Source organism: Corythoichthys intestinalis, chromosome 9 (assembly GCF_030265065.1).
Source record: "Corythoichthys intestinalis isolate RoL2023-P3 chromosome 9, ASM3026506v1, whole genome shotgun sequence".
Lineage (NCBI taxonomy): Eukaryota > Metazoa > Chordata > Actinopteri > Syngnathiformes > Syngnathidae > Corythoichthys > Corythoichthys intestinalis.
Genome location: NC_080403.1, coordinates 55,276,723 through 55,388,780, shown reverse-complemented (window position 1 = coordinate 55,388,780; position 112,058 = coordinate 55,276,723). Strand labels below are relative to the sequence as shown.

At 37.7% G+C, this 112,058-nt stretch overlaps 1 protein-coding gene across 1 annotated transcript; it reads left to right on the top strand.

The window, feature by feature from the left end:
* The first annotated feature begins 11,300 nt into the window (after nt 1–11,300).
* stab1 (stabilin 1) lies at nt 11,301–111,460 on the top strand. Its single transcript, XM_057845207.1, has 69 exons — nt 11,301–11,841; nt 14,662–14,908; nt 16,832–16,917; nt 17,083–17,152; nt 17,224–17,319; nt 18,964–19,077; nt 19,278–19,465; nt 19,535–19,671; nt 24,559–24,686; nt 27,144–27,220; nt 27,297–27,422; nt 27,616–27,762; nt 28,613–28,684; nt 30,503–30,616; nt 30,693–30,746; nt 30,829–30,909; nt 30,968–31,126; nt 38,190–38,252; nt 38,331–38,420; nt 38,558–38,644; nt 40,914–41,025; nt 41,091–41,277; nt 41,352–41,445; nt 43,720–43,878; nt 44,028–44,123; nt 46,551–46,646; nt 46,722–46,769; nt 46,845–46,978; nt 50,685–50,796; nt 50,873–50,950; nt 51,010–51,111; nt 55,347–55,451; nt 55,522–55,656; nt 58,582–58,710; nt 58,825–58,878; nt 59,013–59,126; nt 62,111–62,306; nt 62,386–62,481; nt 62,556–62,601; nt 62,798–62,877; nt 62,948–63,073; nt 65,644–65,717; nt 65,804–65,875; nt 67,498–67,617; nt 67,699–67,746; nt 67,818–67,898; nt 68,073–68,219; nt 69,998–70,126; nt 72,545–72,604; nt 72,670–72,846; nt 72,910–72,999; nt 74,465–74,611; nt 79,928–79,984; nt 80,047–80,236; nt 80,310–80,459; nt 84,917–85,021; nt 85,089–85,205; nt 89,098–89,230; nt 89,310–89,370; nt 93,289–93,433; nt 99,391–99,524; nt 99,591–99,756; nt 102,740–102,846; nt 102,918–103,037; nt 104,995–105,129; nt 105,204–105,308; nt 105,374–105,523; nt 107,036–107,140; nt 111,179–111,460. Exons 1-69 carry the CDS (start codon nt 11,767–11,769, stop codon nt 111,263–111,265), a joined length of 7,722 nt encoding a protein of 2,573 aa, XP_057701190.1. The 5' UTR covers nt 11,301–11,766; the 3' UTR covers nt 111,266–111,460.
* Nucleotides 111,461–112,058: the final 598 nt, after the last annotated feature.

Here is a 112,058-nt window from a genome sequence, read left to right as displayed (position 1 = left end):
TTATATAATGATAATTTTAACAAAAATTGGCTAACTTGTGTAGCAAATGTCCGCTAGCTTAAATGCTATGTAATGCTAATTTTTACAGCAATTGGCTAACTTGCATAGTAAATGTCTGCTAGCTTACATGCTATATAATGCAATTGTTTACAACAATTGACTAACTTGCATAGCAAATGTCTGCTAGCTTAAATGCTATATAATACTAAATGTTTACAACAATTGACTAACTTGTATAGCAAAAGTCAGCTAGCTTAAATGCTATGTAATGTAAATTTTCACAATTGGCCAACGTGCATAGCAAATGTCCACTAGCTTAAATGCTATATAATGCAATTGTTTACAACAATTGACTAACTTGCATAGCAAAAGTCAGCTAGCTTAAATGCTATGTAATGCTAATTTTTACAACAAAAGGCTAACTTGCATAGCAAATGTCTGCTAGCTTAAATGCTATATAATACTAAATGTTTACAACAATTGGCTAACTTGCATAGCAAATGTCCGCTAGCTTAAATGCTATGTAATGCTAATTTTTACAGCAATTGGCTAACTTGCATAGTAAATGTCTGCTAGCTTACATGCTATATAATGCAATTGTTTACAACAATTGACTAACTTGCATAGCAAAAGTCAGCTAGCTTAAATGCTATGTAATGCTAATTTTTACATTAAAGGCTAACTTGCATAGCAAATGTCTGCTAGCTTAAATGCTATATAATACTAAATGTTTACAACAATTGACTAACTTGCATAGCAAAAGTCAGCTAGCTTAAATGCTATGTAATGCAAATTTTCACAACAATTGGCCAACGTGCATAGCAAATGTCCACTAGCTTAAATGCTATATAATGCAATTGTTTACAACAATTGACTAACTTGCATAGCAAAAGGCAGCTAGCTCAAATGCTATTTAATGCTAATTTTTACAACAAAAGGCTAACTTGCATGGCAAATATCTGCTTGCTTAAATGCTATATAATGCACTTGTTTACAACAATTGACTAACTTGCATAGCAAAAGTCAGCTAGCTTAAATGCTATGTAATGCTAATTTTTACAACAAAAGGCTAACTTGCATAGCAAATGTCTGCTAGCTTAAATGCTATATAATACGAAATTTGTACAACAATTGGCTAACTTGCATAGCAAAAGTCCGCTAGCTTTAATTCTATATAAAGATAATTTTAACAAAAATTGGCTAACTTGCATAGCAAACATCCGCTAGCTTAAATGCTGTATAATGCTAACGTTTACAATAATTGGCTAACTTGCATCACAAAAGTCCGCTAGGTTAAATGCTATATAATGTTAAATGCTATATAATGCATATGTTTAGGCAAGACAAGGCAAATTTAATTGTATAGCGCAATTCAACACAAGGCATTCCAAAGTGCTTTACATCACATGAAGATCCACGAGCAGAGATAAAATGATTCATAAAAATCACATTCAATCAAAAGAAAGTTAAAGAAAATTGAAGCAGGAAATAAAACTAAACATAAATGAGTAAAAAGCAAATAGCTTGAAATTTGAAATGTGTACAGTGTTATGGATATGCTGTGATAACAGTTACAGTTACAACAATTGGCTAACTTGTATGGCAAAAGTCCGCTGTCTTAAATGCTGTATAATGCTAATGTTTACAACAATTGGCTAACTTGCATAGCAACAGTCCACTAGCTTAAAGAGTTTATAATAAAGTTTGTTATAAATATTGTTTCTGGTGTGCACCAGATTGCTTAAATTTATTTTATTTCTGTCAATGTCCCTTTAAAGCGATCCATGGATAGAAAGATTTGTAGTTCTTAAAAGATAAATGTTAGTACAAGTTATATACATTTTATATTAAAACCCTTCTTAACGTTTTTGTTTTAATAAAATTGGTAAAATTTTCAATCAAAAAATAAACTAGTAGCTCGCCATTGTTGATGTCAATAATTACACCATGCTCACTCATGGTACTAACCCATAAAATCAGTTGGGCCCAAGCACCAGCAGAGAGCGCCAAACACCAAAAAACAGGTAACAAGCGGATCTTGCACTGTACTGTCATTTTAATCTGTTTGAGCAAGGCATGTGCGTTAATTGCGTCAAATATTTTAACGTGATTAATTTAAAAAATAATTACCGCCCGTTAATGTGATAATTTTGACAGCCCTACTCTATACACAAAAATTTGTTGAGCATTAATTGATGGTAGCTTTGCATACAATGCAAACGCTACCATCTATAATTTTTTTTTTTTTTTTTTTTTGCTCTTCATATCATGATTATACCCTTTAATTTGACTTTTTTTAGTACACTAAGCCTTCCATCGACTCCATTCCAACTTCAATATATTCCAATAATTCATGCCACGCAGGGTTCTATTCAGTTTTTGCCCAAAATTCTCATTTCTTCTAAAATATGTTTCTTTGACCAAAAAAGTTCCCATTCTTTTCCCATGGCACATTCAATATTCACCATTTTTGACCAAAATTTCACAAATGTTTGACCAAACATGACAATTCTATTCAGTTTTTGCCCAAAAACCCACTTCTTCCAAAATATTCAGTTACAATGGCCCATTCAATATTTCAGCTTGGAAAGCTTTTTCATGACATTTACATAATTTTCACTCCAATATACAGTATTCAATAAACATCTCACTTATTTTCAGTTCTTCAAATTTTTGACCCAAATTATAGGTTTTCCACCAAAATTATTGCAATTTTTCACCAAAGTTTCATACATTTTCACTTAAACATTACAATTCTTTACCAAAACATCACCATTTCTCACCAACAGCCCTAAATTAATTAAAAATAATAATAATAAAGCAAATGTGACACACAGAATGGCTTGCTAAAATTTGCTTAAATATATTGTTCTACGTAAAGGACGTCGGCCAAGGTGGGCCCTCCACATTTTTACACCACCAAATCTGGTCGCCTTTGCAAAAAAATTGGACACCCCTGTGTTAAAGCGATCCTTGGATAGAAAGACTTGTAGTTCTTAAAAGATAAATGTTAGTACAAGTTATAGACATTTTATATTAAAACCCCTCTTAATGTTTTCGTTTTAATAAATTTGTAAACTTTTCAGTCAAAAAAATAAACTAGTAGCTCGCCATTGTTGATGTCAATAATTACACAATGCTCATGGTGCTGAAACCCATAAAATCAGCCGCACCCAAGCGCCAGCAGAGGGCGACAAAACACCAAAAAACACAAGTAACAAGTGGACATGACACTTTGCTGTCATTTTAATCTGTTTGAGCGGGGCATGTGCGTTAATTGCGTCAAATATTTTAAAGTGATTAATTAAAAAAAATAATTACCACCCGTTAACGCGATAATTTTGACAGCCCTAAATTAATTAAAATACACTTTTTTGTAGAATTTTTCGAGATTCATTGTTTACAACGTAACACATTTTTTTCCCCTGTGAGAGAGCAAGTCCAAACTGCTGACTTGTCTTTGTTCTGAGACGAGAAAAAGAAGTTGCCATCCTCTTGATGACAGTGCAGCTTGGCCACCTTTTCTCCTCTTTCGACTTTCTCTCGCTTCCTTTGGCGCTGCTCCGTTTCCGCTTTGAGGAAAAGTGGCCAAACTGTACGGAAACCTAATGTCGGCTCAGCACAAAAGTCGGACGATCGTTCCGTCGTCTGACAGCCCCCAGGTCAAATTAGATTGGACATCTTTTGCCGTCAATGGCAGTAATCGCTCTGATAGCGTAAAAAAAAAGGAGTACTTGTTGCCCTTTTTCGAGATGATGATGACGATGATGGACGTCCAGTCGTTTGGCATTCAATCATTTAAATGCATTTATCGACATCGCTCCCACTTCTAATGGATTGGAGGTCTGGCACTGCCAATGGCAGACAATGGGTAAATAGCAGATGCTTTGATATTGATCAAATCTATTAACAATCCAATGAGAAACTAGCCCTGCAAGCATGACTGAACGGGCCCTCGCAGTTTGGCGCAACTTGGACGTCACGCAAACTCGGACAGCATGCAGGTCGGGGTGGTGGCAAGTTGTCCCCCTGTAATCATCTAATGAGAACCTAGCTTACATGCATGAAACTCGGCTCAATTGAAAATGGCCGATTTCCTGTTGGTTTTGGAATACTGGTGCTAGCGACTTTTTGGAGCAGTTTTAGACAAGGTATTGACACCCCGAATTTCATGACTCTACGTTGAAAAAATCTAATAGGAGAGGCCTTTTTGAAAAGTCCTGTCTGTGGCCACCAGTTGGCGCTGTAGGTTTGATGCAAATGACCCCTACAGGACCCTTCAGGTCATCACTCTTAAGTAGGACGGGAAGTTCGGCGCCGATATGTCGTATATCGCCAATTATGACTGTTCAAAATTAGTGGTAAGACAAAAGGACTACCGTCTTTTCACTTTCCTTTTTGGACCCCTCTGCTTCAATGACACCTCAATATTTTTCATCAGGCTGTCTTGTAAAAAAAAGTGTTTCCACTTCCTAGCAGGGGGCGCCAGGCCTAATGGGCAATATTTCAATGCAGTTGTGTTCAGGCTGAGATACGTCACATACAGTGCCCTCCATAATTATTGGCACCCCTGAATAAGATATTTTTTAGCTTCTAATATTTTTTTTAAAAATTCTAATAGTATGGGACCTTAATCCAACCTTCAATACAAGTGCATTCATTCAGTGGGGAAAAAATCCCACATAAAGAAAAAATGATTTGACATCAAATAATGTGAGTCACAATTATTAGCACCCCTGGTGTTAATACTTTGGACAACCCCCTTTTGCCAACAAAACAAGGTCTGGGTACTGAGATGGCCATGGGAGGAGCTTGATTTTGCGTCCAGTGAACCATTTGTGTGTAGATTTGGCCATATGTTTAGGGTCATTGTCTTGCTGAAAGACCCAGTGACAACCCATCTTCAGCTTTCGGGCAGAGGGCAACAGATTTTGATTTAAAATGTCCTGGTATTTCAAAGCATTCATGATGCCTTGCACCCTAACGAGGTTCCCAGGGCCTTTGGAAGCGAAACAGCCCCACAGCATCATTGACCCACCCCCATACTTCACAGTGGGTGTGAGGTGCTTTTCAGCATGCGCATCTTTCGTGGCACACCAGACCCACTTAGAGTGTTTGTTGCCATGCAAGCTCAATCTTGGTCTCATCTGACCAAAGCACACGGTCCCAGTTGAAGCCTGGGACCGTGTGTATTTTTGTGTGAGACCAAGATTGAGCTTTTTGGCAAAAAAATGCCACATGGCAAAAAAAATGCCACATGGCGAAAAAAAAAATGCCACATGGCAAAAACATTTTGCCACATAGCAAAAGAAAATGCCACATGGCAAAAACATTTTTGCCACATGGCAAAAAAAATTGCCACATGGCAAAAAAAATGCCACATGGCAAAAAAAAAAAAAACACATGGCAAAAAAAAAATGCCACATGGCAAAAACATTTTGTCACATGGCGAAAAAAAAATGCCACATGGCAAAAAAAAAAATGCCACATGGCAAAACATTTTTGCCACATGGCAAATACCACTTTTGGTTCTCGCTGTCTCTCAAAAAAAATGCCACATGGCAAAAACATTTTGCCACATGGCAAGTATGAAAAAGATTGCACCTTGTATCAGGAGGTTATTAGTCATTTACTGAATTTGGCGCGTTGCCAAAAAACGCCCGACCTTGGTACCCCGCCCAGATCAGGCCCCTGAATGAAAACTCACCATTTTGATAACTTAACATCTCATATGTCTCATGAAGAGTCTCACCAATTTTGAGGAACATCCAACTAACTGGCTCGACGTCTGAAACGTGCACGCTGGTTTTCGAATAAAATGGCATGCTTTTCAACATTCAATCCAAAATACCCCATTTCCTGTTGGGTTTGGCATATGGGTGCAAGAGAATTTTTGAAGCAGTTTTGGAAAACGTATCGACTCCTCAAATTTCATTGCACTACGTTGACTAAACATCAAAGAAGGGGCCTTTTTTAAAAATTATAGGGGGCGCCACTGAGCCATTTTGTTAAATTTTTTCGCAGCGTTGCTAAATTATCGAAATTTACGTGAAGCCACATGTATGTGCAAATTTTTGTGAAATTTCGAGCATGTTTAGGCCTTCAAATTGGCCATTTTCATTTGCCATGACAAAAAAAAAACATTTGCATTACAATAGGGCCTTCGCACGCTTAGTGCTCGGTCCCTAATAAGCTATTTATAACCTCTTTTTAATGTCAAAGCATTGTTTTCGATGGGGAAGTCATCCCTTACCACCATGGCCGCCCCGTGGCCATGTTGGTAAGGGCGCTGAATGCTATTTTCATGCCTATACTTATAAATTAGAGTCTAACTAAGCCATGACAAAAAACCAATATTAAATACATATTCTTTAAAAAAAAAACTTGGTATCGGTACACTATCGGCAGAGTTCGTTTTTTTTTTGGCTTTGTTCTCACGCTCGATTGTAGAATGTGCTGAGTTTGTGTGACGTATATTTGAGCCTGTAAATCCGAGTGTCGCTTTTTGTCATCAGCAACAGTTTATTAGCTGACGGCTTCCTGGTGCATTTTTGTTTTTTAAAACTGACTTTATCACGGCTCGCGCGTGGCTCGTTACATAACACGCTCGCGATAGTGTTCTCCAGGCGTCCGCCGATCGGGCAACCTCCAAGCGATGCGATAAGCCGATGAACTTTATCAGGCCGCGGTGGCGCCGGGTCAGATAAATGGGAGAAGCGCTTTGAGTTTTTGAACCCTTTCAGGGACAGTGGTTAATGGACAAATTTTCAAAAGTTGGCATTAGCTTAAATCAGGTTGGAGAATATGTTGTGGTAGTTAGCAAAAGAGGGAAATTGAATTTGAAAATAGGGGACGTAATCATAATAATGGATGTCTATCACTGTCAAGGCAGATGAAAAGTTAAAGGTATGTGAGGTGACAAAAGATTTATAAGATAACAAAAAAAAAAAAAAGAATAACTAAAATTCCTAGAGCAAAATACACACGGACAGGCCACACTAACTGTATTACCCCCCCAAAAAATTTGTTTCTTTATTCTTCTCTTTTCCAATTTATTCCAATGCAAGATTATTCCGAAACTTAAATTTTAGTATTTAATTGAACTTAAATTGAGTAAATTAATATTTTCGTGTATATTATTAAATATTATATATTTTTATATATAATGTTTACATCATTATTTATTTAATAATATAAATTATTTTTAAATTTATTAAATTTATTAAATAAATGTAATTTATTAGTATTTATAAACTTATATTAATAATTTTTATTCTTTAAAATTCAGTTATTTTATAATGTATAGTATATTATTTTTGTTTATATTATTTATAATATAAACTTCAATTTAAATTAAATCAATTTAATTTATTTATGTGTTTATAAAATTATATCAATATTAGTTTTTATTTAAAATTAACTATTTTGTATTGTACAACATATATACACTATATTTTATTTATATATACTATGACATTTATATGTTTGTATTATTTATAATATAAATTATTATTCCATTTAAATTACATCAATTTATTTATTAGTATTTATAAACTTATATCAATATTTTAGTTTTTATTCTTTAAAATTAATTATTCTGTAATGTATTATATGTTATATATTATTATATTTCTATATATTTATTTATAATAGATATTATTAATCAAATTAAATACATTTATTTAATAGCAGTTATTTAGAAAAGTATATATTTTATTTTTTATTTTTTTTAATTAATAATTTTTTTACTGTATAACATATATGTCACAATTTTTTATCTTTTTTAATTAGTGGAAAATATTTTTTAAAATCTTTTTTAATTAAATAAAAATGCAATTGTTCAAATTTATATTAATAAAAATAATTTATTTTACTTTAATAAACACTAACTGAAAAAGAGAACATTTACAATATTTATTTCCTATTAGCTCATTCACTGAAAAAAAAAAAAATCCTTTTAACGTGAAAAAAATAAATGGAAAAAGCGAGTTTTTTCCCCCCTAAATTAAAAATTTAACATTTTAAAAGAAAAATATATTTTTTTTAAATTTGCATTTTCCTCCCTTTTGAAACAAAACAGTTGTTAAAATGATTAAATAAAAAGAAAAACTTCAAATTGAAAAATAAAAAGAAAATAAAAACAAAAATTAAAAAATATTCAAAAAATTACATGAAAATATAGAAAAACAACTGTTTATCCCCCTTTTTAATTAGCTTTAATGAAATGTATTAATTTGTTAAAATTCAAATATATTGAAGTCAAATTATTTCTTTAGAAAATTACAATAAATAATATAGTTAAAGCCACAGCCTTTATTTTTAGAAAAAATGTCAAAATAAATAATAAATGGATAATATTTACTAATAACTGAATCACAGCCACTGACGGCAATAGACGTCCAATCCTTTTGGAATGGGACTGTTCATTGGGATCGGACGTCTATCCCCGTCAAGGGCACTCAAACATTATCATTCAATACCAGCTGTAAAAAGTGATGAATAATGTTGTTGCCTTGCAAACTATTCGAAAAGTCAGCATCAGAGCTTCCTGCTATTGTCAGCGGCAGCCCGACCTTTGACCTCCGTCGGGGAAGAAAGCGCTTCGCCGTTCCTTTTTCTTTCTTTCATTCTTTCTTTCTGCGCAGCCGCCGCGTCAGGCGGCACGAGGAAATCCTCGGCAATTGCGGCGACGGTCCGCGGGGACACAGCGACCGAGCGGGGGAAATCCGCCCTCTGCTTCCTGGCAGGAAAGAGACATTTCTTTCTCGCAATCTCAAGCACAGTAAATAACATTGCAGTTTCTTTTAATTCAATATGATAGCTCTTTACTAGGGCTGTCAAACGATTACAATTTTCAATCGAGTTAATTGTTATTAATCGCAATTCAAACTATCTCTAAAATATGCCATATTTTTCTGTAAATTATTGTTGGAATGGAAAGACACAAGACGGACATAAACATTCAATATACTGTACATAAGTACTGTATTTGTTTATTATAACAATAAATCAACAAGATGGCATTAACATTATTAACATTCTCTTGAACTGATCCATGGATAGGAAGACTTGAAGTTGTTAAAAGATAAATGTTAGTACAAGTTATAGAAATTTTATATTAAAACCCCTCTTAATGTTTTCGTTTTAATAAAATTTGTAAAATTTTCAAACAAAAAATAAACTAGTAGCTCGCCATTGTTGATGTCAATAATTACACAATGCTCATGGATGGTGCTGAAACCCATAAAATCAGTCGCACCCATGCGCCAGTAGAGGGCGAAAAAACACAAGTAACAAATGGACATGACACTGTACTGTCATTGTAATCTGTTTGAGCGGGGCATGTGCTTTAAATGTGTCAAATATTTTAACTTGATTAATTATAAAAATATATTACCACCCGTTAACGCGTTAATTTTGACAGCCCTACTCTATACACAGAAATTTGTTGAGCATTAATTGATGGTAGCTTTGCATACAATGCAAACGCTACCGTCTATAATTTTGTTTTTTTACTCTTCATATTATGATTATACCCTTTAGTTTCACTTTTTTTGAATACACTAAGCCTTCCATCAACTCCATTCCAACTTCAATATATTCCAAAAAATTTATGCCACGCAGGCTTCTATTCAGTTTTTGCCCAAAATTCTCATTTCTTCTAAAATATTCGTTTCTTTGACCAAATAAATTCCCATTCTTTTCCTATGGCACATTCAATATTCACCATTTTTGACCAAAATTTCACAAATGTTTGACCAAACATGACAATTCTATTCAGTTTTTGCCCAAAAACCCGCTTCTCTCAAAAGATTCAGTTACAATGGCCCATTCAATATTTCAGCTTGGAAAGCTTTTTCATGACAATTACATGAATTCCACTTCAATATACAGTATTCAATAAACATCTCACATATTTTCAATTCTTCAAATTTTTTACCCAAATTACAGTTTTTCCACCAAAATTCTTGCAATTTTTCACCAAAGTTTCATATATTTTCACTTAAACATTACAATTCTCCACCAAAACATCACAATTTTTTCACCAGAATTCACCACTTTTCACCAAGACATCATCATTTCTCACCAAAACATCACCATTTTTCACCAAAATTTCTACACATCTTAACCCAACTTCACAATTTATCACCAAAACATCCTAATTTTTCACCGGAACATCACCACTTTTCATCAGTCACAATTTTCCACCAAAATTTGTAGATTTTCACCAAAGTTTCACAGATTTTCACTAAAACATTACAAATATTCACATCACCATTTCTCACCAAAACATCAACATTTTCCACCAAAATTTCTACACATCTTGACCAAACTTCACAATTTATCACCAAAACAATCTAATTTTTCACCGGAACATCATAACTTTTCACCAATTAGTCACAATTTTCCACCAAAATTTGTACAGATTTTCACCAAAGTTCTTATCATTTTTCACCAAAGTTTCACAAATTTTCACTAAAACATTACAAATCTTCACATCACCATTTTCACCAAATTGTCACAATTTTTCACCAGATTGTCACCATTTTTCACCAAGACATCACATTTCTCACCAAAACATCACAATTTTTCACCAAACTTCACAATTTCTCACCACAACGTGATCCCAAATATTCACTGGAACATCACAATTTTTCAACGAAACATTTACAATTTTTTAAACCAAAGTTTCAACAAATTTTCACTAAAAAAATCACAATTTTCCACCAGAACAACACCGTTTTCACCAGAAAGTTATCGAAACTTCACAATTTTCACAAAAATCTTCACGATTTTTCACCAAAACATCACAATTTTTCTTCAGAAAGTCACCATTTTTCACCAAAACATCACCATGTCTCACCAAAAAGTTTCCATTTTCCACCAAAATTTTACAATTTACAATCACCATTTATCACATTGTCACCATTTTTCACCAGAATGTCACCTTGTTGCACCAAAACGTCACCATATTTCAAAGGAATGTCGCCACTTTTCACCAAAATCTCTACAATTTTTCACCAAAACCTCACCATTTTTCACCAAAATTCACAATTTTTAACCAAAACATCACCAGTTTTCACCGAAATTTCACCATTTTTAAATAAATGTGTTACAAATCATGTTCTAAAGTAAAAAAAACAAACAAACATATAAACCTGTTAATGTATTTCTCGACTAATTACAATTGAGATTGCAGAAGCAGCTATTTAATTTTTATAGTCATTTTTTTTGTGTCGATTGTACTTCAGTAAATTTGTTGCAAGTTATGTTTTAAGTAAAAAAAAAACTAGAATAATTTAGATTAATTGCAGAAGCAGCCAATGCGTCTATCCTTTTTATGTGAATTTGATTTTTTTTTACATCAATAAATCTGTTACAATTTACAAATTACTGTATGTTCTGACGTAAAACAAACCTTTAATGTATTGATGAATTATTCACAATTGAGATCAATCCCAGAAGCAGCAAATATATGGCCGTCAACGGCAGCCAAAGAGTTAATGAGAGCGTGATAAGCAGTGGTACAGGAGGAGGAAATGTGCCACTAGGTTGTGTTTGGACTTTTTTTTTTTCCTTTTTCCTCCCGCCTCTTCCTTGATTAGAAAGAAGAGAGAGGACACAAGCAAGCCGACATGACGGCCAAAGTCGGCGTTTCAGCGGCAGCTTGAGCGTCTGGCCTCAAAACTCAAAACTTTTACATCAATGCGCCACCTCGTAGGGTAGGATTTTATTATTTTTTTATCGTGTTTATTGTTTTTTTGTATGTTACGCCCAATCATGTTGCTGCCGCTGCTACTACATCTACTAGTACTGCTACAAACGTCACTGCAACTACAGGTAACAAAGTACAAGTTGTTATATTGGTGCATATTTAAATGTGCATTTTGGGAGGGGGGGGGTAAAATTTTAAAGATGATTATAATTTTTAAATTTTTTTTTTAAAATGTACTGCAAAAGAAAAAGTTCATTTTTGGATCGATTTTATTTTTAGGTAGGTTTAAATGTAACTAGAATTCAAATGTGATTTTTAATGAATTGTTAATGATGTTGAATTTAAGCATGAATTAGTTTAATGAAGAACAGTTTTAATTGAAACTGATTATTAAAAAAAAAAACTAACTTTAATGAAATTTTTTTTTAAATATTTGACTAAAATTGTATTTTAGGATTTTGAAAAAATTTTTGTTTTGACAGATTTATAAAGATTTTTACTTTTTCATTTTTGGGGGTAAGGGGTAAAATGTATAAATATTTGACAATAATATTTTGTTGATTTTTTAAAGTTTTAAACAAAAATTCTAGTTTGATTTTTCATGAATTAATACTATTTTTAACTGAAACTGATTGTTAAAAATACTCCAAATTTAAATAATATATGTATTTTTGGAAAATAATTGAATGAAGTTGTATTTAGGATTTTTTAAAATAGTTCATAGGAAAATATTGTAAAATTATTTTATAACATTTTTACTGACTATGAATTCATATTTGAAGACATTCCTAAGAATTTACTGTTTTTATTTGGACCCATTTATAAAGATTTTTCAAATTTTTATAGGGGGATAAAATTTATAAATATTTGACAACAATCGTATTTTATTTTAGAATTGTTTTTTAGGTTTTAATGTAAGTAAAAATTCAAATGTGACTAATGAATTAATTTTTTCATGAATAAACAAAAATAATTCACACGAAAATAGAGTAAATTTGCTTTGTGACATTTTTGCCTACTATATGAATTCATATTTGAAGAAATTCCTAAAATTTATCGTTTTGGTTTTTGCACAAATTATTTAAAAAAAAATTTTTTTTAATTACATTTTTTGGGTTAAAATTTATAGATGTTTGATTATTATTATTATTATTTTTAGGTTTTAATGTAACAGGAAGTTAAATGTGATTTTTCTTTTTAAATAGATTAATAATAATTGAAAATACTGCAAATATATATATATTTTTTTTAATTTAGGAGGGGAAATATTTTACTAAAATTGTATTTTATAATTAAACAAGAAATGCTTCACAATACTGTAAAATTGTTTTATGATATTTTTATTTAATAAATGAATTCATATTTGAAGACGTTCCTGAGATTGCCGTTTTTGTTTAGACACATTGATAAAGAGTTTTACCATTTTTTATTTTAATTGATAAATATTGTACAATTTTTTTCTTAGGTTTTAATAAAACAATAATTCAAGTATTTTTTTAAAGAATTAATAATTGTTAAAATACTGCAAATTTAATTAATGTTTTTTTTAATTGGGGAAGCAAATATCTCAGAGTTGTATTTTATGATTAAAAATAATTCACTGTAAAATTGTTTTGTGCTATTTTTACGATATGAATTCATATTTGACCTGATATAAGACCTTCCTAAGAAACTACCGTTTTTGTTTTTACACATGGATTTTAAAATGTATAAATATTTGACAATAAACATTTTTAAATTTTTTGTTTGTTTTTTTATGTAACAAAAATTAAAATGTGATTTTTGAATAATAATGATCATGAATAATATTTTTAATTGAAACTGATATTTAAAATTACTCCAAATTTAATTTAAAAATGAAATTTTTACGTATTTGAAGACATTCCTAGGAATTTACTGTTTTTGTTTTTACGCAAATATTTTTACCAAAAAAAATTTCAGTGTGGGTGGGGTTAAAATTTATATATATTTGACTTTTTTTCTTTAGGTTTTAATGTACCATGAATTCAAATATGATTTTTAAAAAATGAATTATTAAGTCTTAAACATACTGCAAATTACATTTTTTTTTAAAATTCCCAATAAAATTGGGGGAGGGGAACATTTGACTTAAGTTGCATTTTATGATTAAACAAAGTAATTCACTCGAAAATTCTGTAAAATTGTTTTTGTTTTATGACATTTTTGAAAGATGTCTCACTATACGAATTTATATTTTAGTTGAATAAAGTAAAATTAATCTTGGAAGAGATTCCTAAGAATTTACTGTTTATGTATTTACACATTTATTAACATTTTTACTTTTTTTTATTGGGGCGGGGGGGCAGAGGTTTGAAATTTTTGGTAACATTTTATTTGACAGTGGCGTCATACAAGACTGTCAAAAGACGTGAAATATGACATGTCACTGTCATTAGCATTAGTGAACGTTTATGACGTTATACTTCAGCTCGGATCTTTTACATCCATTCAAAAATGGCATCATTTGCCGGATATAGTGTTACCGAAATGTTAAATATTTGACAAGACTTTTATTTTTAAGAGATTTTTTTTGTTTGTTTAGGTTTTAATTTACAAAAAATGCAAATGCATTTTTAATGAATTAATGATTGTGAAATAAGTTTTTCATTGAAATTTATGGTTGACAGCCCTCCAAATGTAATGTTTTTAGATTTTTATATATTTTTTAAAAAATTTAAATTAAAAAAATGTAAATATTTGACTAAAGTTATATTTTTTATGAACAAAATTACTACAAGAACAAAATATGAATTGGACGTCTATCATTGTCTAAAGCAAGCAATAAATGAATCAATAGTTGTTTAATTAAAATAATTGAAATAATATGAGTAGAATTTCTTTTTTTTTTTTTTGTAACGTCTCTCTAATTTTATATCCGAATCCCTGGAAACTGGGAATATCGGACTTGCCTTGTTTTATCTCAGCCGACGTCACCGTCGGGCCGCTGCGACGTCCCGCAGAGGCTGGGCGCCGACACGGTGTGCACGTCGTGCGCCGCCGTCACCGGCAGTCTGTGCCCGCGCGGCTTCACCAACACGGGCGTGGCCAACTGCACCTACGTCGTCACCATCGGCGGCAACGCACTGGCGCTGGACGGCTGCCGCCGACTCTGCTTCAAGAACGTGGTGCGCCCCCAGTGCTGCCCGCAACACTGGGGTCCGCTTTGTCTACGTGAGTCAGTCGCTCCTAACTCCACCATACAAATTTGTGATGAAGCATTGACTCCCAATTCAAATAAACTCGTAACTCAATGTGAGTCGCTCCACGACAATTTTTTTTTCCAAAATCTATTTTTTTTAATTTCACTGTCCGGTCTGTGTACACTTGTGCACATCAGAGATCCATCCATTGATAAATCCATCCATCCATTCATCGATAAAGCTATACATCCATCCATAGATCCATCCATCTCTCCATAGATCTATCCAAAGATCCAGCCATAGATCTATCCATCGATAGATCCATCCATCCATAGATAAATCCATTTATCCACTCAGATTCATCCATAGATTCATCTATCGATCATCCATCTATCCATAGATCCATCCATAGATCCATCCGTCCATCCATTCATAGATCCATCCATTCATTCATCGATCCATCTATCCATCATTGATCCATCTATCTATCCATAGATCTATCCATCTATAGATCCACAGATAAATCTATCCATCCATAGATCCATATATCCATCCATCAATCCATAGATCCATCCATAGATCATCCATCAATGGATCCATCCATCCATAGATAAATCCATCTATCCATTCATAGATCCATCATCCATCCATCCATCCATCATTGATCCATCAGATCCATATATCCATCCATCAATCCATAGATCCATCCATAGATCATGCATCAATGGATCCATCCATCCATAGATAAATCCATCTATCCATTCATAGATCCATCCATCCATCATTGATCCATCCATAGATCTATCCATAGATCCATCCATAGATCCATCCATCCATAGATCCACGGATAAATCCATCCATCCATAGATCCATATATCCATCCATCAATCCATGCATAGATCATCCATCGATGGATCCATCCATCATAGATAAATCCATCCATCCATTCATAGATCCATCTATCGATCCACTCATCTATCCATAGATCCATCCGTAGAGCCATCCATCATCCATAGATCCATCCCTTCATAGATCCATCCATAGATCCATCCATCCATTCAATCATCGATCCATTAATCCATCCATATATCCATTCATAGATCCATTCATCCATAGATCCACAGATAAATCCATCCATCCATCCATAGATCCATCCATCCATAGATCCATATATCCACCCATCAATCCATGCATAGATCATCCATCGATGGATCCATCCATCATAGATAAATCCATCCATCCATTCATAGATCCATCTATCGATCCACTCATCTATCCATAGATCCATCCGTAGAGCCATCCATCATCCATAGATCCATCCCTTCATAGATCCATCCATAGATCCATCCATCCATTCAATCATCGATCCATTAATCCATCCATATATCCATTCATAGATCCATTCATCCATAGATCCACAGATAAATCCATCCATCCATCCATAGATCCATAGATATATACATAGATCCATCAGTCCATCGATAGATCCATCCATCGACAGATCTATCCATATGTCCAACCATCCATCCATCCATCCATCTATAGATCCATGGATAAATCCATCCATCCATTCATAGATCCATTGAGCCATCCACCTTTCCATAGATCTAGTCATCCATCCATCCATCCCTACATAGATCCATTCATCCATAGATCCATGGATCAATCCACCCATCCATAGAGCCATTCATCCATCCATCCATAGATCAATTCATCCATCCATAGATCGATCGATCGGTCAGTCCGTCCATCTGTCCTTCCAAATAAGCTCGTAACGCAAATTTTGGCTCATTCATTCATTCGCCACTTCCACTCAAAATGAATTGAATGTCTATCACCATAAATGCCGGCCAAGGAATTTTCAACACGTGATAACAGCAACTCCGAACACTGCTCACACGTAAGCCACATTCAAAGGTTATGACCTCATTTTCAATTTTTATGGCTCACTCAGCGTGTCCCAGCTGGTCGGGGAAGACGTGCAACTTCCACGGAACCTGCCAGGACGGGGACCTGGGCAACGGGACCTGCGTATGCGAGGTCAGTGCCGCTTCTTCCTCTTTATTTTCCTATTGATTTTGGGGTATTTACAAGTTATTTCCTGTTTGCCGTCAACGGCAGCCAGTGAGGTAACGTAAACGTTATTCTAATGCAAGATTTTGATAGCAAGCTTTATTTCCTTTTCCCGCCGGTCGTGATCGTCAGGAAGGCTTCGGCGGTTTTGCTTGCCAGTTGTGCAGCAAGGAGAAGACCTACGGCAGCGACTGCAACAAAGGTGACGTCCCGTTTTGATGACATCACATCGGCCACGAGGACTCACCCGCTTTTTCTATGTGGTCGCGACAGCGTGCGATTGCGAGCACGGCACCTGCGACGAAGGTCCCGACGGTACCGGGCGCTGCTACTGCCAGCCCCCCTACGAGGGAAAAAGATGCGACAAAGGTCATTTTCTGTCACTGTCGACGGCGATAGATGTCTCAATGTTGTTCAGTTATTGAGTATACAGTTATTGAGTTTATAGTGAATATTCCCTCTTGCAATAATTTAAAAAATTTAAAAAAAACAAAAAAACAAATAATTTTTTTTTTTTTTTTTTTTTTTAATTTTAAATCAATCATGGAATAATACAGTAATTATGATCTTTTTTTTAAGTATTTCATGATGATGTAAAAAAAATATCGTCTTTTATTTTATACATATATATTTATTATATAATGTATACATTTATATGAAAATGTGGTAGGTGATAAGAAAAAACATGTAACACAACAATAATATATTAAAATATATTTATATTTTTCCAAATTAATCAGAAGTATTATTTTGTAAAATTAACATAATTAAGTAAATGTTTATTTTTAAATTTTTTCCGTGTCAATTTTGTACCAGAAAGAAAAAAGTGGCTAAAAGCAGCAAATATTTCTGCTTTTTATAAATTTTTATAGTTTTGAAAATTTTTTTTTTTTTAATTGATCTTTTTTAACTATTTCATGATGATGTACACAAAATACCGTCTTTTTTTAGTTAAACTTCATTATTATATATTTTTAAATATTTCCATTTAAAAAAATATGATTTTATTTTATTTTTTGAAGTTTTTTTGAAGTTTTTTTTTTTTAATTAAAAAAAAAAACAAGGACGGAAAAATACAGTGATCTTTTGTAACTTTTTAATGATAATACAAACACAATTGGCTTTTTACATTTATGATTATTTTTATGATATATATATATTTTTAAAATTGCACAAATACATGTTCGGAGGTTAAAAAGAAATACAGAAATATAATACAACAATATTTTTACAACAACATTTAATCAGATAATAAGGAAAATTAAAAGAATTAATTCAATAAACGTATTATCCCAAAACAAAAAACTAATATTTAAAAATAGTCTGTAAATTATAATAATATCACATTGAAAACAAAGCCAAAAATGAATCCGAAAGATTAAACTTGTGCTGCAACGATTAATTGATTAACTCGAGTATTCGATTAGAAAAAAATATTCGAATTAAATTTTATTGCTACGAGTATTCGTTAAATTCCAGCGGCGTTATAAAGGTTTATTTCGAAAGTGTTTGCATTTAGTTTTATTGATTAGGGTGGATACACAGGCCCTCTGGTCTGCCTCATTTCACATGGCTGAATCCAACTGCTCCCTGTTAAGACCAACGTAAGTTACGTTTTTGTTGGAGATAATGTTTTTTAATGCATTCATAATTTAGTTTATAGGTATATTTAGCCATTTTTGTGGGAATATGTGTCTGAACCATTTGTGAAGAGGATTGTAAAAAATTTTTTTCACTTTATAGCATTTCAGCTAGCCAATTGTTCTTTTGTTGTACTTAGATGCTCATTTAAAAAAAAAAAATTATACCATTTGAGGCTCAGCTCTAGTATTTTAATTTTCATGTTCCTTATCTGATTACTCGATTATTCGAACTAACTAGTTCATCCATTAATCGACTACTAAATTAATCGATAGCTGCAGCCCTAGATTAAACCGAGAATCGGCAGCCATTTTTGTAGTTTCTCCACCAACTTCTCCAGCCTGAAGATGCCGCATGTGTTGTTTTTGTCAGTGAGCAACCGCTGCAGCAAGTGCGCCGCGTACTCGTACTGCGACGGCGGAGGCGAGGTCGCCACGTGCCAGTGTTTACCCGGATACAGGAAGTCGCCGCAAAACAAATGCTCCAGTAAGTCCTTCTCATCTGGTCGTCTTTCAGTGTCACTGACAGCACGAGACGTTCAATCCAATTCGACTGGGAAAGGAATCGCCAATGACACCGAAAACTAGCATTTGTCTTGTAATGTTTAGTCTGCTGAGACACGTTTTTAACTCGTTACCATCCGAAAACATTGTTTATCGACAAAATATTTGGGTTTTGCGTTGTAGAAGCGTGTGTGTCGAGCAGCTGCGACGTCAACGCGCACTGCTCCACGCAGGGGTCGAAGGTCAGCTGCGCCTGCAAGGCCGACTACGAGGGCGACGGCCGCGTCTGCGTGCCTCGAAATCCCTGCGCCTTCAACAACGGCGGCTGCCCGCTCAACTCCACCGTCTGCGTCTTCAAGGGACCCAACAAAGTACCGTATTCCTGACTCAAACATTAAAAACTATATGATAAATAATAATAATTTATTCATTTGTGGCAGGCCGCTTGCGAGTGTATGTCCGGCATGACTCGAGTGGAGGGCGTCGGCGAGTTGCGCTGCCACCTGATACCCGCGTGCAAGCCGGACACCTGCCACTCGTCTGCCGTATGTCAAACCGGACTTGACGGCAAAGCCAGGTCAGTCCGCATCATGTAAAAGTTTGGAACTTTGTGGACTTAGTGTGGTTATTTTGACGAGTAAAAATATGGAACATTGAGGTCAATTGTGGCAATTTTGACATGTAAAAATGTGCAGCTTTGGGGGACTTAATAAGATGATTTTGAGGTGTAAAAATGTGGAACTTTGGGACTTAATGTGGAGATTTTGATGTATAAAACTAGAATTTTGGGCACATTGGGAATTTTTGACACCTAAAAATGTGGAATTTTGGGCACAAACTGTGGCAATTTTGACATGTAAAAATGAGGAGCTTTGGGAGACTTAATACGGTGATTTTGATGTATAAAACTAGAATTTTGGGGACCAACTGTGGCAATTTTGACATGCAAAAATGTGGATTTTGAGTCAAAATGTGATTTTGACACCTAAAAATGTGGAATTTTGGGACTTAATGTGGAGATTTTGATGTATAAAAGTAGAATTTTGGGGACCAACTGTGGCAATTTTGACATGCAAAAATGTGGATTTTGAGTCAAAATGTGATTTTGACACCTAAAAATGTGGAATTTTGAGCACAAACTGTGGCAATTTTGACATGTAAAAATGAGGAGCTTTGGGGGACTTAATACGGTGATTTTGAGGTGTAAAAATGTGGAACTTTGGGACTTAATGTGGAGAATTTGATGCATAAAACTAGAATTTTAGGGACCAACTGTGGCAATTTTGACATGCAAAAATTTGGATTTTGAGTCAAAATGAGATTTTGACACCTAAAAATGTGGAAATTTGGGCACAAACTGTGGCAATTTTGACATGTAAAAATGTGGAGCTTTGGGGGACTTAATACGGTGATTTTGAGGTGTAAAAATGAGGAGCTTTGGGGGACTTAATACGGTGATTTTGATGTATAAAACTAGAATTTTGGGGACCAACTGTGGCAATTTTGACATGCAAAAATGTGGATTTTGAGTCAAAATGTGATTTTGACACCTAAAAATGTGGAATTTTGAGCACAAACTGTGGCAATTTTGACATGTAAAAATGAGGAGCTTTGGGGGACTTAATACGGTGATTTTGAGGTGTAAAAATGTGGAACTTTGGGACTTAATGTGGAGAATTTGATGCATAAAACTAGAATTTTAGGGACCAACTGTGGCAATTTTGACATGCAAAAATTTGGATTTTGAGTCAAAATGAGATTTTGACACCTAAAAATGTGGAAATTTGGGCACAAACTGTGGCAATTTTGACATGTAAAAATGTGGAGCTTTGGGGGACTTAATACGGTGATTTTGAGGTGTAAAAATGAGGAGCTTTGGGGGACTTAATACGGTGATTTTGATGTATAAAACTAGAATTTTGGGGACCAACTGTGGCAATTTTGACATGCAAAAATGTGGATTTTGAGTCAAAATGTGATTTTGACACCTAAAAATGTGGAAATTTGGGCACAAACTGTGGCAATTTTGACATGTAAAAATGTGGAGCTTTGGGGGACTTAATGCGGTGATTTTGAGGTGTAAAAATGTGGAACTTTGGGACTTAATGTGGAGATTTTGATGTATAAAATTAGAATTTTGGGGACCAACTGTGGCAATTTTGACATGCAAAAATGTGGATTTTGAGTCAAAATGTGATTTTGACACCTAAAAATGTGGAAATTTGGGCACAAACTGGCAATTTTGACATGTAAAAATGAGGATTTTGGCTCAAAATGTGGCAACTTTGACATGTAAAAAATGTGGAACCTTGGTGAATTAATGTCGTGATTTTGACGTGTAAAAATGTGTATTATGATCCGAAATGTGGTGGTGATATTGACATGTCAAAATGTGCAACTTTGACAACTTTTAGTGGCAAGTTTGACGTGTAAAAATGTAGAATAGCGGGGACATAATGTGATTTTGACGTGTAAAAATGTGCAATAGTGGGGACATAATGTGGCAATTTTGATGTGTAAAGAAAGAAGTGAAATTTGGGGATTTAATGTGGCAATTTTGACGTATAAATAATGGATTTTGATTCAAAATGAGTCAATTTTGATGTCTAAAAATGGAGAACTCGGTGGACATAATATGGCAAATTTTGATGTGTAAAAAAAAATTTTTTTTTTTAAAAAGTGGGACTTATTGTATTGATTTGGACATGTAAAAATGTGGAATTTTCGGCACAAACTGGCAATTTTGACATGTAAAAATGTGGATTTTGGTTCAAAATGTGGCAACTTTGACATGTAAAAAATGTGGAACCTTGGTGAATTCATGTCGTGATTTTGACGTGTAGAAATGTGGTGATATTGACATGTCAAAATGTGCATCTTTGACAACTTTCAGTGGCAAGTTTGACGTGCAAAAATGTAGAATAGCGGGGACATAATGTGATTTTGACGTGTAAATATGTACAATAGTGGGGACATAATGTGGCAATTTTGATGTGTAAAGAAAGAAGTGAAATTTGGGGATTTAATGTGGCAATTTTGACGTATAAATAATGGATTTTGATTCAAAATGAGTCAATTTTGATGTCTAAAAATGGAGAACTCGGTGGACATAATGTGGCAAATTTTGATGTGTAAAAAAAAAAAAAAGCGGGACTTATTGTATTGATTTGGACATGTAAAAATGTGGAATTTTCGGCACAAACTGGCAATTTTGACATGTATAAATGTGGATTTTGGTTCAAAATGTGGCATCTTTGACATTTAAAAAATGTGGAACTTTTGGAAATTAATGTGGTGATTTTGACGTGTAAAAATGTGGATTATCATTCGAAATGTGGTGATATTGACATGTCAAAATGTGCAACTTTGACAACTTTTAGTGGCAAGTTTGACGTGTAAAAATGTAGAATAGTGGGCAAAATGTGGTGATTTTGACATGTAAAAATGTGGAATAGTGGGGACATAATGTGGCAATTTTGATGTGTAAAGAAAAAAGTGACATTTGGGGACTTAATGTGGCAATTTTGACGTATAAATAATGGATTTTGAATCAAAATGTGTCAATTTTGATGTCTAAAAATGGAGAACTCGGTGGACATAATGTGGCAAATTTTGATGTGTAAAAAAAAAAAAAAAGTGGGACTTATTGTATTGATTTGGACATGTAAAAATGTGGAATTTTCGGCACAAACTGGCAATTTTGACATGTATAAATGTGGATTTTGGTTCAAAATGTGGCATCTTTGACATTTAAAAAATGTGGAACTTTTGGAAATTAATGTGGTGATTTTGACGTGTAAAAATGTGGATTATCATTCGAAATGTGGTGATATTGACATGTCAAAATGTGCAACTTTGACAACTTTTAGTGGCAAGTTTGACGTGTAAAAATGTAGAATAGTGGGCAAAATGTGGTGATTTTGACATGTAAAAATGTGGAATAGTGGGGACATAATGTGGCAATTTTGATGTGTAAAGAAAAAAGTGACATTTGGGGACTTAATGTCGCAATTTTGATGTATAAATATTGGATTTTGATTCAAAATGTGTCAATTTTGATGTCTAAAAATGGAGAACTTGGTGGACATAATGTGGCAATTTTGATGTGTAAAAAAAAAAAAAAAAAGTTGGAGTTAGTGTGTTGATTTTGACATGTAAAAATGTGGATTGTTCAAAAAAATGTGATTTTGACACATCAAAAATGTAGAGCTTTGGCGACTTTTTGTGGCAATTTTGATGTGTACAAAAAGTGGAATTGTGGGGACTTAGGGGGGTTTTATATGTGTAAAAATGTGGAATACTGAGGACATATTGTGGCAATTTTGATGTGTAAAAAAAGTGAAATTTGGGGACTTCATGTGGCAATTTGGACTTGTATAAATATGGAATTTGATTCAAAATGTCTCGATTTTGATGTCTACAAATGGAAAACTTGGTGGACATAATGTGGCAATTTTGACGTGTAAAAAAAGTGGAACTTTGGGGGCTTAGTGTTGATTTTGACATGTAAAAATGTGGATTGTTCAAAAAAATTTGATTTTGAAACGTCAAAAATGTAGAGCTTTGGCGACTTTTTGTGGCAATTTGTATGTGTACAAAAAGTGGAATTGTGGGGACTTAGTGTGTTTTTCTATGTGTAAAAATGTGGAATACTGGGGACATATTGTGGCAATTTTGATGTGTAAAAAAAAGTGACATTTGGGGACTTCATGTGGCAATTTGGACTTGTATAAATATGGAATTTGATTCAAAATGTCTCGATTTTGATGTCTACAAATGGAGAACTTGGTGGACATAATGTGGCAATTTTGACGTGTAAAAAAAGTGGAACTTTGGTGACTTAGTGTGACAATTCGATGTGTAAAAAAATGTGGAATTGTGGGGACTTGGTGTAGTGTTTTTGATGTGTAAAAATATGGAATTTAGTGACAAAATGTGTTGATTTTAAGGAAAAATGTGGAATCTAGTGTCAAATCTGACATGTAAAATTTGAAAATGAAAAAAATAATTTCGACATAGAATTTGGAATTTAGGAGACTAAATGTCACAATTTTTGGTGTGAAGATGTGGAATAGGGGACATAATGTGGAAATTTTGACAGGTAAAAATATGGAACTTTGCTGACCTAATGTGGTGTTTTTTAAATTGAAAAATGTGCCGCTTTATTAACAAAATGTATTTTGATGCTTAAAAATGTGGATTTTGGTTCAAAACGTGTCAACTTTGTTATTTAAAATTTTTTTAATGACAAAATTAGGCATTTTTACCTTCAAAATTTTGTGTTTTAATTCAAATTGCAACACTTTTAAAATGTCGGTTTTGGCAACAAATTTAACATCTACAAATGTTGATTTTGGTTCATAAATGTAGCAATTTTGGTGTGGAACAACATGTGGTGGCAATTTGTGTAAAAAGTGAAAGTTTGGCGCCAATTTTGACGTGTTTTATTTTTTTCTTTTTTCAGGTGCGTTTGCCGGCCAGATGAAATCGGCGACGGGCGACGTTGCTTCGGCCGACTTAGCCAGCGTCTGTTGGATCTCAACCGTGACGGACCCCTCAGAGAAACCCTTAATGGGGCCGTAGACCTTTTCGGTAACCGCAACAACAACAAAAATTGAACCATCGCTGTTTCCCCCCTACTTCAAATGAATTGGATGTCCAGCTAAAAATAAGCTTGTTATCTCAAACTTTTAATATCAATGCATTGACTTTGATGGAAATGTTGCCCCTATCAACATGGTGGCAGCGAATGAACAAATGTTGGCAGTCTATGAGTTCATTTTGGGGCAATTACAGGTCATTTCCTGTTGATTTGGGGTTACTGGACAGGAAGTGACCCGGGAATGTCCAAAAATGGATAGGAAGTAACTTAACTAGAATAGGAAGTTACCTGTAAATAAGTTTATAACTAATAGACATCCAATCCATTTGGCGCGGAAGGGTTGACAGCGAATGAACTTTCGTTCATTTGCTGCCGACCCTCCCGCTTCAAATGAATTGGACGTCTATGGGGGTCAATGGCAGCCAATGAGCTCATTTTGGGACGTTTCAGGTCATGTCCTGTTGATTATCCGTCACTTTCTGTTGATTTTGGGGCATTGAAGTGACCTTGGAATGTCCCCAAATGAACAGCAAGTAATGCAAAATATACAGGAAGTGACCTGTAAAAGGCCCAAAATGAACTATGGTCCACAAAGTAAGAAGACTGGCTGTGAATGCTCTCACCAGCAGGGCTGCGAACCTAAATGGGCATTTGCCATGTGGCAAAATTGATTTTGCCATGTGGCAAAATGGATTTTGTCATATGGCATTTTTTTGTTTGCCATGTGGAAAATTGATTTTTTCCATGAGGCATTCTTTTGCCATGTGGAAAATGAATTTTGCCATGTGGCATTTCTAGCCATGTTTGCCACATGGCAAAAAAAATGCCAAGTGGCAAAATCCATTTTGCCACTTGGCAAAAAAAAAGCCACATGGCTAAGAAAAAAATGCCACACGGCAAAATGTATTTTGACACATGGCAAAAAAAAAATGTGACAAGACTAAATCAGTTTTGCCACATGGCAACTTTTTTGCCATGTGTAAAGTGGATTTATTTCCATGTGCCTTTTTTTTTGCCATGTGGAAAATACATTTTGCCAATGTGACAAGACAAAATCAGTTTTGCCACATTGAAAAAAAAAATACCACATGGCAAAATCCATTTTGCCACTTGGCAAAAAAAAAGTGACAAGACAAAATCAGTTTTGCCACATGGCAAAATCCATTTTGCCACTTGGCAAAAAAATGCCACATGGCTAAGAAAAAATTGCCACATGGCAAAATCCATTTTGCCACATGGCAAAAGAATGTGACAAGACAAAATCAGTTTTGCCACATTGCAAAAAAAAAAAAAAAAAAAAAATGCCACATGGCAAAATCCATTTTGCCACATGGCTAAGAAAAAAATGCCACCTGGCAAAATCCATTTTGACACATGGCAAACAAAAATGTGACAAGACAAAATCAGTTTTGCCACATGGCGTTTTTTTGTTTGCCATGTGGCATTTTTTTTTTGCCATGTGGAAAGTGGATTTTTTTCCATGTGCCTTTTTTTTTGCCATGTGGAAAATAAATGTTGCCAATGTGACAAGACAAAATCCTTTTTGCCACATTGCAAAAAAAATACCACATAGCAAAATCCATTTTGCCACTTGGCAAAAAAAAAAAAAAAATGTGACAAGACAAAACCAGTTTTGCCACATTGCAAAAAAAAATGCCACATGGCAAAATCCATTTTGCCACTTGGCAAAAAATGCCACATGGCTAAGAAAAAATTGCCACATGGCAAAATCCATTTTGACACATGGCAAAAAAAAAAAATGCTACATGGCAAAATCCATTTTGCCACTTGGCAAAAAAATGCCTCATGGCTAAGAAAAAAATGCCACATGGCAAAATCCATTTTGACACATGGCAAAAAAAATGTGACAAGACAAAATCAGATATGCCACATTGCAAAAAAAAATGCCACATGGCAAAAAAAATGCCACATGGTAAAATCCATTTCGCCACTTTGCAAAAAAATCCCACATGGCAAAATCTATTTTGCCACATGGCTAAAAATGTGACAAGACAAAATCAATTTTGACGCATGGCAAAAAAAATGCAACGTGGCAAAATCCATTTTGCCACACGGCAAATGCCACTTTTGGTTCTCGCTGTCTCTCCTAATTTCAGTACCATTGATGGCAACGCCTCCCAGTCAAAATAAATTGGACGTCTTGCGCTGTCAATGGCAGCCAGTTAGTTTAATTTGTCAATTCGCTGCCAATCCTCCCGCGTCAAATGGATTGGACGTCTATGGCCGTCAATGGCGGCCAACGGAGTGAAATAAAGTAATTAGGACTCGATTGTAATGTCAATGCATTGACTTTAATGGGAATTTTGCCCCTACCAACATGGCCGCCCAGGAGCCATTTTGGTAGGGGCGGTGAAAGGTCTCTGTGGCAGCCACTGAGTAAATATTCAATGAGATTTTTCATGCAATTTTTATATTGCTGTTTCCAGCGAAAGGTTGCTCGTCGCTGCTGAGCCACAACGGACCCTTCACGGTTTTCGTCCCTCAGCTCACAACACCTCTCAGCGTATGCAACTAAACGCCAGGTGACGTTAGCGCCCGCCTCAACGTCACGATTGCTATGTTTTTTGGGCGCAACATAGTCGGTGAACGAGGAGGAGCTGTGTCGCAACCACCTGATCCTGGGTCAGCACCTGCTGCGGGAGATGATAAACGGGCGAGACTTCGACATGTACGGCGGCGCCAAAATGAGGTTCAAAGGCGATAAGGTAGAGACTGGAATTTTTACTGTTACCGTAACTGTTGATGTTGGGTCATTCCTGTTTCATGGTCACTTCATTTTGATTTTGGGGGCCTTTTAAAACACGCATAATCCATCATGAATAATATATATTTTTTAAATACTTAATTTCATTGCAAAGCCGTTTTTAATTTTAAATGAATTTTTTTTTTCGTGGACAGGGTTTCATTTTACTGCACGATCCCAAGCACGTTTACAGCGTGGTCAAGCCCGATCTGCCGGCGTCCAATGGCGTCATCCACATTATCGATGGGCCAATCAGTATCTCCGAAATGGACGCCGCGCCTGCTGCTCCTGCGGCCGCTCCGGTAAGAGGAATTGGGAAGCCACAAAGAATGAGTTTTTCAGCCTTAATATATTTATGTATATATTTAATATATATTTTATATACTGTATAAGTATCAGTACTAGGGCTGTCAAAATTATCGCGTTAATGGGCGGTAATTAATTTTTTCAATTAATCATGTTAAAATATTTGACGCAATTAACGCACATGCCCCGCTCAAACAGATTAAAATGACAGCAGTGTAATCTCCACTTGTTACTTGTGTTTTTTGGAGTTTTGTCGCCCTCTGCTGGCGCTTGGGTGCGACCCATGAGCATTGTGTAATTATTGACATCACCAATGGCGGGCTACTAGGTTATTTTTTTTATTTAAAATCTTACAAATGTTATTAAAACGAAAACATTAAGAGGGGTTTTAATATAACATTTCTATAACTTGTACTAACATTTATCTTTTAAGAGCTACAAGTCTTTCTATCCATGGATCGCTTTAACAGAATGTTAATAATGTTAATGCCATCTTGTTGATTTATTGTTATAATAAACAAAAACAGTACGTACCATATGCTGAATGTACATATCCGTCTTGTGTCTTATCTTTCCATTCCAACAATAATTTACAGAAAAATATGGCATATTTTAGAGATGGTTTGAATTGCGACTAATTACGATTAATTATATTTTAAGCTGTAATTAACTTGATTAAAAAATGTAATCGTTTGACAGCCCTAATCAGTACATATAAATATTATACGATTAAATATTAACAGTATCGTAATATTTAAAATACACATGATTTGATTTTAAAATTAAGTAAAAAAAAAACAAATAACTTGAAGGAATAACTCTTGGTGGCCGGGGGCGTGGCTTCAGTTTTCAGGAATGACCATCGGCGAAGTTGTGAGAAGAGACACCATCTTCAACCGCTTCCTGTCTCTTGTTGATGTGAGTCAACTTGATTTCATTGTAAATTTTCATTTTTTTTTTTTTTTTAGACAAAACTAGCTTTTATATATATATATATATATATATATTTTTTTTTTTATTTTTTTTTTTTTTTTTTTGCCCTTCTTTCTATTTACTGTATAAGGGGGCATTTCGGGGTCACTTCCTGTTGATTGATTATTTGGTGAAAAATTGTGAAATTTCGATCAAGAATTGTCATGTTTTGGCCAAAAATGTGAAAAACTGAAAATATGCTAAATGTTTGAAGAATGTGTTGAAGTTGGAGTCATGATTTTTTTCTTTGGCCAAAAATTGTGAAATTTGGGTCAAAACCTCTGATTTTGGTAAAAATCTGTGAAATTTCAGTCAACAATCAGGGGGGTGGGGGATGGTAAAAAATGTCTATTATTGAAAAAAAAAAATGAAATATTCGGTTAATATGTTGGAGTTGGAATAATCTGTGAAGGAATTTCGGTCAACGATTGTGAAATAGTGGTTTTGAAAAATGGTAGTTTTTGTCAAAAATTTTGAAATTTAGGTAAATAATTGTGAAAATTTTGGTCAATGATTGTGATATTTTGGTTTTTAAAAAACGGTCATTTTGGCCAAAAATTGTGAACTTTAGGGCAAGAATTTGACATTTCAGTCAAGAATTGTGATGTTTTGGTAAAAAATGTGAGAATTCAAAAATGTTTGGTGAATCTGTTCAAGTTAGAATAAAGTGCAAATTAATTGTTGGTGAAAAATGATCAAACTTTGTGAAATTTGGGTGAATAAAAATTGTGAAATTTTGGTCAAAATTGGGAAAAAATTTAAAATTTGAAATGTTTGTTGATTATGTCAAAGTTGGAGTAATGTGTGGATTAATTTTTGTCAAAAATAGTGAAATTTGGGTCAAAAATGATGGTTTTGGTCAAAATTTGTGGAATTTCATTCAACAATTAACGAAAGAAAATGGTGAAAAATATGAGTTATTAAAAAAATTGAAAGATTGGTGACCATGGTGGAGTTGGAATCATGTTTGAAAGATCTTTTGTCAAAAATGGTGAAATTTGTGTCAAAAATAGTGAAATATTGGTCAAAAATGGGAAAATTTGGGTCATAATTTGTGAAATTTAGGTCAAAAATTGTGAAATTTTGAGCAGGAATTCTGATTTTTTTTTTTTTAGGTCAAAAATGATTTTGGTCAAAATTTGTGAAATTTCATTCAACAATTGTAAAAAAAAAAAAAATGGTGAAAAAAATAAGTTATTGATAAAAATTGAAATTTTGGTGAACATGTTGGTGTTGGAATCATGTTTGAAAGATCTTTTGTCCAAAATTGTGAAATTTGCGTCAAAAATTCTGAAATCTTGGTAAAAAATGGGAACGTTTTGGTCAAAATTTGGGAAATTTCATTCAAAAATGGTGAAATTTCGGGCAAGAATTCTGATTTCTTATGGGAGAAAAATGTGATAAATTGAAGTTAGATGAAAGTCTGAGTTGATTAATTCATTGATTAATCAATTTAAAAAAGTAAATGTTTGCTGAACATGTTGGAGTTGGAATAATGTGTGAAGGATTTTTTGGAGTAAAATTTGGGTAGAAAAAATTATGAAATTTTGGTCAATATTTGGAAAAATTTTATCAACGATTGTGAAATTTGGGTTAAAAAAGGTGGTTTTGGTCAAAAATTGCAACATTTCAGGCAAGAATTTGACATATGGGTAAAAATGTGAAAAATGTTAATATTTGAAATGTTTATAGGATAAAATGAAATTTAAAAAAAATAAATAAATAATTGAATAATATTTTTATTGTTGTGGTGCACGGGAGCAGAACTGCGGCGCCACACTTCCTCTGAACGGTCCTGGCCCGCTGACGGTCTTCATCCCCAGCAACCAGGCGGTGGACGACGCCCGAGACGGGAGCATCTTGTACATGCTCAACCACGTACGCCCGAGCACTACTTTTGCTTTCCGTCGGCGGCTTCTTAACACGTTTTTTTTTTTTTTTTTTGGGTCATCAGGCCAAATATAAACTTCAAGAACTTCTGCGGAACCACATTTACTCCAAAGGCAGTGTAAGCACTCACCACCCACCAAAAACTAAATGCATTTTCATCAACAAAAAAAGTAATTTTTGTTGTTGTTGTTGTGGAGCAGCTGACATCAGACGACCTGACGTCCCTCCCCCGCATCGAGACGACGGCCAATCAGCTGCTGAGCATCTCGGCGTCGCCCGAGGTGAGCCGACACGCCGCAGGGCGCCGTCCCTCGCTGACGTCTCCCGTCTTTTTCTCAGGGCGATATCCTTCTGGGCGAAAAGGGCGTGCGCGTGCTGTCGCCCAACATCCGGGCGCTCAACGGCATCATCCACGTCATCGACGGCCTGCTCTACCCGGCCACAATTTTACCCGTCATGCCGCACCGATGCGACATCGTCAACAGCAAAATCATGACGGTCAGACTGCTGTTTTCACGACATTAAACACGAATTCAGTTCGATATCATTTTCCATATGACATGAATAAAAAAATTAAAATTTTACAATACAGTGGTTATGGGGGAGGATTTGCGATAGCTTAGGAAAACTTGACTGTAGATCTTGGTGGTTTAAATTTCTATTTTACACAAGCTGGGGCGCCGGCCAGAGCGCTACTTCATGGCCAGGATGTCCAAGGATGGATGGAAGATGGCAGAATAATGACGAGACAGATCGCAGTAACTTAAAATTCCTTTATCCAAATTGCAGTTCCCAAATGGTACAGCAGATGGCGACAATTTCCGTGTTATGGAGATGCTTTAATTTGATGTGGTAGGCAACTAAACTGTAGGTTGCTTAGCAGGAATTGGTGCAGGTTAATTTGTGGATGAATGAGTGTGTATGTGTGTGTGTGGTTTTCTGTGTTAAGGAAAAAATAAAGCGAATTACAGCACAGTAGTGACAGCAAGGCCAATATACTAACATACAATTCACAGCAGACACTGCAATGACTAGTTAGCAATTCGCTAATTAGCTTAGCGCGCGAAGCTAACTCGTGGTGTCTCAAACAACAATAATAAACGCTAAACAAGACAAAGGGGGCTCATGCACTCACCTCTCATAGACGTACACAGGACTTACACACTCACTCAGGACATTTCTAAATGATTACTAACGGACAACAGAAAGGCGAGTAATCACGAACTTTCTCTTTCCCTCCTCGCTCTAAATTAACTAGCGCCTGTGCAGGCAGGCAGAGGAGGACCCAAATGTGGCGGCCCCGTGTTTGCCTGTTTAGAATCCAAACAACACATGAGTCTTCTGTACAGTGGTAACTTGACATACAATCGATTCGACACACGAGCTTTTCGACATCCGACGTAAAATTTGACTGGACATTTGTTTCTACAGCCGGCGACATGCTCTAAATACGACAATCTATGACAGCGCCGCAGTTTTCCCGCAAGACGGACGCATGGCAGATTTTCTTGTGAGAGAAATCAACATGTGTTCCTACAATGTTGGTGCAGGTGGTGGAAAAAAAGAAAAAAAGGTGATGCTTACCATTACCATTGTACGGAGTCCCCCGGGTGCCAGGATAGAAAAAATATAAAATCATAGCTAATCTGTACCCACAGTTTACTAATCTGTGGGTACAGTTTAGTAATCTGTGGGTACAATTTAGTAATATGTACTCACAGATTACTAATCTGTACCCACAGATTACTAATCTGTACCCACAGTTTAGCAATGACCCGGAAACATTAGTCACCAATGTTTAGCGGGGGCTCTGAGTCCACGCCGAGGGACCGACCGAGCAAGCATCTGCACCATTTGCCCTCGGCGAACAAAGGGGTTTTAAAAGTAAACTATTGCACGTTTTCTTTGGTAGCCGTCTTTCAGGTGTCGTCAATCAATATGGCATGTTGTGATGCGACGTCACGGTCTAAAAATAGCATGCGTACGGTACGCCATTAAGCACGCACGGACACGACAGCAACACAGAAAATGTGCAAACACAACATACCATATTGATTGATGACACCTGAAAGACGGCTACCAAAGAAAACGTGCAATAGTTACCTTTTAAAACCCTTTTGTTTGCCAAGGGCAAATGGTGCAGATGCTTGATCGGTCGGTCCCTCGGCGTGGACTCGGAGTCCCCGCCAAACATTGGCGACTACTGTTTCCGGGTCATTGCTAAACTGTGGGTACAGATTAGTAAACTGTGGGTACAGTTTAGTAAACTGTGGGTACAGTTTAGTAAACTGTGGGTACAGATTAGTAATCTGTGGGTACAGATTGCTAAACTGTGGGTACAGTTTAGTAATCTGTGGGTACAGATTGCTAAACTGTGGGTACAGATTGCTAAACTGTGGGTACAGATTAGTAAACTGCGGGTACAGATTAGTAATCTGCAATCTGTACCCACAGATTAGTAATCTGTACCCACAGATTACTAAACTGTACCCACAGATAAGTGAACTGTGGGTCCTGATTAGCTATGATTTTTTATTTTTTCTATCCTGGCACCCGGGGGGCTCCGTACCATTGACATGAAGACACATATGATAGAAAAATATGAGCGTGGGGCGCGCATCCGTGATTTAGCTCGCTCAAGAATACAGCCGTAGACGGTCTATGACGGTCCTTCTCCGTCAGTCTTTATAAATTAAGGTGGCAATTATTATTTTTGGTAATATCGCCAAAGAAATCGCCAGCTTTGTCAGGTTTTCAATCAATTATTCCATCAACTTGTGCCTAGTGTCCCCCGCAGCAAGTAAACACGGTGAAAGTGAAACTAAAAAAGCTCACTATCAAGTCAGCCACACGATGCGTTCAGGTACACTACGCAAACACATTTGCCACATTAGAACCTGGTTTGTTACATTATTAATTCAATTCAATTCAATTTTATTTGTATAGCCCTAAATCACAACAAGGTTGTCTCAAAGGGCTTTGCAGAGGCAATATGATACACAGTCAGAAACAGCAGATGAAATAAATAGATACCGGGTGACTAGTGATGAAGAGACTAGTTAACTAGATATTAACATTGAAAAATAGTAATAAAGTAAGACAAGTGGAAGGTAAAGTGAGAAAAAGGAGATAGAACTCATTGGCTGTACTTCCCCCCAGCTTCTAGTGCAGTTTAGACTGAACTGTGAGTCTAATCCGACTCCAACAAGCCTGACCATAAGATTTGTCGAATAGGAACCTTTTTAATCTAATCTTAAATGCGCAGACTGTCTCGGCTTCTTTAATATTAGCTGGAAGCCGATTCCATAAAACGGGCTTGGTGGCTAAAGGCTCTAGCTCCGACAGTACTTTTAGAAACCCTGGGAACTACCAGTAGCCCTGAATTCTGAGAGCCGAGTATTCTGTTGGGGCCGTATGGAACCAGAGCATCGGTGAGATAAGATGGCCCCAACCCATTAATCGTCTTAAATGTAAGAAGGAGGATTTTAAATTAAATTCTTAAACTCGACTGGAAGCCAGTGAAGGGCCTGGAGCACAGGGGTGATGTCCTCTCTTCTATTAGTTCCTGTTAAAAGTCTTGTTGCTGCGTTTTGGACTAGCTGAAGACCTTTTAGAGAACTTTTAGGACAAGCTGCAAGTAGGGAGTTACAGTAATCCAATCTGGATGTAACGAACAAGTGTATTAATTTTTCTGCATCGTTTTTAGATAAAATATTTCTAATTTTGGCTATGTTGCGTAGGTGAAAAAAGGCCATTCTGCAGGTTTGTTTAATATGAGCTTTAAACGATAAGTCTGGGTCAAATAGAACTCCTAGGTTTTTAACTGTGGTGCTGGAGGCTACACTTACATTGTCCAGAGTGATTATCTGGACAGTTAAAGTGTCTCCCACACTTTTAGGGCCTATTATAAGGACTTCTGTCTTTTCGGGGTTAAGTAGAAGATAGTTAGTGCTCATCCGGGTATTTATATCTCGGACGCAGGTGCTTAGTTTATCCACTTGCCTGATCTGCTCAGGTTTAATTGATAAATACAGTTGTGTGTCGTCAGCGTAACAATGAAAGTTAATGCTATGTTTTCTGATGATATTACCTAAAGGAAGCAGATACAGCGTAAACAAGATGGGCCCGAGGACCGATCCTTGCGGCACACCACAACTAACTCTAGAGTGCGGTGATGATTGCTGGTTTACATTGACAAACTGGTACCTATTAGATAAATATGATTTAAACCAGCAGAGGGCTGCTCCTCTAATGCCTATGTCACATTCTAGTCTCTGCAATAAGATATTATGGTCGATTGTGTCAAAGGCTGCACTCAGGTCCAACAGAACCAGGATCGAGACTAATCCAACGTCAGCGGCTAGTAACAAGTCGTCAGTTACTTTGACTAATGCAGTTTCAGTGCTATGATGAGCTTGAAAGCCAGACTGGAAATGTTCGAATAAACTATTGTCCTGTGGGTGCTGACAGAGGTGCTGACAGAGTTGTTTAGTTACCACTCTTTCAAGGACTTTGGAGAGAAAGGGTAGATTAGAGATAGGTCTATAATTGGCCAAGATGTCAGGATCAAGAGTAGGTTTTTTCAAAAGCGGTTTAGTAACTTCATATTTAAAGGACTGAGGCACGTGGCCAGTAACTAATGCGGTATTTATTATATTTAGGGTAATATCAATAGTTAGAGGCAAGGTCTCTTTAAAAGTTTGGTTGGGATCGGGTCGAGGAGGCACGTTGATGGTTTGGAGGACATTATAATTGCAATTACATCGGTTTGGTGTACAGTGGTAAAGTTATCTAATATTTTAGAGGGGTTTATAGGAGATTCTGAATTTTCAGTCTGCACTTTATCAGACCTAATAGTTGGAAGTAATTCATTTATTTTATTTCTAATAGTTGAGATTTTATTGTTAAAAAATGTTTAGGAACTCATCACAGCTAAGGGTGGTTGGGATATAAGGTTCTATTGAGCTGTGACTGTTTGTCAGCCTTGCTACAGTGCTGAACAGAAACCTAGGATTATTCTTGTTTTCATCTATTAAGGATGAGTAACATCTGGTTTTAGTCATACGCAAGGCCTGTTTATAGGTCACTAAACTGTGTTTCCAGGCAGAGAGAGTGTGCTCTGTGTTGGAACGGCGCCAAAGTCTTTCTAATTTACGTGCCGATTGTTTAAGAGAACATGTTTCAGCATTATACCAGGGAGAAGCTCGTCTCGGCTTGACAAACTTTAATTTGGGGGGAGCGACTACATCGAGAGCAGTTCGTAGAGTAAACATGACACTATCAACAAACTCGTCATTAACAGCAAAGCCAGACATTATTCCTTCATAATCAGATGACATGGAGGCAAATATTGGCTGAATTATCTGTTTATACTCTGAAACAGAGCGATCACATAATGTCCTTTTCATCTGAGTTTTAGTCACTAGTGAAGGATTATCTTGAGGTACAAACTGAAAGGTAATTAGAAAATGATCAGACAGTACGGGGTTGTGGGGATGGACACTAAGATCACTAATCTCCATACCGTAGGTTAAAATGAGGTCCAGGGTGTGCTTGTGACTATGAGTTGGTTTATTTACATTTTGAATGAAGCCAGTCCCATCTAGTAGGTCATTAAAAGCCTTACCAAGAGAGTCACCTTCATCATCAACATGTATATTAAAATCCCCTACAATTATAATTCTATCCCAGCTTAGCAAAAAATTGGATAAAAAGTCAGAGAAATCTAACAAAAACTGTGAGTAGGGACAAGGGGGACTGTAAACCACTATGTAAAGAACTGGTTTTTGGTTCTTCCAGTTAGCATCTATAATTGATAGTACTAGACTTTCAAAGGAGTTATAAATGTAATTAGCTTTACTTTTTGTACATTTTTCATTGTGACGTAATTTGTTTAAAAGTTTAAAATATGCAAGAGAATAATTTTTGAAGTCGTTTTTTTTTTAAAACTAAATATTGGACATCAATTCATGATTCTAAGCTTAAAATGACAGACATTTTGAATAATAAATATGATTACTTACCTTCTTTTTATGGCTAGGTTGAAACAAAAGCGGTTGCGCGACGTCTGTAAACGGGGGTTTTCAGGGTAAAACGGACAAATTAAAAATAGTTTGGGGGCTTAATGCCACGGCCACCCCTATAAATTGGTTGGCCACCCCACTGGCCACCCCGCTTGCCAGTATATCATTATATTGTTGTAGCATGAGTTATGCATTTCATCCCAAATGAATGCATTTATTTTGTTTTGTTAAATGTAGGGCTGTCAAATTTATCACGTTAACGGGCGGTAATTAATTTTTAAAAATTAATCACGTGAAAATATTTATCGCGATCAACGCATTCGCGGTACGACTCATTCACGCATTGCCACAAACAGCCTACAATGGCGCCATTTACCTATATACAGAGATAAGAGGCAGAGTGGAGTAGATACACACATTCATTTGGGCCGTGCTTTTAATTGGCAAAAGCTTTGTCATCTCTCCCACAACAACTATAAATATTGTGGGAAGCGACATGGGGAAGAATGACAGGAGTTGATCTTTTCCTTAACACCCTGTAGTGTACCCAACACAGAGAAGATATAGCATTTGTAGCCATCACACACAGTCATGGTTGCACCATCCCCATCATGCATTTAGGCAAAACAGTTAAGTCACTACAGTATCATTTACTGAAAGCTCAACAAATACACTAGATTGCAATATTTAGTCACAATATACAAACTCACATTTATCCTTTAAGAATTACGAGTCTTTCTATCCTTGGATCCCTTTCACAGAAAGAATGTTAATAAAGTTAATGCCATCTTGTGGATTCATTGTTATAAGAAACAAATTCAGTACTTATGTACATTATGTTGAATGTATATATTCGTCTTGTCTTATCTTTCCATTCCAACAATAATTTACAGAAAAATATGGCATATTCTAGAGATGGTTTGAATTGCGATTAATTACGATTAATTCATTTTTAAGCTGTGATTAACTCGATTAAAAATTTTAATCGTTTGATAGCCCTAGTTAAATGTAAACCTTATGCCTAATATATACATAACACAATAAAACTGAATTTTTGTTGAACTCAAAATGTTGACTGGACAGTTATGGACTATGCACATTAAATCTCTAGTAACATCAAATATTACACAATACACCAAGGTATATCAGTAGCAGTGTCCTTAAGTCTTTCTGATAGTTTTCTCCTGATCATTTTACTGCAATAATATAATGAAAACCTGAAATTATGGCTTTTAGTTTTGGCCACCCCAAGATTTTAAGTGGCCCCATCTGGCCACCCCTATGAAAAATTTCTGGAGGCGCCACTGTTAATGCGCCATGAATCTGCTATGGCAGCATATAGACATATTGTTCTATCAAACACAACAGTTGTTATGGCTTAAAATACAGCAGTTTCTTTTAAAGAGGAGTGCAAGAGCAGAAACTGCTTTTTAGTCTTATCTGTGTTTTCCGCCATATATATATATATATATATATATATATATATATATACACACACTATGTTTTTATTTATTTTGTCCACCACGTTTTGATTTCAGGGTCCATGTGTTCACTGCAGTTACCTCTATGAAACATCATGTCCCGTCGGCAGCGTCGAACTGGTAAAAACAATTTTTTTTGCATGTGTACAAATATTCTCTCAATATTTCCACTTGAGATAAAAAATTGTGCCTTTTCAGGACAATCACATGTTCGGCTGCGAATACACGCCTCCAATGCATCTGGGGCCCAGCAAAGGATGCGCCAAGTACTGTAACGTCACCACGCGGGTCAGACCATGTCATTGACTCTGATGTGCTACCATTTGAAGTGGGAGGGTGGCATTCACTGCCGACCGTCCCGCTTCAAATGGATTGGATGTCTGGTGCCAACGAAGTAACGTTGCGCCGTGTTGTTGCGGGAGCAGACGCCCGAGTGCTGCAAAGGTTTCTATGGGCCCGACTGCAAGCCGTGCATCGGCGGCTTCCAGAACCCATGCTACAACAAAGGATCGGTAAGAAAAGCAAAATTTATTATACCAGCATATTGTTTGCTATTATATTTTTGGGTAACACTATATTTGAACTCTGTGTCATAAGACTCTCGTAAGACCATCATGATTATGACATGACATCTGTGCTAAGCGTTCATTCATATTCATGACAGGTGTTTTCTCATCATTATGACAGTCTTATGACACCGAGTTCAGATAAAGTGTATCCTGTTTGTATTGGGATTTGAGTAGATTTTTTTTTAAAAAAGTAATTTATATATATTTCATTTGGGGCTGTCAAAATGAACGCGTTAACGCGCGGTAGTTAATTTTTTAAATTAATCATGTTAAAATATTTGACGCAATTAACGCACATGTCCCGCTCAGACAGTATTCTGCCTTTTGGCAGCCTTTTACAGCAAGGCTTTTTGTGCTGTCTAACAGCGAACTCTTGTGGTCGCTTTGCGACATGGTTTATTGTTTTCTATTCTTGCCAGTTCAATATGGCTGCACGACGTCTCTGTTGTGCTTATATGATCCTTGGACAAGATTTGTCCGAAAGTATGGTTGTTGTAAAGAATGTACATATTATGTTAATAAGCGAAATGTTATATTTTTTGTATGAGACGCTTTTTGTTTGTTTTGTTAACCTGTATAGCGTGCTAAGCTAACGTTGTTGCTAATGCAATGCTTGTGTACTTTTTTTTTTTTTGTAGTTTTACGACGGTCTAAAGAGGACAATGGTTTGAGGCCATTTTATTAATAAATCCGATGAAAAAGGAAGAAGTCTGATTATTAAGGCGTCGTTCACTAGCTGTCTAGCTTTGGAAAAAGTAGACGCTTCGGAGTGAGGACAGCATAGACAGATTTAAATGACAGTAGAGTGAAATGCCCACTCCAGTCCTTTTGTACCGTATGTTGAATGTATATATCCATCTTGTGTTTTATCTTTCCATTCCAACAATTTATTTTACAGAATATATATATAATTCACAGAAAAATATGGCATATTTTATAGATGGTTTGCATTGCGATTAATTGCGATTAATTACGATTAATTAATTTTTAAGCTGTAATTAACTCGATTAAAATTTTTAATCGTTTGACAGCCCTAATTTCATTATAATTTTAGTATTCTAGCATGTTTTGTGAACTTTTATTTGTATTGTTGGTCATTTTTTATTCTCTGCGGGACCTTTTGAGGATGATTTTCTTCTTTCTCTGACACATCAAACAAAAAAAAGTCCAGTACCCAATTTTAAAAAATATGATTTTCATGTTTTTACATGATGGTTGTCACGTTTTTACATGAGTTTTCATGTTTTTACATGATAGTGATCATTTTTACACATGATAGTTTTCACTTTTTTACATAATATTTATCACGTTTTTACATAATTACCATATTCTTTTTAATATTACGTTTTTAGATGATAGTGATCACATATTTACATGAGTTATCATGTATTTACAATTATTACATTTTTACATGATGCTTTGATGTAAAAACTTTTTTAGTTTTTTTTTTTTTACATTTATGAAAAATTTTAAAATACTGTTTTCAATACATTTTTGAGTGATTCAATGATTTTTTTTCTGTGTTTTTACAATAATAGATTTTTTTTTAAAATGTACTTTCTATTAAGTGTTTTTTTTTTAGTTTGTTACGCTTATAAATGTGTTTCTTTGTGTCTATCTTACCAAATTAGTACATTTGATTCATTGAATAATTTACGAAGCTATAAAAGGGACAACGACAGAAATAAAATAAATTTAAGCAATCTGGTGTGCACTAGAAACGATCGGTAAACAGCATTATATTGGATTTGAGCTAGCAGACTTTTGCTTTGAATGTTAGCCAATTGTTCCATTGTTGCAAGTCGCTAACTTGTTTTGCAAATGTCTCCTAGCTTAAATGCTATATAATGCTGATGTTTACAACAATTGGCTAACTTGCATAGCAAAAGTGCACTAGCTTAAATGCTATATAACGCTAATGTTTACCAGATAGTTTCTGGTGCGCACTTGAAACAATCTGGTGCGCACTAGATTACTTAAATTTATTTTATGTCTGTCGATGTCCATTTAGTGGCTCTGTAATAATTGTTATGATCATGTTTTTTAATTTATTTTATCTTTATTATCTTTTTAAAAAAATTTTTTATCTTAGTTTGTTTTATTTCTTTAGTTTTTATTTTTGTATTTTATTAATATTATTTGGAATGACTATTCCATATCATATTGACATCATTTAATTTTTTTTTTTTTTTTGGGGAATTTCCATTTCCAGTGCATGGACGGTATCCGGGGCAACGGCTCATGCAACTGTCAGCCGGCCTTCGAGGGCGTGGCGTGCCACATCTGCTCGGACCCGTCCAAACACGGCGAACATTGCGACGAAGGTGACGTGGCTACCGCTCGACCGCCATTTTTTCACGTGTTCTTGTTACAAGTGTGCATTTCGCAGAGTGCCGTTGCATCCACGGCGAGTGCGACAACCGTCCAGGTAGTGGCGGCGCGTGTCGTAGCGGCTCTTGTCAAGACGGCTTCTCCGGGGAGCGTTGCGATAAAACCGCTACGCCGTGCAATGCTGACGGACTGACCGAACACTGCCACATCTATGCTTACTGCACGCACAAAGGCCTGCAGAGCACGTAAGACTCCGCCCACCTCTCATTGACTGGAAGGGCTGTGGTGATCGACCGTTCCATATTGTGAAATGCCACAGGTGTGCGTGTCGGGACGGCTACGAGGGCGACGGTCACTCGTGCACGGCCATCAACCGCTGTCTGAAGAGCAACAGAGGAGGCTGCCATGCCAGCGTAAGCCTTACACGCAATCATCCAGAAGTAGCCAACGTAATAATAAATATAAAATTCACCTCATTAAGGCATTTAATTTGTAATTTGTGATGTTACTCAATTGGGGTTTGTTACCTTTCATCTCCTTAAATGCCAAAGGTGTGTTTTTAGTCGGTTACAAACAACCTTATATGATCTTAAATTAGTAACATAGTTGCATATCTGAAAAGTCCTTGCCAAGGCATTATATTTGAAATATTTTCAAATTTTCTACGAATAAAAATTTTACACATTATCCTAAATCATCGAAGGTATCTTTGTATCTACTATGACATTATACAATGTTATATAAGCGACATTGCTTCACATCTGGAACATCCTCGCTTAGGCCTTTTATTTGACGTGTTACTCTATGGGGTTTGTTAATAGTAAAATTTTACTTTAGACAATCACCTTAAATATCAAAGGGGTGTTTTCGTCAATTACGACGTTATATGATCTTGAGTTAGTAACATAGTTACAAATCTGAAAAGTCCCCGCGAAGGCCTTTAGTTTGACATGTTACTCCATGGGGTTTGCTACTGATAAAAAATTACTTTCGGCAATGTAAATCATCAAAGGTTTAATTAAGTCTATTATGACATTCCACAATTTTAATTGAGCAACATCGTCACACATGTGGAACGTCCTTGCCGAGGCCTTTTATTTGACGTGTTACTCTATGGGGTTTGTTACTAATAAATTCACACTTTAGCCGTTCTCCTCAAATATCAAAGGTGTGTTTTTCGTCTATTATAATGCTATCTGATCTTAAATTGGTAACATAGTTACAGATCCAGAAAGTCCTCGCTAAGGCCTCTAATTTGATATGTTACTCCACAGAGTTTGCTACTGATAAAAATTTTACTTTACACAATTACCTAAATCCTCAAAGGTGTGATTTTGTTCTATCATGACATTACACGATGTTATATGCGCAACATCGTTACACATCTGGAATGTCCTCGCCGAGGCCTTTTATTTGACGTGTTACACCATTGGGTTGTTACTGAGAAATTTTTACTTGATGCAATCTCCTAAAATATCAAAGGTCTGTTTATTAGCAATTATGACATTACACCATGTTAAATGACTAATATATTTACACATCTGGAAAGTCCTCGCCGAGGCCTTTTATTTGACATGTTACACCATGGGGTTGTTACAGAGAAATTTTTACTTGATGCAATCTCCTAAAATATTAAAGGTCTGTTTATTAGCAATTATGAAATTACACCATGTTAAATGACTAATATATTTACACATCTGGAAAGTCCTCGCCGAGGCCTTTTATTTGACATGTTACACCATGGGGTTGTTACTGAGAATTTTTTACTTAATGCAATCTCCTAAACGTCAAAGGTACATTTATTCACGATTATCACATTATACCATGTTAAATCAGTAACGTACTTAGATATCTGGAAAGTCCACATCGAGGCCTTTAATTTGACATGTTACTTCATTGGGTTTGTTACTGATAAAATTTTACTTTCATAAGCTCCTAAATCGTCTAAGGTGTGTTTTTGCCAATTATGACACTACACAATGTTAAATGAACAATATATTTACCCTGAGGCCTTTTATTTGGCATGTTACTCTGTAGGGTTGTTACTGAATTTTTTTTACTTAATGCAATCTCTTAAAACATTTGCAGTATGTTAATTAGCGATTACAACATTATACCATGTGAAATTGATAATACAGTTAGAAATCCAGAAGGTCCACGTCGAGGCCTTTAATTTGACATGTTACTCCTTTGGATTTGTTACTGATAAAATTTAACTTTACATAAGCTCCTATATCGTCAAATGTGTGTTTTTGTCTATTTTGACATTACACAATTTTAAATGAGCAATATACATACACAATTGGAAAGTCCTCACCGAGACCTTTTAGTTGACATGTTACTCTATGGGGTTTGTTACTGAGAATTTTTCACTTCATGCAATCCCCTGAAATATTAAAGGTATTTTTATTAGCAATTACGACATTATATCACGTTAAATTGGTAACATAGTTAGATATCCGGAAGGTCTGCGTCCAGACATTTAATGTTGCTCCATTGGGTTTGTTACTGATGAAATTTTACTTTATACAATCTCCTAGAAAATCAAAGGTGTGTTTTCATCTAGTCCGATGTTGATTTACCAACATTGCTAAATATCTGGGAAGTTCTCGCCGAAGCCTCTAATTTGACGTGTGACACCATGAGTCAGCCTTCCACTTATTATTTTGCCTTCGCGCCCCCATCAGGCCGAGTGCGTGTACGTGTCGCCGGGCTACGTGTCGTGCGTGTGCGTGGAAGGCTGGACGGGTGACGGACGCGTCTGCGTGGAAATCAACCTCTGCCAGACCGCCGAACGAGGAGGCTGCAGCAAAGATGCGGACTGCAACCACATTGGACCGGGGCAGGTCAGAAATGATCAAGGGCTGTTGTGCTGCTTCTTTTGTAAATTTAAAAAATTAGTACAAATCTATAAAAACCTCAAGCTCCAAATGTTTTGTAGTTTTCTATTTGAATCAGGAACTGTGGTGTTTTAACACATACTTTCTGTGTGTAGAGCGAGTGTGTGTGTAAAACAGGTTATATGGGCGACGGCATGAAGTGTGATCTTGTTAACCCCTGCAACACCAAAAATGGAGGCTGTCACGAAATGGTAAGAATGCTTATGTTTTCATTTTGTTGATGTGTTGATGTTTTGATCATCACATCATCTTGTGAGTTTATATTAAACCAATATTAACATATCTGAAATCCCCTCCCCAAGACCATTGTTTTGACATATGACTCCATGTTTACTTTTAAATTGATTTTTGACGTTTTTACTGACAAAATGTGGTAATAAAGGATAGAAAGCCTGTTTTTTGGTCATTAAATCATAATAGATGGTTATATTAACCCAATATATACATTGTTGGAATGCCCTCCCCGAGACCTCTGATTTGACGTATGACTCCATGTGTTTTTTTTATAAGTTGAATTTTGACCTTTTTACAGACAAACTGTTGTAATACAATATCGAAAGCCTGTTTTTTGGTCATTACATCATAATAGGTGGCTATTTTAAACAAATATTTACATTGTTGGAATGCCCTCGCCCAGACCTCTGATTTAATGTATGACTCCATGTGGTTCTTGGTAAATACATTTTTGACCTTTTTACTGACAAAATGTAGTAATACAAGATAGAAAGCGTGTTTTTGGTCATTACATCATAATAGGTGGTGATAATAAACTGATATATGCTTTTTTTGGAACGGACTTGCCGAGACCTCCAATTTGACGTATGACTCCATGTGGCTCTTTATAAGTTGAATTTTGACCTTTTTACTGACAAACTGTACTAATACACTATAGAAAGCCTGTTTTTTGGTCATTACATCATAATAGGTGGTTATATTAAACCAATATTTACATTGTTTGGGTAGGAGCCTAAATAACGTTTGGTTAATTATTCATGTTAGTTTTGAATAATTTATTTTGATTCTAAAGTACAGGCTAGTGATTTGTGTGTTTGGTTAAGTGGTACGGGCTTGTGACATCACGTCGTACGATATAGAACGCAGAAGTGGCTGTGTGGACGGTCAGTTGACGCTGGGGCAGAGAAAGAGGATAAGCCCGATAGAGCCTAAACAGTTTTTTCATAATAGATGGTTATACTAAACCAATATTTACATATCTGGAATGCCCTCGCCAATACCTCTGATTTGACGTATGACTCCATGTGTTTCTTTGTAAATTTATTTTTGACATTTTTTATTGACAAAATGTAGTAATACGATATATAAAGCATGCTTTTTAGTCGTTACACCATAATAGATGGTTATATTAAACCAATATTTACATATTTGGAATGCACTCACTAAGATCTCTGATTTGATCTCTGATTTGACGTATGGCTTCATGTGTTTCTGCTTGAATAAATGTTTGACCTTTTTATTGACAAAAACTAATACAAGATAGAAATGTTGATCATTACATCATCAAATGAGGCTATTTCAAACCAATATTTACATATATGGAATGCCCTCGCCAATACCTCGGATTTGACGTATGACTCCATGTGTTTCTTTGTAAATGGATTTTTGACATTTTTTATTGACAAAATGTAGTAATGCAATATATAAAGCATGCTTTTTAGTCCTTACATCATAATAGATGTTTATATTGAACTAATATTTACATATCTGAAATGCAATCGCCAAGACCTTTGATTTGACGTATGACTCCGTGTGCTTCTTTGTAAATAAATCTTTGATGTTTTTATTGACAAAAACTAATACAAGATTAAAAATTTGGTCATTATATCATGAAATGAGGCTGTATCAAACCAATATTTGCATATCTGGAATGCCCTCACCAATACCTATGATTTGACGTATGACTCCATGTGTTTCTTTGTAAATGGATTTTTGACATTTTTTATTGACAAAATGTAGTAATTCAATATATAAAGCATGCTTTTTAGTCTTTACATCATAATAGATGTTTACATTTAACTAATATTTACATATCTGAAATGCAATCGCCAAGACCTTTGATTTGACGTATGACTCCGTGTGCTTCTTTGTAAATAAATCTTTGAGCTTTTTATTGACAAAAACTAATACAAGATAAACAATTTGGTCATTACATCATGAAATGAGGCTGTATCAAACCAATATTTACATATCTGGAATGGCCTCATTTTTTAAAAAAGTTTTTGTATTTATTCTTTAAAAAGGAAAAATGTGAATATTTGTTTTTTTTTTTATTCGTTTTTCATTTTATCTTTTATTGTTTACTATTTTTTGCATTTTTATGTTTATTTTTTTCATTTAAAAAATTTGAAAATCTTAATGCTCATTTGTAATCTATATTTTTAAGTCATTAAATTTCATTTCTACCTTTTAATACATTTTTTAAAGGGGACAATGTGGTAATAGGCGGGCCACACAAAATGCTGGGGGCCGGATCTGGCCCCCGGGCCGGCAGTTTTCCACCTGTGTGTTAGGGCATAATGACACTGTGTTTCTATATGTGAAAAGTAATCGTCGAGGCCTTTCAGGTGACGCGACTGTGTTTGTCGCGCATTGATTTTCAGGCAAAATGTGAGCAGACGGAGGACGGCAACCGCACGTGCACGTGTCCTGACAGCTACGCGGGAGACGGAATCATCTGCTACGGAACCTTGATGGAGGTCCAAACATTACAATTGCAAGTCTAGGCGTCCGTCCGCGTGATGTGACACATATTTGTGTGTTTCTTTGTGTAGGAGCTGGACATGAACACTCACCTCGGCGGCCTATTCTACCTGATCCATGTGTGTGAGCCCTGTGACACTTTAAATGACATCAAGCTAGCATCTGACCCCGTCGCTATTCTGGTGTGCTGGTAGAGGTACAAGGAGGCCGCCCAGGACTTAAGTGGCAATTTGACTGTGTTGGTCCCAACCAGAGTGGCGATAGGTAACATGAGCTCCGACGAAAGAGCCTTCTGGTACTCCAGACACCGCCTCCCGCATCTTCTAAGGTGGGGCAACACACAAAACATACACAAGCACACAATATATATGCATGAAAAAAAGCAAAAAAAACTTGGCATAAAAATCCAAAACAACACACACAAATACACAAATTACACATACGTTCACCATCAAACAAACGAGATGCACAAATACATACAAGTAAACACAAAAAACAAAAACTCAATTTCACTAGCACACTAATTGTCACACAAACATAAGAACTGAGATACACAAACATACACCCCGACCCCAACTCAAAGACACATGCACACAGACACCCAATAACATTGACAGAGACACACAAACACACCCTAATACATAAAGTGCACAAACAGACACAATGACAGACAAAAACACACTTACGGAAAAATACAGTACTCACAGTGCTCAATCAGATACAGTTACACACAGCCTCAAAGACACGCACACATCGACACTCTCTAATATTGGCACACAGATTGACAAACATACATGAAGTGCACAAACACACAAACTCAAAGACACATGCAAACACTCTCGCTAACACTGACACACAAACACAAACCTATTACATACAGTGCACAACCTCCATGAAACATGCACTCAAAGACACTCAGTAGCATTGGCACACAGGCACAGACACAATGACATAGTCACATGCATTCAAAGACTTACAAACATCAACACACAAATACATACAGTGTATAAAAAGACACAATGACACACACAAACTCAAAGACACACGCACGCAGACACTCACTAATATTGACACACAAACACATCCCAATATGCACAACCAGACACAATTACACAAACTCAAAAACACATGCACAACAGACACAATTGCACACAAAGACACTAAAATTGACACACAGACAAATACATACAGTGCCCAAACAGACACAATTCCACACAAAGACACTAACGTTGACATACAGACAAATACATTCAGTGCACAAAAAGACACAATTACACACACAAACTCAAAGGCACATGCACACAGTCACTCACTAACATTGATCCACGAACAGACACAACTGCACACAAAGACACTAACATTGACAAACAACCAAATACATACAGTGCTCAACCAGACACAATTACACACACAAACTCAAAGACAAATGCACAAATAGACACAATTGCAAACAAAGATACAAACATTGACACACAGACAAATACATACGGTGCACAAACAGACACAATTACACACCTAAACTCAAAGACACATGCACATGCAGACACAATTGCACTCAAAGCTACAAACATTGACACACAGACACACAACACAAATACTTAAGAGCACAAACAGACACAAATGCACACAAAGACACTAACATTGACAGACAAATACAGACACAGACAGACAAATACATTCAGTGCACAGACAAAATTTCACACAAAGAAACTAACATTGACACACAGACACATGGACACAAACACATTTTGTGCACAGACCCAATTACACATCTATAGACACATGCACACGCAGACACAATTGCACAGAAACCCACTAAATTGACACACAGATACATATAGTGCACAAACAGACACGATTGCACACAAAGACACTAACATTGACACACAGACACACACGCCCAGACAAATCCATTCAGTGCACAAAAAGACACAATTACACACACAAACTCAGACACATGCACACAGACACTCACTAACATTGATCCACAAACAGACACAATTGCACACAAAGACACGAACATTGACAAACAATCAAATACATACAATGTACAACCAGACACAATTACACACACAAAATCAAAGACACATGCACAAACATACACAATTGCACGTAAAGACATTAACAGTGACACAGAGACAAATATATATTGGGCACAAATAGACACGATTTCACACAATGACCCTAATATGGACACACAGACAAATACACTCAGTGCACAAACAGACATAGTTATACACCTAAACTTAAAAACACATGCACACGCAGACCAGACACTACTGCACACAAACCCACAAACAGTGACACACAGACAAATACATAAGTGGACAAACAGACACAATTTCACACAAAGACACTAACATTGACACATAGAAACATAAACACAGACAAATACATTCTGTGCACAGACCCAATTACACAACTAACCTCAAAGACACACGCACACGCAGACACAATTGCAAACAAAAACACTAACTTTGACACACAGACAAATACATACGGTGCATAAACAGAAACAATTTCACACAAAGATAATAACATTGACACACAGACACACAAATGCAGAAAAATTCATTCTGTGCACAGATATAATTACACACCTAAACTCAAAGACACATGCACACGCAGACACAATTGCACAAAAAGCCACTAACATTGACACACAGACACACACAAACTCAGACACATGCACACACACTCACTAACATTGATCTACAAACACACAATTACACACAAAGACACTAACATTGATACACAGACACACAACACACATACATAGAGCACAAACAGACACAAATGCACACAAAGACACTAACATTGAAATGCACACACGCACAGACAAATGCATTCAGTGCACAAACAGACACAATTACACACCTAATCTCAAAGACACATGCCCACGCAGACACTCACTAACATTGATCCACAAACAGACACAATTACACACAAAGACACTAACATTGATACACAGACACACACCACAAATACATAAGAGCACAGACACAAATGCACACAGACACCAACATTGACATGCACACACTCACAGACAAATACATTCAGTGCACCTAATCTCAAAGACACATGCCCACGCAGACACAATTGCAAACAAAGACACTAACATTGACACACAGACAAGTACATACGGTGCACAAACAAACACAATTACACACAGAGACACTAACATTGACACACAGACACACACAAACTCAGACACATGCACACAGCCACTCACTAACATTGATCCACAAACAGACACAATTACACACAAAGACACTGACAGTGATACACAGACACACAACACAAATACATAAGAGCACAAACAGACACAAATGCACACAAAGACACCAACAATGACATGCATACACGCACAGACAAATACATTCAGTGCACAAACGGACACAATTACACACCTAATCTCAGACACATGCCCGCGCAGACGCAATTGCAAACAAAGACTCTAACATTGACACACAGACAAATACATACGGTGCACAAACAGATACGATTACACACAAAGACACTAATGTTGACACACAAACACAGGCAAATACATTCAGTGCACAAAAAGACACAGTTACACACACAATCTCAAAGACACATGCACACACACACACACACTAACAGTGATCCACAAACAGACACAATTGCACACAAAGACACTAATGTTGACACACAAATACAGTGCAAAAACAGACACAATTACACAGTCTCAAAGACACATCCACACAAAGACACTAACTGTGGCACACGGACACACAAACATGAATACACACAATGACACACACAAACTCACGCTGACACACATGCGCATTTATACGCGCAGACATGCACAAATACAGAAGCACACAAAAACGGACCGACACGCACGCGTGCAAACACAACACAAACTAAAAAAAAACATTTGTAAAATGAAATCATTCCAATTCTTCAACTCACAATAGAGCCGGACAGAGAAGTCACCTGTTGCAAGATGGCCGACAATTACTCACGGTATATGTACGGTACCAATTTGCTGCATGACTTTCTGCTTTTAGGTCTCACTTCCTGCCCAGCGTTTACTCCCTGGAGGATTTGGAGGTCCTAATTGGTCGCAAGGTAGCCACTCTGAACACTCCCATCCAATGGGAGATCAGCAACAGCACCAAGGTAGCCAGAGACTCGGCACCTCCTACTTCCGTGTTTGAATCCAGAACTCTAGTTTAAGTCTGCCGTGTGGTCGCAGGGAATCGCGATCGGCGGCGCGTCCATCGTTATCCGCAACTTGCCCGCTATCAATGGCTTGCTCCACGTCATCGACAAGGTGAGCCTCCAACCGGGTATGGTTCGGCTAGTTTTGAACACGTGTTCTGTTCTATTCAGGTTCTGTGTCCGGACCGTTCAACGCTCCCGCCCGAGCCGCCCACTCTTGCAACCTTCCTGGAATCATCGCCCGACTTCAGTCTCTTTCGACAATTTGCTCTGGTGGGTCGCGCAAACTGGAAGTCGCACTTGATTTCATAGTCCAAGTGTAAATTCAGATTCTATTTGAGTAGTTCATGTGTTTTTGTTTGTGTGTGCCTATATGACTGTGTGAAAATGTGTATTTTTGTCTGTTCACGTGTGTACAGTGCCTTGCAAAAGTATTCGGCCCCCTTGAATCTTGCAACCTTTCGCCACATTTCAGGATTCAAACATAAAGATATGAAATTTAATTTTTTTGTCAAGAATCAACAACAAGTGGGACACAATCGTGAAGTGGAACAACATTTATTAGATAATTTAAACTTTTTTAACAAATAAAAAACTGAAAAGTGGGGCGTGCAATATTATTCGGCCCCTTTACTTTCAGTGCAGCAAACTCACTCCAGAAGTTCAGTGAGGATCTCTGAATGATCCAGTGTTGTCCTAAATGACCGATGATGATAAATAGAATCCACCTGTGTGTAATCAAGTCTCCGTATAAATGCACATGCTCTATGATAGTCTCAGGGTTCTGTTTAAAGTGCAGAGAGCATTATGAAAACCAAGGAACGCACCAGGCAAGTCCGAGATACTGTTGTGGAGAAGTTTAAAGCCGGATTTGGATACAAAAAGGTTTCCCAAGCTTTAAACATCTCAAGGAGCACTGTGCAAGCCATCATATTGAAATGGAAGGAGCATCAGACCACTGCAAATCTACCAAGACCCGGCCGTCCTTCCAAACTTTCTTCTCAAACAAGGAGAAAACTGATCAGAGATGCAGCCAAGAGGCCCATGATCACTCTGGATGAACTGCAGAGATCTACAGCTGAGGTGGGAGAGTCTGTCCATAGGACAACAATCAGTCGTACACTGCACAAATCTGGCCTTTATGGAAGAGTGGCAAGAAGAAAGCCATTTCTCAAAGATATCCATAAAAAGTCTGGTTTAAAGTTTGCCACAAGCCACCTGGGAGACACACCAAACATGTGGAAGAAGGTGCTCTGGTCAGATGAAACCAAAATTGAACTTTTTGGCCACAATGCAAAACGATATGTTTGGCGTAAAAGCAACACAGCTCATCACCCTGAACACACCATCCCCACTGTCAAACGTGGTGGTGGCAGCATCATGGTTTGGGCCTGCTTTTCTTCAGCAGGGACAGGGAAGATGGTTAAAATTGACGGGAAGATGGATGCAGCCAAATACAGGAACATTCTGGAAGAAAACCTGTTGGTATCTGCACAAGACCTGAGACTGGGACGGAGATTTATCTTCCAACTGGACAATGATCCAAAACATAAAGCCAAATCTACATTGGAATGATTCAAAAATAAACGTATCCAGGTGTTAGAATGGCCAAGTCAAAGTACAGACCTGAATCCAATCGAGAATCTGTGGAAAGAGCTGAAGACTGCTGTTCACAAACACTCTCCATCCAACCTCACTGAGCTCGAGCTGTTTTGCAAGGAAGAATGGGCAAGAATGTCAGTCTCTCGATGTGCAAAACTGATAGAAACATACCCCAAGCGACTTGCAGCTGTAATTGGAGCAAAAGGTGGCGCTACAAAGTATTAACGCAAGGGGGCCGAATAATATTGCACGCCCCACTTTTCAGTTTTTTATTTGTTAAAAAAGTGTAAATTATCCAATAAATTTTGTTCCACTTCACGATTGTGTCCCACTTGTTGTTGATTCTTGACGAAAATTAAAATTTTATATCTTTATGTTTGAAGCCTGAAATGTGGCGAAAGGTTGCAAGGTTCAAGGGGGCCGAATACTTTTGCAAGGCACTGTATCTGTGTGTTGCTTTTACTTGTGTATCTTGATGTTTATTAGTTGTTTGTAGCATACTAGTCCTTCTCAAAAAATTTGCATATTGTCATAAAGTTCAATATTTTCTGTAATGTACTGATAAACATTAGACTTTCATATATTTTAGATTCATTACACACAACTGAAGTAGTTCAAGCCTTTTATTGTTTTAATATTGATGATTTTGGCAAAAAAGTCAAGAAAAACCAAAAATCCCTTTTTCAAAAAATTAGCATATTTCATCTGACCAATACAAAAACGTGTTTTTCAATACAAAAAAAAGTCAACCTTCAATTAATTATATCAGCTATGCACTCAATACTTGGTCGGGAATCCTTTTGCAGAAATGAATGCTTCAATGCGGCGTTGTATGAAGGCAATCAGCCTGTGGCACCGCTGAGGTGTTATGGAGGCCCAGGATGCTTCGATAGCGGCCTTAAGCTCATCCAAAGTGTTGTGTCTGGTGTCTCTGTACTTCCTTTTCACAATATCCCACGCATTCTTTATGGGGTTCAGGTCAGGAGAGTTGGCAGGCCAATTGAGCACAGTAATGCCATGGTCAGTAAACCATTTACCAGTGGTTTTGGCACTGTGAGCAGGTGCCAGGTCATGCTGAAAGATGAAATCTTCACCTCCATAAAGCTTTTCAGCAGATGGAAGCATGATAGGTAGCTGCGTTGACCCTGCCCTTGGTAAAACACAGTAGACCATCACTGACTGTAGGTACCTGACACTGGACTTCAGGTATTTTGGCATTTCCTTCTCCCCAGTCTTTCTCCAAACTCTGGCACCTCGATTTCCGAATGACATGTCAAATTTGCTTTTATCTGAAAAAAGTACTTTGGACCACTGAGCAACAGTCCAGTGTTGCTTCTCTTTAGCCCAGGTCAGGCGCTTCTGCCGCTGTTTCAGGTTCAAAAGTGGCTTGACCTGGGGAATGTGGCACCTGTAGCCCATTTCCAGGTTTCTGCAGGTCCCCGAAGGTCTGGAATCGGTCCTTCTCCACAATCTTTGTCAGGGTGCGGTCACCTCTTCTGGTTGTGCAACGTTTCCTGCCACACTTTTTCCTTCCCACTGAGGTGCCTTGATACAGCACTCTGGGAACAGCTGATTCGCTCAGAAATTTCTTTCTGTGTCTTAGCCTCTTGCTTGAGGGTGTCAACGATGGCCTTCTGGACAGCAGTCAGGTTGGCAGTCTTGCCCATGACTGCGGTTTTGAGTGATGAACCAGGCTGGGAGTTTTTAAAAGCCTCAGGAATCTTTCGCAGGGGTTTTGAGTTAATTAGTACATTCAGATGATTAGGTTAGTAGCTTCTTTAGAGTACCTTTTCATGATATGCAAATTTTCTCAGAAAGGGATTTTTGGTTTTTCTTGATTTTTTTTTTGCCCAAATCATCAATATTAAAACAATAAAAGGCTTGAACTACTTCAGTTGTGTGTAATGAATCTAAAATACCCTAATTTTCGGACTATAAGCCGCTACTTTTTTCCCTCATTTTGAATCCTGTCGCTTATAGTCCCGTGCGGCTTATTTGATGATTTATTTGGGTTAATAGGTAAAACTTTATTTGACAGCGGCATCATAAGACTGTCATAAGAACGTCATAATTATGACATGACACTATCATGGCTACTACTGAATGCTTATGACAGATGTCAATATGTGTCATGTGGCATATTATGTCACTAACTCCATTTATGTCCAGCTCAGATCTTTTACGTCCATTCAAAAGTGAGATAATTTGCTGGATGACACTAACCGACATCTATTATAAGCATTCAATAATGCTTATGACAGTGTCATGTAATGATTATGACAGTATTATGGCACCACTATCCAAGAAAATGTTACCAAATACAATAGCTAGCAATTAATGAAACAAGTGGAACAGTAACTGAAGAAATAATTAGCAGAGAACATGACTTTTGATTGTTATTTACATCTGTAGTGCCGCAGTGCATGCTAGGAGGAATGTTGGATGACAACAGTGTTGACAGCAGGTGGCAGCAGAGGTTGACTGTCTTCCCCAAGGGTGCAGTGATGGCCAAATGAAGATTTTTGCAACAATAAGGCTTTGCAGCCAATTGGTTCAAAGCGTCATGGTGGTTCGTTTGGTTTCATGACAGTCTTATAATGCCTTTGTCAAATGAAGTGTTAGCAGTTAATATCTTTTGGTGTAAATATCCCATAATACAATGAGGACAACTGCAGTTTATAGTCCAGTGCGGCTTATCTATGAACAAATGCCGTTTTCATGTCAAATTTGGTGGCTGGTGGCTTATAGTCAGGTGCGCCTTATAGTCCAGAAATTATGGTATATGAAAGTCTAATGTTTATCAGTAAATTACAGAAAATAATGAACTTTTTCACAATATGCTATTTTTTGTCTAGTGTTTATATGTGGGCACTTCATAGTTTTTTTGCGTGGACCTTGTTCGGCAGACGTCCAACCTTTCCGAGGCACTCGGGGAAATGGACTTCACGCTTTTTCTGCCCACCGACAGCGCCATCCGCCAGCACCTGAGCGACACCAACGCCACGCAGCTGGTAGCCCCGCCTCCTCCGCCCATGAATGTTTTATTCCAAGCGACGATCGCTAACGCACTCGCCTACGCAGGGCGCCGACCAGTTCAAGTATCACGTGATTTACAACGAGCTGCTCTTCCCGGACCGTATGTACGACGGAATGCTGAAGAACACTCTGTTGGGCGGCGACTACCAGATTCAGTTCCACATTAATGCTGAAAACAAGGTGAGCGAAACTTTGGGCTGGTTTTTCATAATTTGACGATAGCAGCAAAAACGAATGGCACCACTTCGTAGACAATTGCACGAGTCACGATGATCCGAGTCACAAGCAATGTTCAAGATAATCGTTCATGTGTCTTAGCAGACACACAAGCTCCCTGAGCACACTGAAGACCACTGTGAGCAACATCAGATGTGTACGCTCTGGCTACACACCTGTATCATACCTGTTCAAAACTTTGGATCATAGCAAGCTACATGCATAGACTTCATAATGATATGGACGGGACACGGGGCGCTGGGCTGATTAATATGGAGGCTGCATTGTTGACGTGGCCGTCAAAGCTGACCGAGTGGAATCACAGACAAATAGCTTTTTTCGTTGAAAATTCTTGTGAATAAATGCTTAAATCCCTGAATTCTTTATAGATTTTATATATAAAACAGTCTCGATTCTTGGTTAAAAGAAAAAAACATGCAGTTAGCATTTATTTTACGTAAATATGTTGAAGTAATGATGCTAGTCTGGTAGTAAATGTAGCTAACAGCCGTCTTATGTAAACAGAGATTTTCCGGTGAAACTTCTTGTGAATAAATGCTTAAATCCCTGAATTCTTTATAGATATGGACGTAAAACAGTCTCGATTCTTGGTTAAAAGCAAAAAAAAAACGGGCAGTTAGTATTTAGTTTAAGTAAACATGTCAAAGTACGATGCTAGTCTGATAGTAAATGTAGCGAGCGGCCGCCTTATGTAAACGGAGCTTTTCCGGTGAAAATTCTTGTGAATAAATGCTCAAATCTCTGATTTCTTTATAGATATGGACATAAAACAGTCTTGATTCTTGGGTAAAAGCAAAAAAAAAAAAACTGCAGGTAGCATTTATTTTACGTAACTATTGTGAACTACGAGGCTAGTCGGTAAGGATTTTAGCGGCTGCCATATGTAAGCAAAGAGATTTTTCCGTTGAAAATTCTTGTAAATAAATGCTTAAATCCCTGAATTCTTTATAGATATGGATGTAAAACAGTTTCGATTCATGATTAAAACCCAAAAAAAGTGCAGTTAGCATTTATTTTTATGTAAATATATTGAAGTACGATGCTGGTCTGTCAGTCAATGTGGCGGCCGCCATATGTAAACAGAGCTTTTCCCGTGAAAATTCTTCTGAATCAATGCTTAAATCCTGAATTCTTTATAGATATGGACGTAAAACAGTCTCGATTCTTCGTTAAGAGCAAAAAAGCGTGCAGTTAGCATTTATTTTACGTAAACATGTCAAAGTACGATGCTAGTCTGTCAGTCATTGTGGCGGCCCCCATGTGTAAACAGCTTTTGCAGTGAAAATTCTTGTGAATAAATGCTTAAATCCCTGAATTTCTTATAGATATTGACGTAAAACAGTCTCGATTCTTGATTAAAGGCAAAAAAACCGTGCAGTTAGCATTTATTTTACGTAAATATGTCGAAGTACGATTCTGGTCTGTCAGTCAATGTTGCAGCCACCTTATGTAAACAGAGCTTTTCCGGTGAAAATTCTTGTGAATAAAAGCTTAAATCTCTGAATTCTTTATAGATATGGACGTAAAGCAGTCTCGATTCTTGATTAAAAGCAAAAAAAAAAAAACGGGCAGTTAGTATTTAGTTTACGTAAATATGTCAAAGTACGATGCTAGTCTGGTAGTAAATGTAGCGAGCGGCCGCCTTATGTAAACGGAGCTTTTCCGGTGAAAATTCTTGTGAATAAATGCTCAAATCTCTGATTTCTTTATAGATATGGACGTAAAGCAGTCTCGATTCTTGGTTAAAGGGAAAAAAAAAAAAAAAAAACGGGCAGTTAGTATTTAGTTTATGTAAATATGTCAAAGTACGATGCTAGTCTGTTAGACAATGTGGCGGCCGCCTTATGTAAACAGAGCTTTTCCGGTGAACGTTCTTGTGAATGAATGCTTAAATCCCTGAATTCTTTATAGATATGGATGTAAAACAGTCTCGATTCTTATTTAAAAGCAAAAAAAAAAAAAAAAAACAGCGTGCAGTTAGTATTTATTTTACGTAAATATTTCGAAGTACGATGCTAGTCTGTCAGTCAATGTGGCGGCCGTCATATGTAAACAGAGCTTTTCCTGTGAAAATTCTTGTGAATTAATGCTTAAATGTGTGAATTCTTCATAGATATGGATGTAAAACAGTCTCGGTTCTTGGTTAAAAGCAAAAAAACATGCAGTTAGCATTTATTTTGCGTAAATATGTCGAAGTACGATGCTAGTCTGTCAGTCAATGTGGCGGCTGCCATATAAACAGAGCTTTTCTGGTTAAAATTCTTGTGAATATATGCTTAAATCCCTGAATTCATAATAGATATGGATGTAAACCAGTCTAGATTCTTGGTTAGAAGCAAAAAAATGTGCAGTAATCATTTATTCTATGTAGGATGAACGTACAAATTATGCTAGTCTGTTACACAATGTGGCGGCAGCCTTACAACAAAGAGCTTTTTACGTTGAAAATTCTTGTAAAAAAACGAAAAATATAATAATAACCTTGAATCCTTGAACAAATCACTCCTAAGACAGTCCTTTGTATGCGGTACAGCTTTCGTACTTTTTCAACATAAATTCAGCGTTGGATCGCTACATGTGTCGCTGCGACCGACTGCGAATAACTGAAGCGGATTGTGGTATAGCCCCCTACTTGAAGGCGTGGCGCAGTGAAGGTCAAATCTGACCCGTCCATATCATTATGAGGCGTGTCTTGACCTGAAAATTCAGTATGTAGAGACGTTCATAAGTAGAGGTACCGCTGTATTTGATTCCGGTGTGTTGGAGGAGGGAGACATGGGAAACATGACAAGATAAGTGGCCTCGGTGTCCGGATTTGGTGAACCCTGGTCAGTTAATTTGACATTTTTAATTTTTATGTCCTTTTAGACGTTCGCCAACGACGTCCCGCTGGACGGCGTTCTCAAGGAAACGCAGCGAGGCGTCGTCATGGTGATCCCGCGCGTCCTCGCCGTGCGGCGCAACAGGTGCAGCCGTCAGATCACCGTGCACGTCAACGTAAGCATTACCATGAAAAAGATGTTATTCCTACTGTAGTGTCGCGCCGATGCCGTTTTTGAAAAAATATACAAAATTTCTTCTTCCCAACTATTCCCCATTGGACTGAATTAGGGCCGGTGTACTGATTGTAAGGGAACCCCCCGCTGCCTGAACCGATACAAGCCAGTGAGTCTATTGGAATCAATACTGTATAAATATTCTGAAATATTGATAATAAAATTTTTTTTTTTTTTTTCTTTTAAGAAAAAAAAAAGTGACTATTTTCTGTTTTGTTGTAATATTGTGATTCTTCACCTCAGATGGAAATGAAGTTCCCGGAAAACATGAAGTCAAACTGTCGATATAGAAAGCGCGTAGGATCCCGGAGGAAATCCATGCCGGGCTGCGTCATCAAATGTCTGCAAACTGCCTTGGTATGCGCCCTTCCTTTACTCATTGGCTGCCATTGACGGCCATGAACGTCCCATCCGTTTGATCGCCGCCAGCCCCTTCGTTCAAACGGATCGGACGTAAATGGCCATCAATTGTATTGTGTACCAGGAGTGCCAAAATAACATAATTAAACAGTGAAATAAATGAATGTTTAAAGAAATCATTGAAAAATGAATAAATATTTGCAAATTGTGATTGAAAAATTGGAATAAATGGATGAAAGTTGACATATTTATACAAAAATTTAAATCCATAAAAATTGAAATATAAATGAATTTTGAACTGAATATCTCAATAACATTTTTAAATGTTAAATTGAAATAAACAATTGAAATTAACTGACAATTTTTTAAAAAATAAATACAAAGAAATGGGGAAAAAATACAATTAAAACACATTTTTGGGGAAAAATGAAATAAATAAAAATGAATTTGTATACATTTTAAATAAAAATAAAAAATACAGCTACATTTTGAATTGTCTAAATAAAAATTAATGTATATAAATTAGGGCTGTCAAAATTATCGCGTTAACGCGCGGTAATTAATTTTTTAAATTAATCACGTTAAAATATTTGACGCAATTAACGCACATGTCCCGCTCAGACAGTATTCTGCCTTTTGGTAAGTTTTACAGCAAGGCTTTTTGTGCTGTCTAACAGCGAACTCTTGTGGTCGCTTTGCGACATGGTTTATTTTTTTCTTGCCAGTTCAATATGGCTGCACGACGTCTCGGGCTGATGCCTACGTTGTAATGTTGTGCTTATATGATCCTTGGACAAGATTTGTCCGTAAGTATGGTTGTTGTAAAGAATGTACGTATTATGTTAGTAAGCGAAATGTTCTATTTTTTGTATGAGACGCTTTTTGTTATGTTTAGTGAACCTGTATAGCGTGCTAAGCTAACGTTGCTGCTAATGCAATGCTTGTGTACTTTTTTTTTTTGTAGTTTTACGACAGTCTAAAGAGGACAATGGTTTGAGGCTATTGTATTAATAAATCAGATGAAAAAGGAAGAAGTCTGATTATTAAGGCATCGTTCACTAGCTGTCTGGCTTTGGAAAAAGTAGACGCTTTGGAGTGAGGACAGCATAGACAGATTTAAATGACAGTAGAGTGAAATGCCCACTACAGTCCTTATGTACCGTATGTTGAATGTACAGTGGGGAGAACAAGTATTCTCTAAGCCAATGGGAAAACCCATTGGCAGTGTATCAAATACTTGTTCTCCCCACTGTATATATCCATCTTGTGTCTTATCTTTCCATTCCAACAATTTATTTTACAGAATATATATATATAATTTACAGAAAAAATGGCATATTTTATAGATGGTTTGAATTGCGATTAATTACGATTAATTAATTTTATAGCTGTAATTAACTCGATTAAAAATTTTAATCGTTTGACAGCCCTAATATAAATATAAATCTTAAGTATATGACAGTTTTTCAAATTATTAAATTAATATGTAATATGTAAGGAAATGGTCAAATTGAGTAATCGAAGAATGAAATAAATGTTGAAATAATATATAATAAAATTAACTCGAGAACTACTGTATGCATTCGCCATGTTTCTGACCTCTGTGACCTTTGACCCTTTCTCTTCATATCAAAACACCCACTCATGAAATTGGAGTGAAATAGGCTAATCCGTTATCATTATCTCAAAATTCCTTTTCCTGACCTCTGTGACCTTTGACCTCATTACCCCAAAAGTTAATCAGTTCTTGTTTCATATTCCAAACATATCCGGCGAGTGTAATTACAATAATCCTTGAGTCATTGCCAAATTCCTTTTCTGACCACAGTGATCTTTGACCTCAATTGACCTCTTTCAGCAACTTTGATGAAAATAGACATCCAATATTGTTGTTTCCAATCATTCCTGTGCTGTCATTTTGATAAGCTTATTGCTCCCTGCCCTCATACTTCAAATGGATCGAACGCCTCCTGCCATCAACAGGAGCTTTGACCCTTTTTCTTCTCACCTATTCTTCAAATTTGAGTTAAATAGGCAAATTTGTTATCATTACCTCAAAATTTCTTTTCTGACCTGGGTGATCTTTGACCTTTTCCCCCAAAGGTTAATCATTTCTTTCAAATTCCAAACATATCCTGGGAGTTTAATTACAATGATTCTTGAGTCATTGCCAAATTTCATTTCTGACACCTTTGACCTCATGACCTCAAAATTGTAATCTTACAGCACGTTTGACGATAATAGAAATCCAATCATGTAGTTTCCGATTATCCCTGTGCTGTGATTTTAATGAGCTGTCACTTGTAGAATCCAACCCTCCCACTTCAAATGGATCAGACACCTATTGCCGTCAGTAGGAGGCGCAATCTGAGCAGTCAAATTCAAAGATTTGCCATATTTCTGACCTATGTGACCTTTGACCTTTGCTCTTCTCATATAACACCTACTCTTCGAATTTGAGATAAGTTAATCGTTATCATTTTATCAAAAATGCTTTTCTGACCTCCGTGACCTTTGACCTCATTACCCCAAAAGTTAATCACTTATTTTCATATTCCAAAAGCATCCTGCGAGCTTGATAACGACCATCCCTTCATTTCTTCTTTAGTCACTGCCAAATTCTTTTCTGACCCCTGTGACATTTGACCTCATGACCTTAAAATTGAACTCTTTCAGCGCCATTTACAATAATAAACATCCAACAATGTGGCCTCCGATCATCCTTGTGCTGTGATTTCTAGTGAGTTTGTCACTACTAGATTCATGTGAAGTGGGAGGGCCAACCCTTCCACTTCAAATGGATTGCACGGCTACTGCCGTCAAAAACAGGCGATTATCTCAAAATTCCTTTTCTGACCTCTGTGACCTTTGACCTCATGACCTCAAAATTGAACTGTTTTAGCGCTATTTACGATAATAGACGTTCAATCACGTGGTTTCCGTTGTGGTTTCCATAATCAAAAATGGAAATCCATCCACAGACGCGGTCGTGTTGCCCGGGTTTTTACGGGCACGAGTGCTACAAATGCCCCGGAGCGGTGGGCAGCCCGTGTTCCAATCACGGGACCTGCCAGGACGGTCTCCTGGGCAACGGGGAGTGCCGCTGCTACGAGGGCTTTCACGGCACCGCCTGCGAGGACTGCGAGCCCGGACGTTACGGCGATAACTGCACTTCCAGTGAGGGCCCGCGCATGTCGCACGAGTGTCAAAATCATTAAAGCAAGTGAAAAGCAGCGTTTTTGCACGTGTGCGGCAGAGTGCACGTGCGACCACGGCAAGTGCGACGACGGTTTGTCAGGAAGCGGCAAGTGCGCGTGTCACAAAGGCTGGAAGGGAGCCTCGTGTTCTATCGGTAACACACGCCAACACGTGCCCGCGACCTCTCGGTATGTGTGACCTCATATTATCCACGTACGCTTGTGGCAGAAATCAAGGACGACGCATGCGGAGGAGTGTGTGACGAAAATGCCAAGTAGGTTCTATTCGTCTGTGTGTGTGTGTAGTGTTGGGATTCATTTATTTCAATTTTTATGTGTGTCCAATTTAATTATATTTTTACAAAATACATATATTTCTATTATTTAAACATTGAATTATTTGGATTTTTATAACTTTGTCAGATTTATTTCCTACATAACCTACAATAATGCCTGCTATTGTTGTTGCAGTTGCATCACGGGGCCACAGGGGACCGCCGCCACTTGTGTCTGTGTCGCCGGATACAACGGCAATGGCACTTCATGCAAAGGTACCACAAAAATTAGTCTTAACTTTTCCATATCTCCATCAAATTTCATGAGCTTTTCTTTCATGTTAAGAGGTGGACCTGTGCAGTCTATCCAACGGCGGCTGCTCGCCTTTCGCCACCTGCGCCAAAGTATCGGCGGGCGTGCGCACCTGCAACTGCAACAAAGGCTATACAGGCGACGGCGTGGTCTGCCTGGGTAACACGCGTTCTATAAGCCATTGGCTCCGTTTTCATGGACACTTTTATTCAGTATTGATCGGAATAAAAATGCTTGATGTACACACCCCATTGGGAATATTCTAACCTAACGACCTACCCTAACCCTAACAAAAGTCCGCTAGCTTAAATGCTATGAATCCTAATTTATTTATAATTCTCATAGCAAATCGCTCACACGTAACTTCACAAACTGTAGCATTAAATTTAATTACAAATGCATACACAAACATATATTAGCTGAAACAACTTACAGCTAGGGTTGTTCCGATCATGTTTTTTTGCTCCCGATCCGATCCCGATCGTTTTAGTTTGAGTATCTGCCGATCCGATTGCTTTTTTTTGCTCCCGATTCAATTCCAATCATTCCCGAATATTTTTCTCGATCATATACATTTTGGCAATGCATTAAGAAGAAAATGAATAAAACTCGGACGAATATATACATTCAACATACAGTACATAAGTACTGTATTGGTTTATTATGACAATAAATCCTCAAGATGGCATTTACATTATTAACATTTTTTCTGTGAGAGGGATCCACGGATAGAAAGACTTGTGACTTTGTATATTGTGACTAAATATTGCCATCTAGTGTATTTGTTGAGCTTTCAGTAAATGATACTGCAGCCATGCCCAAATGCATGATGGGAAGTGGAACCATGACTGTGCGTAGTGCTACCAATCTTCTCTGCGTTGGGAAATAACATAAGGAGTTAAGAAAAAGAACAATTGCTACCTTGCTTCCCCACATTGCTTTCCCATGATATTTCTATTCGTAGGAAGAGGGATTGTAAGGCTTTAGCCAATTAAAAAAAGGCTCCAAAGGCTGCCAAATTTCACTCTACTCATTTTATGCTACCTTTTATCTCTCTATATAGGTAAAACGGCGCCATTACAGCTTGAGCGCGACAATGCGTGAGTGGGTCGTGCAGCGCATGCATTAACCGGTTAAATATTTTAACGTGATACTTTTTTTAAAAAATTCATTATCGCCGTTATCAGGATAAATTTGATAACACTACCTTAAGCCTAAACTAAAGACTCTGGTTGAGTGTAACAGATTATGTCTGTAACGTTAAATACAATTAGAAAACGGTGTAATTAAAAAAAAATAATAAAAATTTAAAAAAGGCATGGCCGATATTTTTTGCCGATTCCAATACTTTGAAAATGACGTAATCGGACCCGGACATCTCTACTTACAGCCTTATGTGGGCCAAACCAGAGCGTAGCTATCCTTTACCCATGTCAGTCTGCTCTTGAGTCAAACAACAGCCAAACCCCACACTCCCACCAGAGGGCAGTGTATCCTCCATCATTAACTCATTCGCTCCCAGCCATTTTCACCGGAGAAACCCCTTTCACCACAGGCTGTTTTACTGGATTTTGACTGATTTTGCAAGGCCCACAGAAAATTCTTTTCTATTGCTATATAAACATGGAACCCACCAAAAAAAAGATTAGACTCTCTTCTTTCAGCAGGAATAACAAGTAAGTTAATCTTTTTCCATTCTTCAGATATCAGCATTAGAAAATAGCTTAGTTTGAGCAATTTTCCAGTTTCTGATGAAAAAACAGAGAAATTGAGCTTTTTGTAAAAGCATAAATTTCAAACAAAACTGACTTTAACCCAGCTATTTTTTGCTTTTGTGACATCCCAAACATCTGAATAATGTTTTCCTTCTACAAAATAACATAAACAACAAGACAATAGAGCTTTTGATAGCAAAGAAACAATTTATTTACACATAATTAAACTATTGAACTGAGAGATGACGCTGTTGTGGCCGCGACAGCCGGGGTAAACTTTTCCCTCATCGCTGCCTGTCTCATCAAGATGGATTTTTTTGAGTCTTTCTTTTGTGGTGACCACTGCCTTGTGTTCCTGGGGGGGAACTGGTTTGGCCGTGGGCGTTTTCGGCTGAGTCGCGGGACACTGGAGGGTGCGGGGGACGCGAGCGGCCGAGCATGGCGGCGCGCACTCTGCTCGGCAAGCAGCACGGACTCAATGGCATCGTCTGCTGCACTGGTGGTCCCCGTCGTTCTGCTCGGTCGCCCAGCGCCTGGCATCCCGGGCGTCCTCCCGGTTGTTCTGCTCGGTCGTCCGCCGCCTGGCACCCTCGACGTCCATTCGGTCGTTTTCCGCCGGTGCCCCAGCCGTTCGTTCCGTTGAATCAGGTTGGGGTCTTACCAAATGCGCTATCAGAACCTAGAGATGTCTCTTGTGAAAAAAAACGTAAAAGACGTATAAATACGTCTTAGGGACACTGAAACAATCAAAAATAGAACGTATTTATACGTTTTTGGGAGCAAATGAGTTAAACAAAATAAAAGACTTTTGGACTTTTTGGGAGCAATTTTGAATTTTTAAAGGGTTAAAAATACGCAGAAATTCGGGTTAAGTCGCCAGTGTAGGAACGGAACTCGTTCGTAGCCCAGGGACTACCTGTATACAGAAAATGAGGGCAACAGGAGGTTTTAGGAAATTATGTCCACGTAACATTAGCTCAATTGTACCTTTTGAACTTGAGTAACATTTTGCAGAGTCGGACGGCTGCCTGGTCAACAACGGAGGCTGCCACGAGTCGGCCGACTGCATCAGAACTGGACCCGACACTGTATGATCGCATTTTTTACTGGTTGGAGTTGGCGGCTAGCAAGACTAAAGACTTGATTGCAGTTTTTTGTGTGTGTGTTTGTACAGGTGGCGTGCAGGTGTAAAGAGGGCTTCCAAGGGTCCGGAAAATTCTGCTTTCCTAGCAACCCTTGCAGAAACGTACGTATGCTCGAGGTTGTCCATGTATATTTTGGGATGTAGGTGCAGGAGTGCCAGAATGATCAATAAAAGGGAAATTAATGAAGGAATAAATGTTGAAATGGATTAGAAATTGAAAAGGATGAATGGAAACTGGCATAGGCTCCAGCACCTCCGCGACCCTTGTGAGGAAAAGCGGCATGGAAAATGAATGAATGAATGAATGGAAACTGAAATAAAAGTGAAATCAATAAATAAAAGTTTAAATAATTGACAAAAATACATTTTTTCATGATTAAGTTCCATTTTTATTTTATTTATTAAAAATATATATGTATAAAATAAAAATGCTAAAAAATATATATTTAAAAAATAATAATAATTAAAAATAATACATATTAAAATAAAATATATATTATTATTTATTTACCTAGATAAATATATTTAATTTTATTTAATTGATTGTATTATTTAATTTTTTTTTTTGTTTATTTTATAATTTGTAAATATATAAATTAAAAAATGTGCATGAATAAATATTAATTAAAAATTTCATTAAAAATTAATTTTAAAAAAATTAAGAATTTTGAATCAGGGAATATTGAAATAGAAAAATGGAGAAAGCAAAACGGAAGTACATAAAAAATTAAATTAATACTAAATGGAAATAAATACATTTTGAAATGAATAAATATTGAAAAAAAAATAACTTATAGAAATAAATATTGAAATAAATGCATAATCAAAAATGAAATATTAAAATAAATACATAGAAATTGAAACATTAAATGTATACACATCAAGTACAAATACACAACTACCCATTTTTACTTTATTTGAATTTTTATTTTAGTTATTTAAAAAAATCTATCGTATTTTGTTTTTTATTATAAATTATTATACATTATATTTATAAAAATATAATTTTATTTAATTGATTATATTAAATCCTTAATATATTTTTTATTTTATTTATTTAAATATTCAAAATAACTTTTAATAATGAAATAAAAAAAAGTAACTGGAAACAAAAATGTAAATAAAGAATAATAAATAAAAATGTAATACAAAAATTATTTTAAAAAAAAAATAGAATTTTGAATAAGGAAAAATAAATAGAATTTTGAATAAGGAAATATTGAAATAGAAAAATTAAATGGAGGAAGCAAAACTGAACTACATAAAAAATGAAATTAATATTCAATGGAAATACATTTTGAAATGAATAAATCAAAATTGAAAAAAAAAATACATAACTTATAAATATGTATAAATGTATATTGTATATATTATAAATGTATATATTTGTAGTATATCAAATAAAAACATAGTAAAACAAATACATTAAAAAATAACTAAACACAAGATGAAATAAATACATAAAAACTAAAATTAAAAAAATGTGAATAATTACATATTAATACAAACTAAAGTCAAAATAAATATAAAATTTGAATGTTGACATAAAAAAAAGAAATAGAAATTGAAATGCTGAATATATATAAATTAAAATCAATACAAGTCAAAATAAATACAGGCAAGTCCAAATAAATATTTTTTTGTTGAAATAAATCAATAAAAGTTTAAATATCTAAATACTGAAACGACAATATATTAAATGACACTGCCGACCTTCCATCCAGAAAAACGGCGGCTGCAGCAAGTACGCGCGCTGTGAGTATCAGGGTATGGGCCAGAGGATCTGCACGTGCCTCCGAGACCATGTGGGCGACGGCATCGAATGCCACGGGAACACCAATGCCGTAAGTCACGTGACCCGGGACTCCACCCCTTTCCCCAACCAATAACATTCTCCCTTTATTTTATTTTATTTTTTTGCACAGGAAATTTTCCGAAACCCGGAAAACGCTTTGTTCCGTTACATGCTCTCAGTGAGTTGAAAATTATGTCGAGTTCACTAAATGAATCGGCCATATTTCACTTTTGCTTCTTCGTTTCGCAGAAGTCGGACGCTCGGAGTCTCTACGGCGACGGGCCGTTCACCGCCTTCGTTCCCGTGGATAACAACGACTCGTATTCCAAGGTGCGGAATGCCGGGTCGCGAATTTGCCTTGTCGTTTATAGAGGTCAAAGGTCGCTAAGCTAACGTGCATGTCATCATGGAGAAGATGCTGAAAACAAAAAGTCATTTTGTCTGAAAAAAAATCCTCTTGATTTATTTTTATTTTTTTGTATGTCATCATGTTTTCGTGTGCAGGTTAACGACTGGAAGCTGTCCGGCCGTCTGAATGATTTGGTGCGTTACCATATCGTCGCCTGCGAGAAGTTGACTTGGAACGACCTTCAAAGCACCCAGAAGGCCATCTCCACGTCAGGATACCCCCTGACTTTCACTCTGCAGCAGGTCTCTCCTTCTCTTACACACAATATATTGCAAAAAAAAACAACAACAACATTCATACATAGAGGACTGTTCAACGAATACGAAAAATATGTTTTGGGGCCACTACGACATGTAACAATGTCATATTAAGAATATAGTTACATATGTGGACATTCCTCGCTGAGGCCTTTGATTTGATATGTTACTTAATGGGGTTTGTTACGGGTAAATTTTTCCTTCATTGTTTGTGTTTTTGTCTATTATAAAGTTACATTATGTAAAATTTGCAAAATAGTGGCAGATTTGGAAGGCCCTCACCGAGGCCTTTAATTTGACATATGACTCAATGGAGTTTGTTGTTAATATTATTTTTTACTTTAGACAGTCTCTTAAAACATTTAATATGTATTTTTAGTCTTTAATGAAATTATGTGATGTTCAAATGACAACATAGTTATATATTTGGAAAGCACTTTCCAAGGCCTTTAATTTGACATGTTACTCCATGGGGTTTGTTACAGACACATTTTTACTGTAGCCAATCTCTTAAAACATCTCAGGTGTATGTTTGTCTATTTTGACCATATACAATGTTAAATTAGCAATACAGTTACATATCTGGAAAGTACTTGCCAAGGCCTTTAATTTGACATGTTACTCCATGGGGTTTGTTACAGATACATTTTTACTCTAGCCGATCTCCTAAAACAACACAGGTGTATTTTATTCTATTTTGACCATATATAATGTTAAATTAGCAATACAGTTACACATCTGGAAAGTACTTGCCAAAGCCTTTAATTTGACATGTTACTCCATGGGGTTTGTTAAAGATACATTTTTACTTTAGCCAATCTCCTAAAACATCACATGTGTATTTTTGTGTAACAAGACCATATGCAATGTTAAATTAGCAATAGAGTAACATATATGGCAATTACATGCCAAGGCCTTCAATTTGACATGTTACTCCATGGGGTGTGTTACAGACCAAATTTTATTTTAGCCAATCTAAAATAAAATAAAACATAAACGGTGTATTTTTGTCCATTCCGTTGAATGTTGAATTAGCAACATTGCTACATATGGAAAGTACTCGCCAAGGCTTTTAATTTGACATGTTACTCTATGGGGTTATTGATAAAATTTTACTTCAACCAGTGTTTTTGATCAATTATGACAATACAAATTGTTAAATTAGCAATGTAGTTACATATCTGTAAAGTAAATGCCAAAGCCTGTAATTTGACATTTTACTCAGTGGGGTTTGGTACTGATAAAACTTAACTTTAACCAGTGTTTTCGGTCAATTACGACAATATACAATGTTAAATTAGCAAGATAGTTTCATATCTGTTAAGTAAATGCCTAGGCATGTAATTTGACCTGTAACTCTCTGGGATTTGTTTCTGATAAAACTTTTCTTTAACTGGGGATTTTGATCAATTGCGGCAATTTACAATTTTAAATTGGCAACATAGTTGCATATCTGTAAAGTAAATGCTAAGACATTTAATTTGACATGTTAGTCTATGGGGTTTGTCACAGATACAATTTTGGTCAATTACGTCATTATGCAATGTTAAATTAGTGATGTAGTTGCATATATGCAACCACAGACACTGATAAACACACACCCGTTGAAAAAAACACATGCACACACCTACAAAAACACACATAACCACTGATAAACACACACCCACAGACACACAAGGGTTTTGCTGACTCAGCTGCTGACAGCGTCACTTTGCATTGAAAAAGGAAGCATCGTAAGTTGCGCGTTTGTGTGTGTGTGTCAGGGCTCGGTGTGGGTCAACAACGCTTCCCGGATCGTGAAGAGCGACTACGTGACATCCAACGGCGTCATCCACCACCTGAGCGATATGCTGACTCCCTACCAGCTAAACAGCAAGGAACGCCTCCCCAAGGTGGCGCAAGTCAACCTTATTAACACATTCATTCCACTGCGTTTTGAACGGTGGCCATTGATTGTATCAGAATGGATTCGACGTCCATCGCCGTCTATGGCACTGAAACATAATCATTCATGATCCAAACCTTCCATTTCTAATGTATTGGATGTCTGTTGCCATGATGAGTTCAGCTCTGAGCATGTGAGACGCCAGCGCGGTTTGCCGAGGTGATTGTATGGCAGCCATGTTGGTAGGGGCAACGTTTCCAACACGTGCATGGTATTTTTGTTATTAAGCACATGAAAAATAATTCCTAACTCATTTCACACTCAATTTACATGAGCTTTACTTTGTTTTTAATTCTTGTTAGATAAATGAAAATCATCATAATTACAAAAACTATATAAATGGATAATTCAACAAAAAAAATTGATAATCCTAAATAAAAAAAAAAAAAGAAAATCCTTAAAATATCTTATAAAAGTAATGAAAACAGCATAAAATATAGAGAATTAATTAGAAATAGAAAAATAGAGGAATAGAATAGAAAATAAAGAATATAACAGATTTTTTAGGGAAAATATAAAAATAATCATACATTTATTATTTAATTTATTAATGCTTGTTATTTCTTTATTCATAATTTAATAATACACACCATATAATGCAATTTTTATTCTTCTTAAAATATATTTTTTTAATTTTTAATTTATTTTCTGTTACTTTTATTCCTTAGTATTTTTTATATTTAAAATTTATTTTTAAATGTATTTTTTATTTTTAATGCATGTTCTACTACTATCTATTTACTCTTTTTTCTCATGCCTTTTATTTAAAGATTTTTTAGTTTTTATTTTATGTATTATTATTTATTTTCCAATCTATAATGCCAATTTTTTACGGAGCCCCTAGAGGTACGTACATCGATAAAAAAAAAAAAAAAATTTAGGCAATCTGGTGCGCACCAGAAACTATCTGGTAAACATTAGCATTATATAGCATTTAAGCTAGTGGACTTTTGCTATGCAAGTTTTCCTCCACTTTTGCATTGTTGCAACTGGCTAACTTGCACAGCAAAAGTCTGCTAGCTTAAATGCTATATAATGCTAATGTTTACAAAAATTGGCTAACTTGCATAGCAAAAGTCCGCTATCTTAAATGCTATACAATGCTAATGTTTACAAAAATTGGCTAACTTGCATAGCAAAAGTCGGCTAGATCACATGCTATGTAATGCTAATATTTACAAAATTTGGCTAACTTGCATCACAAACGTTCGTCAGCTTAAATGCTATATCATGCTCATGTTTACAAAAATTGGCTAACTTGCATAGCAAAAATCCGCTAGATCACATGCTATATAATGCTAATATTTACAAAAATTGGCTAACTTGCATCACAAAAGTTCGCCAGCTTAAATGCGATATAATGCTAATGTTTACAACAACTGGCGAACTTGCATAGCAAAAATCCGCTAATCTTAAATGCCATTTAATGCTAATGTTTACAACAATTGGCTAACTTGCATAGCAAAAGTCCGCTATCTTAAATGCTATACAATGCTAATGTTTACAAAAATTGGCTAACTTGCATAGCAAAGGTCCGCTAGATCACATGCTATATAATGCTAATATTTACAAAAATTGGCTAACTTGCATCACAAAAGTTCGCCAGCTTAAATGCTATATAATGCTAATGTTTACAAAAATTGGCTAACTTGCATAGCAAAACTCGGCTACCCCTTAAATGTGATATAATGCTAATGTTTACAACAATTGGCGAACTTGCATAGCAAAAATCCGCTATCTTAAATGCCATTTAATGCTAATGTTTACAACAATTGGCTAACTTGCATAGCAAAAGTCCGCTATCTTAAATGCTATACAATGCTAATGTTTACAAAAATTGGCTAACTTGCATAGCAAAAGTCCGCTAGATCACATGCTATATAATGCTAATATTTACAAAAATTGGCTAACTTGCATCACAAAAGTTCGCCAGCTTAAATGCTATATCATGCTCATGTTTACAACAATTGGCTAACTTGCATGGCAAAATTCTGCTAGCTTAGATGCTATATAATGCTAATGTTTACCAGATAGTTTCTGGTGCGCACTAGAAACAATATGGTGCGCAACAGATTGCTTAAATTTATTTTATTTCTGTCAATGTCCCTATAGGGACTCCGTAACTTTTAATAAATTTTCTCTATTGCGATTTTTTATTTGGTATGTTTTTAATTTCAGTATTTTCAGATTTTTAGCTGTATATTGCAATGTCATTTTTGACATTTAACATACAGTATTTTGTTTTTGATGTACTATTTTGATTACTATTTTGATGTACTTCTGTAATCCTTTGATAAATTATTTCATTTTTTTTTTTTTTTTTTTTTAATTCAGGGATCAAGCATATTTTGCCTCTCTCTTCCAGATGAACTTCACTACAGCCGTGCAATACTACGGCTACGGCAGCTTCTACCAACTGGTGGAGGTAAACCCAACATTATCCGCGGCCTTTGTGCCCATCACCGCCACTTTTGATTAATTTTTTTGCAGCGCGCCGGCCTGCTTCCACTATTGCGTTCGCCGGTCCACCGGCCGTTCACCATCTTCTGGCCCAGCGACAGGGCCTTGGCCTCGCTGCCCCCCGAAAGGCAGCGCTGGCTATCTAGTCCCGATCACCAGGAAGAGTTGGCCGCCACCATCAAAGCGCACATCATCCGAAGCGCCAGGGTAATGACGAGAGGTTCCAAAATGGCTGCCAGGACGCCGTGACCCACTTGTGTGTGTGCTCAGGTTCTGGGCGTCAGTCAGCCGACTAAGTACTCGTCCTTCCGCACCATGCACGGATCTAGGATCAAGTACAGCTGCGACAAAAGCATGGTGGTGAGAATGCACACATACTGCCGCAATTGATTTTTTTGATAGTTGGTTAATTTGTTGCCTGCTGTTAGCAATGATAGATGTCCAATTCATTTAAACTGGGACGACAATGCTTGTCTTTCAGCACTCCTCCCAGTCTAAATGGATTGGACGTCTAGCGCCGTCAATGGCGTCAAAACATTTAAGCTAATACCCTATAAAGACTTAAGCTAGCTAGCTATGTAGCATTTGACAAAACCCTTCATCTGCCAGTATCAAATAATATTTACCGATTGGTAGATTGTGTCCATACAAAAATACAAGGTTTCTAAGATTGATCCCTGAGGTACACCCAGTTTTTAATTAGGAAAAAAAACAAAACAAAAAAAACCATAAATAAATAAATAAATGAATTTAAAAATCATGGAATTAAAATCAATGTGATATTTTTTGTGTAATAAAAACATTAAATAAATAAAACAAAAAGAAACCATTTTGTTGATTTATTTTAAATCATGTTAATTTTTTCAAATTTATTTTTTAAAAAACTTTTATATACATTTTTTAACATTAAAATCAAAATTGTAAAATGAATAAAATAAATGATTTATTTTTATTCTATTTTTTTAATAAATAAAACGGAATTCAAAATGTTATGCACACTTGTTTTGTAAACCATTTTAATATTAAAATCGATATTATTTATTTACTTATCTATTTATGCCTTGCTGTCCAAAACTTAAATTATATATATATATATATATTTTTTTTTTATTTAAATTAATTAATTACAAAGTATATTCACACTTATATATTTAACAAATATGAAAAGAAATCTGTTTTTTAACCTTGTAAAAAATGGAAATAAATTGTAAAACAAGAATACTTAAATTTTTTTCTTATCTGTCAATATTTTCAAATAAAATTACATTTTAAATAATTTTTAATATATACATAAAAGTGAAAAAAATTAAATATGTATAAAATTAGATTATGTACGTATGTATTACCAAAAAATAAATAATGTGTGAACATTCTAATTTATTGCTTAAAAAAACATATATGAATACATTTTTTAAAATTAATTTAATTTTTTTCGATCACTGCAAGCCTCCCCCAATCCAAAAAGTTTGGACATCTATGACCGTCAATGGCAGCCAATGTTAATTTATGAAATATCATTAAAGCTGATCCAACAATAGGAAGGTTTTTGCTCTGTTTTCTTAGTGTTGTAAGTAGTACTTTGACAAAGTTACAATGTGGAATCAGCTCAATTTTACAGCAACTCTGGGTCATCTATTAAAGTCAATGGCAGCCAATGATTTAAGTGGCACAAAAAATGAAGCTATAGACCGTTTTGAAGTCGACGACATCTTTGTCGACTATCGTTTGATAGTTGATAGTTTCATTCAGAGACTCATGGCAGTTGCTATGGGAACGATTGTTGTCTGGCGTTGACGCGGTTGTTGCTTCTTTGTTGCGGACGCAGGGCGACATATTGATCAACGAAAACGCGGCCAAGGTGGTGGAGCGCTACATGAGCTTCGACGAAGGCGTGGCCTATGGCATCGACCAGCTGCTGGAACCTCCCGGATTGGGGGCGCACTGCGACAGCATCGAGAACAGGACAACATATGTCAGTACTTTTAGTGCCTTATTTGGAAAAAAATGGATGTTTTTCCCAAGTTTTTTTTTTTTTTTTTTTTTTAATAAAATCTGAAAATAGATCATAAACTTCAAATTGGTGGATTTTAAAGTCCCTAAACCTAAACCTGTATTGAGTATATAAAAAATAAAATTAACGGAATCTTAGATTAAGCTGTTTTTCCGCAGTTAAAAAAAGGGAGAAATATAGAAAATTACAAATAAATAGATAAAATGCTTCTTTTTGGTCAATTTTTTAATTAAAAAAAGGGCAAATACTGAACATTAAGTGATTTTTGGTCACTTCCTGCTACTTTGGGAAACTTACAGGCCACTTCCTGTTCATTTTGGGTCAATTACGGGTCATTTCCTTTTCATATTGGGACATATCCGGGTCACTTCCTGTTGTATTCTGAACAGTCACAAAGAACACAAATCAGATCATGTGTGTCGATAAAGGGTATGAAAACGCAAAGGGGGTGTGAGCCAAGATAGCAAATATTGATAAAGTTAACAAAAAATCAATCAACATTAATGAGCAATTATCGAAAATAGATCGAAAATGACGAACATTTCCGAAAGTGTTCCGGAAACAGCCGAATGGGGCGGAAACGTCATAACAAGGAAACAAAAGGTCGAGGCAGGTGCCATCGTTGTTTATCGACGAGAGAGTTGCTTTCGTGTTTTATCAAAAAATCGCTAAAATGGTTCAAACCTGTCATGCTATGTGGTTTACAAATAGCCATTTGTCGCAATGTAGTACCGATGAGTTCCCGAACGCGAGAAAAAGAGCTGGACTACCCAGACCAGGGGTCGCGTTAACCGGAAATTTTCCGTCGTTGACCGGTTTTTTAAAACGGTGACGGAAAAAACTGAAATCCGTCAGTCATTTTGACAGGTTGCAATTCACACCCCAGACCACAGGGTGGCGAGTTAGCATATTAATTAGCTATTGTCTCTCTTAATGCATGACGTCGTTGGCTATTCTGTCAGAATATTGTAGCGTAACCGGGGTCTGGCGGCGGCACCGTGATTGACACATCAACGCGAGGTTCTTATTGGTGCACCCGGTGTGCCAGCGCGTCATCCAATTGATGGACAAGATTGCCGCCTATGTATAGACCCCAATCACATGATGTCACAACTCCGCCCCCCTGACTGGAGCCGCCATATTGTGTGTCAGTCAGTCATGTTTATACATTACTGCTACGTACATGCCTCCTATTACGGCATGTTTTTCTGCTCGTCAATATTAATAATCAAAATGGTGAAGGCGTGTGTGGCGGTTGGTTGCTGTAACAGAGAAGATAGACGGAGAGACTTGAAGTTCTACCGTATTCTGAGAGACGCGAAGATGAGAGCGAGATGGACTGCTGTAATTCGACAAGAAATCTGGGCACCAAACGATCACCACAGACTATGTAGTAGTCTTTTTATATCTGGTAAGATGCATTTAATATATATTTAGAAGATTTTGGGCTGACAACCACAATTAAGATCATTGTGTGACGTTGGTGATTGAGGTCTATATCGTTGCCTCCTTTTCTTTGGGGGCGGAGCTGTTGGCGGTAAGCAGAGTAAAAAGGGAGAAAGATACCACGACTTCCGTGTCTAATTTTTCGCCGCCAAGCAAGCGTTAAAATATTAATTAAAAATGAATGAAAACTAAATACTATTGAATATGTCATCATTATCATTTTAAAAATTTAAGTGACGGGTAAAAATAGACTATGACCGGATTTTTATGACCCTGTCAGTCAAAATGACAGACAACGAAAACGTCTAGCGCAACCTCTGACGCAGACAATGAGTAAAGTTCGTCAGTGCTAAGAGGGCTAATTTTGCAATTTTACAGGGAAACGGGAACCTGACGAGCCAGAGGATGTGCCTACAACCTCAAAGAAAGCAAAATTTATGCTACTTCCCAACCAATAAAGACCCACGAACTGCGAAGGAGTGAATTCGTGACCCGTATGTGAATAAATCGAGTGATTCGAGCATGTCTGTGGAACAGGAATATCAGCTTGTAGAGATCGCAAATCACGGCGACTTAAACGTACATTTGAGACAACAACTCTACCAAAGTTCTGGATTAAAGTCATTTCGGAATATCCCGACATCGCTTGGAGCGCGCTGAAAACTGTGCTACAATTTCCAACATCGCTAGCTTGATGCTAGCTTCTCTCACTCTCCCATCTCGTCTCAACGAAACAAACTCAGCCCTCCCACTGATTCAGCGGGTGAGTTGTATTTTTTCCCTGCACTTAACACGACGGGGCTAAAAACAAATGCAATTTTATATTTGCTGTATTTTTCTGCCGCACATTGCCGGTGTTCTGACAAAGTTGGCATGCGCGTAACGTTAAAAAGGACCGCGAATGCAGCGATTCCTAAGTACACACTACAAACTTTCTTTAAAGAAAGGAATATTAACTTACGTTTGCCATGTTTGGCGCACGCAACAACTGCACGTAGCCCTCTCACTTAACGACTTCGCCGTGTCGTTAAGCGTTAATTTACGCCATTTCCGTGTTGCACATGTATGTTTGTGATGCAAATAGTTATTTAGCACCATTGGATAACATTGAGAGTCCAACTGAATATAAAAGAGGTCCATGAAAAAAAGACCCAAATCACACCGGTCCGTGGTAGGGATGGGAATCGAAATCCGATTCCAATTCGGAACCGGTTCCGAGTGTTTCGAGGCCTCGACATCACAATGAAAAAGCCTTAACGATCCCTTTAACGATTCCTAAAGACGCGTATTGCGTCGTGACGTGTCTTGTTGTCCAGACGCATCAAACTAGCATGGCGGCAAGAACCACTCGCTCCAAAGTTTGACAACACTTCACCAGGAAAGAGTGTGAAAATGAAAGGTTACGACGGGTAAGCACGAGCATTGCAGCCATAAACATAACAATGACAGCACGTAGGTTCAAACGCTCGAAAGTGTGTCTTCACTTCACGAGGAAAAATTACAACAAAGCGACTTGCAGTCATTGCAAGGTGGAGATAACTGCATCGGGAGGGAATACGACTGCGCTGTCCTCACAGAGAGGCTAAGGCTCAGTTCTGGCTATACAGCTAGCTAAACTCCCAAATGACGATGCAGAAGACGTTGGTATAATTTGCTGACTTTATTCAACCATCACTTGAAGAGTGAAACTAAGAATAGAAATGAAACAAATCAATTTCGTCCCCAATAACAAACAGGTTTGCATCAACGTAAATCAGCGATGATTAGCTGCTAATAACAGTATGGTTAGCATTCGTTCGCTAGCATTAGCACATCGTTCAAACCACTACACAATTGGATTTAAGTGTCCGATCGCGAGTGAAAACACAACAACAACAACACAAAAGATGATACATACAGGCGTTGCCTCTGTAGATATTAACATTAACAAAGAACGTAGGCTCGAAGTGTTTCCCTCTCTCACTTCGCTCGCTCACTCGCGTGGATGCGGCATTTCTTCGGGTGCCCAAACTGCGGGCTGCGGCCCAAATACGGCCCGCCTCCACATTTGGTCCGGCCATTTTGAATTTTTTTTTTTTCCTCAATCGTGTTATTTATTTCCTGGCCTTTTTCCTTGAAGAATTCAGAGAGGGTTATTTGGTTATTATCTATTTAATCAATCGTGTTTTTATTATTAATTATTATTATTATTTTTATTTTATTTACTTTCATTCCGTGAAGAATCCAGAAAGGGTTATTTGATTGTGGCTTTCTGAAAAACAATATTTTTTTACATTTATGCACTTCTGCAATCGTCACACTTTTTCTTTTACAAACTGACCCCAGCCCCTCATCAGAGAAGAGAAAAGTTATGTGGCCCTCACAGGAAAAAGTTTGGGGACCCCCTGCTTTAACACATATTGCCAAAGGCAGAACAACAACCTATCTGCCAATATATACCAATATTTTTTATTGCTATTAGATAAATGTTTCAGTAAAATGTTACACATTCCTGTGTATTTGCCACTTATTGCCACAGTTAACATTGAGGCTGTGGGCCTCTTTTGATCTCGTTGTGAGTTTGTAAGGTTGTGAGTTCTGATTTAACAAACTCGATGCCAATCAAAACGTTTGTTCTTCTTTTTCCCCAAATTAGAATCGATAAGAGAATCGATAAAGAATCGAATCGTTAAGCAATATCGATAATGGAATTGGAATCGTAAAAATCCTATCAATTCCCATCCCTAGTCCGTGGTGCAAAAAAGGTTGGGACCCCTGCTCTAATCCCATTCATATTTGTGTCGGTTGGCAGAGCGAAACCGATGATAGCATATTAAATGATAATTATTCTATACATTACTTTATTTTGCGGTCACGGTGTATCAGCTTCACAAAAAGAAATGCAAAACAAACCATTCGGTGATTCTGTTGCCGCCGGTGTTTCATCAGTGTGATTGCTCCCCTCAATGATCCTTTCATTAGGCTGCATTGGCTTTCGTTTGGGCTCAAATTGAGAACCCAAAACACCAAAGAAAGGTTCATAACTCTCCTCGTCACCATTGGAATAATGTTCGTTACGTCGGCTTCGTCGCTGCAACTAGAAACGTAATTGTCCGCCATCATCGCCGCCATTCAATACTAAAGCACTGAGCCGGTTGTTTCCTTGTTTTGATGTCACGCCCACAATCTGCCAGATTTACGGGATCTCGGGGGCGGGTCTTTTTAGCTTGAAATTGACCCAAATTTCTCTCATTTTCTTGGTGTTGCGATGTGTGTAATTACACGAAGTGACATGATATGAATCAAAAAGGCATTCGTTTATGGATAAATGATGGAATATTAGCATTTCCCCAGGTGTTGACATACACTATAATGTAGCCCGGTCTGAACAGACCCTGATCTGACTTGGACAATTGCTATGTGGATTCGATCAGTCTCACGAAAATCAGATTTCTGTGTCTTTTGACTGGTCAGACTCCAAAAGAGAAATCCAGTTTCAATCCGGATTGGCTAAAAATTAGATTTTGCCTGCCAATTAGTAGATACTGTATGTCTGCTGCCTGAATGCAGGTTTCAATGTGTCTTGCAAAAATCTGATTGCTATTTTTCGTGGCTATCCTGACTACAAAAGCACCATCCAGTTTCAATCCAGATGGGATAAAAATCCAATTTTGCCTGCCAGTCTGAACAAGGTCTCAGTCTGATTTGGACACATGCTAAAAAATAGTGTGAACAGTCAGTTTTAAAAATCAGATTTGTGAAGGAATCTGAGTGGAATGATATGTCTGCAGTCTGAACGCAGCCTTAATCATGCAAAAAATGACGTATACAGTCTTGATTGTATGTCAACAGGGGCGCTGCGGCCGTTGTCTGTTCCCCCCGCCCTGCCCCATCCGCCATCAGGATACGGTAAGGAAGCCCCTCCGCTGCAATGCCGTCCTCAGAATCCGATGCCACGTGGCGTGTTTCAGGGCCGCGTGGAAAGCTGCTCCAGAGGGCGAAACAAGTACTCGCTGGGCTACATGCACTGGGCGACCGAGCTGGACGACAGTCCCTTCGCCTCACTCAGCCGCCTCCGAGGCTTCGGCTGCAAGCGCGTGTGTCGCTACCCGGGCTGGGTCCAGAAGTGCTGTGGGAACCACTACGGCAGAGACTGCCAGGGTGAGCCCTAATCGGGGTCTAATGTTTTTTTTTTTATCTGGGCTGAAATAACTGCAGCATTTTGGATGCGCAGTGTGCCCGGGTGGCCTGGAGTCGCCGTGCGGCGGGAACGGCAAATGCGAGGACGGCTTGAGCGGGACGGGGAAGTGCAACTGCTTAAGCGGCTTCGAAGGGAAGGCGTGCGAGATGTGCGCGTCGGGACGTTACGGCGCAAACTGCACAGGTTGGTTGATTAGGGGAAAAGTATCCGAAAAGCGAGGGGCTGGACCTCCTCTTCATCTGGGTTGTCAGTTGTGGGTTTGGAAGGGTCAGGGGTCTGGTCCCACGCTACCCCGTGGCGACCTGTCGGCGTTCTCCTGCGCCCGCCTTTTCCTTTCTTTTCTACCTGGGCATTCTCCTTGGGTCCTGATGCCAGCTGGGTGTCTCCGGGTGGGATCCTTTCCTGTCCTAGGCTTAGTGGGCCGCGAGGGTCCCATGCTGTGCCGTGTCGGTTTGGGGACGGCAGTGGTGGCTGGGGGTTCGGTGTGGGCGGGTTTTGTTGGGGTGGGTGTCGGGGGCAGTGGCACGCCCCCTCATCCCTTTGCTGCAGGCTAGTTTAGGGGGGGTCGATGGTCCGGGGGACCGCCCTGAGTGATGTCCCCTTTGCCGGAGCTGCAGGAGGAAGGGTGGGCAGTGCTTACCTCCCCCGATTGACTGGGGTGGTGCCACGGCTTTGAGGCGGCCAATATGTATGTGTGTATCACTGATGAACCCCATGGAGTAACATGTCAAATTGAAGGCCACAGCAAAGACCTTACACATATGCAACTATAGTCCTAATTTAACACCGTATAACGTCGTAGTAGACAAAAACACACTTTAGATGTTTCAGGTGATTGGTTTAAAGTAAAAATTTATCAGTGATGAACCATATGGAGTAACATGTCAAATTAAAGGCCTCAGTGAGGACTTTCCAGATATGTAACTATGTTGTTTTTTTTAACACTGGATAATGTCTTAATATACAAAAACATAAATTTAGAGTTTTAGGTGTGTGAATAAAGTCAAAATTTATCAGTATTGAACCCTGTGGAGTAAAATGTCAAATTGAAGGCCACAGCAAAGACCTAACACATATGTAACTATATTCGTAATTTATCCGCATATAAGGTCATTGTAGACAAAAAACACACTTCAGATGTTTTATGTGATCGATTAAAGTAAAAAATTATCAGTGATGAACCCTATGGAGTAACATGTCTATTTAAAGGCCTCGGTGAGGACTTTCAAGATATGTAACTATGTTGTTTTTTTTAACATTGGATAATGCCTTAATATACAAAAATACACATTTGGTCTATTAGCTGTTTGATTAAAGTAAAAAATTTTCAGTAATAAACCCTATGGAGTAATATGTCAAATTAAAGGCCTCGGCGAAGACTTTACACATCTGTAACTATATTGCTAATTTAACTTCGTATAATGTCGTAGTAGACAAAAACACTTTTTAGATGTTTTAGGTGATTGGTTAAAGTAAAAATTTATCAGTGATGAACCATATGGAGTAACATGTCAAATTAAAGGCCTCGGAGAGGACTTTCCAGATATGTAACTATGTTGTTTTTTTAACATTGGATAATGTCTTAATATACAAAAATACACATTTGGTCTATTAGCTGTTTGATTAAAGTCAAAATTTATCAGTAATAAACCCTATGGAGTAATATGTCAAATTAAAGGCCTCGGCGAAGACTTTACACATCTCTAACTATATTGCTAATTTAACTTCGTATAATTTCGTAGTAGACAAAAACACACTTTAGATGTTTTAGGTGATTGGTTAAAGTAAAAATTTATCAGTGATGAACCATATGGAGTAACATGTCAAATTAAAGGCCTCGGTGAGGACTTTCCAGATATGTAACTATGTTGCTATTTTAACAATTTGTCTTAATATACAAAAACACCTCTAGCGTTTTAGGTGTGTAATTAAAGTCAAAATTTATCAGTATTGAACCCTATGGAGTAACATGTCAAATTAAAGGCCTCAGCGAAGACTTTGCACATTCATTCGTAACTATATTCCGAATATAACATAGTATAATGTCATGGTAAACAAAACACACACTTTAGATGTTTTAGGTGATGGTTTAAAGTCAAAATTTATCAGTATTGAACCCTATGGAGTAACATGCGAAGGCTTTGCACATATATAACTACACTCACCGGTCACTTTATTAGGTACACCATGCTAGTAACGGGTTGCACCCCATTTTGCCTTCAGAACTGCCTCAATTCTTCGTGGCATAGATTCAACAAGGTGCTGGAAGCATTCCTCAGTGAGTTTGGTCCATATTGACATGATGGCGTCACAGTTGGTGCAGATTTGTCGGCTGCACATCCATGATGCGAATCTCCTGTTCCACATCATCCCAAAGATGCTCTATTGGATTGAGATATGGTGACTGTGGAGGCCTTTTGAATACAGTGAACTCATTGTCATGTTCAAGAAACCAGTCTGAGATGATTCCAGCTTTATGACATGGCGCATTATCCTGCTGAAAGTAGCCATCAGAAGTTGGGTACATTGTGGTCATAAAGGGATGGACATGGTCAGCAACAATACTCAGGTAGGCTGTGGCGTTCCAACGATGCTCAATTGGTACCAAGGGGCCCAAAGAGTGCCAAGAAAATAGTCCCTACACCATTACACCACCACCACCAGCCTGAACCGTTGATACAAGTCAGGATGGATCCATGCTTTCATTTTGTTGATGCCAAATTCTGACCCTACCATCTGAATGTCGCAGCAGAAATCAAGACTCATCACACCCAGGCAACGTTTTTCCAAACTTCTATTGTCCAATTTCGATGAGCTTGTGCAAATTGTAGCCTCAGTTTCCTGTTCTTAGCTGAAAGGAGTGGCACCCGGCGTGGTCTTCTGCTGCTGTAGCCCATCTGCCTCAAAGTTCGACATACTGTGCGTTCAGAGATGCTCTTCTGCCTACCTTGGTTGTAACGGGTGGTTATTTGAGTCACTGTTGCCTTTCTATCAGCTCGAACCAGTCAGGCCATTCTCCTCTGACCTCTGGCATCAACAAGGCATTTCCGCCCACAGAACTGCCGCTCACTGGATATTTTTTCTTTTTCGGACCATTCTCTGTAAACCCTAGAGATGGTTGTGCATGAAAATCCCAGCAGATCAGCAGTTTCTGAAATACTCAGACCAGCCCTTCTGGCACCAACAACCATGCCACATTGAAAGTCACTCAAATCACCTTTCTTCCCCATACTCGGTTTGAACTGCAGGAGATTGTCTTAAACCATGCCTAAATGCACTGAGTTGCCGCCATGTGATTGGCTGATTAGAAATTAAGTGTTAACGAGCAGTTAACAAAATAGAAAATCACATTGTTTGATTCTTAAAGAATTTATTTGCAAATCATGGTGGAACATAAGTATTTGGTCAATACCAAAAGTTCATCTCAAGACTTTGTTATGTACCCTTTGTTGGCAATAACGGAGGCCAAACGTTTTCTGTAACTCTTCACACTCTGTTACTGGTATTTTGGCCCATTCCTCCATGCAGATCTCCTCTAGAGCAGTGATGTTTTGGGGCTGTCGTTGGGCAACACAGACTTTCAACTACCCCCACAGATTTTCTATGGGGTTGAGACCTGGAGACTGGCTAGGCCACTCCAGGACCTTGAAATGCTTCTTACAAAACCTTTGCAGAAAAAAAGCCCCAAAGCATGATGTTTCCACCCCAATGCTTCACGGTGAATATGGTGTTCTTCGGATGCAATTCAGTATTCTTTCTCCTCCAAACCCGAGAACGTGTGTTTCTACCAAAAAGTTCTATTTTGGTTTCATCTGACCATAACACATTCTCCTAGTCCGCTTCTGGATCATCCAAATGCTCTCTAGCGAACCGCAGACGGGCCTGGACATGTACTGGCTTGAGCAGGGGGACACGTCTGGCAGTGCAGGATTTAAGTCCCTGGCGGCGCATTGTGTAACTGATAGTAGCCTCTGTTACTGTGGTCCCAGCTCTCTGTAGGTCATTCACTAGGTCCCCCCGTGTGATTCTGGGATTTTTGCTCACCGTTCTTGTTATCATTTTGACGGCACGGGGTGAGATCTCGCGTGGAGCCCCAGATCGAGGGAGATTATCAGTGGTCTTGTATGTCTTCCATTTCCTAATAATTGCTCCCACAGTTGATTTCTTTACACCAGGCGTTTTACCTATTGCAGATTTAGTCTTCCCAGCCTGGTGCAGGTCTAGAATTTGGTCTCTAGTGTCCTTCGACAGCTCTTTGGTCTTGCCCATTGTGGAGTTTGGAGTGTGACTGACTGAGGTTGTGGACAGGTGTCTTTTATACCGATAATGAGGTAAAACAGGTGCGATTAATACAGGTAATGAGTCGAGCCTCGTTAGAAGAAGGCAGCCAGAAATCTTGCTTGTTTGTAGGTGACCAAATATTTATTTTCCACTCTAATTTGGAAATAAATTCTTTAAAAATCAAACAATGTGATTTTCTGTTTTTTCCCCCCACATTCTGTCTCTCATGGTTGAGATTTACCCATGTTGACAATTACAGGCCTCTCTAATCTTTTCAAGGAGGAGAACTTGCACAATTGGTGGTTGACTAAATACTTATTTGCCTCACTGTACATTTAAAATTTTCCCTTTGATTCCAGCATGCGACTGCGGCAAGCAGGGACGCTGCGATGAAGGAATGGACGGCTCGGGCCGGTGCGTGTGTACGCCGGGCTGGAAAGGCGAGCGGTGCGAGATCGATTTAGGTAAGTGCCAATGACGCCCGGTTCCGTTTTACACTTTCGACAGACGACTTCATGTTTTTCTCTGTAGGTTCCATCCCCGAGGAGTGTCGTCCGTGTGACCTGCACGCCGATTGCATTCCAGGCGTGGGCTGTCAGTGCAAACCCGGGTTTGAGGGCAACGGCACCATCTGCGTGCCCGTACCGCGTGAGTGCCACCCGACTGATTTCGCTCTCGCCAGTCAATTCGACCGTCTACCTCCAGGCCTAGCGATAGACGTCCAATACATTTGGACCGGGAGGGAACGGCAGTGAGCAAATGGATTGGGCGGCTATTGCTGTTAATGGCGGCCAATCATAAATACACACACATAAAAATAAAGTGTCCGTATATTTTATGTATTTTGTCTTCGAAAAAAAAAATTTAATAAAATGTTCAAGTGAAAAATATAATGGATTATTCTAAATGGAAAAACTAAATTTAAACATATTTTAAAATTAATAAATAAATGACACAAAAAATCAAGTGTGCATATTATTTTATTTTTTTATTTGTATTATTTGACATAATTATAACAAAACATTTTAATATAAAAAAATATAAAATTATTTTAAACAAAAAGGTATGAAAGGAAATATAAATAAATGATAAAATAAATACATTTCAGAATATTTTTTAAGTTAAGCTTTTGTTTCAATATATATTTATACAGTATGTATACATATAAATATATATATATATATATATATATAATTATCAATATTATATGTTTAAAAAAAAGATTTTTCATTTTCTATTCATTTCTAAGCTTTTGTTTTAATTACATATGTATATAATGATTACATATCATTATTTTTTTTTATAATATTACTGTCATTTTTATTTCATTTAATCTTCGAAATATAATAATAAAATATTTTATTTTTATTTTATTATAAATAATCTCAAATTAAAAAAAATATTTTCATTTTAAATGTAGAAATTATTTATTTTTTTAAATTCATAAAATAAAACAAACAATTAAAAGACTATTAATTCATAATTTACCATTAATTAATAATTAAATTATCATTATTCATTTAATTTTCTCACATGTTTAAAAAAAAAAAAGACTTTTTTGCAATTTTGTAATAGAAAAAACTGCGCAAGAAATTACATAAGAGAATTATATTATTTACATTTTTTTAGTCAAAATTACACAGGGCCCCTAAAGGGACATCGACAGAAATAAAGTAATTTTGTGTGCACAAGAGTGCGCAACAGAAATCTGGTAAACGTAAGCATTATATAGCATTTAAGCTAGCTGACTTTTGCTATGTGTGGTTCTCTTGATATGCCTTTGGGGGCCAAAAGGTCAAACTTTTAAAAGCTAGAAAAAAGCTTCGAAAAGTTTGACAATTTATTCCAAGTCGACTGTAATCAAACAGCAAGGACAAAAGAGCAAACAGACCCAGACGAAGAGGAAGGCTGGATCCAGGATCACTATATCCCAGGTCAACAAAAGATTCTCGAGAAAAATGACAACAATTAGTTAAACATTTAGTCTTTTTAAAGGCTCTGGTGAGGCGGGCTGTGGTCAGGAAGAAGGGTGTGGGCGTTGTTTAGAGTAATTGTCTGTTGTGGATTGGGCAGGAGAGTTCGGGTGTTACCGTTGTCAGGGCACAAGAGTTGAGGATTTTGTCAGCCTCAGCACCACGTGAGTGCTGAGTGTCAACTTCTCAGTCGCGGGTTCCTCAGTTATCAGATGTTCCTTGTGTAAGGAGAGGAGAGGATGTCCTTTCATTGTTCTGGACTGTCCGTTGTTGGTTACCAGAAGAGCTGATTGCGGGATTTGGTGGTCCAGATGTCTTGGCCATCCCATGCTTGTCTCGCTCTGTCAGCGTCAATCTCGCTCAGTCAGCTGCATCACGTGCACGTAGAGCCCCTCCGCTGGCGTGACATTCTTGATATTGGTCTTCTCCGGATATGATAAGGCAGAGCTGACCCTGCAACTCTCAGTCATTCACATCCGGACTCTTTTCTCTGCCCTTTCTTATCATTTACACTCGAATATAGGCAACCTTTTTGTCCTAAACTATGATTAAATGCCACTTATTTTTTTATTGGGAGTGTTAGAGTAATACCAACAGGCAACCAGTAAATATGGGAAAGGACCCACTCCATACCCTTCATTAAAGTTTACGACAATTGGCTAACTTGCATTGCAAAAGTCCGCTGGCTTAAATGCTATATGATGCTAATGTTTAAAACAATTGGCTAACTTGCAAAGCAAAAGTCAGCTAGCATAAATGCTATATAACGCTAATGTTTGCAACAATTGGCTAATTGTTGCAATTAGCTAACTTTCATAGCAAAGGTCTGCTAGCTTAAATGCTGTACAATGTTAATGTTTACAATATTTGGCTAACCTGCATAGCAAATGTCCACTAGCTTAAATGCTATATAATGCTAATGTTTACAAGAACTGGCTAACTTGTATAGCAAAAGTCCGCTAGCTCAAAGCTATATAACACAAATGTTGACAACAGTTGGCTAACTTGCAAAGCAAAAGTCCACTAGCATAAATGCTACATAACGCAAATGTTTACAACAATTGGCTAATTATTGCATTGTTGCAATTGGCTAACTTTCATAGGAAAGGTCCGCTAGCTTAAATGCTATATAATGCTAGTCTTTATAACAAATGCATAACTTGCATTGCAAAGGTCCGCTAGCTTATATGCTATATGACGCTAATGTTTATCACAATTTGCTAACTTGCATAGCAAAAGCCCGCTAGCTCAAAGTTATATAACGCTAATGATTACAACATTTGGCTAACTTGCATTGCAAAAGTCTATCTCAAAAGATATATAATGCTAACGTTTACAACAATTGGCTAACTTGCAAAGCAAAAGTCCCTTAGCATAAATGCTATATAACGCTAATGTTTACAACAAATGGCTAATTGTTGCATTGTTGCAATTGGCTAACTTTTATAGCAAAAGTCCGCTATCTTAAATGCTATATGACGCTAATGTTTACAATAGGGTGACCAAACGTCCTCTTTTGCCCGGACAAGTCCTACTTTCACGTAGTATCCTCGGGGTCCGGGCGGGTTTTATAAATTCATAAAAATGTCCGTCTTTTATGATTTTTCACGGGACCAATTTGAAGAGAATCCCTCCGGCCACTGGGTGGCAGCAGTTGACATGGCTCCTACTAGAAGGGAGGGAAGGAGTAGTTCTTCTTGTTTTTGTTGGCAGTGTACCCCTATCATGAGACATTACCGCCATCTACTGGGTTGACGATTTGGCCACAACGCCTGCCCAGTTGTTAAGTTTTTTACAATAAATACGTATATAATGGCAATTGTTGACTTCTGTCGGAGCTTTGACTGTAAAATCCTGTTTGGTGTCGCATCGTTGCTCTGCCGACAATTGTAAACTTTTATAGCAAAGTTTCATTTTTGCCTCAGCTAGCGATCAGTAAGCTAAACCACGCTAGGCATTATGGGAAACGTAGTTTTTCACTGCTACGTTTGGAAACATGCTGGTTGAATAGTTTGTCATATATTCATTATTTATTTATTTACTTTTCAAACTGCATTTTTCGGTCCAGAGTAAGGGGGCACACTTGAAATATATTAAAGTGATATAGGCATCTTTGAGTGAACTTCGAGTAAAATTCAAGTATCTTGAGGCCGGGCTGCGTGTCCTCTTTTTTGGATATCAAAATATGGTCACCCGAGTTTACAACAACTTGCTAACTTACATAGCAAAAGTCAGCTAGATTAAATGCTATATAATGCTAATGTTTACAACAATTGGCTGAATTGCATAGCAAAAATCCGCAAGCTTAAGTGCAATATAATGCTAATGTTTACCAGATAGTTTCTGGTGAGCACTACATTGCTTAAATTTATTTTATTTCTGTCGATCACGTCTTTGTGATAGCATTGTTTTCAATGGGAAAACAAATATTTGCAACAATGTTTTGAGCTGAATTTTAGCTTAGCTTATTTTAGCTTACTTTAGCTTAATTGAACCCATCTGTGCCATGATCACATCATGCGCATGTTTGAGCTTTGCTAGCTTCCTGATTTTGCAACATCTGGCAGCTCCCGATCTGTGTGCCGAGTACAACGGCAACTGTCACCAGGACGCCAACTGCACGCAGACGGGACTACGGGTCAACTGCACCTGTCGCAGCGGTTTCCAGGGCGATGGCTACGCCTGCGACCCTATCAACAGGTCAACAAATGGCTTTCATGTCGTGGAGCTGCAGAGAAGACCGCTGCCCACTTGTCAAACGATTGATGTTGTTTTACAGATGTGTGGAGGAGGAAAATGGCGGCTGCAGCGACTTTGCAAAGTGCAAGTTCACAGGCCCGGTGTGTACTAAAGCCTCATTATTCACTAGTTAATTGATAGTATTGTTGCATGTAATGCAAAGGCCAATAACTGCCAATATTCGGTACACCAAAGCGACTGGATATTCTCATGCCACATGGGCTCTCTTTCGTTTGACACATCAAAAATGGCTGTTCACCCAAATACGCGTTTTTTAAAAAATTTTTTAAAAGAGTGAATTTTTAAAACGCTATTCGTCCGATAATTTTTGTCCCAAATTACATAATTTACACATCAGAAATTCAGGACGCTCAGGGGCACAAAAGGTTCTATGCAGTTTTTGCTTAAAAAAATGTACGGTTTGGCCAAAATTTGCCCAATGTACCCATTCATTTCTAAAGACAAAAATTTGGTGGCCCAATTAGCAAACCATTCATTTCAATATCACAGGAAATGCCCCCAAATTAACAGGAAGTTACCAAATACACTATGAACAAAAAGTGACCCTGAAATGCCTCAAAATACAGGAGGTGACTCTGAAATGCCTAAAAATAAAAGGGACTCAATTTGAAGAGGAAGTGACCCTGAAATGCCCCAAAATCAATAAGAAGTGGCCTTGAAATGCCTCAGAATCAACAGGATGTGACCCAATATGTACAGGAAGTGACCCTAAAATCCCACCAAACCAACAGGAAGTAAACCTGAAATGCCCCCAAATAAACAGGAGGTTACCCAATATGAACAACAAGTTACTCCGAAATGCCCCCTAATCAACAGGAAGTGACCCAATATGAACAACAAGTTACCCCGAAATGCCCCCTAATCAACAGGAAGTGACCCAATATGAACAGGGAGTTACCCAGAAATGCCCCTTAATCAATAGAAAGTGACTCAATATGAAAAGGAAGAGACCCTGAAATGTCCCCTAATCAATAGAAAGTGACCAAATATGAACAGGAAGTGACCCTGAAATGTCCCTAAATCAGGAAGTTACCCTAAAGTACCCCAAAATCAAAAGGAAGTGACCCTAAAATGCCCCAAAATCAACGGGAACTGAGCCAATATCAACAGGATTGTTACCCCAAAATGCCCCCTTATCAACAGGAAGTGACCCAATATGAGCAGGAAGTGACCCTGAAATGTCCCTAAATCAATAGGAAGTGACTCTATATGTACAAGCAGTGATCTTGAAATGCCCCAAAATAAACAGGAAGTGACCTCGAAAGCGCCCCAAATCATCAGGAAGTGACCGAGTATGAAGAGGAAGTGACATAGAAAAGCCAAATCAACATTAACTGACCCAATCTGAACAGGAAGAGATCCTAAAGTCCCCCGGTTCAACAGGAAGTGACCAAATATGAACAGGAAGTGACCCTGAAATGTCCCTAAATCAGGAAGTTACCCTAAAGTACCCCAAAATCAAAAGGAAGTGACCCTAAAATGCCCCAAAATCAACGGGAACTGAGCCAATATCAACAGGATTGTTACCCCAAAATGCCCCCTTATCAACAGGAAGTGACCCAATATGAGCAGGAAGTGACCCTGAAATGTCCCTAAATCAATAGGAAGTGACTCTATATGTACAAGCAGTGATCTTGAAATGCCCCAAAATAAACAGGAAGTGACCTCGAAAGCGCCCCAAATCATCAGGAAGTGACCGAGTATGAAGAGGAAGTGACATAGAAAAGCCAAATCAACATTAACTGACCCAATCTGAACAGGAAGAGATCCTAAAGTCCCCCGGTTCAACAGGAAGTGACCAAATATGAACAGGAAGTGACCCTGAAATGTCCCTAAATCAGTAGGAAGTTACTCTAAAGTACCCCAAAATCAAAAGGAAGTGACCCTGAAATGCCCCAAAATCAACAGGAAGTGGCCCAATATGAACAGGATTGTTACCCCAAAATGCCCCCTAATCAACAGGAAGTGACCCAATATGAACAACAAGATACCCCGAAATGCCCCCTAATCAACAGGAAGTGACCCAATATGAAGAGGAAGTTACCCCGAAATGCCCCCTAATCAATAGAAAGTGACCCAATATGAGCAGGAAGTGACCCTGAAACGTCCCTAAATCAATAGGAAGTTACCCTGAAGTACCCCAAAATCAAAAGGAAGTGACCCTGAAATGCCCCAAAATCAACGGGAACTGAGCCAATATGAACAGGAAGTGACCCTGAAATGTCCTCAAATCAATAGGATATTACCCTGAAGCATCCCAAAACCAAAAGGAAGTGACACCGAAATGCTCCCTAATCAACAGGAAGTGACCCAATATGAACAGGAAATTACTCCGAAATGCCCCCTAATCAATAAAAAGTGACCCAATATGAGCAGGAAGTGACCCTGAAATGTCCCTAAATCAATAGGAAGTTACCCTGAAGTACCCCAAAATCAAAAGGAAGTGACCCTGAAATGCCCCAAAATCAACGGGAACTGAGCCAATATGAACAGGAAGTTTGTATTGCTAATTTGACGATATGTAATTTCATCTTAGGCAAAAAACACTTCAGTTGTTTTTGGTGATCGTTTAACGTAAAATCATTCACTAAGAAACCCCATCGAGTAACGTGTCAAATTAAAGACCTCGGCGCGTACTTTTCAGATATTTAACTATATTCCGAATTTAACTTTGTATAATGTCATGGTCGACAAAAAACACTTTAGATGTTTTAGGTGATCTGTTAAAGTAAAATTAATCAGTGATGAACCCTATGGAGTAACATGTCAAATTAAAGGCGTCGGTGAGGACTTTCCATATCTGTAACTGTATTGCTAATTTGACGGTATATAATTTCATTTTAGACAAAAAACTTCTGATGTTTTCGGTACTCGTTTAACGTAAAAATGTATCTCTGGCGAAACCCATGGTGTGACATGTCAAATTAAAGGCCTCGGTGAGGACTTTCCAGATATGTAACTCTGTTGCTTCTTAAACATTGAATGACGTCATTATTTACAAAAACACACCTTATGTGTTTTAGGTGTTTGTTTAAAATAAAAATGTATTACTGACGAACCCAATCAAGTAACATGTCAATTTAAAGGCCTCGGTGAGGACTTTCCACATATCTAACTATATTCTGAATTTAACTTTGTAAAATGTCATCGTCGACAAAAAACACTTTAGATGTTTTAAGTGATCTGTTATAGTAAAAAAAATATCAGTGATGAAACCTATGGTGTAACATGTCAAATTAAAGGCCTCGGCGAGGACTTTCCAGATATGTAACTATATTCCTAATTTAACATTGTATAATGTCATGGTAGACAAAAAACACACTTTAGATGTTTTGGGTGATTTTAAAGTAAAAAATAATCAGTGATGAACCCAATGGAGTAACATGTCAAATTAAAGGCCTCGGCAAAGAATGTACACATATGTAACTATATTCCTAATTTAACATTGTATAATGTCATGGTAGACAAAAAACACTTCCAATGTTTTAGGTGATCTGTTCAAGTAAAAATTATCAGTGATGAACCCTATGGAGTAACATGTCAAATTAAAGACCTCGGCGAAGACTGTACACGTATATTCCTAATTTAACATTGTATAATGTCATGGTAGACAAAAAAACACTTTAGATGTTTTAGGTGAGCTGTTAAAGTAAAAATGTATCAGTGATGAACCCTTTGGAGTAACATGTCGAATTAAAGGCCTCGCTGAGGACTTTCCAGTTATGTAACTATGTTGTTTTTTTAACAATTGGATAATGTCATAATACACAAGAACACACCTTTTATGTTTTAGGTGTTTGTTTAAAGTAAAAATGTATTACTGATGGACCCTATGGAGTAACATGTCAAATTAAAGGCCTCGGCAAGGAATTTCCAGTTATTTAACTTTGTTAAATATTATGTTCTAATAAATAAAGATATAATATTTCAAAATTAACACTACAGTATGTCGTAATGGCTGCAAAACACACTTTTGAACTCGGTCTTTTCTCGTCCAGAACGAGCGCGAGTGCGAGTGCTTGCCAGGCTACGTGGGTAACGGCATCCAGTGCTTGGAGAAAGTGGTGCCCCCTGTTGACCGCTGCCTGGAGGATAACGGCGGCTGCCACCCGGTGGCGTCCTGCAAGGACTTGCATTACCACGGTAACGCCTTAACGGCCACTTGTTCTGACCGTCTGTTACCGTGGCAACAGACATTTTGTGCCCTTAATCCGCAACGACTCGAATCACTCGCTCGTTACCATGACAACAGACACTCGCGACTGGCGTTACATCCAAATGGTTACCAAGGTAACATTTCTCACTCATCCTTGTAACTTTTCCTCCAGATGTCTGTTACCATGGCAACATATCCGCCGTGACTGCGTTACCAAATGTAACAAAAGAATTTAGTTGCCGTGGTAACTGAATGGTATATAGTCATTTTTTAATGGAGCCTGGTAATGCGTCCACTCGTGTTACCGTGGTAACATATTCGTCTTGACTCGGCGCAAGTCCCTAATGAGGACCGTTACCGTGGCGACATAACGTAACGGGGCGGAAGTACGGGTAACCACGGCTACACACGTTCAGAGGGGATCGTTTATCTCTCGGCGGCCGTTCTCGCCGGTCGCCAGGTTGCCATGGCGACGTTTAACTCATTGGCTGCCATTGCGGATGATGGAGGAACCAGCATTTGACATTGAAACAAAGGAAACACATCAGCAATCTACGTTCTCTTCTATTGGAATTTTTTCTTCATGTATTAACAATGGCTGCCATTGACAGCAGTAGACGTCCAATCCCATTGGACTGGGAAATCTTAATAATCCGATTTTTATGTTGTAATATGACGTCAAGTTCCATAACATTAAGACTTTGCTGGTCATATTACGTAAACTGACGCGTTGTGTTTTCTTGTAATTTTCCGTAAAGTTGCCTTGTATTACAACTTTGATAGAGCATTTTCGGGTCACTTCCTGTTGATTTCAAGACACTTCCTGCTTATTTGGACGCATTTTGAAGTCGCTTCCTGTTGATTTGGAGCCATTCTGGGTTCAGTTCTTGTTGATTGGAAGGCATATTGGGCTCACATCCTGTTGAAACCGGGTCACTTCCTGTTTATTCTGGGAAATTTCAAGGACAATTCCTGTTGGTATTGATCACCTCCAGCTTATCTGGGGGAATTGTTGATTTGAGGGCATTTTTTGGTCACTTCCTGTCAATTATGGGTCACTTCCTGCTTATTTGGAGTCATTTTGGTGTCACTTCCCGTTGATTCGAGGGCATTTTCGGTTCACTTCCTGTTGATTTCGGTTTACGTCCTGCTTATTTGGTGGCATTTTTTGATCACTTCCTGTTGATTTTGGGGCCACTTCCTGCTTTTTGGAGGCATTTTGGTGTCACTTCCTATTGATTTGAGGGCGTTTTTTGGTTCACTTCCTGTTGATTTTGGGTCACTTCCTGCTTATTTGGTGGCATTTTTTTGATCACCTTCTGTTGATTTTGGGTCACTTCCTGCTTATTTTGAGGCATTTTGGTGTCACTTCCTGTTGATTTGAGGGCATTTTTGGTTCACTTCCTGTTGATTTCGGGTCACTTCCTGCTTATTTGGTGGAGTTGTTGATTTGAGGGCATTTTTTGGTCACTTCCTGTAGATTTTGGGTCACTTCCTGCTTATTTGGAGGCATTTTGGTGTTACTTCCTGTTGATTTGAGGGCATTTTTGGTTCACTTCCTGTTGATTTCGGGTCACTTCCTGCTTATTTGGTGGAATTTTGGTTTTTTTTTATTTTTTGGGGGCATTTTTTGGTCACTTCCTGCTTATTTGGTGGCATTTTTTGATCACTTCCTGTTGATTTCAGGTCACTTCCTGCTTATTTTGAGGCATTTTGTTGTGTCACTTCCTGTTGATTTGAGGGCATTTTTGGTCCACTTCCTGTTGATTTCGGGTCACTTCCTGCTTATTTGGTGGCATTTTGGGGTCTTTTTGAGTTTTTTGGGGCATTTTTTTGGTCACCTCCTGCTTATTTGGTGGCATTTTTTTATCACTTCCTGTTGATTTCGGGTCACTTCCTGCTTATTTTGAGGCATTTTGGGGTCACTTCCTGTTGATTTGGAGGGCATTTTAGGGTCACATCCTGTTGATTTTGGGGCATTCAAAGGCAACTTCCTGTTAATTTTGGGAAATTTATGGTCACTCCCTGTTGATTTTGGGTTACAATGGTCTGTTGTCCCTGGGCTGGGGACAGGAAATGACCTGAAATGCCCCAAAATTAACTCATTGGCTTTTTTACTTATTCATTTTAAAGCATTTACAGGTCACTTTCTGTTTAGTAACTCAAAATCAATAGGAAGTGACCCGTAAATTCCCCAAAATGAACAGGAAGTGACCCATGATTGCCGCCAAATGAACAGGAATTGACGGAAAATCAACAGGAAAGGACCTGAAATGCCCCAAAATTAACTCATTGTCTTCCATTGACGGCCATAGTGCAATCCGTTTGAAGTGGGAGGGATGGCAGTGACTGAACAATCTTCAAATCGATTGGACGTCTGCTATTGATACTCGTTTAAATTCACGGCAGTATTACTGTTCATTGTAGAATATTGTATAACGATTTGCTTCTGATCCATGTACAGTGCCCTCCATAATTATTGGCACCCCTGGTTAAGATGTGTTTTTTAGCTTGTAATATATATTTTTTTTTATTCAAATAATAGGGGACCTTAATGGAAAAAAAGAGAAAAATCCAACCTTCAATACAAGTGCATTTATTCAGTGGGGGAAAAATCCCACATAAAGAAAAAAATATTTGACATCAAATAATGTGTGTCACAATTATTAGCACCCCTGTTGTTAATACTTTGTACAACCCCCTTTTGCCAACAAAACAGCACCTAATCTTCTCCTATAATGTTTCACAAGCTTGATTTTGTGTCTGGTGAACCATTTCTGTGTAGATTTGGCCATATGTTTAGGGTCATTGTCTTGCTGAAAGACCCAGTGACGACCCATTTTCAGCTTTCGGGCAGAGGGCAACAGATTTTTTATTTAAAATGTCATGGTATTTCAAAGCATTCATGATGCCATGCACCCTAACAAGGTTCCCAGGGCCTTTGGAAGCGAAACAGCCCCACAGCATCACTGACCCAGCCCCATACTTCACAGTGGGTATGAGGTGCTTTTCAGCATGCGCATCTTTCGTGGCACGCCAGACCCACTTATGCCCCTTTCCCACTGAAACTAGTGGGTCAACGCGCGTTTTTTCCAAGCCGATGCAACCCACAAGCAATTGGCATTTGGCACCTTTCCCATTGACATTCCCATTTTTCACCCGTCTAACCCCCCTCCCCTCCTCAGCCGTGCGTAAGGTTACGTGACGTCACCACGCTAAGATCAACGTCGACAAGTGCGACCGAATTCATTCAGTACAAGGAAGTAAACAATGCAGAGCATTATGGAAGCCTCCTTTCCGTTTGTGTTATCTGTTTTCATGCTCTTTACTGCCTTCAAAATGGTCGAAATGCGGTAAAGGATCAACACTCTCCTTGTGCCGAAGCAACGTAGGCGACATGAATTCTTCTTCTTCTACTAGCTTTGTTGTAGCATCGACGTACCTACGGTTGTGGGACGTGTTAAATGGGAGGTGACTGGCATGTTGTTATGACGCATCACGTAAGAGCCTACGTCACCGATTAGGTTAGGTTACGATTACGATTAGGGTGTTGACTGTTGACCCGGGGTTTTGCTTTCACACTGCATGACGATCAGAGCCGAGGTGATTTTAATGCGCGTCGCTTGGCGGGTTGTTTGACACGGGTCGAGGCGGGTCACTTCACCTTTCCCACTGCCACCAAAAGCCGATTGTTAGTGGGTTGACACGGGTTTTTTGGCTAGTGGGAAAGGGGTATTAGAGTGTTTTTTGCCAAAAAGCTCAATCTTTGTCTCATCTGACCAAAGCACACGGTCCCAGTTGAAGCCTGGGGCCGTGAGACCAAAATTGCGCTTTTTGGCAACAAACACTCTAAGTGGGTCTGGCGTGAAAAGCACCTCATACCCACTGTGAAGTATGGGGGTGGGTCAATGACGCTGTGGGGCTATTTCGCTTCCAAAGGCCATGGGAACCTTGTTAGGGTGCATGGAATCATGAATGCTTTGAACTACCAGGACATTTGAAATCAAAATCTGTTGCCCTCTGCCCGAAAGCTGAAGATGGATCGTCACTGGGTCTTTCAGCAAGACAATGACCGTAAACGTATGGCCAAATCTACACAGAAATGGTTCACCAGACACAAAATCGAGCTTGTGAAACATTATAGGAGACGATTAGGTGCTGTTTTGTTGTCAAAAGGAGGTTGTACAAAGTATTAACACCAGGGGTGCTAATAATTGTGACACACATTATTTAAAGTCAAAAAATTACTTCTTTATGTGGGATTTTTTCCCCACTGAATAAATGCATTTGGATTGAAGGTTGGATTTTTCTCCTTTTTTCCATTAACAATTTAATACCGAACGTGTCGGCAGCGACGCATTTACGCATGCCGTCCTTGAAGCTTCGTCACGTTGTAATTACGTCACCCACGTACCGCTGGTTGGTCTCATTTGAACATGCGGAAGTTGATGTCCACACCAGTTTTTATTTGAAGTCAATCGACCAAGAAAAACGGGAGATAATGTCATTTGAGTTTTATAGTTTTATTGCACTCATAAATATGCATTACAACGCTGCATGGACCATGTATCTATCTCCATATTTCCATCATTTCTTGTCATTTTCAAAACCGAAAGCAGCACAAAAAAACTACAGATCCCAAGACCGTTGTGATGTCAAGAAGGACGAACCGAAAGTGGTCATTTTTAATAAATTTCCGAGCGAGGCGCCAACTAAGGAAAAGGAGGCATGCGAAGCAAGCAACGGCCTGTGTTGTGCACCGGTTCGATTGAGCGAGCGACTTTGAAACGTGCAGAATGAATATAAAACTAAATTTAGCATAAGCTAATGCATTATTTCATTAACTCAAGGAAGAGGATGAGCCATATTTATCGTTGTTTTCCTGGGATGAGTCGGCATCTCGGCGAGTAGAAGTGACAGCAGCGCGCTAAAGAGTAGGCTGTGTGACGTTGTGTGTGACGCAGCTCCGTGACCTGTTCATGCAGAAGCTTTATTGAGTGAGAAAAAAAAAAAAAAACTTTATTGGGTCGTATGCCAGAAAAATTTAAATTGAACTGAACTACTTGTCAATGTTTTTGAAAATACTTTTTTTCAATGTTATATAAATTTTCTTCACTATTATCTTTTCAATTTTTATAAAGATGAGTGTTCGAGAAGCTTGATTGCATGTACTTTAGATAAGGTGATGGGTATAATACCTAACTTCACAAAGAGATATCCTCCAAACCCTTCTTGTGTTAGATGATTTTTTTTTTTTTTCTCACTATTTTGTACTGTATATAACCTGTTTTGACCATAGTATGTGTAAAGGCCAAAAACGCCTATGACCATACTTGCTGTTTGTGTTGAATTGTCAAACATAAAACTATTCAATCTTATTTTTTTCTATTGAATGTTTATCCTAACAAGTTGAATAAATATTATCAAGCTTCAAAACGGTTGGTCGAGCATGTTTGGTTGTCAATGGGACATCAACATTATAAATTTTGAAAAAATATTTTGGGATTTTTTTGTCTTTTTGGGTCCAAAATGTGGATTAAAATTGGTCAGTGAAAAAAACAAGTTTGGACATGAAGTTCAAGGTGTCCTTAAAAAAGGGACCCAACTTGGCCATTGTGAACAATTTTTTCTTTGAAATATAAAGGCAACATCAAATGCATGCAAATTCGGCCAAAATAGGCTTAGGTGTTAAAGGGTTAAGGCCCCGTATTATTAGAATTAAAAAAATATATTACAAGCTAAAAAACACATCTTAACCAGGGGTGCCAATAATTATGGAGGGCACTATATTGATATTTGTTGTCGTGAACCGCAAATCGAATTGTATCGTTAGCTAACGCTAAGCTATGACTTTGCTAAAAGCAGTTTTCTTAGCATTACAATGGTTTTAGAAGGTTCTGTTTTGTCTGCCAATGGCTTAACCCGCTGTCCAAATTGTTCGCAGCCAACACGGCGGGAGTCTTCCACCTGCGCTCGCCCGACGGCCGGTACAAGATGAATTTCAGTCAGGCTGGAGCCGCCTGTCGGGCCGAGGGAGCCACCCTGGCCGACCTCAAGCAGCTGGGGGACGCGCAGCAGGTACGCGTGCGCCGAAACCGCCGCGGTCGCCACGGAAACGGCGGATTCACATTGTTTCGCCGGTAGCTGGGGATGCACTTGTGCGTGGCCGGATGGATCGACGGCGGGAAGGTGGGCTACCCCACGCGCTTCCCAAGTATGAAGTGCGGGGAAAACCACGTGGGAGTGGTTCTCTATAAGGACCCTGTGGACCAGAGCAGCATGTATGACGCATACTGCTATAGAATCGCAGGTATACAACCATCATGAATAGGGGTGTGACAATGTATCGAAAAGGTATATTTCGCGATACTTTGTAGCCTGAAAAGTTATCGATACGCTCCCGTCAAGAATCGATATATTGTTTTAAATAGGTGTCACTGTTTAGGAAAAAAAAGCAACCAACTACCACAGCATTCAAAGCCAGCCCACATTTCCCATTGATTTTCCAATAACCCTATACGCCATCCATAGCACAAAAACTTCCATTCACTACTCCTGTTGGTTTCCAACACAAGTGAACCAATATCAGGAGGAAGTGACCCTGCAATGCCCCCAAATCAACAGGAAGTGACAGTGAAATCCCTATATCAACAGGAAGTGACCCAATATGAACAGGAAGTGAATCCAAAATTCTTTGAATCGACAGGACGTGACCCAATATGTACAGGAAGTGAACCCGAAATCCCCCCCAAATCAACAGGAAGTGACCCAATATGAACAGGAAGTGAACCCAAAATGCTTTAAATCAACAGGAAGTGACCCTGCAAATCCCCAAGTCAACAGGAAGTGCCCCTGACATGCAACCAAATCAACAGGAAGTGACCCTAAAATGCTCATATATCAACAGGAAGTGACCCAATATGTACAAGAAGTGAACCCAAAATGTCCTTAAATCAACAGGAAGTGACCCTAAATTCCCCCATATGAACAGGAAGTGACCCAATATGTACAGGAAGTAAACCCGGAATGCACCAAATCAACAGGAACTGACCCTGAAATTCCCCTACATCATCAGAAAGTGACCCAATATGAACAGGAAGTGAACCCAAAATCAACTGGAAGTGACCCTAAAACGCCCCCAAATCAACAGGAAGTGACCCTGAAATCCCCCTATATCAACAGGAAGTGAACGAATATGAACAGGAAGTGAACCCAAAATGCCCCCAAATCAACAGGGAGTGACCCTGAATCCCCCAATATCAACAGGAAGTTACCAAGTATCAAGAGGAAGTGACCCTGAAATCCCCCAATAGCAACAGGATTTGACCCAATATGAACAGGAAGTGAACCCAAAATGCTTTAAATCAACAGGACGTGACCGTGCAATATCCCCAAGTCAACAGGAAGTGACCCTGACATGCCCCAAGTCAACAGGAAGTGTCCCTGACATGCTCCCAAATCAACAGGAAGTGACCCTGAAATGCTCCTAAATCAACAGAAAGTGACCTAATATGAACAGGAAGTGAACCCCAAATCACCCTAAAATCAACAGGAAGTGACCCTAAAACGCCCTCAAATCAACAGGAAGTGACCTTGAAACCTTGAGTGACCCAATATGTACAGGAAGTGAACCCGGAATGCCCCCAAATCAAAAGGAAATGATCCCAATTCCCTCCCATATCAACAGGAAGTGACCCAATATGTACAGGAAGTGAACCCAAAATGCCCTTAACTCAACAGGAAGTGACCCTAAATTCCCCCATATGAACAGGAAGTCACCCAATATGTACAGGAAGTAAACCCGGAATGCCCCAAATCAACAGGAACTGACCCTGAAATTCCCCTACATCAACAGAAAGTGACCCAATATGAACAGGAAGTGAACCCAAAATCAACAGGAAGTGACCCTAAAACGCCCCCAAATCAACAGGAAGTGACCCTGAAATCCCCCTATATCAACAGGAAGTGACTGAATATCAACAGGAAGTGACCCTGAATCCCCCAATATCAACAGGAAGTTACCCAGTATCAAGAGGAAGTGACCCTGAAATCCCCCTATATCAACAGGAAGTGACCCAATATGAACAGGAAGTGAACCCAAAATGCTTTCAATCAACAGGAAGTGAACCTGCAATATCCCCAAATCAACAGGAAGTGACCTTAAAATGCCTCGAAATCAACAGGAAGTGACCCAATAGGTACAGGAAGTGAACCCGAAATGCCCCCAAATCGACACTAACTGACCCTAAAATTCCCCTATATAAAGAGGAAGTGACCCAATAGGAACAGGAAGTGAACCCAAAATTCCTACCAATCAACGGGAAGTGACCCTGAAATGCCCCAAAATCAACAGGAAGTAACCCTGGAATTTCTAAAAAAAATCAACAGGAAATGACCCGATATGTACAGGAAATGACCCTAAGATGCCCCAAATCATCAGGTAGTGACCCCGAATCCCTCCATATAAACAGGAAGTTACCCAATATGAGCAGGAAGTGAATCCAAAATTCCCCCCAAATCAACAGGAAGTGACCCTGAAGTGCCTCAAAATCAACAGGAAGTGACCTAAACTGTACGGGAAGTGAACCTAGAATTCAATTCAAGTCTCAAAATCAACAGGAAATGACCCAACATGTACAGGAAGTGAACCCGAAATGCCCCCAAATCAACATGTAGCGACCCCGAATCCCTCTATATAAACAGGAAGTTACCCAATATGCATAGGAAGTGAACCCAAAATGCCCCCAAATGAACAGGTAGTGACCCGGAATCCCTTCATATAAACAGGAAGTTACCCAATATGAACAGGAAGTGAACCAGAAATGCCCCGAAATAAACAGGAATTCCCCATTAAATTCCCCAAAATCAACAATATGTACAGGAAGTGAACCCGAAATGCCCCCAAATCAAAAGGAAATGATCCCGATTCCCTCCCATATCAACAGGAAGTGACCCAATATGAACAGGAAGTGAATCCGCATGCCCTCAAATCAACAGGAAGTGACCCTGGAATTTCTCAAAATCAACAGGAAGTGACCCGACATGTACAGGAAGTGACCCTAAAATCCCACCATATCAACAGGAAGTGACCCAATATGAACAAGAAGTGACCTTGAAATGCTTGAATATCAACAGGAAGTGACCCAATATACCAACCATCACAACAAAGCTACCATCACAATTGCATTTTCTTGCTTTTAAAGGAACTCTGCTTTGTCTTTCGGTGTTAGTGGTGAACAAAGACTTCATCTAAAAGGATAATTCCAGTGGATATTGATTTTTCCCATCCGCAGAGGTTTCTTGTGAGTGCCCTGACGGGTACGTGGGTGACGGCGCATCGTGTAACGGCGTCCTGACCGACGTGCTGGCGTCCTACAGCAACTTTTCCATCTTTTACAAGGTGGGCCCCGCTTCGTCTTTGCAATCGACGCGACATTCATCCAACGGCGAGCTCTGTTTCTCTCGTTTCAGTTCCTGTTGGACTACGGCGGTTTCTCCGCGCAGGGCCAGAACCTGATTGATTTTTTGTCGCAAAGGCAGTCCGAGGTGACACTGTTTGTCCCGCACGACGCCGGATTCAGCCCCAGCCAGGTCAGACCTTATCCTGACTCGTCGAGAAAAAAATACACATAGCTGCGGCACTGGTGTCCAAGTTTTTACTCATTCGTTTGACCAAAATTTCACAATTTTTGACCTAAATCATCCCAAATTCCCACTGAAATTACGAGTTTTGACCAAAATTTCACAATTTTTACCAAAACATTACAATTTTTGAGCAATACTTCCAAACTTTTCGCCATCACAAATTTTCAACAAAACGTTAATTGTTGACAAAAACAGCGCGATATCTGACCAAATTTCATAATTTTCATCAAAATGTCACCATATTCACAATAATTTCACAATTTTTGACCAATACTTTAATCAAATGAAATTTTTGCCAAAACTTCACAATTGTTGACAAAAACAGCACAATATTTGACCAAAATTTCATAATTCCCACCAAAATGTCACAATTTTTGTCCAAAATTTCTTCATTTTTCACAAAACGTCACAAATGTTCACAAACACAAACAAAAGCATATTTTTTACCAAAATTTCATCATTTTCACCAAAATGTCACCATATTCAAAATAATTTCACAATTTTTGACCAATACTTCATAAATCTTTGCCAGAACTTCACACATTTTCAACAAAACTTCACAATTATTGACTAAAACTGCACAATATCGACCAAAATTTAATAATTTTCCCCAAAATTTCACAATTTTTTCCCCAAAATTTCAAATATTTTTCACAAAACGATACAATTTTTCACCAAAATGTCACAATGTATGACCAAAATTTTTAGTTTTACCAAACCTACATTTTCACCTAAACCTTACAACCTTTTGCCAAATTTTTTGACCCAAAATTTATTTTGACCGAAATTTCACAATTTTTGCCCAATACTTCACAAAACTTCACAACATAAACTGCACAATTTCTGACCACAATTTCATAATTTTCACCAAAATATCACAATATTTGACCAAAACTTCACGAGTTTTACCAAAATGTAAATTTTCATCAAAACAACCTATTGACAAAATTTCACCCTTTCTTCACCCAAAATTAATTTTTAATTTTTTTTTTGAACAAAATTTCACAATTTTTGCCCAATTTCACAAAATTCTGCCAAAACGTCACAACTGTCCACAAAAATTGCACAAATTGACCAAAGATTAATCCGTTTCACCAAAATGTCAGTTTTTTAACAAATTTCACAACTTCTCACCAAAATGTCACAATTTTGACCAAATTTTGCCACAATGTCACAAAATTTCACAAAAACCTCACGATGTTTTACCAAAACCTCACAATTTTCACCAAAATGTCACAATTTCTGATCAAATTTTCAGAATTATACTGTCCAAAATTTCAGTTTCTCTCCAAAATTTCAAAATTTTCACTGAAAAGTCACCATTTTGAGCAAAATTTCAAAATTTTTCACAATACTTTGAAAAGAATTTCACCAATCCTTCACAATTGTTCACAAACATTGCACAAATTTTGACCAAAATGTCATCATTTTCACCAAAATTTCAGTTTTTCACCAAAACATCAGATCTTATCGGTAAATATTTTTAGATACTCGCAGGTGAAGGGTACTGTCAAATGCTACATAGATAGCTAGCTTTAGTCTTTTAAGGGCATTAGTTTAAATGATTGGCTGCCATTGACGGCGCTCAACGTCCAATCCAATTTTGACTGGGAGGGGCGAATGAACGAGTATTTTTAAGTTACTTTCTATTTCTTTGATGATTTCAAATTTCAGTTAAATCTGCCACTGCCGGGCTCTCCTAGTCAAAATGAATTAGACGTCCAGCACTGTCAATGGCAGTCAATGATTGGTGAATGGCGATGGGAATAAACTTTTATTCGAACCAGCCTAACACAAACAGGGGAGTGTGATGCTAATTAGCTTGTCCAAAGGCATAAATTAGAGCTAAAGCTCCACTAGCCCTTGTATTGATTTCTCTGCTACGTATTTCCTTCCACGTTAGGTACTGTCAGGCCGAGACGTGGAGTATCACATCTCCACCAATCACGTCAGACGACCATTTAAGGAGCTGCGACACCAGGACGTCATCCCGTCCAGGCTGGGCTTCAATCTGTCCGTTACCCACGGCAACAACGAGGTGGGACGCTCTCAAAATGCGCACGCCGAAATGCCACTGTCATTTCATTGTGGGGCTTCTTTTAATACGTGCAGAGTGTTAAACTGGTGAACCAGCGCCTCCTACTGCTGTGGGACATCCCGGCGGTTAACGGCATCATTCACGTCATCGAGGCGCCGCTTACGGCTCCGCCTCCTCAGGTCAGTTGTCGGAATATTCCGTTTAAATGTAAACGGGATGCCTTCTCAGTATTTTTTCGGTTTAGGTTTCCCATCACGCTTTGCGAGGCCACGTCCATTCTAGCGGCACCGTGTCGGCCATTTTGGTGTCGCTGCTGCTGACGTGCGTGGCGGCGGGGATCGGATACTACGTCTTCAAACACAAGACGGACGCCTTCAGATTTCAGTACTTTAAAGTGAGGAGCGCTTACACTTTCAGCACCTTGGACGGTGATAGACGTCCAATCTGTTCAGATTTGCAGAGGCTTACATACACAAATGCAAATTTGCATACACACGTGCAAACATACGACACTGACACAATTTTACTATTTTTCACCAAAGTTTTTCCATTTTTGACCATATTTTTACCATTTTTCACTAGAACATCACATTTTTTACCAGATTTTCACCATTTTGACCAAAATCTTACAATTCTTCACCAAAACGTCATATTTTTTCACCTAACTTTTACAATTTTTGACCAAAATTTTTCAAGAAAACATTAATTTACTCTGAGACTTGACATGCTTGCCAAATTTTTCACCCAAATTTCAACATTTCTCAACAAAATTTGACCATGAAGTCTGCATTTTTCACTAAATCTTCACCAAAATTTCACCATTATTTATGACCAAACTTTTTTCACCAAAATGTCACAATATGTCACCAAAAATGCGAGACCAAAACCACATTTTTGACCAAAATTTCAAATTCTGACCAAGATTTCATCACTTTTTACCAAAACTTCACCAAAATTTCTCAATTTTGACCAAAATTTTACAAATTTTGACCAAAATTACACCATTTGACCCAAATTGTACCGTTTGACACCAAAAGTTCACAATTTTTCTAGAACATTTTACCATGAAGTCACCATTTTTTACCAATCATTAACCAAGATTTCACAATTTCTCACTAAAACGTTACAATTTTTTAAATCAAAAACTCAACATCAAAACTCACCAAATTTTCACAATTTTTGACCAAGATTTCACCAATTTTTTATCAAACTTTGACCGTGAAGCTACAATTTTTCACCCAAAATTTCAGCTTTTCAACAATAACTCAAAATCAATACCAGATTTTACCCTTTTTCAACAAAATGTGACAATGAATATACCATTTATCACCAAAACTTTCACCATTTTGACCAAAATTTTACAAATTTACACCAAAATGTCAAAAATTTCACCAGATTTTCACCATTGGACCATAATTTTATCATAAAGTTTTCACCAATTTACACCATTTTACAATAAAGTCAGCATTTTTTAAACCAAATATTAACTAAAATTTCACAATTTTCACCAAAACGTTACAATTTTTGACCAAAAACTCACCTTCAAAACTCTCACCAAGTTTTCATAAATTTTCACCAAAATTTCACAATTTCTTACTAAGATTTAGCCAATTTTTAACAAAATTTGACCATGATGTCACTATTTTCACCAAAACTTCACCATAATTTCACCATTTTGACCACAATGTCACAATTTTTCACCAAACTGTCCCTAATTTTTACCAAGCCTTGACAACTTTTCACCAAAATTTCACCATTTTCCAACAAGATTTCCATATTTTCAACAAAATTTCACCATAATGTCACAATTTTTTTCTAACATGTCACATTTTTTTTCACCAAAATATCATTTCTCCAGAAATTGCATTTTCTAGTAACTTTCCTAATTAAATAACACGCCTGACAGAATGACGACGAGGACAACGCGGCAGGCGGTCCATCAAAACCCGCCCTGGTATCCATCCCTAACCCACTCTACAGCGGCTCCAGAGCCTTCGCGGAACCTTTTGGGGTCAGTATTCGACACGCAAATCCTTCTTGATTCTGCAAAAATGCGCGATACTGTACCGATACCACATTTTTAAAACAAATAGACAGTCTTTTTCCCCCTTTTAATACTGAATTACTGCATGCATACTCACTTGAATTCATTGCACTGACTTTGATGGGGACGTCCCCCCCACCAACATGGCTGCCGTGATTTGTAGCATGCGTAGCTGGCGGCCATCTTGGGTTAGGCGACAGTTGGAAACTAGATCTTAGGGTATACAGTGAAACACAGCAGTCTGATTATTTTTGCAGGTAGCCTGTGCATCACAGCACACAAAAACTTTGATGCAGTTTGCGTCTACTGAGACGATGCTGCTTTACCTTATTTTTGTCACGTAAAAGCACTGTCCAGATTGATGATGATCCTGCCAGTGTTCTCAGATTTATCAGATGTTGTTTCCGAAGCTTGCATGGCGGTGAATAAGCGACACGTAAAATGAATGAATAAATGTATTAAACTTGACAACATTAAAGAACACCACAAGGACCATGCTGTTTTCCCACATCAATAGTATGTGTATTGTTTATCTACAGTGCCTTGCAAAAGTATTCGGCCCCCTTGAATCTTCCAAACTTTCGCCACATTTCAGGCTTCAAACATAAAGATATGACATTTAATTTTTTTGTCAAGAATCAACAACAAGTGGGACACAATCGTGAAGTGGAACAACATTTATTGGATAATTTCAACTTTTTTAACAAATAAAAAACTGAAAAGTGGGGCGTGCAATATTATTTGGCCCCTTTACTTTCAGTGCAGCAAACTCACTCCAGGAGTTCAGTGAGGATCTCTGAATGATCCAACGTTGTCCTAAATGATCGATGATGATAAATAGAATCCAACTGTGTGTAATCAAGTCTCCGTATAAATGCACCTGCTCTGTGATAGTCTCAGGGTTCTGTTTAAAGTGCAGAGAGCATTATGAAAACCAAGGAACACACCAGGCAGGTCCGAGATACTGTTGTAGAGAAGTTTAAAGCCGGATTTGGATACAAAAAGATTTCCCAAGCTTTAAACATCTCAAGGAGCACTGTGCAAGCCATCATATTGAAATGGAAGGAGCATCAGTCCACTGCAAATCTACCAAGACCCGGCCGTCCTTCCAAACTTTCTTCTCAAACAAGGAGAAAACTGATCAGAGATGCAGCCAAGAGGCCCATGATCACTCTGGATGAACTGCAGAGATCTACAGCTGAGGTGGGAGAGTCTGTCCATAGGACAACAATCAGTCGTACACTGCACAAAACTGGCCTTTATGGAAGAGTGGCAAGAAGAAAGCCATTTCTCAAAGATATCCATAAAAAGTCTCGTTTAAAGTTTGCCACAAGCCACCTGGGAGACACACCAAACATGTGGAAGAAGGTGCTCTGGTCAGATGAAACCAAAATTGAACTTTTTGGCCACAATGCAAAACGATATGTTTCGCGTAAAAGCAACACAGCTCATCACCCTGAGCACACCATCCCCACTGTCAAACATGGTGGTGGCAGCATCATGGTTTGGGCCTGCTTTTCTTCAGCAGGGACAGGGAAGATGGTTAAAATTGACGGCAGCCAAATACAGGAACATTCTGGAAGAAAACCTGTTGGTATCTGCACAAGACCTGAGACTGGGACGGAGATTTATCTTCCAACAGGACAATGATCCAAAACATAAAGCCAAATCTACAATGGAATGGTTGAAAAATAAACGTATCCAGGTGTTGGAATGGCCAAGTCAAAGTCCAGACCTGAATCCAATGGAGAATCTGTGGAAAGAGCTGAAGACTGCTGTTCACAAACACTCTCCATCCAACCTCACTGAGCTCGAGCTGTTTTGCAAGGAAGAATGGGCAAGAATGTCAGTCTCTCGATGTGCAAAACTGATAGAAACATACCCCAAGCGACTTACAGCTGTAATTGGAGCAAAAGGTGGCGCTACAAAGTATTAACGCAAGGGGGCCGAATAATATTGCACGCCCCACTTTTCAGTTTTTTATTTGTTAAAAAAGTTTAAATTATCCAATAAATTTTGTTCCACTTCACGATTGTGTCCCACTTGTTGTTGATTCTTGACAAAAAATTAAAATTTTATATCTTTATGTTTGAAGCCTGAAATGTGGCGAAAGGTTGCAAGGTTCAAGGGGGGCGAATACTTTTGCAAGGCACTGTATCTATTAGCTGCAATCAGGAACTCAAATCCTCAGATGAAAAGCAACAAACGGTCCGTGAATGCCAAAGCGAGCCTTGACCACAAAGCAGACAACAATAGCAGAGCGATTGCGTACAAAGGTTTATTGAACAAACACAAAAAACGCGATTGCAAAAAGGGAGACAAAAAAGGCTCCATGACAGCAGGTTGGGCTCAACAACAACAACAACAAAAAACAGAGGGAAAACCGCGGTGAGAGGCTGCAAAAGCAAGGCGAAAACAAATAATGCACTCAAATACCTGATTCCAAAAGCCAGGGCGGCAGACAAACGAAAAGAAAAAAAATGATCCAACTTGCAACGAAGGGATATACAAACTGTCAAATGGCAGCAAGTCAATATCTTGGCAAGCCGCCTAGGATCGGTTTAAAGACACTGCTGATGAGCCGGAATTGGATGCAGGTATGACGTCGGGAATTCATCCCACAGCTCTGTAACAAAACAATCTGACCAGCAACTGAATGTGACATAATCATGCCAGTCGTCATACTAGCTTCGCTTGCTAGCTAGCACAGCTATTCTCCTAGCCCAGCCCAACCACGTCATCAACCCAATGTGTAAAACATGGCGCCCTCCAGAGGTCAAAACATGTACTAAATATTAGGGCTGTCCCAACAACTATTTTTCTCTCAATTAGTCAGCAGACTTCTTTAACGATTAGTTGACTATTCAAAAATTATTATTTTTTTTTTGTAATAATCTTGCAATTAAATGTTTGTTGACGCTTATTAATTCACATAAACATTTTGGAACACTTAAATTCTTTATTAAAGTGCAAATAAACACATACAGTGGGGAAAACAAGTATTTGATACACTGCCAATGGGAGTGTATCAAATACTTGTTCTCCCCACTGTAAATAATAATAATAAATCACAAATAAACAATGAGGTCAAATGCTGATTGCATTAACTAATGCAAAAGAATGGAATGTAAACAGATTCAAAACACTGTGACTTCACCTTTCCAACAATATTCAAAACAATTCTTTAAAAAACTACATATTAAAAACATGTAGCACTAATATTGTAGTATACTACTATATGTATATACAGTGGTATGAAAAAGTATCTGAACCTTTTGGAATTTCTTACATTTCTGCATAAATCCATCAAATGTGATCTGATCTTTGTCAAAATCACACAGATGAAAAAACAATGTCTGCTTTAAATAAAACCACCCAAACATGTATAGGTTTTCATATTTTAATGAGGGTAGTATGCAAACAATGACAGAAGGGGGAAAATAAGTAAGGAATTAAGAACTAATTGTCAGTCGACATATCATCAGGAATGTGATGAAAATATTTCATGAAGGTGAAAAGTTACCTGGTGTTGGTTTAAACAGAATATTTAGTTTATTCCTTAAAAAAAAAAAAATCTAGGCACTACAGAACATTTTCAGTTTTTTTTTCATACAAAATAAACATTTTTAAAAATCATGTATTTAATATATTCTTATATATATGTGATCGATTATTGTATATATTATTACTATTTTATATAATAATACACATGTTTTAATTGAATATCAACGGTTCCTTGACTATAAAAATAAATGGCATTTTTTTACCCCCTTAAAATCACACAAAACAACCAAAAATGTACTCCCATATTTTCTCTATGTTCACTATGGTTCAAAAGCTTGGGGTCGCTTAGACCCCAAACTTTTGTTGAATGGTAGTGTAATTATAAAACACATTTTAAAAATATTCTTTAAAAAATAAATAAATAAATAAATCCAAAATATCCATATGGAAAATATGAAAAACATCTGGACTAGTTTCTCAGTTTCTCTCAATATGTTACAGGAGAACAGTCAGGGGGCGGAGCCAGATCAGGGGGCGGAGACGGCAGAACCTGAGGAACTTCCCAAAATCCTGGACTTGGACCAGTAACAATTTGTTTGTTTGGAAATTTGAAAAATTGTATGTTAAAAAAAAATCAATGCTGTTGAGCAACAGGAAGACAAAGTGATTGTCAATAAAATTTTGCACTAATCATTTTCAAACAACCACCACTGGCTCCGTTTCTCATTACTGACGTACATCAGGCGGCAGCTAGCTATAATCACTAACAGACTAGCATTGTATTTCGACATATTTACATAAAATAAACGCTAACTGCACTTTATTTGTGCATTTAATCAAGAATCGAGACTGTTTTACATCCACATCTGTAAAGAATTCGGGGATTTAAGCATTTATTCACAAGAATTTTAACCGGAAAAGCTCTGTTTACATCATGCAGCCGCTAGAGCTATATTCACTAACAGCCTAGCATTGTACTTCGACATATTTACATAAAATAAACACTAACTGCACTTTTTTTGTGCTTTTAATCAAGAATCGAGACTGTTTCACGTCCACATCTATAAAGAATTTGGGGATTCAAGCATTTATTCACAAGAATTTTCAACGAAAAAAGCTTTTTGTCTGTAATTCCACTCGGTCAGCTTTTACGGCCTCGCCAACAATGTAGGCCCCCTATTTATCGGCCCCGCGCCCCAGGTCCCATCAATACATTATGAAGTCCAGGGGGTGTGTTGGAGTAATTCGAAAAGTCAACTAGTAAATATGGGAAAGGATACTACAACCCGTAGCAAAAAGTAAGTCCAACTAAAATTCTTGACTCTTGACACCGTGTCCAATGCAGATTCTTGACTCTTGACAAGGTGATGATGCTGGAACT

Excerpts from the sequence above, each read along its gene's own strand:
- stab1 (XM_057845207.1), top strand. The coding sequence starts at position 11,767 with ATGTTACGCCCAATCATGTTGCTGCCGCTGCTACTACATCTACTAGTA. Across the intron at positions 19,672-24,558 it reads GGACTTGACGGCAAAGCCAG|GTGCGTTTGCCGGCCAGATG; the intron begins GTCAGTCCGCAT and ends TTCTTTTTTCAG. Across the intron at positions 67,618-67,698 it reads GCCACGGGAACACCAATGCC|GAAATTTTCCGAAACCCGGA; the intron begins GTAAGTCACGTG and ends TTTTTTGCACAG.